Source organism: Leptosomus discolor, chromosome 4 (assembly GCF_034619465.1).
Source record: "Leptosomus discolor isolate bLepDis1 chromosome 4, bLepDis1.hap2, whole genome shotgun sequence".
NCBI classification, from domain to species: Eukaryota; Metazoa; Chordata; class Aves; order Leptosomiformes; family Leptosomidae; genus Leptosomus; species Leptosomus discolor.
Window position 1 is genome coordinate 28,257,585 of NC_141394.1, and position 135,828 is coordinate 28,393,412.

Below are 135,828 nucleotides of genomic sequence, written 5' to 3' on the forward strand. Positions count from 1 at the left end.
TGGGATGGAATAACCCTGTGGGGATTTTTAAGGACATCAGTGACAGATTGGCAGGCACGCAGCCCTCCATAAACTCCTACTGCCTAGTCCCTATTCCCACACACCTCCCCCTGACTGCCTTGCTTTCCCCCCCCCCAAAAAATCCCACTTTCTAAGGCCCAAACCCAGCTGGGTAGCCTCTATGACCAAAACCTACAGTCCCCGCACTGTGCTCAGCCAGGGCAGATAGGAATTGTTGCTTTCATGGGGTTTTGCCCTGGTTTCCCGGTGCCTCTGCTGGTGAGGCCAAGCAGGACACACAAATACCTCTGCTGCAGCCTGGTTTTAGGCAGGTTTGATCCCAAATCAGGGGTTAGCTTTCCTCCTTCTTTTTGCAGAAATGTGTCATCTTTCCCAGACCAGCGTTATTATCATTATAATTTCTCCCCCACAGCCAAAGACAACAGCGTGGCTGGTTACTGGAAGTGGGCAGCCACACTAAACCCACCCAAAAGTTTGGGCAGAAAAATGTTAGAAATGCAGTTGGAGTAAGTTACCCGCCTGTCTTTCATGCCTCCATCCCCAAACCCAAGTAAATCAGATAAATCCGTGCTTTCTATGTGGTTTCTAACATAATGAAAGTCAATTAGAGTGATGAAAATGGAGCTGATAACTGCAGGTTTTCATCACTGACTCCATGCTAAATGTCTGTTCTGTGTGGTTTGCAAGGAAGTAAGGGTGCACGGAGAGGAAAGGATGTTTTTGTTTTTTTTTTAAAGCAGTTAAATTGCCTCTAATTAGCAACACAACTGTAGTCAAAACATAATGTGAGGATAATAAATTGATATTTGCATAATGGAAATGATACCAAAATGTACTTCAAATAAGCTGAATTAGATTATAATTAGAGCTGTTTTTTGGGAAAGAAAATCCTTCTAATTGCCTGCGTACAGGCAGTGCCAAGGAGGAGAGGGTTGGCAGCTGCTGGGGAGGTCCGGCCAGTGACATGTGGGACAAGTGCCCTGCAACTAAGGGCATTCCCTTGGTGGGGGACAGGGTGCCCTCACCTGCTGGGAGCCAGCACAGCCCCAGCAAGGGAGGTCAGTGGAGAAAAAAGGGAAAAAGGTAGGAGGAACGTGGATGTGCGTACCCTCAGCCATTGACTGCAACACAGTGTTTTGTGGGACTGGACTGAAAGAAAATCCAGGGGGAAATTGTATGGACAGCAATTAGGGTAGGATACACTCTTGTCTCAGGGGAGGTGGTGCACAGGCAAAAATGCAAGCAGGGCCCCAGTCTGCATCCACTGCAGGGGCCATAGAAATAATCTCCTTTTTGTGTTGGCAAACACTATCTTGCTTTCCTGCTTGAGGGGGAGGGAAGAGAGAAACTTGCCTGGTGCTCTGCTCTGCTGTGCTGCGGGTTTTGTGGTACCAGATTTAATAAAGGGATGCGTGGGAGGGAATGCAGAAGGGAAAGAAAGGAGAAAAGCAGGCGGGGGGAGCAGGCAGCTGCACTGCAGAGAGCGTTGGTCTGCAGCAGGTGCTGCCAGGGATGAGCTGGGGGAGGCAGAAGGATGGCCAGGCCCCAGGTCTCCTCCGCTCTGTCCTCTCCTCTTGGGAGCAAGATGCAGAGCTGGCCCTGAGGAGCCCAGCCTGGGGACAGCCAGGCGGAGCAGAGGCAAAGCCCAGCCATCCCTTGCTTAACATGTGGCCACCAGCCCCTGCCAGCCCCTGCTGGGTGCCGGCATGTTGTGCCTGTGGGATGCCTCCCAGGTGTTGCTGGCATCGCCCTAGAAAGATACTGAGGCTCACACCCGAGAGAGGGCAGAGAAACGGGAGCCTGGCCTCTGCCACAAGCTTGCTGTCCCTTTTGCTCCCTCAGCAGCAGCCCCATGGCCTCAGGCACCCGTGGGGAGCAGGACCTCATGTAATGCAACAAGTGAGCTGGGTAATCACACTAAGAAAAAATGAAAGATTGCACATCAACAAAGGCAGCCCTGGGAAACAACTTTATTGCTAGCAAAATGCTGCGGATCTTTGCTTAGTGAGTGCACTTCCTGTGAAATGCAATTGCTCCCACTGTGGTTTTAAAGTGAGACCACCCTGAAAATGAAGGCAGTTTCCATTAAATTGAATTACTTTTCTCGAAATTGGCATGTCAATGGTAACATTGATAAGGTACGATAGCTATTAAGTGAGAGCATTATTTATATTTTCTATTAAATCACTGTCATTTCTATTACAAATGACATCATGGATGCATATCATGCTGATTTACAGTAATAATGCCTCAGTCATGATCATTTATTGCAACACATAAGCAGAGCATGAAACACACACAGTACAAATGCGCAAGCAACATCGCATCGATCCCAGATCAACATTTGGATCTAACTTATTAGCAGCAGATCAGCTGGTGCGGTGCTTTTTCAATAACGTTCACACGCCCATCGTCAGTGTAACCCTGAAGACTATTTGTCTTCTCCAATTCACCTTTCCAGTGCTGTTTGGAGGTGGTGAGCCAGGAAGCAAAAGGAGAAGGAGCAGCAAGACATCACTGCCATAGGTCCGACTATGGAAATCCAGTGCAAAGCAAACATAATGTCTGATGAATGATTCAAATGCCTACAGACCAGACACTTGTTAAGGAGAAAGTGGGGTTGCTAAGTGCAGAAGAAAGCAAGGTTGGATGAGCATCGGTGTTGCTGCAGTTGTTCAGGAAAGGTTTCTGCTCTTGAAGATGTTTTCCAAAAGTTGCTGAGCTTCTTGGAGCCCGTGGGCTGCCGCCACACTGAGGAGTTTCTCCACTTCCCTGAAGGACATGAAACCTTCATCAAGAAAACCCAGGAGATTTGATTCATTCAAATTTTATTTACTCAGGCTTCTATAAGAGGACCATAGTTACTGGATCTGAAAGCATCTGTAAAGTTAACCCTCCACTATTCAGAAAATGATCTCATTTTCTTTCTGCTTTTCCTTGTGGTCTGAGCACATATGTTTTGGGTTTGATGACCTTCTCATCTTAGTTGAATTGAAGTAGAGATGGATTTGGAGCTCTTGAAATACATACTCCTTTCACCACTCCATATGTGAGTCTGCCTGACCACGTGACACGCAGTGGAGATTGAAACGAAACGCCCTAGCTTCAACTCACAGGGTTTGCCCAAACATTGTTTTTTTAGTTTCAGTTAGATTAAGACTACTCTCTCCAACCTCAATTCTAATTTTCAGACTCGGAATAAATGTAAAAAAAATTAAAACAATACCAAAAAAATAATAAAAGGATTTGGTTTCACTGTGATGGGAATTCATTGGCTGTTTTATCTTCACTTAGCCCCAGGATGAGTCCTCACAGCGAATGTACAAAGCACAAGGCAAGTTTTCTTTGCCTGTGGGCCTTGCTGGGAACTCTGGTGTGCAATGTGCGCAGGCATGCCAGGGAGAGAAACGTGTCCCAGGCAGTTTCAACCTAACCTCCACGCAGTCAACAGGAAACTTCTCATTGACCTCGCTGGACAGAAAGGAGAGCAAAAAGGGGGCTCAAAAAGACCTACAAAGAAAGACAGGTCTTTGTAGCAGAAAATTCACGTCACTTCAATAGCTCTTTCTATACCAGTATAGGTCTTGTGCCTTGCCTTGACTGGAAAATCACCAATGGAAATATACATGTAACCAGACCACAGGCATTTTAGGTACTGTGTTACCTGATTTTTCTTTGTTTGGCTAACTGGGTTTTTCAGTTTTCTTGCCACAGGTAGGGCTGCATTACTGACAATACAAGGAGAGGGCATTCAAAATGCTGGAGTAGCTTCATGTATGGAGTATCTACAGCACAGGGTTCCCGCCACCTCACCCCAACCCGCAGAGGAGCTGAGAATGCAGCTATAATGGGAAGCAGGAGGCATAGCTCAAGTTACCCTTCTTCAAGTGCCACTGTCATGTTTCTTAGTGCCCCCACCGCCAGGTTGAAGGAGGAGTGGGGATGGCCCTGCCCCGCAGCCTGCCTATGGGGGGGAAAAGAGAAGCAAAGAAAGTGGTAAGAGAATGTACAGAAGAAGAAAACCTGAGTTTGAATGTTTTAAAACAAGGAAAGAGCAAAGAAGGAAAAAGGTATGTATAAATCAGTGTTCCGAAATGTGACCCCTTTAAAATTTTCAGGCCCTGATTTGGGAAACATCCTCATTCAGAAAGGCACCAAGGCTTCAGTGTTTCTCTAGGTATGAACGTCCTTAAAGATGACCTCTTCATTCACAGCCCCTCCTGTCATGGGCACAGTTACTTGAGCCCTTAAAATCCTGCAGCTTGATGCTGTTCTATGCCTTGAGCAAGCACGTGACCCCCTTCTCTCCTCACTTTTTGTGTAGTGCAGTAACTTTCCTCATCCCTCAGGCTACCTATTTCTCAGCAGGAGCAGGAGGGTTTCAGGGGATGCAGTCCAGGCTCTCACCATGGATATAACCACTGCGTGTAGTGCAGCAAATATGCACACCAGACATGGCTGCTTCGCTTATGTGGCAGAAAGCTCTTGCAAGCATGTGCCAAGTGCAGGAAATCAATATGTTGCCATAACTTGATTTTCTGTTGCCTCAGCAGCTCCTGGCTTTCTCCCCTCCTGCACCTGTGCATTTTTCCCTCTGCCCACCTAAGGCTCAAACCTCCCCAAAAGGCTGTACAGCAGCACCAGCATCCCTCTGCACTCTTGCTGTTGAGATACTTATTTGCCTCCCACTGATTTAAAAATTAGCAATAGCAGGTGGGAAAAGTGGAGTGAAGGATCTGACCCACAGGGAGAAGCTGGGAGCTCCTGGTGTCACCACTACCGCCTCATGCACCTTCCCCCTGCCACCACAGGACAGCTCAGCGTTGCTGTCCCTGCAATGTACTGCCAGCTCTTTTCCCTCTTCCCATGCCAAGGCAGCCTTTCCCCAGGAGAGGGCAATTTCCTATGGCAGGAGCTGGGGTTTTTTTTTTGCACCTCACCTGAACCAGTGCATGGCCATGTCCTCATTTTTTTCCACTCCAGCTCCTGGGGGTAAGACAAGGCAGCAAAGTCATAGTTAGGATATAAAATACAGTTTCCAAATTCCAGCAGTGTGGTAGTGTACCACATAGCACAGAGCCGTGTTTGTGCTTCTGGCTTATACCTGTATGTACTCTGGAAGCAAGTTAGCCATGGCTTGGAGAAATGTTACCTTGCAAATACCTCTGTCCCAGGATGTGCTGGGCATTGGGGTACCCCAGGCGAGCATACACATGAGCCACATGGAAATGGAAGTCCTCGTAGCACAGCGGGATGTAGAGCAGGAGGAGGCCAGCGGTGATTACAGCTGCCAACTGTAAAAGAGAGGAGCAGTCATGATGCAAGGAGAAAAGGAAGCTGAGGACCAGCTACAGCAAATATTTAATCTGAGCTCTGAAGCCTCCCAAAGCTATTCTGCACAGAGAAATGTGAGGAAAGACTCACACAACCAGAGAAAATCAAAGTTGCCTTTGATAAAGAGCTGGTTCCAGCACCCACTGAAGCTGGCAGAAAAGGTGCTGCTGACTTCAGCAAGCAGCAGATCAGCTCCTGAGTTAGTATCCCCTTTAAGCCCTGCTACAGCAAAGGAAACTACAATAATTTCATTTTCTAGTGGTCCTCTTGAAGAAAAGAAAAAAAAAAGAAAAATCATAAGGCAGCATCAGGCTTTTATGAGCAATTCATCAAGGAAGCTTGCCAGAAGGAGCCTCATTCCCCAGGCAGCCGGGTCGTTGGCCCACCACTGCCCTCCACCGACCACAGCATCGCCATATGGATGTGAACGCTCCCTTTGTGAATGTCCCCGATTCATTCCTCCCCTGTGTTACAGTGAGGACATGTCACCAACATCCACACCTGAGAGAACAACCTTGGGTCTGAAACTCTTCTTGCATCCATGGTATAAATCAGCAAAAAGCGTGATGTACTGCACCAGCAGGGAAAAAAAAAAAGATGAGAGACCAGAATTAGGCTGTTTGCTTTTTGATGCCAAATTGGATTTTCTTTGTTCAGTGAGCCAGCTATTAGCTTTCAGTGAGAGAAGCTGGCAACTTGAGCAACCACATCTCGGCAGGGTCAGAGATCCCCGGCTGGGGAAAGAAGAGCAGGGTTAGGAAAAGGCTGTAGAGCCCCACACAGAGCCTCCTGCCCCGATGATTTACCAGGAGCCCTTTGCCTCCCCACAGGGAAAAGCAGCACATCTCGTCAATGGTGCCAGCACTGCAGAAAGTAAAACCCTTCCCTACTACACAGGGAGACGGAGGCCAGGCACAGTCCCAGGTGGAAGACATGGGTCTTTGAAAACAACAGTGGAGGCAAGTGCTAATCAGGTTTCTCAGTGCAACCCTGTGCTGAGAGAAACCATGCTGATTGTGCATGATCCAGAGACCTCGTCCTTCAGCTCTACAACCTTGGCGCAAGCCATGCTGGCCTCTTGGGTCTGATGTTCACGGGGACATGCTGAAGCACCTGCAGGCTCCCTGTACACCACTGTCCCTCTCTTGTGGACGCAGGAGCAGAGCAGGTATGAGCAGTCCCATTCTAACAGCCAAGTCAGAAACAAGTCCTGAGGCCTGTCTGGGTGACCGCGGCTGTCAAAGAACAAGTGCACCTTTTCATCCAGGCATAATTTATTGCTGCAGGTACTTATGAATAGTGGCTATAGGAGGTATGTTGGTCTGTTACCATGCCATGCTCAGAATGAGCTAAGGGGACAAGAAGCACCTGGAAAGGATGATGAGACACAACAGCTTTAACAGCCAGGGGGTCCTCTGGCCACTACAGGTGGTTTGATACAACTCCCCAGCGTTTTTGGGGGGATATGGCACACATGGTATACGCAGACCATTGCAAACCAAACGGTGCATTTAGCTCCTGATCTGCTTCTCAGCTGTCCATATAGCTTAAGGGCAGAGGTCATGTGGGTCTGGCATTTCCTTGCTGTTTCATGAGGGCTCCTGCACTTCCACACACCGGCATCAGTTGCAGTGACCACTGGAGGCAGCAGGTTGCTAAGAGCTCGTTATTTCCTAATTGAGACCCAGGACCTGGTTCAGGCCCGTCTCTAATTGGGATTAGTGAATGCTGAGGATTAAATGAGCCTAGTTAGCTAATTGGGTTAAGTAGATAAAATAGGGAAGCAATAATAATATGCAAGTTCCCCAACACTTGATTTCCTGGCTGATGAGCTGAGGGATGAAGGAAATTTTGCTGTTCTGTTTAAGACACCACCACCCCCCCCCATTCAGCTTGTGTGATGCCATTGCTCAAACAGGGATTATTCCCAGATGTTTTGACAAAACCAACTCTCCTGTAATGCAACAAGGACCTGTATAAGGCCTGAAAGTACCGATGGGTATGTAAATCCCTGTAAGCCAATGGCAAGTCCAAGAGGAAATGCAAGTCATAGGTTAATCCAGTTACTGATGGATGCCTTTCTCTTATTTAAGAGGAGGAAATGATACTCCTGAAAAAAATTATGATGGCTAGAAATATGGTAAGAAGTGCTCCTTGCTGGAGACATGGCTGATGTTAAGGGCCCAGCTTGGGCAAAGCTGAGTGCAGATTTCTGGTGAAGGGAAGGGCAGCATTTCTGAAGAAGAACAAAGGCTGCTAAGTAAAAGGCTGGTTTCACACAGTGACTGTGTGCTGCCTAATGCTGTCACTGTGCTATTTTGTCACTGTTGCAGTGGCTGGAACCGGAATATGTCAGGGAATTTTTCAGGTGGTTGCAGGATATAGGGTGCACAATGCTGCAAGAGGCAGCAATGGTGCTTTTATGGGTGCAGATCTGGGTGCTGCAAGATGCTCATGGCGGTGGCGTCTCCCTTATGCTCCATGTGAGGCTGCCTGGAATCTCAGGAAAGAAGTGGGAAATGTTGTGTTTGGGAGGAGCTGTTTCTATTGCAGCTCTGTTACATCCACTATACATAACAGCAAACAAATGACTGACTATTTCTAAATGAAAGGGGAAAGGGCATGATGAGAAAGGTGCTGCAGGTCACAGGGGAGACATACAGCCAGGCTGCAGCCACGCACCACCACCATGGGGGTACATCCCTGCGTGAATGCTCCCTGTGGGGCACCATCTGTCTCTGGCGATGCCTGTGTGGGATGGGAAGGACAAGGCTTGTGGGTGTCGGGTACAGAATAATAAAAGCAAAGGCTGAATGCCATGTGTATCTTGCAAAGAACAAGACTTGTGAGTGTCAGATATAGAACAAGAACTGAGGCTGAGCGCTGTGCTTGTCCTAAGTGATGAGCGCTGGACCTGATCAAAGGCAAGAGTTGAGCAAATTGCTCATCTTGGCACCTGGTGTTGTAGCACTGAATCAACTGAGCGATGCCTGGGGTGAGGGGGAGGCCTCACAGCCCTATGTTACTTTGGTGAAGCTAAACAGACCACTTTTAATTGCCTCTGCATCAAACTTTTTTTTCCTCCCCTGCTCTTCCCCCCGCCCAGATCTTGATCGACAACGCAACAAGCATTGTTAAGAGACACATGATAATTGACTGAGTCCCACCTCGTCAAGCATATAAATCTGGCGGTTTAAATCCTCCATTCTGAGGGTAAGAACTTCAGCTACCAGATGGGTCAATGGGCTTGGACCTCTCTCCTCCCCAAGCAGGGATGCCTTCTTGACAATAATCACAATAATTAATTATAGTGCTAAAGTATTAATCTATGCTTGCTTATTGTAGTGCTTACTTGTTATAGTGTATATAGACATTAATATTTTGGGATGACATTTATATCTGTTGAGACACTGCATTTATCAATGGCAATTCTGAACTTGTTAGATCTGTCACCTTAATAAATTACCTCTATTTGCAACTTTGCGAAACTGTTTCAGCCCACCAACATCTGAACAGGCACTTAAAAGCACACAGTTAGTCCCACAGCAAGCAGAGACATTAGCACAGGTTCTTCATCATTAGTTAGCAAAAATACTCCTTTTCTCTCTGTTGTGGCTACATCTGTATTCAGGAAAATGTTGTGCTATTTTAAACATCTCCAAGACCAAGACAGAGGGGAAATGTAATATTTCTCAAGAAGCAGCTGCTGACAGAGCCGGCGGGGGGGTGGGGGGGTGGGGGAGGGGCGGGCAGCCTGAATTGAGATCTCTCCACAAGAGGGATGGAGGAGGGAGGTGCAAGTCCCCTGAGCTTCCTCCAGGCTGGTTGCCCACAGCACCTCACCCTCACAGCTGCTACCAGGGACTGAAGGCACAGTATACCAGCGGTCCCTGAAACCGAGAGCTCCTCAGAGACCCCAGCCAAGCAACAAGCGTTAGTCTACCTCAAACGCAGGAACAAGGGGAGCTTGTATTGCCCCTCACAGGGGCAGGAAGTGGACCACTGGCCTGAGATCACCTTTGTGGTCCTGGGGGGAGTTCCTGATTGCTCATCCCACCCTTTTCTTCTGTGATGACTCATTTAGAAACTACTTTGCATATTTCAGACCATGCATTGTTGGGGCTGCTCTAAAGCAAGAGGAAGCCCAGAGGTATCTGTGGGGCTATGCCAGCGAACTGGGCAATGAGGGAGCCAAATCAGGCTGGCAATGTGTATTTAAGCAACCCGGTTCCTACGGCAGCTTCGACGTCTCGCCTGCACCATCACCCGTGTGCCAAACCCAGGTCATCAGGATCCAAAAAGTGATCAAGAGGAATGCCTAAAAGTCCCACCCATAATGCGTGCGCTGGAAGACGACATTTTACTGTGCACTTACAAAAGCCACTGCTTCTCAAACTGCTTCGCAACAACTATCGGTGAGTCCTGTGTTGCGCTCTCCATGCTGTTGAGCAGAAAGCCCCAGGGACTCTGCAGAGGCTTTGGTGACATTGCAAGCTAGTCTGGGCAAGGCCATGGCGCTGAGAAAGGCATCACTACACTCACATTTGAAAGACTGTTGCGTGCAAGCAAGTCCCTGTGGCTTTGACCCCCTCTGGCACCAGTGGCTTTCAGGGGCTGGCATCACTTCCCAGTGTATCCAGCTGGCTGCAGGGTCCAGGGCATCATATAACACCCTGATGCCAGTACTCCCACCGCAAGCCCATCCCCATGCTTACCTCCCACCTGCTCCATGCCGAGCCGCAGGGGTGGAGGTTTCCACCCCTCGGAGAAGGATTTGCCTGGCAGGTATCAGCACTGCCCTTTCCCTCCCGTTGCTGCAGTGCTGCAGGTTTCATGTCCTCCATCTCTCCCTCCCACAGGAGGTCTGAGCACCTCATTTTAACCCAGTCTGTTCCCCGTCTCACCAGGCACCACTGCCACCCTGCCATAAGTCTTCCCTATCACTGTCCCTTAGTTTTGCTCCTGATTTATGGTAGCAGTAGCCCAGCTGCTTCACTAAGATAAGAGGGTTGGATACACATCCCGTAGAAGAGTCATAGAAAAAAAGATGCTTCTGCCAAAACCCTTTCAAATCACTGATGTTTAACTCTTGCTGTGCTGATTATTTCTCTTCCTTCAAACTGCTCCCAGGTGTTGCAAGCCCCCACCACTAAATTGCTGTATTTTACAAACTCGATGAAGTTCCTTTCCTTCTGCTTTTCACATGAGAAGGAAAAGTGCTTTACAAGCAATAATAATGCTGCCCATGGCTGCGATGTTCAGCATCTTGTTACTTCAATCACATGGCCTCCATGGGCACGTGGGGTCTGATGTGTTGGATTTTGGACAGATGCAAGAACATGCAGGCCCAGCCCCAGGTGAGAAAATTACAAAACGTGCAATGATGTATAATCAGGAAATTATCAGAACATACAAAACTCCCACAAAATTTGACAGGATGGGACTTTTTTTTTTTTTTTTTAAGCTAGAAAAGAGCTTACTTGTTAAAGGCCGTCATTTTATAGCTGTATAATTATGCCTCTATTCATCTGCAGTAACTCCATCTAGTGACTTTCAAACACCAAAACCCATTTTGCCTTCACATCTAAGAAAATATCTCTTTTTAACACAAGATCCCTAATGCCTGTTACCTTTCCCACTCTGAAGTCCTAGCAGAGGATCTTAACCAGATGGCCATCAGACAAGGTCCATCTCAAGCAAAGTGCTGACCTTGCCTGGTTGCCTGACAGAAAAAAGTAAAATGTTTTTCTTCCCAATTTTACAAGAGAAGCACTGTGCTTGGGTTTTAAAGGCAACCCCACCCCCAAAGAACAAGGATACTTCTTTGGTGGTGATGACTCAGCCTAAACACCTTACTGAAGAGGAAACCCTTCATACTTTCATATTTTATTTCTTATGTTATGCTGCCATCATTGGGCCAATTTCATTTGCTCAGTCACAGCCCCATTACAGTTGAAGAGATCCATCTTTATGCCCCTAGTCAAAGTGTGAACCATTTTCACAGTATATCAAATTTAACGGGACATCAATAGTCATATTGCAGGATCAATTGCTTCCAAGTACAAACCTCCACATTAAGGAAACTAAAATAACTCAGAAATTTCCAAAACAAGTCCAGAGCAGAAGAACCTTCACTGCAGCAAAGAGCAAGGAATAGATGAAAGAAGGTGACAGTCTAATACCTACTGATGCTTTTTTTTTTTTTTTTTAGCTACAATTATTAGAATTTAAAGATAAAGAAAAAAAAAGAAAACACAACCTCTCAGGGAGTCATTCTTTTTGGGAATGAGCCACCCTATAGCTTCAATCCCAAATTTTGGCACAGGTGAGCTCCTGAGTTATTCTTATTGTTGTTTGTAAAGGCATATTGGTAATACTTGTATTCACACTGACACCTTGCCTAGCTCTGTGGAATCGTTACTTTTCTCAGTATAAAACAAACCCTGGGGCTTGCAGTTCTTTGTTGCAGACGACTAAAAATGAGAACATGTTATATTAATTATTCATTATTCAGTGAGGGCTATGCTGCCTGTGTTACAAGCCAGGTGTGGTACAGGGTCTCATTCCAGCTGTGAGCTTGAGTTACTTCTCTAATCAGCTTACACCATGAGGAAGAATTAAATCAGGTTGTCAATCTAGAAACAAATGATGGCTGTAGTAGCTGCCTCCTGCCAACAAGAAGAATTGGATCCCTCCGACCTGCAACGACTTTGGCAAAGAAAGGGCAAGCCTCCCAGTGAATTTTCTCTCTGATCTTCCAAGGGGCAGATGGCATTTCTATTTTCCTTTTCATCTTCACAGAACAAGTTGTGAAGAACCATTTCCAGCTTCTGCAAAGGAGCATTTTGATCGAAAACCTGGAACCAGCCATGTTCAGGAAAACACAATTTTCTTCCCATTCCTTTTTCACATCACTGATTTCTCTAATCACATGGTTTCTCTTTCCCTCCTTGCTGCATTAATGTGGTCAGGGATAGAAGCGCTCGGATACTCCAGTTCAATTAAAAGGTGGATGTCAAGTGCTGGAAGAAGAATGAGTGGCTGTCAGTTAATAGGACAAAGTCACTGTTTGGGAGAGCTGGTGACTAAAGTCCCACAGAGGAAAAAAAAAAAGGGACTCTCTTTTTCAAAGGATCGTGCTGAAAGCCAGATGTGAAACACTGCATTCATCCTTTCTCATTTGGTTTTTAATGTTTGCTACTCTTTGTTCCAAATTAACTTAAACACTTTGGTAAGCAGACCACTTGAAGAGCCCACAATTATTGAAAGAATTATATATTATTGAAAGAATGAAGCAAAATAAGACATGCTTATAGCACACTGCCAGTTCAAATCAAACACAGCGACTTCACCACCTCACATGCAGACTGTTTACAACCTAGGCTTAGTCTAGGATTGACAGTGGATTAAACAACAAGAAACGATTAGCCCAAAAAGGTTTTTCCAGGTTACTTTCTTAGGAAAAGAAATTGGTGTAACAAAATTGCTACCACTGGTACAAGCCTATTTAATTACAATGTCCTCTGGGCATAGGTATCACAGGGCAAACAGATCCACCCCAAGAGTTGCCCAACTTGAACAACACAGTTGTAGTAGGTACTTGCACATGGCTTTACAGCACAACACAAAGTATCGTGTAAATATTACTTCAGTTACTGTACTGAACAGAGCTCAAATATGGGTTACAGGGAGGACCGAGGCACACAGCAACAACAAGAGAGTGGGGGAAGCTAAGTTTCTGTGTAAGATGATGGAAAGGATGAGAGTAAGGACTTCTGGCTAGCACTGCCTCTGGCAGACTCTCATTTCATTTTGCTTAACTAGCTATAGTTTCCTTTCACAGTGGCTAAAAAAGAACAAGATAAAAATCTATGCAGACTAGTCATTATGACACTACTAATAGCTGATACAACAGCATACAATGAACACCAGCGTAGATGTAAGGGCAGTTCAAGTCTCTCTGAAATCAGTATGCAAGTGTTATCCGCAGATCTATTACAGAGACGTGTGAAGCTGTTTCCAGATACCAGATTAATAAATGTATCTGTTAAACTGAACAGTTTCAGCCATTCATCACTACACACAACACAACTGTGCAACCTGAGAGGATGTGATTTTCCTGAACCCAAATACAGCAGCTGGCAGAGACACCCAACCGAGCAGAACCCTGTTATTTGATAGAGGTCCTGCAAAAGGGCAGCAGGGAAGCCCTCTGCATGGGGAGAGGACCCCAGGGGCAAATACAAGCCATGCTTGTTCTCACCACACAAATACAGCCTAAATGAATGTAAGTGGTGGTTACAGACTTGAAAATACCCCCAAGAAACTAAATTACCCAGCTAAGGGGGTGTTAGGTCAAAGTTAGGCATACTAAAACCTCTGACTAAAAACTGTATACGAAAATCTAGGCTGTCTCTGCTTAGCTGTTGCCTAAAAAATGAATTCCTCAAAAATGAATTCCTCAAATTCCTCCAGGAATACCACAGCAGGGCTGAGTACCTAGGCATGTATCTCCCACATAAACTCACTGAGGATCCAGAAACCGCAAAGTTCCCTGAGGGATGTGACACGAAGAGCTTTCTGGGAGAGCTTTATCTGATAGTCTACTAATGAAGATGATCTATACCACTTCTGCAGAAACTAAAACACTGCAAGAAACAAGTTCAAGAAAGAGTCCAAATAATACCATGTTCATAGCCTAGTAGTTAGCAAGGGGTGAGAAGTGGTCCGTGCTTTAGAGAATGTGTCCGTATTTTGGAGGTGAGTGAAAATGAGTGTTAGTCTACAAGGAAATCATGTTAAGTAGTAGACAGAGTAGAAAGGAAAGCAGCACCACATCCCAGTTCTCCCAACATGTTACAAAATGTGGTCTGAGAATGGAGCCAGGCAACTGAATGTCCCTCAGCTACTACTCTCCATCTCCAAAGGGGAGGTAATCTTTACCCGGTAGCTCCCACCACAAGGCTGACTGCCTCTCAGTGAGGACTTGCACAAAGCATGCTAAGGCAAGGCACAGTGCTCGGTCAGGGCTGGCAGGCACACCACTAGCAAAGCCACCCAGCTTCACGGGGTAGGTGGGAAGCGCCTGCGGTCCAGCACACCGTATCCAGCAGCCTGTCTGTTGGGTTGCGTGTAACGTACTATAGTGAAAGCAGGTCAGTCAGGAGACACCTAACGCAGACCATGGTTTAGTACCAATACATCTTGCCATGAGAAACATCAGAAAAACTTAATACTAATAAAGCATTGACTGGTAAAAGACGCAAAGCCCTTCATCACTGTGGCCTTCAGAGACAATAAAAAGATGCCCCAGCACATCTCGCCACTGAGACCACAGAGCATGAATACCATGACACAAGTCTAGCTATCAGCAATTCCCTTTCTAGCCCCACTGCATGACTGCATCTTTCCTCACTGTGTTCCCCATAACCTTTCCTTTTAGCAGGATTTTTCACCTTCTTGAAGGGACCTATTAATGTTAATTGGACCAATAAAAGCCAATTACTCTGCTCTGCCCCCCTTAAAGGATATCTTCCTTCTCCTTCATGAGGTGGTTACATTCTAAAAACTGGGTAAGACACTTGGGGGTTAGGCTTGGGTTACTGGTTTAATTAGGAAGATGGAGGCGGTAAGTGCTCCCTTTGTGTATGTGGGATTGAGGTTGAGTTACCTGTGCTGACAACTGGGTCTGAAGTTGCTTTGGGGTTGTTCCTGGTGTACCTAAGTTAGTTTTAATTTCTCTCTTGAAATATTGGAGGGGCTGGGGAGGGGAGGGGGAGTTCGGGTTGTGCTTGTTAGAGAGGCTTGTAAGCTAGCGTAAGGTGATCTGAGGCTAGTGTCATGTACTCTACCTGACACGTCCCTAACCTGATCTGTTTGGTAAATACACAACCTTGTGTCAGCTTAACCTTCGGTGTGAGGCTGCCTTGCATGTGTAATCCCAGCTGTAAGGAGCCCTGAGCGGCTGAAAGCGTGCAGCCAAAGCGAGCTGTTGGGGAAGCTCACGTGGGAAGCAGGGAACGTCTGTGGCAGGGATTATTTCCATCTGGTAGGAGGCTTTTTTATTCTGCTTCCTAGCACTTCTATGGACAGAAATCAGTGAGAAAAATCAATTATTCTCCTCCTACATCTCAAATGCTGTTCCCAGAGGGTCTTAAGGCCTGCAACTTGGCTTCTCTTCCCTGTAAGGAAAAGGGCAAATTGATCCTTGCTGTAGGCACTTTGGACAGAAATAATTTTTAAAATAGCAAGTTGAATGAAATCTTAACTTCTGAAGGCTTCTGCAAAATCTTGAGGTTTGTTTTTAAACTTTAAAAAAAAAACCCAAACCCTCTTATCTTCTTGCTTGCTGAAGGACAGCATAAACAACTAATGCTTCAAATAGACAGAGGCACCAGACAGTTACATAAAAACAAGCCAGATTACTGCATGTAGGAGTGTCTGCTCTCAGTTCAGTCCTGCCTCTCTGTGTGTGCCTGGAAGTAGGTCTCCCCACCCTGAAGCAATAGCAGCTAGCACAAAATGCCCAATCTGAAATGTTGAAAGCATTGACAACATGGCCTTAGGCTGCCTGGAGGCTCAAGCAAAGGGTCCGTTGTAACCAGGGAACCAAGCATTTGGGGTCAGCTGTAGGAGCGGAAAAGCCACAAAGTTTTAAATCTACTATTTCAGTGAACAGCTGGAAAGACCTTGAAGTTGAGCTCTAGGAACCAGTATGTACCGTCCTATCTTACAGCTCTGATTATTTTGCTTGTTGAAGACCTGAAGTGGAAAAGTTATGGCAAGGAAAGTATCCTCACAAGAACTTTATGCCCTCAGCTCTATCTCTCATTAAAAGGCTGTCCAAGAGCACTCATCATCCTTGGGATCCTTTGATATCAAGGTAGAGGAAATACATGCATGTACACCTACTAAAGTGGTAGGTTTTGTGATCAGATTGGTAAAGCGCATGAGAGATCAAGCTAGTCTTCCCTCTAAACAGCTATTCAGACATTGAAGGGCCAGGTTTTTTCCCCGAGCTCATTGCTTACTCATAGATGAATGTGGTATCTCTCAGATAACAGACATTTATGGTGTTCTGGAGCAGCACAATGAATTGGGTTTTTTTTTGAGCTGAAGGAGGTGGGTTAACTGAGAAAACCCCTAGCTGAGCTCTGAGGTTAAACGGCTAGGCTGCTTTTTTCCTGAAGTGGAAATAATGATGCTGTACTGAAAATGGCACCTGAAAAAGAAAAAATATTGGGCTAAGGCTTTGTTTGGGGGAAATACAGGCAGGGATTTGAATTGCCCAAGCTGAGGACGTCTGCACTGCATTCATTAAATGTTACACTTGGTACCAAATTAATGATGAACAGTTTTTACCCATAGTTTGTGAAATATCCAGTGAGACAAATGGGTCTGAGGCAGGGTTGCCCTTGGTAATTGTGCATCTGTTGCATAAGATGGAGGTAAAAATAAAAACCAGTGCACGTGTGTTGAGTTGTTGGCCATGCTGGCACTCGCCCTGCCCCCAGCATCATGAAGAGTAGATGTGACTTCATCCTCATTCAAATGGCACTGGGGGGCCTCGTGTCTTCGCTAATGCAGTGTAATAGCTCCTCATCCCAAACCCGGGACATAATCTCTTTCCGGCTGCTTCTGAGGTGCTTTGTACACTAAGTCAATTAACTTTATTGGGGAAGGATCCAACCAGCAGCACAGCTGATCTAAAGCAACTTGAGTAAAAGGTGAGGCAGAGCGAGGCTCGGTACAGGAAAGGGACATGGCAATAAATAATCCCTGATATATGAGTTGAGGTGCCCGCTGACTTCAGGCAAGCACCTCTCCCCCCGGTGATTCCACCTAGCCCCTCCGTCCCAGCCGCTGCCCTTCCCTGACGCGACAGCCAGGTCTCTCCCCTCCAGAAGGCCCTGGGCGGGGAGAGGCCGGCACGTCCCGGGTCTCATGCCTCGGGGGAGGGGAGGCGAGCGGGAACCGGGCGGCTGTGGGGCGGATAGGCAGGCAGGGCGGCCGCGGAGGGCGTGCGGCTGGCGGAGGGCCGGCACCGCGGCCTGCGGGCAGGGCCGCCCGCGGCCTGAGGCGACGACCGGGCGGCTGCCGCCCCGGCAGCTGCTTTGGCTCGCTGCCCGCTCCAGGTACGCTCGGTTTTTATTTTATATTTTATTTTATATTTTATTTTATTTCGGTTGGACTTCAGCTCTCGGAGGGCGAGACCCGCTACCGGGGACCCGTGAAGCGACTCCCTCACCCGCCAGCGGCCGGCACTACCGAAATCCCGTTCTGATGGCGGGCGGGCGGCCCGCTTCTCGGCGGGAAGCGCCCGGCGCCACCCCGCGCAGCACCGGCGCCGCAGGAGTGCGTCCCCGGGCCGGGACGTGCGGGGACTGCGCCTTCGTCCCCCTGAAATAATAGCGAAGGGCGACAAGGGGGTCTGGGGTGGCTCCGGGACGGGCAGTTCGACCAGGGGACGCCAGGCGGGGGCCCCCGCGCTGGGGAGGGTGGAGACTCAGCCCCCCGACCCTGCCGTTCTCCCAGACCGTCACAATGCCCCCCCACCTCTAGCGCAGCTGTCCCTTTAAATACGGGCGGGGGGCCTCTCCCGCACTCCGCATCGTGAGGCCGGCGCCGCCCCGCCCCGCCATTGGTTGTTGCTGGGGCAAGCGGCCCGCCCGCGCCCGCAGCCATTGGCTAGGGGCGAGGCTGGGGTTCCCGGATGCAGGCACGTTCGGCGGTTATAAAGCGCCGGGGGAAGGCGGGAGCGGACGCAGTTTGAATCGCGGCGGGTCGGGACAGGTCGGTGTTGTTGCCCGGGTTCCGTGCGTACGGAACGCTTTCTGCCTCTGTCTGCCCCTGCGCGGCGCTGCGGTCCGGTTCGCGATGGTGAGGAGCCGCGGGGCCGCGGGGGCGGGCCGCAGCGCCGCTGGGGGTTGGCAGGGATCGAGGTTGGGGCGGCCGTTGGGGTGAGGTGAGGGCGCGCGCGGGGGAGGGGAGGGGAGTGCGGGCGGCGCGCGCCGGTAGGCGCGTTACCTGCTGGTAGGCGGGGGGGGGGGGGGGGGGGGGGGCAAGCGGCGGTGGCGGGGAGGTTCGCAAGCGCAGTAGTGCCGCCGGGGAGAGGGAGTGGCGGCCGCGCATGCGTCCGGGGAGCGGCCAGGAGCCGCTAGGTGTAGCGGGCAGCGCGCGCGCGCGCCTTGGAGTCTCTCGTACCGCCTTGCTGGAGGGGAGGGCGGGGGAGGAGGGGAGCGCATGCGCGGTCGGAGCGCTGCCGCTGCGCGGGCCCGCGGCCGCCGTCCCTGGCAGGTGCGGTGGCTCTCAGGGGGACGGCGGGCGCATCGGCCCCTACACGCCTCGTCTCTTTGCTAGGCTGGCGGTAAAGCTGGGAAGGACTCTGGAAAGACCAAGACCAAAGCAGTGTCTCGTTCTCAGCGGGCTGGACTGCAGGTGAGCAAGGAGTGGGGCACGGGTGAATGACTTTCAGGTTGGCCTTCCATCTCGTGGTCGGCTGTACCTCGTGAAACCTGCGCTGTCTGCCATCGGTTTGTTGTCCAGAATGGTGTAAGGATCTGTTTGATCCTTGAGCACGTTAATGTATGGCTTCACTATTTTTTAGACCTTTTGCATATCTGTGCAGGAAGGGAGAGAGTTCCCTAGTGGCTGTTGCTACTGCTTGTGGTTAGAATAGTGAAGTTGCTGCTGTGAACTTGGCATACTGTGTCCTTAGGTGGATTCTCAAGTGTCGAAATATAGTCTGTACTTCTGCCATGGGGGTTCTATTGCTGAGCATGTGGTTTAGAGTAGTGGCTTTCTTTTTCTGCCTCTGTCACAGCGTATTCATACTTCTGCTATTTTCCAGTTCCCTGTTGGCCGCATCCACAGGCACCTGAAGTCTAGGACTACCAGCCATGGGCGTGTAGGAGCCACAGCTGCTGTGTATAGCGCTGCAATCCTGGAGTACTTGACAGCTGAGGTAAAGCTCCTGCAAGGGGTGCAAGTTGGTCGATTCTAAAATGGTGTAACGACTGGAGCCTACTGTCTTGTGCCAGTTTGGACTGGGCTGTGAACTCTTTGCTTTGAGCCAATTTGAAGTGTGTGCATCATCAGGAGACCATGAAATATGGATGGGACCTCTTGCTCTGCATTTTGTGCAGATCAAATTGCTGTGACTTACAGGAAAGGTGGTAGTGTGCAGTATTTTATAAATGTGCCATTACAGCCTGTCATGTCTGATGTAAAACACTTACTCTGTTCTTGGCGAAAACTAAATGCAGAGCTCAAAGGAGGAGCTCTTTCAGAAGAAGCAGTTTGCTGTCACCAGTAGCGTATCTGGCGTAGAGAATAAAGCGGCTAAGGCAGTGTGGTTGATCTCGCTCGGTTTGTGTAACTTGGTTTAAAAATGGTCTTGTCCTCAGGTTCTTGAGCTGGCAGGAAACGCATCCAAAGACTTGAAGGTGAAACGTATCACTCCCCGTCACTTACAGCTTGCAATTAGAGGAGACGAAGAATTGGATTCTCTCATTAAGGCAACAATTGCTGGTGGTGGTATGTAAATTGCCTGCTGACTGTTTGTGAGGAGCAAGGGCTCTGACAGACCAGAGGCTGCTTCTTGCTGTCCTTGTATTTGAAGTGCAAAATCATTGAAGAGAAATAATGTGGTCTTAATTGTTGCTCTTTCTTAGGTGTAATACCGCATATCCACAAGTCTCTCATTGGAAAGAAAGGACAACAGAAAACTGTCTAAAGGATACCAGGATTCCTTGTTATCTCAGGACTCTTAAGTACTTAATTGTCCAGTGTTGGTGATTCCAGTGGACTGTATCTGTGAAACACAATTTTGCCTTTTTGTAACTTTGAGAAGCTAAAGCTCCCTCGAGCTTTCTAACAAACCAAATTTCTGCATTGAAGTCTTAACCGTATTTAAGTGTTACCATGGCTTCAAAGAAGCTATTGTATTTGTCACTTGTTTTGATTGAGCTGACTGTTTTTAGATTGGCTTAAGTAAAGGAAACGTTTGGTTTTGTACAGACTTTTCATCCACTAGAGTGGAAATATTCAATAAATGTTATATCAAGACCGATTGTTGCTTGTTCAGTAACTGAAAAATGTCTGGTCTGGACCATGCAGCTCTTGGAATTGTTCTGAGGCTGTGCAGCTTGGACAGTTGGGAGTGTCCAGAAGCACAGCTGCAGAGCGCTGCGCGCAGTGACACAGCACACGGGTGTTATCCCCCGAGGCTTCGTTCCTGCGAAGGGAGCTGCTGGTGCAGCCCGGCAGTTGCCTTCAGCGGGGCCAGCGTAAGGCTGGCACTGGCTGGGGCCAGTTTGACTTGACATCAGCCTTCACAGAGGGAAGGGATCCTTCCTGGAGAAGGAGGAAGGTGAGCTGAATGGATGTTGAAAATCCCCAAATTCAGTGGACTTTCCTTGTGCTAGAGCCTGACTCCTCACTGTTTCTTGTAAAAGCCACCTATAAAAGCAGAGGCTGTGCTGTGGCAGCTCTGTGAGGGATCTAAAACCTGCTGCCACTGTAGGAGCCAGCTGGCTCTGTGCTGGGGCGGTACTTCTACAGGCAGGCTTTCCCCCTGCAGGCCGTGGGGGTCTGCCATGGGGAGCCCCGGCTGGCGGTTGGCCCGAGGGCCAGTAGCACAACTGGAGTTTGAGTGTTGAAGTTAGGGCTGTGACTGGTGCCATCCAGTAGAAGCAGATGAAAGGGGCTTAGTCACCTCTTCAGCTGTGCTGCCCAGTGCTCTGCAAACTCGTTTTTCACAGCGGCAAGGGAAACCTCATCCTTTCCGTGAGGCAAGCTCTGGGCCGTCCGGAACTGCTCCTCCAGCAGCCAAATGCTTCAAATAAAGCTGCTCCTGCATCGAACAGGGTCTTCTGCTCCCACAGCCTCTTCCAGGTGATGGTCTCCGGCGCAGCACTGTAGCTGGGAGGTGCTGACCTAGATCGCCGGCGGCGGTCAGACCCACGTTAGCCGCGCTCGTCCTCTGGGGCTGCCGTGCCGCGCTGGCGCAGCACCGGAGCGCTTTCCTCCCGGCAGCGCTGTCCGCGGCGCTTACGAGCCCGTAACGGGTGTCGCTAATTACAGCCAGCAGTTGTAAGGCGCTGACAGGCACCTTAAAGCGTGGTTAGTGCGCCGTAAGGCACGACAACGCGTAGGCTCCGCTCCCTGCTGTAGGGGCTCCAGGCAGGCCGAGCGCAGCGCTCCCCGGGCCGCAGTGCAGTACAACCGCCCGCCCGGTACTTTTCCATCTCGGGCGGCTGCCAGGCGGCGGGGCCGAGCGGCGGCGCTCCCGGCGGGGTGGCTGCGGCGCGGCCCCTCTGCCGGGGCGGCTGCCGGAGCCCCGGGGCGGGCGGGGGGACCCCGGGCCCGGACGGCGGCGCATGCGTGGCGGCGCCCCGGAAGCAGGCGGCGGGCCGGGCTGGCTGCCGGGGCCGGGCGCCGCGCTGGGGCTGCGGGTACCGCCGGCGCGGCGCGGAGCGGCAGGGTGCGGTGCGGCGGGATGAGCCCTGCGGAGTGAGGGGAGCCTCCGCCCGCCCTCCTGCCCGCTCCTCTCCGCTCTCTGCCCCGCCCGGCTCCGCTCTGGCTTCAGGCCCCTTCTCTCTGCGCTGCGGCGGGCGGAGGCGGCGGAAGGAGAAGCCCATGGAGGGGAACCGGGACGAGGCCGAGAAGTGCATCGGGATCGCGCGGGAGGCGCTGGAGGCCGGCAACCGCGACCGCGCTCTCCGGTTCCTCGGCAAGGCCCAGAAACTCTACCCGACCGAGACGGCCCGAGGTGAAGCCCGGCCCCCTCCCCGCGGCCCTGCCACCGCGGCCGCCTCTCCTCCGCACTCCCGCTTGTCCGCTGCCCTGCTCCGCCGGGACGAGGGGGGACCGCGGGGCCTGCGGGCGGGGGGAGGGGTCTTCTCGCCCCGGGGGGGCCGTTAGCCGCGGGCTGAGGCGAGGGGGACCCAGTGCCGTGCTTGGACGGCGCTGCCCTGACCCAGCCCGGGCCGGGCTCTGGCGGTGTGCGGGACTGGGCTGGGAAAAAAGGCCGCGGCGGGGATGGAAGTGCCCGGGAGGAGAGCTTAGGGCAGGTGATTTCCACCGCCGGTGCGTGCCCCTGGCGTCAGGCCGTGGGGAGGAATGGGGTTACCTTCCCCCTCCCCAAAGGGGTTCGCTCCTCGCCTGGGTTTCCCCCCTCTCTTTAGCCATCGCTATCAGCATAGTCACACAGACTAGGCTTAGACCCGATTAACAGCAGGGCGCCTCAGGCCCCAGGCCGAGACAGGCTGGGCTGGCTTCTCTTCTGTCACTGTGAATTACCCTTTGCTAACAGCTTGCAGTAAGAGCTACTGCTCCAGACTGGGCAGTGTCTTCATCCTCTAATTTACTTGTGTTTTGGGTTTTCTCTGTTTCGCTTCCCTTTTGGTTGTACAGTAGCTGCATAGGAATTGCACATGGGTTTAACTTTATTAGAGAAGACGGTATGGCTGGCTCCCTCTATGACTAAATTGGCTCTTCAGACACTTCTGTGCTAAAACTTGAAAAATAATTAGCATCTTTCTAGCAAAAGGTGTTAAGAAATGATTTTTTAAAAGGAGTAATGGTAAGGTTTCAGTGTATGCAGAGCTGTTACCTGTCTTGGAGTCTTTCTGTCACACAGTGTCAAGTCTGCTCAAAATACCTTTCAATGCAGCAGTGACTTGTTGCGTTCCTCTGGTTCTCACTTAGATTGTCTATGCCGTGGAAGGAATAGGAAAGACTTCAGTGTTCTGTTCTGACTTAAAGGCCTCAGCATTTACTATTTTTGGAACATGACTTTGGGGTGAAATCCTGACTGGAAGCATTCTGTGCTGTATTTTATTCTGTAGTGAAGCCTTTAAGTCAAGTGAGCAGATTCAGTGAACATTTTCTGGCCTCTCCCATCTTCTGACTACTTTTTACATGCAAGCAATAAGCGAAGGTCTCATCAATGGGTGTGTTTTCTTTTCCCCTGTAAGACAGTATTGATGTTGCTAGTAAATCACCTGGAAGGAGGAAACCATTACTTTGGATCAAGAACGTGGCACTGGTTCGTATTCTTGCCACATTACGTACCTCTCTGAAATAAAACCAAGCAGGAGTTTGCCATATTCCCCTAAATTTCTGTGGCTTGAGAAGAAGACATGCATGAAAATACTTTCAGCTTCTTGAAAGCTGTGTTTGTCAGGAGGCAGGAATGCTGGGGGTTTCAATTCAGCTTGTTCCACCAAAGACAGCAAATAGCTTTGTCTGCTTCACATGGCTTATTACCATCTTACACCTCTTACCTTACTGTAAGAAATACAGTAGCTTTTAGGGGAAAAAAAAAAAAAAAGATATAAAGATATCTTCATCTGATTTATGTTTTGAGTGGTTTTTTTTTTTTTTTTTCTTTTAAGTAGGGCTGCTACTACATAACCACCATTGAAAAGTATTCAGTGCAAGAAATAGATGACTAATTAGGCTATTGTCTGTAGGACACTTGTGTTATTCGCTGTGGAAATTAGCAAAGTGTGTCACAAATGGAGTACAGATCTGGTGAAAAGAAGATGGTCTTGTGGTTATGGTAGTGGACTGTAATCTGGGGAATTGTGTACTGAAATGGAATGCTTCACAGAATTTCTCTGTGATGTTAAATAAGTCACTTGACACTGTTTCCATTAGTGACACCTAATTGTTTGTGCTTCATTTTTCAGGTATTCAGCTTGAAACAAGGGCCTGATTTGTGGAACTGATGGGCAGTTAAAGCTCCATCTGAAGCTAATGAGAATTGCAGATGCCCTAATACTACTGAGAAAAAATCAGGCCCTAGGCCTGGTTTGAACTAGGTACTTAGAAATTAGGGGACTCTAAACTTGTAATATCTCTGTGCTGCAGTTTTCTAGCTGTAAAGGTTGGTAATTCTTTTCAACTCATCGCATTCCCTCCCAAAACAACACCAACTCATAGAATATTTTTTTTTAAGTTTTTGAGGCACTTAAATAGCCCTGTTAAAAGTAAGCTGCAAGGACACAGGATGTGCTTTTTTCAGGACAGGAACTAGAAGGTGTGCAACAAATTACAACTGGCATTTTACGCTTACTGAAAACAAACGAAATGACTGTTTCATTATCTCATTGTCATCTTTTAGATAAATTAAGGGGGGGGGGTGTCCACTTGGAAAAAAAAAACCAAACAAACCCAACACCACAGTAATTCATTAGATATTTAAAAGCTTGTCATAGCACATACCAAAGAGAAGGGAACAGTTCAGGTTTTGTGAGCTCGCTTAATTCTAACACAAATTCTTATTTTATAGTCATAATGTGTTTGGTTTATATGGTGATTGGACAATATGGTGCAGCCCCAGTTGTCTCTGTGCTCACTTTTTTCTCTTCAGGGTATGTATTAGAAGGTAGTTTGTACCAATTTCTCACTGAAGTCATGAATACTTCATAGGTTGTATCTTTAGTATCATTTTGAGAACAATTGCCCACCATTTCACATACGATGTTCCATCAGGGATAAAAGCAATGGGAATGGTAGTGCCGAATCTTTTACTGATGGGAGCTTCCTCCTCCTGCTGCTATACCGGATTATAAAAGGATAGAGAGCAGGTTTTAACTATTATCTCTAAAACAATACTATGTGTGGTTTGGTTTTGGCGACATTTGCATTTAAAGTGCATTCAGCACTAGCTCAGTCATCAGTGAAGTTTAGTTTTGCTAAACAAAGCTTCTGCCTGAAATACGCTGACTGCAGCAGTGCTATTTTAAGGCTTTACTAGTGTGAAATGTAGGGTCAGTGCTTATTTAATGATACTTAGCTAATGACTTCATAGTTGCAGTGTTCATGTTGACGTCACTCTTTGCTAGGAAATTGTTTTACAATTCAGCTGTTCAAAATATTTTTTGATGACAATGTTTTGCTAATGATTCATCTTACAACTGAATGGAATCTTTATTGCTTGTCTGGCCAAGATTTGTAAGAGTGGGTTTAAAGATAACAAAGGACAAGATCTCCTTTTCAAACTTAAGGTGCCACTCTATTTGGAGCTGGAGGCAGGCAATGACATTAAGGACAACTTTATTTTTCAGTGCTTTTTAAGATTTTCTTGCATTGTTTCTGAATGCTGCCTTTAAAAACAGACTTTTCAGGAGTACGTGACCTTAGTTTTTTAGGCTGTTGCATTAGTACGAGTTCTGAATTAAACAGTTCTTCCATTAGTGAAAGTGGGGGTCATGTTCAATGCATAATGGAATCAACTGCAGTGCAAGGATCTTTCATTCGGCAGCAGGTAACAGCACACACAAGAGCGCCCTCAGACACATGTGGAGATAAGATTCAGTGTCTTACAAAATAGCTCTTTGGTTCCTTGTATGTCCTAGTTTAAAATGCCTAGATGCACAGTGAAAGTTTTTGTTAATGCAGTGTTAGTACTACAGTTCTAACAGCGGGTTTTACCACCGGCGGTTCATGGAAGAGTCAAAGTTTTTTCTGAATATCTGAACTGTATCTTTTATTTGAAGAAAACAATGGCCCCAGACCCTTTGTATGGTTTTCCTTTTCAACACAGAACAATAGCATGTTTGTATATGCTGTGTCCTGCTATTTTAAGAAATTAACACTTACGGGGTTGATTTTTTTAATTTTTTTTTTTTTTTTTTTTTGCAAGCATCCTGCATGGTCTTTTCAGCAGTGCAGCTCCATTATGGGGGTGGGAGGTCTGAAAAGGTGATTAAGAAATAGTGATGTTGAAAGTATAGTGCAACCAAAAAGTCTTACCAGCTAAGCTTGCCGTGAAGAGACACTGGGCATTAAAAATGCAAGCCGTTGTCTATACCTGCGTTTCTACCATTGCTCCTACTACTGATTTTGCACAAGAGCAATACCAATACAAAGGCAGGATTTGCAAAACTGTTGAATAAGCATTATTTCTAGAGGGTAAGTCAGGGTCACATGTTTGATAGGATCCCACGTGATACTGTTATTAAATATCAAACATCACGGGACAGAAAAATAATAATTTTGTTTTCTGTTATCACTTGTTTGGAGCGCATCTAGACTGAAAATGCTTCATTCTGAGGGCTCTGTCTGTTCAGATCTCTGTTCTTGATTAGTTCTTAGCCTGCAGACACAGTCACCTTATTGGAGTTGTTATTACTTCATTTACCTCCGAACTTTAAATGCCGTAACAGATGATATTAGAATAAACTATTGCAAATATTTGGGTATGTGCTGCAGTTATAATCCGTAACGCAACTGTAACTCTCCTGTTTTTAAGAACCTCATTTCATTTGTAGTGAAAACATCCCCTCAGTATACATCAGCATTTAAATGTTAGTTGTTTCTTTATTTCTGCAGTAAAAAGCCTGATCTGATCAATTGATGAGTCTTGCTGAGGCAGGCAGGAGCGCAGGACCAGCACTGAAGTCAGCTGATTTTCTTGTTCAGGCTGAGTATAGCTATTCATCTGCAGTACTTCAGACTGCTGTGGCCAGTGGGTAATAAGTGAATTAATAAGTAAAAGCAAACACTGGAGAGTTTTAAGAAGCACATCCTAGGGAAGTGGTTCTCCTTTTAAACAAAGTTCTGCTTTCTTTTCTTTCCTGTGCTTCTGAGATGTGATATGTAGGATCCCAGTTTTCTGCTGCTCTGAGAAAGCCCATGCTAGTCAGAGGAGATTTTTTTTTTAGATTCAGGATTCTTCTCACTAGCTTCTAGCAGAAAATGTTTTTTAACAGTAAAGATGTAACATGCTTTCACAGGGAGTGGGACATTTTTCTTTGGGAATTTTAATAAGTGCATTTTTTTATGCAGATAGTAACTCTCGGTTGTTTATCAAACAAATTTGGCCTATGTAGTTTGCCATCTGGCCCTGAAGGGATCTCTTTTCAGGAAAGATAGACTATTTAGTGATCTTTGATCTACATTATGCCTTGTGTGCAGTCCCTTAAGTTAAGAATGGTACTGTTTCTGATTTATTGGTATGACAGATACCCCCAAAATACAGCCTTATATCCAGAAAGAAAAAGAAGGCTTAGTGTCTGATGATGTATTAAAACTGCTAAATTTGAGATCTCTTGGAACATGGAAGGAAAGAGGATTTAAAGATCTAGCAAAAGCGTGCTGGTTTTCAAGATGCAAGTCTCAAGACTTGGGTGTAGTTGGCTGGTCCTAACTGACTTGTGGCATTTTAACAGTAGTTTGAATTTCAGATGGTATTGCCTGGAAGGGGTATAGAACATCAGTTTGTGGCCACTAATGGCTCAGGTTTCAAATAGGTGCGTACTCTAGCAACTGAAATGTGCTGGAGATGGGCTTGGTCTTTGTATGGAATAATTTGCAGGTCTTTAGAGTGTTAGGTTAGTTCCTCTTTTCGATTTACAGTTGCTTATTCAGGTATTCAGATGTTTTCACCCCAAAGCTTGGGTTCACTGCCTCTAAAAACTATCTAGATATGAAGGACATGGACAAATTCTTTCCAGTATTAAATTTCCTTGGCAGAGGTGGAGTCCAGTCACTACTTTTGAAACACTTTTCCATAGTTTTTCCACGAAAAGGAGTTGCTAGACTGGCTTCAGAAACATTTGTGGTACAAAGCGATGATCAATAAGGAAGGAGGATGTAGTGGCTAGTCTTTTATAATGTGGTGCTCCCATTTAAGATACTCGAGAGCCCCGACTTAATTGCTGATGCCTATAATGATACTATGATATACTGTTGTTTTATAGTTTTGTTGGAAGCTATTATGAAGAATGGAAGTACTGCTGGGGAAGGCGCTTACTGCCGAAAACCAGCCAGTAGCAATGATCAAAGTAAGCCCAATAGCACGAAGGAGAGCAATGCATCTGCTGCAGGTGAAAGTGGAAAAGGCTACACCAAAGACCAAATGGAAGGAGTATTCAGGTATGGCCTTGCTTAAATACATCACTTCTTTCATTCTGTGTATTATGTACTTACGCTTTCAGCTCTAGCATCTAAAGAAGCAACAGAAAAATTCAAGGTTAGCTGAGAGGGGTTGCTTATACCAAACTGCGACTAAAAGGAAGAGGAGAATTTTGCTGTGTTTAAACACAGTGTGAGACGCTGTCACTTTGCAACAAAGATGATACTCTCTTTAAACCGTCTAGGTTGCTTTATATAGAGATAATCCTCAAAATAGTTATTAAGTAGACCTCATGGTAAAGAAGTGATGAAAATTCTATAGTGTGCCTTGCAGAACAGTGTTTCTGTTCTTAAATATTTTTATACTTAAGGTGCGTGCTCACTCCTAAAGTTTATTTTCAAGCTAATCTGGCTGTACAGGTTGGTCTTAGACCAGTGTTAGAACTGTTTCGTTCTGGAAGTACAGGTGTCTGAGAAGCGCTGAAGCACATAGTCTGAGTTGCATTATAAACTCTGTCTGGACTTTGTGCAGCATGATAGTATTAAGATGGGGCAACATCAGGAAAGGAGGATGCACGAAAAGAAACAAAGATCAATAAAAATGTCCTTTTGAGGTGAGTAACTCTTAAGTCATGTTATCATTACACACTTGTTGGCTGCAGGAGTGAGACTATTGTTTGATACGTGTCCTGACTTCTGCTAAAGAAATGTGGATACAGCTGCTCTAAAACTGCACACCTCAAAACCCGCCTGCATTTTCAGATAAGCCTAGTCCAAATATTTTCAAGGGAGGCTGAAGAAGAGAAATGAAGAGGTCCTCTTCTCCTACTTTGTGTACGTTGGATGAACTGTTGTGTAAAAGAGAATGTGTGTGATTTTTTTGTTGGTTTTTTTTTTATGTGTGTGTGAAATGTATGTTGCTGTTGATGTTATCTTGGGATCTTTTCCTGGAGTTCAATAGTCTGTTCAGATGTGCTAACGGTGAGGAAAAGTAGCTTTTCTCTGTTAATACAGCAGCTCTGCATTCAGGCAGGTAGACAGCAGCATCTCTGGCATGGTTATCCTCTTGGTGTTGCTATTTAGTAGAGCTTTTAATTTACCGTCATCTCTGATTAATGTTACTGTGTTTCATGATATATCTAAAACCTGAATAAGCATGTACATTTTTGGTGACCCTGAAATATCAGCTGTTAAAATGAATGCAAAATGCATGTGTGTGCACACAGTCATGTGAGATAAAATATCCAGAAAGAAGTAAATGAGGCTTGGATCAAATTAAGACATGTAACACATTCTCAGAAAGCTGCTACAAGGAAGGCTGTATTACTGCCAGTGTTCACTCACCCGTGACATACCATTCTGAGCTGCAGTCTGCTCTGACATCAGGCTCCCTGCAAGTTCTGTTTGTTTGTTTGTGTTACCAGAAAGTGTGTTGCCTGCTTTGTCTTGAGTAAAATGATGTTGCAGAGCCAACTTTTCTCTTTGGCATGCTTTCATGGTATTAGGTATTGTTTCCTTGAAGAGATTCGCTAGATACCAGCTAAAATTAATCCAGTTTGTTGAGATTAGAGCCAGAGTTACAGGTATTCACCAGAGTTGCACGTTGAGGGTAATCTTGATGCAGCATTGCTTCTTGGTACCTATTTCAACAATCTGTGTTGTGAATACTAAATTTGGGGTTTTAAAACCTACCCAGATCAAATAAGCAATTTTAATAGCTTGCAGAATGACCCATATTTGTTTGTATTTCACATACCGCTTAAAAAACAGCTGTTAAAACAGTATCTTTACCTTAGCTTAAGTGATGCTACCATCCTTTAGTATAGCAGGTTATAAACCTTTGGAGAGAGACTGAATTTTGGTTTAGATATGCAATGATCAACAGAGCAAGTCTCTAGTTCTTGCTAGAAGTTTTGAAAAGTTTGTCATGTTGTCAGTTAGTGACATCAGCACAGCACTTAGAAGATTTGTGGTTAAGAATTAAAAAACATGTGCACCTTGCCAAGGAAAGCAAGATTAAATACAAACAGTGGGCTAAGACTTAATGGAAAAATATGACATGTTCAGTGATGATAGCTGAGGGAAAGTTCATGTTTAAACCACAGTGAGAATGAGCTTTCTTGTTGGAAACATGACAGGCTGCATATGTTATTGCTTCAGTCAGGCCCCAGACTTTTCCAATTAAATGAAATGTGCCCCTCTGGGGAGGGTATTCTTCAGAGAGCAGAGCTTGTCATCACCATATGCTTCTGCCACACCACAGTGGAATGGTTTTCAGACCTTTGAATTGGTTAAAGAAATGCTCTGTGAAAAGAGGTGGTTTTAAATAGTGTTTCATGCCTGATTTTTTTTTTTTTTTTCCTGTAAGGGAATAAATTTCTGGATTGCAAGATTGTAAAATCTTCAGTTATTAATAAATTCTGAATCTTACCGTGGATTTGACTCTGACAAACTAAGTTGTTTTTTGTACTTATGATTTGAAAGGTGGTTGTTATCCTCGAGTTTTGGTTCTGTATTAGTAATTGAATATAGACTGAGAGAAAGCATTCCTGATTTAACTACACATGCCATTTCCAATGCTTTTTTTATAAGCTGTATTGAGCAGTTGGACAGGGGAACTGACTGAGCTCTCTGACTTGGATCACTGACTAGTGTTCCTGGAGTTGTCCAGCATCTTGAATTTGCTTGTGACAATAGATTTAAGAAGCGTGGTGGAGACATGCTTGGAGCAGTATAAGTAATTTAACTGCATTAATTTTCACCAGGGTTACTCTAGTAATGTGGGTACGTATGAGAACAAACAAGCCCTTCTAGGCTGTTTTTATTTTTGCCGCATGCACAGGGGACACTGATCACTAGCAAGCTACCATAATGCTTCTGTAGAGCATTGCATGAGCTTGCAAACAAGTTGCTAGACAGGGAGAAGCAATAAGCTGCAGTATCTTTCCACTGATTGCATAAGTGGTGAGTGACGCTCTGTTCTGCGTGGAAGCGGCGCTCGCTATTTCGGTGTGAAAAGTGGGCTTCAGTTTGAAGCTTAACGTATCCAAAAGCACTGTTACTTTTGAATTGAAATGCTTTGAAAATACCATCTGTAGTACATGCACCTTTTTCTTAAAGATGCTTATCTTGTCACTGAGGGTTGGATCAAGTTGCCTTAACACTTTAGGTCACCTGCATATCAGAGGTTTTGACAGGAGACTAGAAGAAATATGTTAGGACCCAGAGTAGACTTATGTCTTTTTAGATCAAGTGCCCTGGAAGTCTCTAGGCAATTGGAAGCTGTCTGAGCAATGTCAACTGGAGATAAATGCATGAGAGTTGTGTGCATGACAAAAAGGGAGAATTTGCTTTTGGATTCTGTGATCTTTTCTTTAAAGCAATTCCTTCCCTGTTTGATGTAGGTTATTGGCAATCTTTGCTGAGATGAAGAAATGAAACATTTATGCAAGAAAAAATGTAAACTTCTTTTTCTTCTTGTTCACTTAAAACAAGTGAAGAAAAAAGTGCTGATAAGAATTACAGTTATCAAAGAGTTCTTAATTACTTTCAAACAAATTCTGTTCATCATACCTGCCTGCTCATACCAAGTGTGCAGACCCTTTGGAAAAGTTTTGTGGAACTAGCATGAAATTTAAAAAAAAAAAAAAATCATTTGCCTGCTGTGTATTAATCTTTCCCTTTTATTGTGCTGTGAAGTGTGTATTAGCTGTTGTCTACTACTGATTTTTTAAAAAATTGTTTTGGAGATATAGATAGGTTGTACACTTTATACAAACTTCCTTTAAATGATCTTAAAATTCGTATGGGGTCTGATGTATTTCTTTCTTAGTAAATAAGCCGTAGCATATATTCCGTATTACCTTTTTGACATCTGAAAGATAACTGCTGTGATTCGTAGTATGCTAAAGTTGTATTGATGTCTTGCAAAAACTTTGGTGGAATACTGCTTTTCCTGCCCTGTCAGTGCCTGCCCCTTGGAAGAGAGCACAAGAATGAAATTTTGTATTTGAATCTTTGATCTAGAACCAAAACAAACCAATAGAGGCATGAGTTCTGTAGGAACCTTGCAAGGCAGGATTAAATGTCATCCAGTAGTGGTCAAGTATAATCAGCAAGTTGATTTGAATTCACAGAGTAAACCAAAAAATTGCATTTACACATTCCATAGATCAAACTAGAAGGAATGTAATTTGTGTGACTGGCTTTTTCCAGGCCTTCTGCTGAGATTTCTGTGAGTTCAGCAAAAAGAGATATACAGTTACTTTTTTAACATGGGGTAGAGAAGATAATTAGCTGCAAGTGGAATAATATGAGCAATCAACATGTGCTAAAATGTAAAAAACCCCCAAACAAACAAACAAACAAAAAAACCCCCAACAAAACCCAACAACAAAAAAACAAAATGGAAAAAAATAAATACCAAAATAATAAAAAAAACCCACAAAAAAAAACCCAAACAACAATAACAAAACCACCAAAAAAATCCAAAGCAAAGAAATCAGGGCAGGCCTTTAATTAGGCTGCTAGAACTACTGTGAATTGTTGAAATATCCGGTAGAACGGTTGAGAAAATCAAGGTAGAAATCACAGTCGTAGAGCCTGTCATGGAAAAGTGGCACAGAAAACATGGTGGACTTTGTTAGAAAAGCTCCTACCTTTAACTACCCTTTTTATAGCTAAAGTAAAAGCTTAAACAAAATTTGGAGAAAAGTGTGCTGGTGTAAACACAGCCTTGAATATTTCATGAACTACACGCAGGAGAAACGAACTGGCCAGGTACATCCAAGAGCAAGGTACAACAACAAGCACCCTAATGTGTTGTTGAATCAATCAGTAAAACAGAGATCGGTAACTTCTGGTGCATTTATTGCAGAAACTAAGGGTGTGCTGGCACCAGCTTGAGTTCCTCAACAACACTGTGACCTTCTCTTCCCAATCTAGAGTACTTTTTGCAGACCACGCTTATGTCATTCAAACTGTGACTGGCACATTCCCAATTCATCTGCAGGATGCCATTTGCATCAGGCCCTCTGGCATCATTGGAAACTTGACCCGTGTAGAAACTGATCTGCATTTTACTGTGGTTTTCTGCTCAACTCTGGGATCAGAAGTCAGCGTAGCTTCCTCCTACTCAGTTCTTTATCGCTGACATTCACATTGCTGCTCGCTGGGCTGCTCAATTCAGATTACCCTTGGGAGAAATAATTGTGGCTTCCATCGCAACCTTTTGGAGATTGCAGTCGAACTGTTTGTCTTTTGGGCCATCCCTGTGCATGTAGCCAGAGGCTTTGGAAGTCCCTTTGAAATACCTAGTCGTATGTAAAACTTCATGATTCTGGATCACTGCAGGTGTTTGATACAGAAATGCAAGCATCTCTAATAGGATTCAGGGTTTTTTAACCTAATAAAGGCTATTGATACCAACCTAATCTGAATTGTAGTTCTGAAAAGTGAAACAAGAAGCACAGCAGTAGGATCACATCATTTTATAGTGGTGGTTGCCCCAGAATTTCTGCAGATGAGAGCAGACATTTCAGGATCTGAAGGACTTCCTCTGCCTTCGGCCATCAGAGCATGGAGAAGAGGCCGGCGTCAGGCAGAATTGGCTATTGCTGCAGTTTGGAGCTGGCTGACCAGTTCTACTGCAGGTGGCTTGTCAACGCAGGCTGAGATAGTGAAGCTTTGTAAGTCATGACGAGAGGCTTCTGTCAACAGATTGTGGATGAATGTAGGCCATCACTTGCCCTTGTGCTGTTTGATAAGTTTAGTCTGGAAAGTCAGATATGATTTCAGGAACATCCAGCAATGTGTTCTCCTAAAACAGCCAGCAAACCTGTTAACCCAAAGGACAGTGCCAGGGTGCTGGCAGGGGACTCACAATTAGCAAGGACAGAGATTAGCTAAACAACAGAAATAATTTGATAGTAATTCAGGTACAGAAGTGATCCGACCAGGAACAAAAAACACAAGAAGAGCATGTCACAAAAAACAAAACCACAAACAAATTAACAGTGAAAGCACCAAACTTCAAATAAGCCAGAAATAAACAACAAAAACCCCAATACAATACAAAAGGGGCAGTCCATAAGCAAGTGATATGTAAACTGCAATTTTAAAGAGAAACATCTTTAGGGAGTTTACACGTGCAAGAAAATTAGCACTAGGGACTACAGTGCCTTAAGTGCCACAAAATCAACCAAACAACAATTTGAAATGCAGCTTTCAGAAAGGTAGTTGTTCATGCTGAGAGTGCTGCAGGACAGGGGTTTCGGGTGCGGTTAAAAGCCACAGGTAACATCAGTGATTGGCCTTTTCCAAAACCTCTGCTGGTTTTACTCTTCATTTGTGTGGTCTGCAACAGGAGACGAGTGGGAAGGGAATGATTCCTTCCATCCATCTGCCCTCCCCTGACAAATCTCCGCAGGACAGTTCAATGCTCCAGGCGAGGGATTCTGGCAGAGTGAGGACTGTCAGGCATCAGTCTACTAGAGACAAGGAGTGAAGAGTATGTCCAAAAAGGCCTACTTCTGCTGAGAGACGAGAATCAGGTTGTCCATGGCTTCTAACAGTTCCCAGCAGCTGGAGAGAAATTTCTCATCAGGACAGTGACAGTGTGGGGGAAGATAATTTAAGTCTTGGAGAGTCTCTATGCAAGCCCCATGATTCCCATCTCTTTAAGGTGGAGGAGGGATGTGGCATGTCGGGCCTGGTGGGGTGGGCTGTGTGCTCCAACAGTGAGAAGCCTGGTGACTGCACAGCACACGTGTGACCTGAGGATCTGGTGGGTTGTCCTGGTGATCCCATACAGTTTGTCCTGCTATAAACTGACTTACTAGGTTGAGTTTGTGCTGCATTAGAGTTTTGGCCCTCAGGAGCACAACACAGGCACTGATAATTTTGTTTAATCGGTAAACACCTTCTAATCATCTTCACTTGTCCCATCATCCCCAGTGCAAAGCTGCTGCAGTAAAAGTTCTGGTGCAAAACTCGCATGGACTTTGCTGAGGCAGGGGAAACCCGAGCCATTGCCCTGTAATGATGGCCCTGAACTGTGCTCGGTAAGGGACCTCCTGGCAGAAGTCCCTAACTCCCTCCCTGTAGGAAGCTTTGCATTAACTAAGTGCTACTTACTTACAGTCCAGATGCTTTTTGCCTTGAAGTAGCAAAGCCATGGCATGAAACTGGTCTAATGGCAGGGTGTAGCAAGGGCTGCATAGCACAAGGCCATTGCTGAGAATGCAGGCTTAGGTATGGGGTTTGGACCCTGTGCATTTGTACAACCATTTAATGTATTTTAGCTTTAAAGCTTGATCTCCTTAATCCACAGTCCTGCTAAACTCTGCAAAATTGCCACATGTAGATGCATATTCCACATGATTCACCGTGAAGTCACATGCAGCAGTGCTTCTTGGGCTATCCGTCCTCTTATGTTTGCTGCTGAGGATTGTAAGAGCCAGCACTGACTTGATTGAGATCTGAAGATGACAACGGGCTAAACAGTGAACACGGGTTATGTATCTCAGCGTTGATCCTGTGCAGTAGAAAGGAGGGCACTGTAAATGATCTGGAGGATCGGTTACAGGTCCGTTGCAGGCGGTGTTGCTGTGAGTGTGCCCATCTTGACAAGAACACAGAAGGGAGAATAAAAGTCAGGGGTGGCTGTCACAAATTCACAAATCTTTGTTTGAGACTGGCCCTTTAGCCTAGGGTAGCAGGTTGGAGTATGAGGGTGATTTGATATAAGATGTTCTTGAAATATTAAAGCGTAGCTTCATACAAAATCAGGGATGTTGGAATAAAGATGCTTGTTATTTGTAGAATTTTTTGTTTAACAAAGCAATCGCTAGCAAAGACTTGCTAAGAGAAAAGAGAAACGTGTTATACCTTGGCTGAACACTTGTTTCTTGATAAATAACAGTAGCTCATCTGTAGACCAGGCTCAGGATGGCTGTTGGAGGGTGATTGCGTTCAGCCCTTTGGAGGGCAAGTGCTGTATGACCCACAAAGCAGGTTTCTCCCTGCACTTTCTCATCAGAAAGTAGCTCTGGTTTGATGCACTGGCTCTGAGCACATCATTGTGTGGGAAGCTGGTGGGTCATATGCTGACCTGAATGTCTTCTGATTCATCATACCCACCGTTTCTGCTTTTCCCATGAGGGTTGCCCACTGTGAGACTTTCGCTGGCTGTGAACGGGAAGAAACTCTGTGGCGAGTTTTTGGGCGTTAGAAGAACAGGCTGGCATTTCTTGGGTTCTTTTATTTTTCCATTTTTCTCCTGTCTGCATCCTAGAGTTGTGAAATAAATGCGTATCAGGTCTGCAAAGTCAACTTCAACAGGTTTGGGTTTTTTTCATGTTTGTTGTTTCCATGAGAAATAACTATGCTGTTGGGGGAAACAGTTATTGAGGATGCTTAAAAACACTTGAACAAATGTTTAACGCTACAGTTTTAATGCTAATAAAATAACAACTTTGCTAAACATTGATGACTTACTACCTAATTTTATATCGACCAAAGTTATGAAGCGTCTGGTCCACAAGCAGATAATTCAGATACTGAATTATTGAAGAGAAGAATTTAGATTGGATGCTGAGGTAGCAATTTTTTGAAATAACACCTTTTTGATACCGTAACACTTTTAAATAAAGCTATCCGTTCATGATACAGTTCATAAACAATCCAGGGTTTGAGCTAAGGATGAAGGGATCTGTACACTACCAAAATTTTTTTCTTGTTGTACAAATTAACAAACAAATTTCCTGTACTCATAGTATAATTTAGTGTATTTTTCCATTCTTTCTTGATGATGGAGTCACTCTATTCTTTTTAGTTAGCTTTATCAGCTTCCTAACTGGAGCTTATTAAATGTTACTTCAATATAATGAGACATATTTATTTCACAGGATGTTGGTGTTGGCAGCTGCCTGCGTACATTCAATTCAGTGCTCTTGTGAGCATTACACCAAGACTTCCATAAAAGCTCATGTTATTTCAACACAGGAAAAGGGATCCCTCAAATGAAACTTGATTTGATCAATCTGTGAGCTATGAAGGACCACACACGACAGTGTGGTTGTACTTCTGAGCTAGCGTTTCTTTAATTACAGGGTACCCATTCTTCTTTCAAGAAAATGCCAAAGGCTTGCTTACCCCCCTTTTTTTCCACTCGGCTGCCCTGTGTATAGTCTTTGCAACGCTAAACCCGTATTTACGTAGAAATCTGTGCGTTTAAGAGAATGTGGACACAGTTACAGCCGTGTGAAGAGACTCACACAAAGCTTTTAAAATATTTATGGATGTAATTTCTATTTCTTGCTCATACCAGCCCTTTTCTTTTGGTACGCACCAAATGTCAGCATGCCTCATTTCTGCAATGCAAGTTTGTGATTCGGCCTTATTTTTCTAAGTTTCTGAATTCTTACCCGGGTAACTTGGTTTGATTTTAAGGTGTATTTATTTGTTTGGTCAGCTCTTCCTGCCCACATAGGATTAATGTTCTCTCTGTCCCCTGTAGCTGCTCTCTCTCTCTTCTGGGTATTGTAAAGCATACCAAATCATTACATCATTGCCAGATTTTGCTTTTCCTGCCTCAGTGAGACGGCCTGCAGGAAGAATATTTCCCAGTTTTCAGAGTTTTAAAAAATGCTACATTGAACATAGGAGATGAGCTGAATCTGTAACTGTTGGAGTTGTTACTGTTTCTTTGGATTTATGTAAACACACACAGAAAGTTTGTTAAGATCCAGGTGCATTCCCAGCAGCAGAGGTATTCTCACATGCCTTATTTCCCTGAAAAGTGAACGCTTGAGTGGTGTTATGGCTTGACTTTTGTTTGGAGAAAGGGAGGTATCGTTTGTTTTGGTTTATATCATGCATACCAAAGTCCATTTGCTGTTGACAGTCAAAACAGGCCTTCCTGCCTGCGAGCTCTGCAAAGTAAAGTTGGGATCTTCGTTTATGCATTATTAACAGCCATATTCGTACAATTGGAGATGAGGAAATGCGACAGTAATTGCAAACTGCAACCTTTTCTTACAACTGTAGTAGTTTAATGGTAGAAGTTGTGAAATAAATACAGTAACTAATTTTGGCTACAATATTGTGCTCAGTGATGAGTTTATTATGAAAAATGGCATTTATGTTTTTAGAGTGGATTTTTTTATATTTTATGTTGAAAGCAAGAGATGTAATGTATTGCATCACTGCAACGCATTACCTCGTTTGCAGCTGTGTTCTAACATACTACTTTTGAATCTTTTTGTTTACAACATTTTACTTTGTTTTCTTTTGCAGTATAAAGAAATGTAAAAATTATTATGAAGTCCTTGGGGTATCAAAGGATGCAGGTGAAGAAGACCTAAAGAAGGCTTACAGAAAACTTGCTTTGAAATTCCACCCAGACAAAAACCATGCACCTGGAGCAACAGAGGCTTTTAAAAGTAAAACACCATTTTTACTTAATTTTTTTTTTGTGATTAAACTTTGTCAGATTAAAAGAAATTTGTCTGCATTGGTCACTTGTCTTTTTACAAAATGTCAATGTGATGTTTTGTAGCTTATATTAAAGTGACGTTTTATCCAAGAAAATATTTGACCTTTATTATCTTAAGATATACCAAGAAGTATAGATAAATAATGTGGACTTCTGTGGTAGGGTTCAGTTTCACAGGATTTACTGTAATTTTCAGGTACAGGGAGCTAGTACTTGATCTGTGACAACCAATTGCACTTTTTTACTGTTGTTGACTTAATGTAGTCAATTGGATCTTACTATTTTGAATCTTTACTATACTTGAGCTTGAAAAAAACAAATACTTGATAGCAAAATGCATTTTTTACTGAATCACGTGCCACACTGTTACCTTTTCCTTAGAATCCCTTGTATGTGTGCAGTTTACTGCTTTTTCCACACAAAAACACTTGGGTACAAACACGGCCTTATTAATAGTTGCCTTTGACCATTTCTTAGGTAAAACTGACAGCCTGACTTGACCTGATCTCAGGCTGCCAAGCTTAGCCCTGCACAAGGGCAATTGTTGAGGAAAAGCTTTTTAAAGAAAACTACACCTTCATCTCAGACACAGTTGAAGAATGTGAGTCTATAAGAAACGATCAGGCATAAACAAAGAATCTGATTGTGGTACATCTTTTTTATTTTTTTCCTCTGGGGTTTATGTGGAGACACTTGAAGAAATCAGTTGGATAAAACAAATTGGGGGAGGGAAAAAAAGAAGTCCTGAGCAAGTCTTTTGATACAGACTTTAAGGGGTAATTATAAAATGTATTAACAATTCCAGGTGAATAGTAGATAGAATACAGCAGAAAAGTTGATTGCTGGTGATTATTTTAATACAGCTATGAGATGGCTTTATCTAAAAAAGATATTATTCTTGTAAAATTGTCTCCAGTCCTATGAATAAAATAATTATTCTGTGTTAATAGCATTTTAAATAATCTTTAAAATGTAAGAAATCAGTTTCTTATTATTTAATCTTTTGTTTAACATTAGCACATTGTACAAGTTTGATCTCTTCAGCTTAATTTCACTTTCTGGTTCTTAACAAGATGAGTAAACGAACAGAAAATTTTGTAGGCGAATCTTGTTGACTAAAAATTATTGAATGAAATAGTGCATTTTTCTTGCATTGAAATTACTGTAATCTTTTTGTATGGCTGATTTAGTTTTCCTTTAAATGTGTCTGATGAGTTCCTGAGAAAAGGAGTTTCATAATAATAGCTGTTATTTCATAATAACGCTTTATTTTAAGGAAAGGTCACATCAGAAGACAGAAGTGAGTTTGGTGTTACTTGGATCTTGAGATGCTTAGTACTATTTTTGTGCTGTATTGAGCAGTCTCCCTGGGGTTGTGTTTTAGATTTTAAAGTTTGTGCAAATATAATCACTTTTAATCCCTTGCAATCTCTTTTGCAATCAAAAATATTTCCTTTGAAACTTTTGAGCAGGTTTTCTTTTTATTTTTTTATGTCCTTTATTTAAAGAAAACTATATTTGAATCAAATCTGTTGTGAATTAGCATCAAACGGTCAAAAGCAAATAACAAATAGTCAAAAAAGATTGCTGACCATACTGTGACAGTGTGGTGTCTTCACTTTATGTGCAGTCACCTGATTTATGTCTCCTGAAATTCTTAATTGTTGGGAAAATCTGAATTTTTTACTACCAATTTATCCTCATGCTGAGTAACAAAGGAACCTTGTAGTGATATTTGATGTCAGTAGTATGTATCACGCTCTCAGTGCAAATTATCAGGCTTCATTTCTTTGGGTTTTCTCCTCCACTTAAAGGAATTACTAATGATTATCTCTAAGGGCATCTTAAAAGGCACACAGCTAAGACTCATTAACTTTTTTTTCAGACTGGATAATGTTGAAAACATTAATTATGCAAAGCCATAGTCTTATTTTCCTGTGTTGAGGTTATAGTGTTGCACCTTTCCTGAGCTTTTGATGACTGATGACTTTTTGACACTGTGCCTTGTGTTGGGTGACTGCAAAAGAAGCCTTTTGTTGGAGAGGCCTGGAGGAGAGAGAAAAAAGGAAAGCAGAAAGGGTTTAATGAAGATATGATTGCGTGAAGATTGTTCATCGAGTGCCAACAGAAAGTTTCCTTCAGTCTGCAGGAGCTGAATGTCTGTGCACAGCAACTAGGGTTAAAGCTTGTAAAGTCAGCAGAGCTTGTGGTTTTTCACACCGATTCTTTCCATGCTTACCTAACTCAATTTTTCCCTTTCTGCTGTCAAAATTGAGGTTGTCCTTCTGCGATAATGTAGCGTGAATGGGGACAATCGTCCAGGCCAGGCACTCTGAACATTGAGGTCGTACTGACATCCTTAGGAACACACGTGTTCATGTCATGCACGCATGTTGTGCACTTCATGTTAAGTCATGCAAAACTTTGTGTTATTAATGTAATCCATAAAATACCTTAAGAAGCATATAGAAAAATATGTTCACACTCTTACAGGCAGTAAAGTTGATCCATTTGAAGAAGTCCACTTTTATCAAATGAAACCAAAGAAAACCTACTGAGTCTGTGATGGTTTGAAGCTGATCTGCTAGAGCAAACTGAACTTTGCAGTTACCCAGCTTCAAAGCTTTCATTGTAATGCTTGATGCTTCTTTTATAATTGCAGTGAGAGAGAACATCTCCACAGGTGTAGGTGTTCCCCTAGAAAAAGAAACAAAGCTCTTCTGCCTAGTTCAGTAGGATAAAAGGCCTTTGAATAGCGTTGGTGGAAAACTTTGTGGAAGTTATGCTAAGAAAAGTAGAGATGTATCTGGATCTTGTTCTACCGTAGTTGATCTGTAACATACAATAAAGGACATCATTCGCTGCCTATTCTTGACTTTGAAATTGCAATTTTCATGCTGAAATAGCTCTTATCTTTCATTTATGGGAGCTGTCTTTTATTCCTTGCTTCAGAAATTGGAAATGCATATGCTGTGCTGAGTAATCCAGAAAAACGAAAGCAGTATGACCTTACAGGCAGTGAAGAGCAAACATGCAATCACCCTAGCAACGGTAGATTCAACTTCCATAGAGGCTGTGAAGCAGATATTACTCCAGAGGATCTATTCAACATGTTTTTTGGAGGGGCCTTTCCAACAGGTATTTATATACGTCTATATAATCATCGGGATACAGTGGTACTGCCCAGAGTGGCATTACAGTTTGTGACATTATAAAAGAGTAAAATTACTCCAACCTGACAACAACGCCAACTCTTTAATCTGCATCACAGTTTATTTTTCACTTGAGAGTTGCTAAATCCCCCAATTGCGTGTTCAGTTCTTCGGGGTTACTGTGGTGATTCTGCAATACGTGAAATAACAAATTAGTTGTCTTAGAGCTTGAAATACTTATTTTAAACAACTTTGAAATTGTAAGATATCTTAAAGATATCAATAAAGTTGATTATTTTATGTGTCATTGTGCAGTAATATTAAATGCTTTATGTTGTTGCTTCTGTATTGACCTCTAAACAGGCTGGGTTTTTTTTACGTGATTTAAATGTTGATATCTTTTTCCTTAGGTAGTGTCCATTCATTTTCTAATGGTCGTGCTGGCTACAGTCATCCTAATCAGCACCGTCAGAGTGGACATGAGAGAGAGGAAGAGAGGGGTGATGTATGTTTAAGCGCCATTGACTTTAAATTATGGATTGTGAAATTTGCTGGTAGTCGCTTTCAGTGATGTCATTGTACAGGAGCTCTGTACTGTAGAGGAGGATTTGTACTTGCCTGTTATGTATTCTAAAACTTTGGCAGGTGGTAGTCTTAGTAACTGGTAAATAGATATGCAAATTTGAGAAGATAATAGCCTGGTTTTGTAAATCTATTGTTATAGGTCACTGTCTTACTAGTGACTGGTAGTATTAGCCTAAATATGCCACTAATTCTGGTCACTAATCCTTGTCTACATTTAAAAATCTGTTTGGGCTGAGGTAAGAATTGAACTTAGGCTCAATATTCATCTATATGAATTACATATAGTCTGACATAGTTACATACCACTGTATAGCTGAGACCAGATCATGGCATATACAGTGTCACTGCTGCTCATTTGGTAATTGCTTGTGGCTACATGCTAACCCATGAACTCTTGCAGCTTGAGCACTCTATGAATATTGTGTGTGCATTGGAAAGTTAAAATAACACCACAGTGTTTGCAGGTTTGTGTTACAGTTTTCCTAGCAGTGTTTGATGCTTAAAGCAGAAAGTCACCCTCAGCATTAAATCTTGTCAGATTTACCTGTTTACTTGATGCTGTTTTATGAAATACCTCAATCTGTTTTGTTCCTTAGGGAGGTTTCTCTATGTTCATTCAGCTGATGCCTATTATTGTGTTGATCCTTGTCTCCTTGTTAAGCCAGTTGATGGTATCTAACCCTCCTTACGCCTTATACCCAAGATCGTAAGTAATGCTCAATTACATTAGCTTAGAACAGAGGGGAGGATATTGTAATCACCCTCTCCCACTTAGAAGCATTTTGGAGAGCCTTCCATTAGTTGGTCCTTGATTTCCCACAGTGAGGAAAGGGAGGGAAGGTAGAGACAAAGCAAAACTAAACTTGAAAGTTAGGTACCAAGAACATGCTGTGAGAATGTAATGAAGAAAAGAGGTCAGCAATACCTGGAGTTCAGGTGGTCTTCTAATACGAGGCAGTGGGTCCACGTGATGTAGCATGTTGCAAAGGTGTTTGCACCCCCAGCGTAGTTAATCGAATCCTGAAACCCGCTAAGACTCACTATTCTTTTAGGGATCATCTGTGTTTGTAGCAAGTGAAGTACTTGAAAGCAACTCTCAATTTAAGTTTTGAGCTAAATGAGGGCTGTCTATTCTTTGCTTCATTCTAGGCGATGGTAAAATGGTTTACCTTCGTTTTCTTGGCAAAGAATTCTCCTAGTGAAACTTACCTGTTTTGTACAGTAGGATATATAAACCTTTTTTCCTTGAGAGAAATAAGTAACTTTAATCAAGCTTACAACTAGCTGGTAGACTTAGACCACTTGCCGCAACTGTTTTCAAGGTCCTTAGTTCCTTGCAGAGCTGTCAGCCCCACAACAGAAAGGTTTCTTTTCTGCTCTCTAATTTTTCAGAGTTCTTTATCTCCAGAGCGTGATGTTTTCCCCCTCTGCAAGTAAGCTGTTGGGATGCTTATAAACACTTCTCTGCCAAAATGTTTGCACACGATCTTTGATTTTTAATCTGCAGAATGCCAGCAGGAAAATGGGTTTGTCAGGGCTGGCAGAAAACACTTTAGAATGGAGATGGCTGTGCTGGGTTGCTATAGAATAGTGACCAGTTTTTCTTTCTGTTGAGTTTGAATGTAATTTTCTATTACCAAAGTTTATATTTGCTTGCTTATAAAGAGGTATGCAACAAGTGTCTGACTAAAGTCAGGGGAGGGGGGTGTGTTGAGATCAAGGGTTTAAGCAGCAGAAGTTTAAAGTTCATGTAAATGTTGTAATTTTATTCTCTGGCAGATTATACAGCCACACATTTCGTTACTTGTCTTGAAATGGCAAATTCAGTAATGTGCTGTTCTTCTGTAATAGCAATATTTTTTTAAGCTTATTTGTGGTGTAAAAAAAGTCAAATAAATATTTAGTCCTTCTCTCACCCCTCCCTCCTTTTTTTGCAGAAGTACAGGGCAAACCATAAAAATGCAGACAGAAAACTTGCATGTCGTTTATTATGTCAACAAGGACTTTAGAAATGAATACAAAGGAGTGTCATTACAGAAAGTGGAAAAGAGCGTGGAAGAGGATTATGTGTCCAACATCCGTAATAACTGTTGGAAGGAGAGGCAACAAAGTAAGTTTGGCAATATATGTAATTTCATGAAAGTGTGAATTACTGTAAAAAAAGATTGCCTCAGGCAAGAATGAAGTGTCTGTATTATTAAAATATCTGGATGAGAAAGCAAGTGTTTCTTGCTTCTGAAAGTGTCCCCAGTGTCACTGCACTTCTGTGATTTACTCTGTGACCTAACAACCATTTGCAAATCATCAGCAATTTTAACCTGCTACTCTTACTACCTGTGACCGTTTCTCAGAAAATTAAAGACTACAGTGAATTGATCATGAGAAAGAAATTGCTCTAAGTTAAGGATGACAGCTAAGAATTCTAATTTCTTCCACATGATTTTATCATGGCCATATCTCATTTCCCGAGGTGCTTTTATATAAATAAAAAAATAAACCAAAAGCTTACATAGGTGTTTCTGGAGAAGGAAGGAAATAAATCTGCCTTGGACCACAGTACATACGAACACTGCTTTTCCACGCGACCAAGGACACGCAGCGTTTCCTGTAAAACGTCATAAGCTGTAAATCAGTGCCTAATCTTTTGCCAGTGCTGAATAATTTTTCCCCCTGGACTTGGTACCGTGGCTATATCAAACCTTACGAACCGGGGTTTTTTTAGTTTACCATTTATTTTTCAAGTCTAATTTAATATTATGCAAGGAGCTATTTTCTTTCAGAAGCCTAGAATTCAGTGTTAAAGCATAAAACTACTCAATGGCATCGGCCATCTTCAAGTCATCATCAATTTTAACCTGTTACTCTGTTGTGTGACCATTTTGTGAGCCTTTCATGCTCACAAAACCTGATGGTTTCAACTTCCCAGCTGGTAAACTTCAGTAGTAGCTTACTGGATAAGTCCTTCATTTGTGAGCTGTCAGTAAACTGACCAGAAGCGAACAGAATGCTCTTCTCTGAGGGATATCGGGTATTCCTGCACAACTTTACTCTCTGCAGTCCAGTGATGCCAAGCCTTTCGGCTGAGATGGCCCCTTAGTCTCTCCCAGTTGTAAAAGACAGCCCAGCATCGCAGCTAGTCAGAGGCCTGGGCAGGACCGCACACATTCCCTACCACTGGCCTCTACGTGTGCCCATACAAACTGCACTGCCCGTGCATAGCGGGCCCGAGGCTTCCTGGGGGCTTTGTGCTCCTTGCTCCTGAGCGCACCCTGTGTGTGTACAAGCACATCTGTACAGCGTTCCAAACTGCCTGCAGGAAAGACCTGTGGGCAGAAAACCGTGCTGATGGGTCACAGGTACACAAGAGAAACACCCCAGTGCTTTGGGGGAAAACTTTCAGATTATTGCCCAGATTACTAGATTTGATCAAAATAATTTTTCCAGGTTTTTCAAACACGGGAAATCGTCAGAGAACTTTTGGGTATAATTCATAAGCAAATATCAAAAATGCTTGTATTTTTCCAACTAGATTGTGCTTTGATCATCTTGAAATGTTTGAATATGTTCCATCTTCATGAAATGAACCATTAATTTTTCATCTACAAGTGGTTGCTAGATGCATGATTGGTAATCTTACAATAAAATAGTTTCCAAAAATGAGGGGCGGTTGTTAACAAAAAATTAAAGATGATATAATCCAGCAAAATAAAAAGAGGACATATTATTTGTACATTTTTTCGGCGGAGTTTAGATCTGGAAGGATAGTTTGCTTTTATTGACCTAGTCATGACACTTAGATTTACCAGCATGTTGTATTTGTGTCGTCTGTAATATATTTACTGTCTAAATATCTTGATATGCAATTTCCACCTGAGGAGGGAAAGAGGAGAAAGAATATCTTTCCCTTTTTTCAGCATTTATTCTTGACGTGCTTACTTTTTTAAGCATGAACAGAGTGCTGGACAATGCAAAGAGGCCCACGCCTCTGTATGTACATATTTACTGGGGAAAATGTGATGACTCCAGGAATATCTGACCCTAGTATAAAGAAGAAAAGTAACCTGAAGGTGGTAACTGTCATGTTGTTTGCTATTTGCAATTTATCAGGTTGTGAAAACTCCCCAAATCGGTTTTGAGTAAGCGGCCCCTAATAGATTTTTTTCTACTTATAGACACAGCTGATTTTGTGGTTTTATGGATTTAAAATAGCTGTTGTGCATTGGATCTCCTGGCCAGTTAAAATCTTTCAGCGTTGATTGAAATTTAAGAGTGCCTTCCTAATCCATTTTGAGTTGAAGGGATGAAAAAGATTGTATAGAATTAAAATGCTTAGCAATGTCAAGCTATTGAACACCAGTATAATACAGAGAGCTCTTTTGTTAATACCTCTGAACACTGGCAGCCTGAAGCAGCATCAGTTGAAGCAATGGGCTTAACATTCAGAAGGGGTTTTTGGGCACAGACAAGATGCTAGAGCTGTCAATAATATGCAAGATCGCTGAGCGTGGCCTGTATTTGTATTGTTTAATGAGGTCTGACAGAACTAGTACGGGATTTTTGGTTGGTTGGTTGGTTGGTGGGGTTTTTTAATCAGGTACCTCCTGTATGAAATACGAGGGTGCTGGAAGGCTGTTAACTCTTTCCCTACCCAAAAAAGATGAACTGCTTGTGAAGATCCAGCAAAGGGAAGCTGTAGCAGTGCTGTTTAGGTGGTGTCTGTGGGTAGTTAGAACAGGCAGAAGGAAAAAAGAGCAAGGAGCAAGGATTATACCTGAGGTGTTTTATACAGCTCTGAGGAGGAACGTATCATGTGCAAAGTATTCCGGTTTTTAACCTGAAATTTTTTTTCTCTTTTTTTCCATCAAGAAACAGACTTACTTTATGCAGCAAAAGTATATCGAGATGACCGTCTCCGAAAGAAAGCAGACTCCATGCCCATGGACAACTGCAAAGAACTAGAACGTCTGACCAGCCTCTATCGAGGAGGATGAACTACAATTACACACGTACATCCTTATGTATGCCGTTATCTCTCTTGCAAATTAAGAAGAGATTTAGTTTCACCATGAATGCTGGAAAAGAGGGGTGGATGTAAAACTCTACTGTGTAGCTGTTTCCAGAAACCTTATGCTGAAATATCATTTAATGGCTTCTTTACCTACTGTGAAATATAGGTAACACTAATTGTCTAGGTTTTACTTCAAAGCTTCTGTGAATTCTTTCAGCAGAGAGAATAGCTCAGAAAGGATGCTATACTTGTAGAGACTTAGTCATAGTGGTTCTCCTCTTAACATATTTGCCATGTAAATATCTGTGGAAAGAACACTTTGTGTATATACGAGTTAAATGACTTTCTATTTAAAATCTCAGAAACTTAGTTCCATACAACATTTTGTCTCACTGATGGAATAAATAGTATGATTACATCACTCCTATTCAGATGTCAAGTGTGTGGAGTTGAAACAAGCGTTTTTAATATTTTATCTCTAAATCTATGTAAAATCTTCTAGGTTTACCAGCTTAGAGGAACTTGGTATTTTTAAATATAATGGCATATATTCGTAAATATCTGTTGGGGTATATTGATCTGGTGTAGAGTAGCAGTTAGCTGTTGTAGTTTTTTAGCATTTCTAAGCAATGCAGAGAAAACCAAGAGCTACACTAATCTCTTTGCATAGTAAATATTTGCAGATGCTGTACAGACCATTACAAGCATTGCTTTTAGTACTTGCAACAGTTTACCGCGGCTCTACCGTTTGGTATTCCAGTAGTAGTATGTCCATACGTATGGTTAACATGCATCCATAGCTTCCATAATTTTCACTGGAAAGGTAGAGGAAAACATGCAATAGTAAAATCTTAAAGCTAAAAAAAAACCAACAAAAAAAACCAACCAAAAAAACCCCGCAACCTAATTTTTTTCCTGGCAGGCTTCCATTTTCTTACTATTTTTTTTCTTTCAAGCTAGGTCCCAACACTAATTCCTCAATGGGCACCGCAAGTGGAACAGGGAAATATTGCTAAGGACAAGCTATGTGCCTTTCAACACTTTTGCCAACTATTTAAATGCTTCGCTAGTTTGCAGTGTGCGCCCGGGGTCAGAGCCATATCACTTGTCCCGGGGCAGCAGAGGTAGGGTATACATTTTTCTGGACCAGAATGTTGCTGGACTGACTTCCTAGAAAGGAGCAGACGTACCGTTCGGCTCCTGCACACCCGATCACGTAACTCAGTGGCCTGTACGTGGAAGCTCTATGTAGCCACACCTGCTGATGCAAAGAGGTGTTTTGAAGCAGCTAAGTACAGTGTACTTAAAGTTTATCGCAAGCGTGTTGAAAATGTTTTTAGATTCAGTAGCCGATGTTTTTACATTTTAACTGTGCTATGCAGGAGAATGTTTCTTGTATTTGAGGATGCCGGGTGGCTCGTAATAAGGGCAGTATTTTTTGTCTGAGAAAACTGCTGTCTTTGAACGACGCCATCAGTTTATGTGGAGCCAAATTCTCCTCCTAATTTGAAAGTTTAAATACTTGACTGACTTCATTGGAGTTCCTTCTGATCTAGAGCAGGATTTGACTTGAGATACGCTAAGTGCTATTGCTCTAAATGACCCAGAAACCATTTTGCATATATACCTTTTCTAACTGTCCCACTGGAAATGTCCTCTATTTGATTAGTGTAATGTGAGAGGGACTAGCTGCAGGCTTTTAACTAAGCAGCTAAACCAGCATTCCAGGTGGACATCAAAGCCTGAGGCACAAAGCAGAACAGAAAGCTGCTGAAACAAGAACCAAAAGGGTTGCTGTACTGGACGTCCTTACTAAGACCATAGGAAAAGCGTGCAGAAGTAATGGAAAGGCACCCAAATGTTTGAAGTTTGCAATGGAAATTTATGGAGAAAACATGATTCCCCAGATTTTGTAACTGTCCAGAATGTATTGTAATTATACTAATGAAAACAAACTATCAAAGTACGTGTTGGTACTCCTGTGTCTTCTTCATAGAAGAAAATCCTTCCAAAGGCTTTAACAAGTACTCGGGCCTCCCATTCACACACGAGTCTGAGCTGGCAGGTGATCTTTCAGTTCAGAGGAAAAAAGGGATGTAACGCATTCGTCAGGTGTCAGAACAGTGAAGTCAGAGTGAAGAGACGGTTGTGGCCAAGATGCTTATAACAACTGGGTGGGTTGTCTCTGCCCAGCTGAGAAGGAGGAAAACGGGTGGATGTTGAGCCATGTTAGATTGGTTAGATCGCTGCCAGTGCCTCGGCACGCGGGAATGGTGCGGTGGCTCTGTCCTGGGGCAACACGGGCGTCCCAGTAGTTTAAAAGTGAGGCCCAGGCTGCTGCGTTTCATTGGATTATCTATTGCAATTGTCATTTTCAAAGAAGGAAACACTTAATATGTTCGTACCGGTGGAAAAACACTACTTGGCTTTTAGCAGATTAAAAGAGTTGCACATTTGGAAATATGCAGTGATATGCAGAAGTGTGCTATTGTTTCCAGTAGCATAAAGATTAACCTGCTCTAAATATGGCCTGCAAACATTCTTTTAATATTCCAGGTGGGTGTTTCTCTCCTCATGATTGTTACTTTTTTCTCAAGTCTGAAGGGTTTCTTTCTTCAGAAGTGTCATTATCTTCCCTGGTTTTGTTGAAGGAATCTGCTGGAAAGTTCAGAACAAATTTTCTTGTGAGCAAGATGCTAATTGAAGAGGGTGGAGTACTTCAATCTTTTCAGGTGACCTTTCTGCAGAAGTTGTTCTGATTAAAATAAGATATTGGAAAGAAAAGTGGTTTCAAACAGCCTGACTAAAAATCCCTCAACTTCTCTAGCCACCTAGAATTAACTGCTTGCTCTTTTTATTTAGTCAGTACCTGTATTTAATCTGGAATTAAAGACAGCACGAGCAGGGGTTCTTGATTTCTCCTTTAAAAGGGCAAGTAGCGAAGTCCTGCAAAAAAATTAAAGGTCTTGGCATGACTCTTAGACGTGGCATAATGAAAAACAGAGATTTGCATCTGCTGAAATACAGCATCGGTACATGTTCTATTTATGGAGCATCCTGAGTCACAAGGGAGTTCAGTGTTCACATCCGACGAACGTTTCCCTGCAAGTTCTCTAACTGTTTAGGTAAAACAAGATTAAATTAGAATTTTTTACTTTCTACAAGTTTCCAAGAAAAGGTAGAACATTATAGTCGCTAAAACGTGACAGATGCATTTAAATGGTCAGCAGAGACAACTTTAAAGTATATAAATTTTTAATCTAATTTTGCTGTAATGAATACTGTAAAAGGATTAAAATGGGAGGGCAAGAATGGTTTTTTGAGGTTGTTTGTTCCATAAATTTAATTCATCCCCTAAACAGTTGTTGTTCTTTCTTGTTGTAGATCTGTCAGAGACCTGAAGGAAAATAGTAAAAGCAAATAGTTTGTTTTAAAAAAATCAGTTAATTCCTGAAGGTATAACTAAAATGTAGTAGCTTCCCGCTTGTCTAAATCGGGTTAAGAAGCACAGTCCGTTTTGCCAGAGGAAGCCTGGCCATGCCGGTTTGTGGTGACTGGCCATCAGTGGCCCTGCTGCTGTGTCCCCCTCCCTCTACTAGCAGTTCATTAGAACCTTGCGCGCGCCACTGACCTCCATGCGCGGCTTCCCCCATGCTTGCTGCTTGGTAAACCGCTGGGGAGAGCCTGGGGAGAAGGTGACGTGCAACAAATGTAAAATTTCGTGTCATATTTGGCATGGAATCGAGGTACTTTGGGGAGCAAACAGTACAAATGTAATAAATACGGGATAGAAATACGCCATTATAAACTGCTTCTCCAGGATAATTGTGAGACTTCTCAGCCTGCCAGGAGCTAGGCCTGAGAGTCAGATTTCTCCAGATTTTTAGGGATAATATTCATAGAATCACAGAATGGTTTGGGTTGGAAGGGACCTTTAAAGTCCATCTAGTCCAACCCCCCACAGTAAGCAGGGACATCCTCAACTAGATCAGGTTGCTCAGAGCCCCCATCCAACCTCTCCTTGAATGTTTCCAGGGATGGGGCTTCTGCCACCTCTCTGGGCAGCCTGTGTCAGTGTTTCACCACCCTCGTAAAAAATGTCTTCCTTATATCCAGTCTGAATCTGCCCTCTTTCAGTTTGAAACCATTGCTCCTTGTCCTGCCAATATTCAAATACATTGTTAGTTACGAAGTTACCCTTCACACGGAACACGCTTTTCCCGTCTGTACTGGTTTGCTCAGTGTATAGAAAGGCTGTCGTGGAACAGGAGGCACCCTCCGTGAGCATTCGCAACACAGGAGCCATCGCATAGGTGCTTTTGCACCACTTTTGGTCATGCTCAGTGTGACAGGGAAACAGGTAAAATCAGCCATTGAGCATCATGCCTACAAACCATAAAAACCCAGTTTTAAACATTCTCAGTGGGTGGTAGGGAGCATTTTAACAAGTGAGTGCACTGAGGCTGTCCCAGGTAGCGTTTTCAAAGCACGACCAGCTCACACGTGAGAATTTTATGGGGATCTCTCTCTCTCTCCAGTATGACCAAGCCCTTACCGAACTGCCACATCTGCACGGCCTGTGTTGAGAAAGGGCATCTGGATTCTCAATATTCAAACAAATTTGCCCTTTTGGATGAGCTTTTCCTCTCTTACTTGCAAAAAAAAGTGGCTTATCTCTGGTTGTTTTGGCCTTTTTTAAAACTTTGCCTGACCTACGGATTCAAAGCATTAGCGATTTTCAGGTGAGTGTTTTTTTCTCGACTTTAAGCTCCAGTATTGGCATCGAAGCAAAATCTTCAGGTATCAACGGTGGCCGGCACGTACCCGCGCTTTTTTAAGAGAAAAAAGCCCTGTTAGAGCCTCAGCCGGGCTGGTCGGGGGTTTTCCATCGACCGCCAAGGTCCAGCGACCGGACTTTGCAAGCAGGCTACACCACGGGCATCCACCGGCTGCGCCCGGTCTGTTTCTTCCCCTCCGCTGCTCCGTCCCAGCCCGCAGGTCCCGGGGCAGGCCCGAAAGCGCGGGAAGCGGGCGCGGCCGGGAGCAGCACACCAGCTGCGGCCCTGCCCGACGGCAGGCGGCGCCCCGCCTTCCCTGCCGGGCTCCTACCGTCAGCCCCGCCCCGGCGGCGCATGCTCGGGGGCCGCCAGCGGGACCCACCTGTGGCTGCCCGGGCGGGGCGGTGGCGGGGAAGCGCTTCCGGGTTCGTGAGGGCGGGGCGCCGTCATGTGATAGAGGCTTAAAGGGGAAGCGGCGGCTGCGGTGGAGCCGGGCGGGTGGGCGCCGGGGGTGGTGGCAGCGCGGGGCGCGCCGGCCGCGCGGACAGGTAGGGCGGGGCGGGGTGGGCAGGGCAGGGCAGCACCCCACCCCACCCCCCGAGCGACAGTGTTCCCGGCCCAACCGCTCTCCCTTCCCGGGGGGAGGGCGGTCTCTACCGTGGCAGCGGGGCGGGGGGAGGCGGCAGGGCCTCGGGGAGAGAGCGAGCCCGCTCGCCGCTCCCCTCCTTCGCGGCGGGGTCCGCTCCCGCCGCGCCGCGGGTGACTGGGCGCCCTCTCGTCTCGCAGGGCCGCGGAGGGAGGCGGCAGCGGCAGCGCCGGCAGGCCCCTAGCCATGGCCGACGTAAGTGCGGCTCCGCGGAGCGGTTGGGCGGCGGTTGGGGCGCGGGCGGCGGCTGGGCAGGAGGCCGCGGCGGGCGGGGGCCGGGGCCTGGTGGGAAGGGGGAGGGCCGCGCCCGGGCCTGCGGGGGGTGCAGGGAGCCGCCTCCGCCCGCTTCCCGCGGACACCAGTAACGTGCCGCCGTCTCTGCCCCCAGGACCTGAAGAGGTTCCTATACAAGAAGCTGCCCAGGTAACTGCGCGGAGCGGGCCGGGGCGGGCCGGGCTGGCGGCCCAGTCGCTCTCAGGGTACGAAGGCGGCTGTCCGAAGCCTGCCCGGCTGCGGGGAGCGTTAACCGCAGCCCCTCTCGCTGTTACCGGGAGTCCGCTCAGCCGGTGCGCGTCTTCTGCTGCTCACACGAGCTGGGAGCACCGTGAGATGGGGAGAGTCGAACCTTTCACTCGCCCCTTTGGAAGGAAGCAACGTGCTCTCGTCGTGTCGTAACGAGGCATGGAAAAAACATTCCTCGTGACCCGGTTGCCTAATCTCTGGTCGTTCCCGTTGCGGTAATTGCCGTTTGCTAGCAGCGTTAAACAGCGACAGGGCGAGATAAGGTGCAAATGCAGTCAAACTGGCACTTGTGGGGCGAGGACAACACACAGAGGCTTTTGCTTGACTAATGGAGCTTAATTAGTACCATCAGTCTTCCTGAAGCTAAAAGTTCTGTGCCATTTTCAGTAGTTTTATTTTGGTGGGATTTTTTACTGTTCCAAGAGACCACCTGTACTAAACAGTATAAATCCCTTTCAGTGGAATATTAAATTAGAGAAGGTGTCGATTTTCCCCCTATTTTCCCCATCCTTGCACATTTGTTGAAGAAAAAAGATCTGTGCTGCTAATTACTCTGGGTTTAAAATGGTGTCATCGCTTTTTTTTTTTTTTTTTTTTTTTTTTTTTTCAGCGTTGAAGGTCTTCACGCTATCGTAGTCTCAGACAGAGATGGTGTGCCTGTTATCAAAGGTAACTTCAGCTTCTCACTGCCCGGCAGCTGAAACCCTGATTGAACAGCAGGGGGTGGAAAAGTACAGCAGAACCTTCTCTGGCTGTGCCTGATACCTGGGTATCCAAAATCGAAGAATTAAATTAAAGTTTTACTTCAATGGTTGGTTATGTACCTCTAAACTTACCCTTTTGTTCGTGTATGAGCAGTGCCCTCAGTGACTGTAGGCCACAGACATTTCCCTCAGTGAATAGGGCTGGAGCGGTGTACGGTGCGTGTGTCTCCAAGTCGCTCACGGGCTGGTACGAAGCACTGGCGCGAGCTGCTTAGATTTTTGTTGACTTGGCTGGTCTGTGCTCAGAAGCAATTGCATCCAGCTTTTACATGCATTGTTGAATTTAGTTTGCTTTTTGGTGCTGTAACTTTTATCATATCTCTGCAGTCTTTGTTGAAGATGTTTTGTATGTTGTGGGTGAACTAGTGGAAGAATATCAAAGAGTAGTGATTCGAGTACTGCAGAGTATTGTTTTTTTAATGTCCTAAGGTATTTAAACACCTAGCAGAATTTGCACTGCATCACCTGTTGTCATTCACATGATGCTGTGTCAGTGGTCAATTCAAAGGCTGGAATCTGTGCAGACAACACGGGGCACAGAACCAAAGTGACTTTGGCACAGGCTGTACATAGTACAGGAAAGGACTGTTTCGTAGGCATGCTAGGGAGGATGCTGGTGAAACGAGCACTGGTATTGTACGGAACATTAAATGATGTGCTGCTCGTGAAGACTGTCCTGCGGTCGTTGCGGAAGCGTGTGAAGTGTGTTCCGTGTGTCCCAGACAGCAGATCTGCCTTTGGCCCAGTACTGAGCTTGATGAGGAGTTGTGATGCAGTCATAGATACCATGTAAAAAATAAGATTCTTCTTGTTTTGCTCCAGTTGCCAATGATAACGCTCCAGAACACGCGCTGCGGCCTGGCTTTCTGTCCACCTTTGCCCTTGCCACGGATCAGGGCAGTAAACTAGGACTTTCTAAAAACAAAAGTATCATCTGCTATTACAATACGTACCAGGTGAGTAACCTCAGTGCGGTTTGTTCTCGGAAACCTGACCTATTCCTACATTACCCTGAGTGAAGGGGAGAGGGTGGTTTAAACTCTGCTAGATTTCCACTTGGCTGATATTGAAGTATCTGTGGTTTATTTCTCACACTGCTTAAATGGCTAAGCTAAACTTGTGCACTATTTGTTAAGTTTGTCTTAAGTTTCTCAAAACTGAGATTTACTGGCTGAAAATGATGAAGTTTTTCTGAACAGGTAGTAATCAGGAATTTGCAGCAGCTGCCACTCATATGGCCTTCAGAATCTGTTACAAAGGGCTGATGTTCTTTTACAAATAGTATTTGTGTATAATTAGTGACACCTAAAGTGAAATAAGCGCTTGCAGCGTACTTCATAGCTAATCATGCTGCTGGTACGACTTTGCAGTGAGAAAGCTTTGAAATGCCACTCACACTTTTTACACACAGGTTATTTGTGTCCTGAAATCCATTGTCTACTAAGTCTGTGCTCCTTCTCAAGTTCTAGTGGTCTTGAGAGCTTTTTGTTACGGCTGCAGTAAACTGGCCGACTGCTTAGCCTACAGTGTCTAGCTTTGTGTGGAAAATAAATGGGTGACTGAGTTAGTTTACACACATTGCTCTGATTCTCCAGATGCTAGTGGCTTACTGTTGCGCTCAAGGTTCCAGTTCTCTGATAATGGAAGAGGAGATACTGCTGGGCACAGAACACTATTTTAGACCAACAAACCTGCTTGCCGCCTTGTTACCTGTGGAGAGCGTAGTTGCCGTAGTGCGCTCTGCAGCTGAGTTAGGTGTGGGGTGGATAATGTGGCAGAACACAGGAGGGAGGGAAGTGCCAGGGTTCCCAGGTGCAGCTCCCTGTACTGTGAAGTGAGTTCTGTTGGTGGTTTTAACTGTGACTCTTCTGAAGCAGATGTGCTGAGACGTCAGCTCTGTGCCTCTTGCTCCTGCTTGGCCTTCAAATGGAGACGGGGGCTTGTTTCAGAGTTTGTGTGGCAGAGCTCCGACATCCAGCATGTGTTAGCTGCTGGCTGACGGCTGTTCTCTCTCCTTGCAGGTGGTGCAGTTCAACCGCCTGCCTTTGGTAGTAAGCTTCATTGCTAGCAGCAGTGCCAATACTGGTATGTCTTCACTTGTGTTTTAAGTATTGCAGGGTTTTAAGGCCCAGGTGTTTAAATAATTGAAAATAAATTACCCAAATTTACTTCAAGGTGTATTAACTTTGCTCCTGCTATGAATTTTGTCAGTGTATTGTGACGGGGAGAAGGGAAAGGTGTCAGTAAAAATCCGTAGATTTTAGGTGACTTGCTGAAGTTGTTCCTCTCGGAAGCATGTTTCTCCTGTGACTAACCTTACCCTTGCTGCATGAGAGTGTTCACCACACCGGCGGTGATTGTACCATACAAACCAGTTGTTGGGTCTCTTCCCCTCGGTTCCGAGCTACGTTCTGCAGTAGCACATGTGGCTTTGCCTTACCAGCTTGGTGGGGTGGGGTGGTCCTTCAGCCAGGCACCTGTCCTGCTCACCAGGGCGCTGGCTGAGGAGCGCCAGCAGAAGGGGTTTGGTTCTTGCACAGCTGCTCGGGCCTCGGGGTCTGGGGGAAGGAGAGAGGCGGCAGCACGGGGGAGTGCTGTGCTGCACGGGGCGTGCCCCTGTTGGTGCAGGGGGCTGTGGGCGCCCCGCCTGGGGGCACTGCCCGCTATTCCCATGGAGAGCGAGCTGCTCGAGCGAAATGTTTTGTGTGCTGCCTGTGACCCAGGAGGGGAGGGAGCTGCGGAGTTGGAGGGAGGCTTCCTAGTTATGTCATCTGGTGGGATGTTCTGTCTCTTCTCTCTTTCCAGGGCTGATTGTAAGTTTAGAGAAGGAGCTCGCGCCCCTGTTCGAAGAACTGAGGCAGGTTGTTGAAGTTTCCTAACCGGATGGTATAGCCGGAGCGCAGCATCCCTCTGCAGCCCAGTGGACAGAAAGATTCAATAATCCTCAGTCAAGTAACACATCTCAGAAGAAATACTGCAGCTCCTCAGTATACTAAGTAAGAGTAAATTGTACATAGTACTGAATCTGAAATGATGTACTAGTGTGTTGTAGGTGGATGTTACTTTAGGCCAAGCTTCTTGTATTGTGCAGTACTGGAGAGACCACCAAAATAGCTCCCATGGAGTTTAGCTCAGCCAGCTAAGCCAGGTCGGCCTGATGCCCTTGGCTCCAATAAGCGACCCACAGATCTCTTGCTTTACAGGGAACTGGGCACATGGTGGGGGGGTGTATCCTCAGGCCAGCTACTGCCATGTGTCAGAAAGCAGATTGGTTGTAAAGTGTTATCAAAGATGTGGTTGAAAGAGTATTGTGAGAGCAAGTTTACTAGCAGCGGTGTCGGTACAATCAATAAATATCCCAGCTTTCTTACGTGGGTGATTCTTTGGCAAGGGAATGCTACTCATCTGGATGCTAGCTGCATCCTGCTTCCACTAAGAAGAAAGCTGTTTCTATGAAAGCTGTTGTTTTAGGGGTTTTCCTGCTGCCCAGATAAAAGCACCCAAACAACGTCTCACTTCTTCACGGGGTTTTCTGTAACATGGTTGTGAAGATCTTGTGTCTCATATAGTCTCTGTGTGGGTTCATCACTGGTGACACTCTCAGCTCATTTACCCTTAGGTTTTCCTAAGTAAATAAATATAAATAAAATACAATATTTTTAAATGACAGAGCCTGATCCACTCTTCTGTTACACCGTAGTACTCTACAGCACATCAGCTTTTCTGCGGCAAGAACAGGTCTCTCAGTTGTTTGTAAACGCACAAAATCCAGTTCACAGGCTGAAAACTAACGAGTGGGTCTCTCAGTGGTGCGACAGGGATACTGTGCCGATGCAGCAGTTAGTGCTGCCTGCTGCTGGGGATCAATGCCGTGCTCTTTGGCCCCCCTTCCTTCCCAATTTCCCATGTGATGATGGCAGCATAGGCTCCCAGCACCGAAGCCAAGCGCCACTGGTCTAAGGCAGAACTTGTGGCAGGTCCCTGCCTCTGGCTGGGAAAGGGGGTATCACTGCCGCCTTGCTCATCCCTCGCCCACCTTCAGTGCCAGGCAGGGTGGGGGGTAATAGTGGTGCTGGACACGAGGGATGGGAATTCTTGGCTCAGAAGTGCTCTTGGAGATGAACAGTTGTTGGTTGACCCCTTCCCCTTTAAACTGAGCTCCTGGTGTTGGTGGCCATTACACAAACAGCTGGAAACGGAGCCCCAAGGCGTCTCCATGTTTGTTTCTGGCAAAAAGCATTTGTGTTCCACCTGCAGCCTGCTCGTGCTGTTCGCTCCTGTCCCGCTCCTCTGCGACGGCTTCCCAGGCCAGCCCTGTGCCCTTCCTTTTACTGGTGTCAGTTCGCGACGCCACCTGCTGATCTTGCCTCTAACGGTTTGTAACGCAGCCCGCTCGCGTGAAAAAGGGAAGGCTGCTTTTGTGGGCACGCTTCAGGTTTCGTTTCCAAGCTGTTTTTACAGAACAGTGATGCTGCTGGGGGAGTATCATCTCTCTCTTCCCCTTACGCTGCCTCTCATGTGAACTCATCAAAGCTTTTTAACTAAATGGGAGATGCCAGTTTGTTAAACCACTTCTTTAAGGGAAAAAGGAGGATAAAGCTTTAACGGCATAGAGTCCAGAATACAGCAGACCTTTGGTAGTTTTATAATTACATTTTATTCAGAAAACAGTCTATAAAAATATTTACGAATATCTTGAATTTCTAAGTTGAAATAAAATGCTATTCCTACGTTCAAATCTAGATTTTTTTCAGTCTTTCAGCACGTTTTCCCCTCCTCTTCTGTCTCCGCACAGTGAAGGCATCTATTGAACACCGACCTGCTGTGAGAGCAATGCCAAGCCCCTCCACCACAGCACTTGTGCAGGGGGAGAGGTTTGCGTACGCTGTTTCAGCAGAAACTTGACTGTTATGCAGGAAGATGGAGGCCTCCCCTCTTTCCCCACCCCTCCAGGATGAGCAGGATGGCTCAGGGGCTCTTGCAGCTGGGTCAGCCCTGAGGTCAGGCCAAGCTGGTCTTGGGACCCTCCAGTGTGTCAAAGCTTGCTTCCAAAATGTAACATCTAGTTTGGCTAGAGCACCAAAGTACTGGGCTTCTCAACTTTGCAGCAAGCCACCACACTGTTACATCTGTATGAGTCTTCCAAAATGCAGATGGACATTTCCATCAGGTTATGTAGGAGACGTATTCTTTTAAATTCACATTTTCAATGTGTGCTTTTTGTTTAATATAAAGCAAGCAATGCTTAATTCTCAACATAGTTCTGGACAAAACCTCATTTTGAGTGCTCTGCGTGAGTTAAAAATACAAAATCCAGGCCAATTTCAAGGGGGACTGTGAGGGGCCCAACTCGTAATGCTACCGACAACGCTGGTGGCTGCCACAGGCAAAGCCTTCTGTGGGGCCCTGTTGCCCATCCTTAGGGGCCCATGGCAGCCCTGCCACATGAGCTGCCTCTCTCTCATAATCCCAGTTTGTAAGCGAGCGTGCTCACTGGATGCTGCTCAGGTACCTACAGATGCTGTCTGAAACAAACGTTCACTTGTACCCGTCGCTGCGATACAAACCTAAACCATACAAAACCATATTTGACCAGAAACAAGTGTTACTTGTCCATCGTCTTAAAAAGGGCCTTGAAATATTCTCTGGGTTGCAATATAGATACTATTTACAAAAATGTAATTACCTCTGTCATTTTTCTTTTGGCTTAGAGCCTAAACAGTTGATACAAAAGAAATATTTTAATGTTTCCAGAAAGGACTGGTTTTAAATAACAGGCTCAGGGTTACAGAATATGCTGCTGATGGTTAGGTGTGATGGAGCTTGCCATAAATTATCAAGAGTGCTCTGAATAACCGCAAAAGTTTTAAACAGTGACTACTTCCGTGAGTAGGTAACAGGTGCTGGAATGAAGTGTGCACTACAGGCATAGACCAGGCGTATCAAACCAACACTGACTTTGCAGCTGTCCCCGCATGTGACTCAGCAGCCCACGAGCACCCCGCTGTACGAATCCCGTGTGTGTAGAGCTGGGTGCAAGCGTCCATGTGCGGGTACACACGCGTGTCCGCTGTGAGTAATGGAGACATGTGAAACCCTCCTCTTGTCAGCGGTGCCTCCCCCTTGGCAAAGAGGCAGCAGCCCCTGCCCAGGGAGCAGAAGCACTGGAGGTGCAGCTAGGCACTGAGGGTGGTGTTATGCTGCTCCAGTTGCTTCCGTATCTGTGACTGGAACAGAAAGACAACCCGTTACTGTTTGCCTGCATGCATGTGGATGCTGGGGAGTGCAACCAACCCAAATACTGGTACAGCTAAGGAAGTAACGCTTTCAAGCCTTTACATTGTCTTCCCGTTGCTTCCGTCATGACCCGACACACGCAGTCTGCACTGCTGCTCCATACTGTTTACCATCTACAGAATGACATCCTTAAAAATGGAAGTAATTTCTTCTTCCTAATGAGTGAGTATGTGTGTTAAAAGTGCACCCCGACAATGCTAAAGTGGGTTTGCAGGCATATACGTTATGTATCCTGGTCTAGTTGGCCTGGAAGCCAGAACAAGCGCTCCCTGCTCACAGACACTGACAACTGCAGCACTGGGGTGAGGGTTTATGATGGCAGCACCAAGGGTGCTGCTGCCGGAGGCATACAGCCGCCTAACACTGCACGTCACCTTACCAGTTTCCATCGCAGTATTTTAATCCACTCGTCAGCTTCAATTCCAGTTTTGGCGCACAGGTAGTATGTCCTTAGGGGGAACACTAAACTGTAAGTAAACAATTAAAAATATTTCTTAAATTGCTAGAACAACTGGTGGTTTTTCCTAAAACTGAAGGCAGCCGGCCTGCACCAAGAGCTGTTTAGACAGAGCAGGGCAAGGAGGCCGTGCTCCGGTTCAGTCACCAGGAAGGAGGTTGGCCAAGAACAGTTTACAGCTTGGTGAAACGCTGCCACAGGCCCATAAGGACAGAAGACCCACACTTGGGCACAGAAGCAGTTACTGTGTGACCCGTAGCAACGTCTGAACTGGGAACCGGATAGTACCTAAGCTCCATGGGTCTAGGTGATTATTATGCATGCTTACAGAATGAGGAAAAGAAATGACCACTACACATAGGCCTACAACCTTCCTCCTCACCAAGCAAAAACCCTTTTGCCTGCAGCAATTTGGCAAAGCCATGCAGGACGGACAGAGGCTGGCTGACAGAAACAGACTCATGAGTTAGAGGAAGAGCAGGGTGGCAACCAGTAAGGAAGCTTTCAGAAGCACCCAGTGGTTACATTTCAAACTTCCCTGGCTATCCTCACCTTCCCAGCAAGTCAGGGAAAGCACAGCAACTTACCAGAAACAATTGACTCTTTCCTGGGAATAGTCAAACTGCACGGCTGAGCATTCAGTTAAGTCAAGTGCCCGAATCGGTTCTGTGGCCTTGAAAATAAAATGGTTTTAAAATGGAAACACATGGAAGTGGGAGATAAGGCTACCTCAGTTCACCTTCAGTGCATCTAGACCTTTATGGGCACACTAGGTTTTTTCAGGCACAGGTACAATAGCTGTAACACCATAAACCCAAACTACCACATGTAACGTCAGTGCTAACATAGTGTATCACTTGAGCTGAACATAAAAAACCAGGACGGCCAGTTCAGATCTAGACAAGCAACAGAGGAGATCTCTAGGAAAGTCTGGGATAGATTCCGGAGGGTTTGGTTGACACATTATGATGTAACTGACACAGTAGCAAATCTGGCATCACTTCCAGCTAAGGTTTAGAGAGACAAGGGGATGATTATAGGTCTCACCAGGCCTAGCCAGCTGTTGGAGATTTAATTAATTCCTAAGTGCTTTAAAAGGATGAAGCTGGGTAGGGAAAGATGCAGAAGCTGAGTTAAAGCAGTGCTTGCACAGAAGGGATGGGTCTGGCTGTGTGGGCAGTGTGTGTACACCTGAGTTTCTTGGGACAGGCCCACGAGTGCTCAGGTGTAGACTGTGTAACTGTGACCCATCTCCCTTAAAGAGTTTCATCCTCCCTAGGTGTGAGAGCTCTTTGATTTGTTTCAGCCTCATACTGTGAGCACTTCAGAAGAGGCAGCTGAAGTAGAAGAGCAGCTTGCCCTCTACCCAAACATCCTTAGCTGTTCCTGAGGTCCTCTCACCAGGTGTATGGAGGTGTCTGTTGCTTTCTCACCTTTCCTTACATGTTCCTCTGGCTCAGTGGCAACTAGTCACACCGCGCACTAGAAGAAAGCCACTTGTGCTGAGGCAGACTAGCAAGTGCTAGCCCAGGGCCAGCAGCAAGTTGCTCATCTGTAGGTAACTGCAGCCCCATAGCAACAATAGCAGTGCCAGGAGACACCGGAGGAAGCCATATTCCTGACAAAAACACCATCTCTCCTGGTAAGTCACAAATGCTACTTGAACGTTTGGAGTGCTGCCCTTTGAAATGTGATCCTGGAATAATTGAATCCTTAATGCAAGCTGGCTTAAACTGAAATGAAAACTGATGGAAGGCCCCGTAAATACATAACTGTTCCTAAATGGTAATGCTTGGTGAGAGAGGGCAATTGTGTCTGCTGTTTTGTTAAAATCTGTTAGATGCTGTTTTGTTAAAATCTGTTAGATGCTTGGAACAGGACTTGGCAGAGGTAAACAGTTTGGCTATGTTTATGAAGGAACCTGAAGTGGAGGCATTGTAAGGGTGGAGAAACTCTACAGGTATTTTTTACTTTTACTCAATGTAAGATAGAAATGGAACAGCAACTGTGATGACACCCTGTTTTTCCCAGACGCGGGAGGTTAATCTCCATCAGAGTGCTAGGAAGTAAGGCATTTTTAAATGGATGGTTTTCTATGTGTACTGTGCAATCACTTGAAATAAAAGGATGAAATCAAGGATGTGAAATATACTGATAGTATTTGCAGAAATATTTTAACAGTACCACTGACTGCAAGGTTGTGTGTCAAAGGTGCCAATAAAAGCTGTGTTGTGCTGGTAGCTTAAAACCCATTGAATGAAGCAACCAAAAAATGCACTGTAAACAACAACTCTGTCTAGTGGGTAAGACTGACAGAGCACAGTAAATGTTTTCCATCTGTAAAACTCACTTTCTCTTATTGAAGCCATCAGCAAAACTCTGACTCTGAGAGATCTGACCCCTCTGACAGTATGGGAACCTTCAGTTTGGGAAGCTGTGATACAGGTGTGAGAAGACAGAGATACAAGGAGGCTGCAGCTGCCTCTGTAGAGGTTTGAAGAGTAGACATGGCGTTTGCTACTTACTGTCTGGTCTTTGAAATACTTAAGTTCATTCCTATGCAGTGTAAACCACCTTGTCTTCCAATTCTGAAAGATTAAGAATTGACAGCAATTGTCTTGTGAGATTTTAGTGTATGCTTCTTAGGAAAGAAAAGCCTTTAAAGCTGTTGACTTGCTCTGGTTAACAGTTGTGCTTTGCTGTTGCTCAAAACACAAATTGTTCCTCTCTGCAGAGGAATGCAGGTGGAACTATTTAGGCTCTGCATTGTCTCTAGCTTCTGTGGGTGACTGTAGAGTAAAAGCAAGGAATAAGAGTTTTCCTTACCTTGACTATTTTGCCTTGTTTTATCAAATACCCTTCTTTTGTGCCAAGCTGTGAAGTAACAAGGAGAGGGAACAGGGTTAGAGACTGAGCTCTGCTTCAATTTCCCGCCTCCCCGTCTTTGCCTACATCTGGAAGAGCAGCCTGTTCTTGGGGGAACTTTCCATGGCCACTTGCCCTGCCCTCACTCCCACGCTCTCCTCACGCAGCTGGATCTGCTACTAGGGTAGACACGGACCTGTGCTGGCTCTAAAGACAATCTTAGACCATGCCTCCCTCAGCAAGCTTCTGGCCTGCATCTTCTCAACCAAACACAGCGAAATAGTCACAGTTACAGTTTATTTAGTAACATTAGATTGTTGCCTCAGTACATGTTGTAACCAGAAGCACTTGGGGTGTAGCTGACAGTGGAATTACCCACAGAAATCACTCCTGAAATGCAAGCAGAGGGGAAAGTGCCGTTGTACTGGGCATTCTTTTCTCTTAAACGGCCACATGCTTGAGAGGAAAAACCTCTTACATGTAATGTGCTTATTGAAAAATTGTTTTCCAACCTGTTTCTCTGCCACCACGAGTCATGCTAGGACCTTACGCCTTCTCAGATACTGAAACTCTGTGTAGGGACCTAGTTGTGAGACTGTAGTCCTCCGAAAACCAAATTCATGCCATGTTAATTATTCCTTGCTCTTGAAAAAATCCTGCCTTTTTATTGGTTGTATGTGGAAGCAAAGTTTCTTTGGAGGTTAAAGTGAAACTCAGCCATGAAGGGTTGGTTGTGAGACACATCAGAAGTGGTTCTTTTATCAGCTTCATTACTGCATATTAATGTAACTCTTCCTATTTTTCTCAAAAGATATAGTATGTAATTAAAATACTTTCTGTTCTGAGCAATACTGTTCTGGAGAAACCACCTGTCTTGCATAGATATGAGTTACTAGGGATTTAAAGTCTCTAATTACTGTCCAAGTGAGCCACAGATGTCAGAGCAGGTGGCCCAAATGGTTATGAAGATGTTCTCTTGTTTCTCACACCAGTAAGGCATAGCTTTTAACATGACACAGCTTTTTACTGTGCTCAGAATTACTAGGACTGAAAGGGTGGAGGCTCTTCTCCCATATTGCTCTATTTTGGGTCTGTGTTGGAATACAGAAAACTGTCTTCCTGCTTTAAGACAAGGTGATTTTAAAATAACAAAATCCAAGTGTGACAATGGAAAAAAAAACAACAACCTTTTGAGTAATGTATCTATCAGTGTACAGATACTCTTATTAACTTGGTTGTATTGCGCTTCAGTTCAGGGTTTCCTTTTCCAAATGTGTCCCTGCCTGTTTTGTGCATCTTTGAGTATTTTATTCAAAAGGTCACTTTTTAACTGACTCCAGCAGAGCTTAACCAGCTTGCTCCAGCAGTCATACAAAAAAGGAGAATACTGCAAAAATAATTAAGTAGTAATGAGTTTGTGTGTCAGGATGATTATCTATTTCCTGTCACCTAATTCTTATATTCACTACGTGTGACAAAATGTGGTAAATCCTGTAGCTGTTACTTGGTTTTGCTATTTAGTGTATCTCTTCCCTCACTGGGGCGGGAGGGGGGTTAGAGAGAAAAAGAGACGCTTCCTGCTGGCTGTAAAGGATGTTTGGCAAAACAAGGGCTTGCTGTGCAACCTGATGTACGTATTGTTGCACGCAGCCTGATGAGGGTTGTCAGACAGATGTGAGAAATGTTGTGTTTGTTTCGTGTGGTGTGGTTTTTTGGTTGTTTTTTTTTTTAATTCCTGACAATGTTACTGCTAATATGGCATTCTAAAAGGAAGATAACATGAGAATGAGAACCTTTCATATGTTCTTTGTTTGGACGGTCAGACTCACCTAGGTCAGCTGCAGACAATGTTTTCCCAGTGACAGCACTGAAGGTCTCGGTGTGAACAATTGTAAAAGGCTTTATTTGTAATGGGACTGTACTTGGCAAGTCTATGTTTGTTTTGCCTTGTGTGGTAAAGACTTCCTGTGTTTATGAACCCATAAAGGGACGAATTACTGGTGTTATTCCACAGCTCACTCCAGCAATCATACTAAGCTCAGGCCAGGAGAAGCACCCCTCCCACCAGAACACAACTTACTGAGGGAGCATTTGGAACAAGATCGCTTTCTGTCCTTCCCGTCTGCATTGCCGTGTGAACTCGGACAGACTCATAAATGGAAGGTTCTTCCACTTCCCGTGGGTAGGGGTGCTTCAGTACAATTAAGGTTCCTGGGGAGAAAAAGAGGAGTAAGTCATCTGGCAAGACAGTCTTGTAAAATAACTGGCAGTAGCTGCCTGTTTGTGGAATGATTAACTTTACCTTGTCCTAAAATTAAAAAGGCCTAAGAGCTAATAACCTCCCCAAGATCTCTGCAACACTCCCTGTAAGGTGTTTTCCTTGGAAGGGGGTAGGACTCGGGCCACACCCTTGTGAGAAAACAATCAGATGCTATAAATGACTCTCCCATACCGATGAAACTAGACAAGTATTTCAAACATGTATCATCTGAATAGCTGAGTCTTTGTGAAGGGTGTTTTCTACAAAAATCATCCCATGCAAACTACAGGAGTGCTTGCCCAGTGTCACTTCCTTGGCTCTGTTGTGTTGCTCAGAATCCTCAATACCTGGAGCGCCTGGACCTTGCCTAAATCCATTCCCTCATCTCTGTACAGTGGGAGTCAATTTGTTCCTACATCTCTGAAAACAAGTGAAAACCCTCTTTGCTTCTAAGCAGTAGGTAAATAAATCCCTTCTGCAATGCATGGTAAGTGGCAAAAAATCAAGACAACAACAGAACAGGATCATTATACAGCCCTCAAAGGCAGGTGTCTCCCATCCTGCCTGAACCTTCTTCCCAGTCAGGGAGTAACTAGGTAATACAAAACAAATCGTAACAGAGATTTTGTAGTTACAGCTGAAACACTGACCTACACATGACCTATGCTTTCACTGCATTCATGAAGATGTGACTACAGACATCATCACACCTGTTTACATGCAACTGTGAAAACTATAAATATATGGTACCTTTTAAAAACCTTCAAACTTACTAGTGCTTCCAGGGAATCACTTGACATGTCAAATTCTCTTACTGCACAGGAGGCTGGCTGGGTGGGTAGGCAGGATGCTAGATTAGACATGAGACCGTAATGGTCATCCTGGTTTTCCCAACAACCCACTGCTTGCTGCATAAAACACCTAATCTGTCAGAGCTTCGGATACAGGCTTCCTAACGGAAAGCCCACATGACGATTGCCTTTAACTGTTTCACCATAGCTCTTTCCAGTTAGTAACATTTTGATTAGAGCCATTCTCTGTTCTCCAAATAAGGTCATTTTTATTGCATGTTCTCGGCAAAAAGCTGCCTTCTCAATAGTGAATCTATTACACTATTCACAACAGTGAAGCACCTCCTTAAAATAGTAACTGCTACACCATCTCATCTCGTTCTTTAAAAATAATGTCACAGCGTACCGAATGCTGCCCTGTTTGCATTTTATGCTGATATTGTCAGCTCTTAAAGGGATGTCAGAATTAGTAAGAACTTAGACTTAAAACCTACAGGTGATTGAGTCATTTAAAAGTGAAATAAAGTTTAAAGTATATTTTGTAATGGGAAGGGCTACAAAGGGAAGTGGAAAAATCATATTTGAAGTAACCAACTGAAATCTGTTTGCAGGCACAGGGGGTGTATGCAAATGTGATCCGTTCCACTTGCAGTAGGTGAAAAGTCAGAATCAGTTTAATGCTCTCTGGCCTTGCAGAAAAATAATGCTGTGTCATTTAAAATGACATTAAAATGAAACTGGGAACATCCTCATCACCAGTCTACAGAAACTGCTCTTAGAGGCATAGAATCAAGAGTACCACCATCTGTACATCACGGATAAAATGCCCTGTTGCAGAACTGAGAGGACTAGTTTAACATTTTATACAATATTTGTTTTCTAGTAAGTTCTCCATGTTTTTTTCTCCACAAAAGATACTTGCACAGAACCATTTAGTAACTGTACAAAAGAACTAGTAAAAGCTGCACTGTAGCAAGATTCTTCCTGCATTTTTGTGCATGACACCTATTTCTAAGGAACAATGAAAACTGGTCTCATTGGAAATGTTAGCTTCAAGGGACTTTGGCCTTTTTGTCTGGGTAATGACTTAAGTTTTTACATGTTTTCAAAATAATTTCAGTAAAAACTGATAAACAAAGCAAACAGGTAAGAATAACATCTTGACCTTGTCGCTTTGAATAAAGACCAAAATATAGAAATACGATAGCATATTGCTTTAACCTTGGTAGTGAATAGATTCATCTTGCCTGTTCAATAAACCATCTCAGGGAACACAGTAGCCCAAATTTCCTTTGAATTACCTGTTGTTGTTCAGAAGGAAGTGTACACATTACACTGCAGAAAAATAGATGTGAGCCCGTGTAGCAATTAGGAATGGCAAATGAAGCTGCAGTAAGACAAGGTTTGTCAGGCTCCAAGCACAAACCTGCGGCTGTCCCAGTATGAAAGAACCACCGTGCTCCATGGACCAGTTTGCAGGGGTGCAGGCCTGTGTGTTCAAGTACTGATCAGAGAGTCTGGTGTGCCTCTTCAGACACGGAACTAGCTCCAGTGAGACAAAACTTAAATGGAAGTTAGTGGAAACTACTGCATATTCTATCATGTGGGTCTCTGTCTTATAAAATCCTGTCCATAAACAAGGAGGAGATGGAAAATGCTATCATGCTACCTTGCTTTACTCTCTCATTCCTAATCTCACAGTTTCTACAGAAAATTATTTGTAAGCATAACAAGGAATAAGAAAAGCCAGTCCAACTACTTTCTACTAATGCCTGAGCCAAAGGTCACTTGCTGCGTTTCACTGAAAAGAAGCGTAGCCTAAGAAATCCGACCCTGTTGCTGGCCCTTCTCCCAACCTGCTGTGTGACCCTGTGTTGGGCTGGTCATTCTGCCATGCTGACACTTGGCTTACAGTGGGCTCTGATGAGCCCCTACCCCCTTCTTGGTACAAGTCAGTTGCCACCCAGGAGACCTTTGACACCTGTATCTGAAGGAACACTGCCCGAGCGCAAGCTGTTTCTTCCTCTCTACTGCTATCCATGGTAAGGTAAGGTGGAAGATTTTTTGACGTGATGGCCAAATGGCTTTTCTTATCCTGTAGGACATCCAACTCAAAGAGGTTTCACAGAGCTAGCAGAATCTGATTAGGGAGCTTTAAGGTGACAAGTGAGCCCATCATTCAGCAGTGCTGATCCTGTCCACAGAGATCACATAACGCCAATGCCTTGATTACCAATGTCTGTAACACATGCAATGAAGGAACAGGGAAATAAAAGTTTTATCTATCAACTGAAATCTTTACAGCATTAGGCCTGTGGGTGCATATCTGATTTCAGAGGAAAAACAGCTTACTGGCACAAAAGATACATGAAGGAACTCCATCTGAAACACTCTTAAAAGCAACTTGAAGAGAGTGCTTTGAAAGAGACAAGTGCCATACTGAGTGCAGCACTGCTATTTTCTTGGGGAAAAAAAAATTGCAAAGCAACCCTTGAATTTAGTGCTTGTGTTACAAGAGTACTGGTGTGTACTCAGCGTGTGACATATTACAGTTATTGCATGTGCCAACTATTATTTAACTGGTCAATTGCATATATAATTAGAACTACTCTGAGATATTTGCACACACTTTCTACACAGGACACTGAAGTTTTTGGCACTAACTTGTACTGACGCATCTTCAACTCTTACATTTGAAGCTAAATCTAAAACTGGCATTATCATGACAATATGCATCTGTTTCTCCAGGGATTCTGGTCTGGTGGTGTTCAACTCGCTTGTAGGAATCAAGTTTAATCTTTTGCCTCTTAATTCAGGTAGCATATTGGCTGTTAAAGAAGCCTGTGCTTTTCTCTTTCTTAAAAACAAGACAAATCACTGTCATGGCAGATGGCATTAGCAGGCTGATCCACTGTAGATAGAACGGGAGAGGTAATGCAGGGCACGTTCCCTACAGGAAAGAGGAATGTATCACTGTAGACTTATTCCTTGGATGGCAAATTGTGGAGCTAGACAATTTCAAGTCCCTCTTCCATTTATTCTTATTGGGGGATTTCAACTTCACAGATGGACATTGATTTCCACATTCAACACCCTGCTTTGGTTTTGCCCTTTTTGAGAAAGTTCTGTTCCTCCCAGTAGGTGCGTATCTTGAAATGCTTCCTTCTCTCTTGGACAATCAAAAGGAGCTCATGCCCCTGTTTAGCAAACACCTGGTTAGCAAACCCAGTAAGCTTACATGTAGTTTGTCTTCAGAGTACTTGAAAGAGTTTTTGAAGAGGAACATCTTACATACCTGAGGTTAATACAAATGTGAATTCCTGAAGAGGAACACTTCAGCAGTAGATCTATTTGATAACACATCAGAAGCACCTTTTACTTAGGTCTGCGTGAAGCAAGACTACAAACGTGTTCATACAAACATGTGGCTCTCCTTACCTGTTTCACTTCCAATTAAAGGCTGATTTGCAAAATGCATGACTAATTCTTTCAAGCTAGAAAATTCATTAAATCCGAATTTGAATGAAGTTCCTGTGTGTTCAATGTGGAAGTGTTTCACAGAATCTTTTCCCCTAAAATAAAAAAGGAAAATTGGTCAAGGCATAAATGCCAAAGGCATTTGGCATGTACAACCCTTAAACAGCAGCTTCCACTGCAGGAAATCTGGCCTAGATCACAGCCTGACAATCACTGTCCTAGCAGTAATACTACTGCCATTACTGTCCCTTACTAATACTCAACACACCCGAGACTCAGATTTATTAAGAAAAATCTAGTTGCTGCTTTACAGATAGATACAAGCCTAGAAAGGCTGAGTAAGTTAAATTAACTCTTGCACCCATCAGTAAAAAAACCTCACAAACAGGTTTCCAGCCTTCTGTCTAAGCACAATGATATCCCTTCACTTACGAGGCTTTAGTTTTGATACTGAACCTATATTACTTGGTACATGTCTTACTTTTCAGGTAACATCCCAGCCTCATTGAAAATATGTTCTGTTTCTCTTTCAAAAACAGGCTGCCTCCTTTTTGCACCCAAACAGGGATTTAATGACCTAACTTTAGGTTATTAAAAATTTATACTAAAAATAGGCTTTAGAAGTCTGCTTTGTCTCTGTACTCAGATGAATGGTTCCTCTACAGTGGGCACTGCCAAATACGAACCAGGGTCCTTCATCTGTCAGGGAAGTAACAGCATTTGTTTGTGAAAGCTGATGATATTTAGAGAAGTGTGCAAGGCCTCACTTCCTGGATGGGCAACAGAAAGCAGCGAAGCACTTATGTAAGCAACTCTCCTGTGAAAAAGTTACTTCTGTTAATGTTACTAGCATCCAAAATAGTCCAGAGAAAACTTTATCTCAGGAAAAATGTATGTAGCAAATATACTGACAATACTAGCGAAGCTGACAGAGTAGATCATCCTGAGTTCCATCATGCAGCACATGCAGGACAACCAGGTGATCAGGCCCAGTCAGCATGGGTTTATGAAGGGCAGGTCCTGTTTAACAAATCTCATCTCCTTCTATGACAGGGTGACCTGCTTGTTGGATGAAGGAAAGGCTGTGGATGTCATCTACCTCGACTTTAGCAAGGCATTTGACACTGTTTCCCACAGCTTTCTCCTAGAGAAACTGACTGCTCTTGGCTTGGATGGGCATATGCTTTGCTGGGTGAAAAACTGGTTGGATGGCCGAGTCCAGAGAGTTGTGGTCAATGGAGTTAAATCCATCTGGTGACCAGTCATGAGTGGTGTCCCCCAGGGCTCAGTACTGGGGCCACTCCTGTTTAACGCCTTTATCAATGATTTGGATGAGGGGATGGAGTGCATCCTTAGTAAGTTTGCAGATGACACTGAGCTGGGTGGAAGTGTTGATCTGCTTGAGGGTAGGGAAGCTCTACAGAGGGATCTAGATAGGCTGGATCACTGGGCCAAGGCCAATTCCATGAGTTTCAATGAGGCCAAGTGCGGGGTCCTGCACTTGGCTCACAACAACCCCCAGCAGCTCTACAGGCTTGGGGAAGAGAGGCTGGAGAGCTGCCCGGCAGAGAGGGACCTGGGAGTGTTGACTGACAGCCGGCTGAACACAAGCCAGCAGTGTGCCCAGGTGGCCAAGAAGGCCAATGGCATCCTGGCCTGTATCAGGAATAGGGTTGTCAGCAGGAGTAGGGAGGTGATCATTTCCCTGTACTTGTCTTTGGTGAGGCTGCACCTCGAACACTGTGTCCAGTTTTGGGCCCCTCTCTACAAGAAGGACATTGAGGTGCCAGAGAGGGTGCAGAGGTGGGCTACCAAGCTAGTGAAGGATTTGGAGCATATCTTGTATGAGGAACGGCTGAGGGATCTGGGGCTGTTTAGCCTGGAGAAGAGAAGGCTGAGGGGAGACCTTATGGCTCTCTACAACTACCTGAAAGGAGATTGTAGCGAGGCATGGGTCGGTCTGTTCTCCCTAGTAACAAGCGATAGAACAAGAGGAAAAGGCCTTAAGCTGCACCAGGGGAGGTTCAGGCTGGATATTAGGAAAAATTTCTTTACTAAAAGGGTTGTCAGGCATTGGAGCAGCCTGCCCAGGGAGGTGGTGGAGTCACCGTCCCTGGAGGTGTTAAGAGATGGGTAGATGTTGTACTTAGGGACATGGTTTAGTGGTGTTGATAGAGCCAGGGCAAAGGTTGGACTCGATGATCTTGAAGGTCTCTCCCAACCAAAACTGTTTATGATTCTATCATTCTAATATGGTGAAGAAAGCTATTTACAGCATCTTTTCCATTTATTGCTACTTCCACAGGAGATTATAATTTCAAACAGGTATTTAAACAAACATTCAACTTTGAACTGTACTTGTGATACTGTAGAACATGCTTCTGTTGCCCCCCTGCATGTTTTGCGCTACAGCCAGCTGAGACCCAGTGTGTGCAAACCAAGTGCAGATGCCCTGCAACAGCAAATAGCCGCTGACTCTGCTGCAATGACAGGGTTTTCATCTTTTCCTTTCATTTCCGAAGAAATACAATGTTGCAAGGAGAGCAACTTGTACTCTATTTCCTAGTTCCTTTTTAAAGTTGGCTAATTTAGCTAAGGGAGGGGATTTCAGGCAAGATGTGATCTCTCTTCTTCGAGATATCAGTAAAAACCTTGAGGGATGTCTAAGCATTGTTTCCTTTTAAAACAAACTATAATAATGACTGAAGCTCCTTGTGAGGCTGAGGCAGAAAGTAAAGTAAAATCTACAGAAGACATTTTAGGAGAGAAAGAAAGTAGAGGCTTAATATATCATACGAGTTGCCAAAGGCTAAGAACATATTTAGGGTTGGTTACCTTCACCCAGCCGACATGCAGGGACTACCTTGTGTGTCTAATGCACATGTCTTTCATATTACCCCTAAAACACTGTGGCTTCTCAGGCAATTCTTTAAATGTGATTCAGTAGTAGGAGTACCCAGGCTGGGCTACCTGTGCTCTGTATTGGCTGTGTCCTGAGCTGATGTAAATTGCTGTAATTCTGATGACTTCAAGGGCCTGACATCTGTCACTTGCAAAGTATTGCTCAAATCGGTCATGCATTACTGTCTAAGACTTTAGTCCAGAAGAGAAGAGTAAAACCACCCAGTCAAACATTGGATCATCCCTCAGAGATGACAGTTCCTATACCGTGATCCAGAAATTGGTGAAGTTAGCAACTCTTAACTGGTATATTTACTACTGTCCTCATCACAAAACTGTTCTACTCCAATCAGCTGTTTCTTGAACTCTTGCAACTGCCATACAGACTTTTATCATCCAGACTGAAAATCTACAGCAAATCCATGGAATGATGTTTTTCGCCAATAAGATTAATTAGTAGTTTGGAAAAAGGAGAGCAATTTTCAAATCCAGTCTAAATATATTTTTTTCTTCTAACAAAATGTCATTCATCAGGATTACACCATTAGGAGTATATATTTAAAATAGTTTGAGCCCTAGGAAAAAGTCTGCAATAATCTCAATGCATGAGACATGCAAACAAACACGGGAGTAAGTGAATATTTTAAAATGCTAGCGGTGCAGTATTAGATAAATTCACTTCTGTCCATACTGTACCTTACAGAGAGGGAGTACAAATCTTCCCTTTCATTACTCTTCCTCAAGAGATAGCTTCCATCCTGCCCGTTGGAAAGCAGCAGTGCTTCTGCTGCATGTCGTGTGAGATTATCATGGTACCACCTGGGAAAACACAAGGGGTTAAGCATCATTCACTTAGCTCTTAACTGACAGTTTCTGATGCATTATGGAGCGAGGAAGGAGGAAGGACTGCAACTAATGCTGCTACAATTTTGAGTTACCATCCTTCTCAGGCACACATAGGTTACACAGAACTGTGCCTCTTTCAGCAGCCTCCTTTTAACATGCTCGAAAACTATTTATTTTTTATTAACTAAAAAGTTGTGTACAAACTGCTGACAGATTGCTCAATCTAAAAAAGCCTGCAAATTCTACTTGTTGCATGAGCAACAAATTACCCAGGTCTACTCTGATAAGGTGAAAGCAATTTTGGGGGCTATGCAGGATCCTTTGTCTATTTTCAGAATCAGTACTTCCTGACATATCTACACGCTTTGGTACACTTCCTCTTTTGGGGCAAACAGGCAACACTTAAACTCCTCCCAAACTCTGTTTCCCACAACTCTGTTCATCTCCAGTGCTAAGATCTGCAATTAAACACACTTGACTAAGCTTAACATTTTTATTTGAAGCATAACCTTTTTGAAAGAAGGGATCAAAATTAACTGACAGAACTCGAAGTGAAAATCTAGGAAATCTCACAATTGTCGCTCAGCCATATGGGGTCTGAGCAATGAGGAAAAACATCTATATGCCTGCTTCGTTTCACTTCAGTTAAAACTAATTTCATTCATTTTCGAGTATGAAAAATTCCACAAGGAATCCACAGAAAAAAAATCCTGCAAAGATCATCATAAAGTGTATATGGCTTTGCTGTCATCCAGAATGACTCACAATAGAAAAGGATCTCATTAGAAATGATCCTGAGACCAAACACAAAACAAAACCTGCAGCTATGGCAGATACTAACGATAGTTATATACACACACCAGAACCTCTGGTGCAGGAGGAGGCAAGGATACTGTACGCAGGGCACAGCTCTGCAGGGAGCAAGCTTCTCCCCTTGTCTGTGTGTTGAGTGGTGCCAAGTCTCCCTCCCCTTCCTTGAAACTGTGTGTGCCTGTAATAAGGGGGTCAAAGTCTATTACTGTTTCAGCCAGAGAAATACAGTTTGACTGAAAGCAGAAATGTGATCACAGCACTTTCCGGCACTTGTATCATGGCAGACTTCAAACTGAAACAAGGTGTAATTGTATACTCTTTCTCCTTATCTGTTCAGCACAAGTTCCCACTAAACTTGGCATCTCACGCACAGTTTTAACTCTGAATTTAGACGGCTGCCTATTTGAAAGGCCAGCTGGCTGATAAATTGCTTTAGAAGAGACTCCAGCCTGTTAACCCTGTGGAAGACAAGATCAGTGTGAAACTCAATACAGGCAGGGTATTGCTGCTTTGGCTCTAGAACGTGCTCTGCAGACCATCCACACAGTACAATAAAATAATGAATATTTAAAGATCAAAGTGTCATCCTCTGAAACACCTGTTAGCCAAAATCCTCTTTGGGATTAACTGCCCAAGTAAGTAATGGTCAAAGGTCAGATCTGTCCTGATGCAATGAGGAGGGTATCAGCATGCATGCCTGGCTGGGCCTACAGCAGAGAAGACAACACTGTGTTTTGGGTGGAATTTCATAACACTGTTTCTCTCATTTCTGTGCAAAAGAAACATAAATTGAGAGAATCTCTAAGCGATTATTTTCATAAAGGAGGTATATCTCTCTATACACATAAAAGGCCAGTAACTAATGAACTTTTACCACTATGCCAAAAAAAAAACCAACAAACCCACAAACCCAAACCAACACCAATGAAAAACCAACAACAAAACCCCACCCACTAATTGGGAAAGTTAATCTAAAGTGCAGCTTTAAATCTTTGCTGACAAGGTTGCACCACTCTTCTGGCCTCAATATGCTGTCTCAGACAAAAATCCCTCAAATGTTACTGTGTTCCTCCTGCTCAGCTTAAAAAGTAGAAGTGGGACAATAATACAGATCTTAGTGCCAAAGTGGCTGTGTTATATCTAGCCATTTATTTTTTTCTCCTCCTGACTGTCACAGATGATTCAATCAGTAACAACTCTCAGGTTACTTGGATATTCCACTGTGAAAATGGTCACTCAAAATGTTCCAACTGCATGAACACAGGTAAAATTTAAAAATGCTCTGGAAAATGTGTGTATGTTGCATATTGGGCTGTTTCTGAAGGTCCTCCCAAAAAGTCCTCTTTACTTGACCCAACTTAGAGTCTTGTACACACTACAAAAAAAATCTAGAAATACACCCTGTACTTTGACATTTGTCAGATTGAAAATCACCTGTAGTGTAGAAATTGCCTGGGGTTCTGGATTCAGATTTCTCTGAAGAAATACAAGAAGTAAGATAGAGGAAAGTCCTTCCCTGCTTCAGAGCCACCTCTGCTGGGTGCCCTTGGCCTTGCACACCCTCTTGTCTCAAATGCACGCATACTTCTGGAAGATTTTTCTTTTCTAATGATTTCATTTCTTCTATAAAAAAATCCTGCATGCTCCCCTTTTGCGGGTTCCTTATCGCCAATTTGACTAGCGATCTCGGTTTCAGAGTTTATAATTACTGGTATTTAGCCATTCCTGTCCCTTTAACTTTGTCCTAAATTACATTAAATATCTTTATCCTACATGTGTAAGTATATTTGTGCTGTCAGTGCATGTTGTTGAATGACCATGCTACTTCCTGCTCTTTGGAGTGGAAGAGTCTGCTGGGCCCATGAAAGTATGTCTTAAGATGGGCATGCAGCTCTAGTGAGATTACCTTTGTTTCTCTTTGGAAAAGAAAGCATTGTCAGAAGTCAGCCTACTCTTTAGATCAGACTGCGTTGGCAACAGTGTAGGAAGGGCTTTACTGACATTGCCGTTAAGAGAAGGAGGAGAAAGAAATGAGTCACACAGTGCCCCAGAGAACCAGAACTTATCAGAGCACACAGCCTTGCCCTAAGGATCTGCCCACTCAGTCACCTGTGGGGTTCCCCTGAGGGTTAAGATGGTGACTGCCACGGTACAAGTCATATCTATGCTGGCCGGCCGTAACACAGCAGCCATGCTAATTATCACAACTCCAGAATAGGACACACTCGTACTAAAATTGCTCCTTTCGTTAAGATCTCAGTGTGGCTAATGCAGTGACTAGACCTCCCTACACAGCGGTGATGATCAGGAGTACATTACAGCAATGTTTGGGGTGGGAAACTCCATCTTTAGGTAAGAACTTCATGCTTGAAATGTTAATTAGTTCTTTTCCTTAACAACCTAAGATGTTTCAAAGAAAAATATTCATGAAACTTCATTTCTATGTCCCCTACAGATCAGACAGCCCTCATGTGTGGTATCTGACATTTCTGATAACGCTGTTGACAAAGAAACCATACGGATATTTTGCAAATCATTTCTGCCTGTGTAAATAGGGGCTGGTGAATAAACCTGTAGCTGGTATCAGGTGGATTAACTTTCTACCAATACTAGAATACACAAGGAACATAAATACTCACCCACTGTTAACCCAAGTTAAGTGACTTGGATAATTCTCTTCTCAGCCATTTCTATGTACAAACTGCATATCACCCAGTAGAAACACTTGCTTTTCTTCCTCATAAAACTGAAAGATAGCTAGCGTCAGAAGAGAGCACAGCTAAAAGTTCTGACTGCCATTTGTTTTTGCTGTCTGGAGTGATAACTCTGAGGTATGCCTAGCTATCAGATAAACGCAGTAGCAGAGGTCGGGCTTATTTTTTGTGTCCTTATCAGATTATGTTCTCAGATAGTTGTAGCCTGGATAGAGTTAGGAACTGCGTGCATGTTTGGCTTGCTTTGGTATAGAGTCAGGCAACTCAAAGTTCCTTCTCTGAAGCAGGAAGGAGATTCTTGGTATTCAGCTGGGCGATCTCTCTGCTCCCTTCCCACAAGCTCCCTCCCCTAATGCAGAAGGTGCGATACTGCTTGTGCTCCTCAGTGGGTGGCTGTCCCTGTGGAAAGCACCTCAGCTGCCTGAGCTGCAGGAGCCCAGGAGAAATGCAGCAAATCTAATTCTTCTCTCATCCACCTCTGAAAGGGAACGGAGATCCACATTAGGGAGAGGTGGTCCAGATTTGCTCTCAGTAGGACTTAGGTTATGCAGAGCAATTATTTACCCTGAAGGGCTGTTGATTTTTTTGTGGTGGTAGATGTTGGCAGGTTTTGAACCTTTTTTTGTACTTAAAAAATATCTTCTACCATGATGAGTTGAAGTTTCTTACAGTTTGAAACTATAAACTAGCCTCAAAGACATATTCCCATTCTTAGTTTAAAGGAGTAGTACACCGTACTGCTTGATGGAGTGGGCGGAAAAGCACTGACTTGTGTCCTTTGGATGGATGTAATGCTCTTCATGTGCCTGTACTCCAAAAACGACTCTACAAAATAGACTCACTAGGTCTCTCTTCTCTGCATGCTGCATTTTAGATCTGATCTGTCAAGGTTTGGTTGTTGGTTTGCTTTTTTTATTTTAACTTTTTTCCTAATATCAAAGCCTAGAAGCATTACCTATCATCTGAAAGTCATGAAGGGCCCTCTGTACCTCATGTCAGTAAAAGTGAAGTTTTGGCAATATTTTTAATGGCAAAGAAGTAAACAGAGCTCTAGAGAACCTACAAAAGGGTGAGAATGCTAAGACAGAAACTACAGGTGGCACACAACCAAAATGGATATTTATTAGATATCCTTTCAACGTGTCACACTGAAACACTTGATCACACACCTATGTACTTTTTTGGAATACAAGGGTGCCATTTCACAAGAAAAATAATTTAAATATATAAATATGAGGAAGTAACATCAGTGTATCCAGCCTTAAAGTTCATGTCTTCTAACCGTAGGCTTTCACTCGTTCAGCTTCTGCTTTTCACTTCCATTTTTCACCCACTTCTCTCAACTGCCTTTGTTCTGATTTTCACCCATTTCTTTTGCCCACTTTTCTAGCTGTTGCAATTTTGCCCTTGTTTACATTAGAAATATAGATGAAGGAAAAAAATTCTTACAACCATTTGCCCTGTCCCAGTCAGCCAAGTCTCTCAATTCTCCAATTTTATCATCATCTGATCTAGGTCTGTAGTCTCATTTCTCTTCTCTTACTAAAACTATGCATGAAGTGTATCACTCAGTCTTGCTCTGCCACTATTGTCAAACCTGGAGCCGGAGGAACATAAAAGCTGTGCTGCAAGGGATGACAAAGAGCTGCAAAAGGAAAGAGGTTACAAAAACTTGTTTCCTCTTGCCCCGTTCCTTTCACGTCCGAAAGAGAAACCGTGTCACCAAAGCTATGCTATGTTGGGAAGGAAGCTGTGTTACCAGATCAGCCTGTAATTACTCGGATGACAAGATATTCCACATTCTCATCTCTTGCGCAAAAAGGTGAACTACAATGTGGAATTCCCCAAACTTACATTATATGTGATCAGCTACAGGAGTTTCACACTGCAGTGCGATTGCACTTTTAGCAATAACAGCAATAAACACGATTAGAAAAAGGGTCGACTCCAGAAATGGCCAAAGAGACCTTTGAATAAGAATCATGATGACAGTTTCCTTTTCCCTCAAGCCAAGATGCTTAGGTCTCTTTTGACAAACCTCAGTGCTCCCTTCTAAGTATTTTGGTAGATTTAAGGAAGAAGTTATCGAATGAGGTAACATGTTTTTAACAACATGTTCTGACTTTGATCTACCTTTTCATTAGATCCCACCTAAAAACACATTAACAATGAAGCTGACAGTAATCTGAATTCTCACTTTGAATTCTAGATTGTTTGACCACCCAAACTCTCCAAATAAATATAAACCACCTCAGAATGAATGAAATAGTTAAAACAGAAAAGGCCAAACCCATCACTCTTGCTTTCTTTTGTTGTGATGTAAAAGGTCAAAAAGTTCATCTTTACAAATACTAAGGCTATGGAGAAAACAATCTGATAAACAGCTATAGATATGTCTAGATTTTTCAGTGACTGTGATTGTCCTTGATGATAATTTGGATTCTTAAATCTCATTTCTTGATCTTTTTTTTTTTTGGTAACAGATGGGACACCTCTAGAGCAGGGGTAAAACAAAGGTGGTGTTTGTATACATGGATTTTTTTTTTTTTTTCCCCTCTTCTCCCTCCCTCCTTGCTCTCACCGGCTCTGATATTCTCAGTAATTACAGGAGCATTAATCTAGAACAGCCCAGTAAATAACAGGTCCTCCAAACCTAGCAGAGAGATAAACAGGTTTTACGCTGTACATCCGCCTACATTGCTGTCACCTTTGCATTTTGATGACCAGCTGACCTGATAAACTATGAGGATATCCTGGCACCCAGTCTCCTTTCTCTTAAAAGTAAAGAAAAAGTACTTCCCATTCCACACTTCTTCAAGCCTTCAACTTCTTTGATTTTTGCACAGCAAAGCAGAAGCTCTAAAATAACCTGCTTCAAATTCCAACCCCCAAAGGTATGTGAATGTCAAAGCTGCTCCTCATCTGAATGACCCCTGCCTCTGTTGGTCTTTACTATGGCAATGACATACATTCCTCACCAGAATCAGGTCTCACTTGTGCAAGATACTATGTTGGATGTAAGGGGAACTCAGCACTGTGACAGCACCAGGGAATAAGTTAAGGGTAAAAAACCATTGTGGTACCTCAGAATTTAATGTTATGGTCTAGAGAGTGACATGTTACTTTCACATCTAAAAATATTTAAATTAAGAGATCTTTTAGACTATGCTACCAGAATGTTTGATGTGTGAGGACTTCTTTTTTGTTTTCAGAAAAAAAAAGAAAAAAGAAAGAAGAAAAAAAAAGTGGCTTTAGTACTAGCTGAAAAAGGGGCTTTGTTTAATGATTTGAAGGGAATCTTTGCTTGGCATTACTTATTCACCCTTAGAGCATTTAACTCAACACACTGCCCTGAAGGAGATGCTTTAGTATTTTGTGGTAGTGAGAAAAGTTTATGTTTTCCATTGAAGTGGAAATAAAACAAAGAAACTACAGCTTTAAAAACGCATATTTATATAGTCTTCTCATCCGTAGTCTTTCCTTCTCACTGGTACCACATCAGGTACCACATCAAGCTGCAGTCCTAGAAGACCAGCTATGAGGATGAACTCCTTGCCAACCAGGGAGGTTGTTTATGAGCACAGTTTACTCACATAAATCAATTCAAGCCATACAGTCTAAATGAGTAAGTGTCTGGCTATTGGGATTCATGCTTCCCACAGCAGCTGCAACTCTTTTTTTTTTTTTTTTTTTTCTCTTTTTTCTTTTTTTTTTTTTTTCCTCATGTAGATACTTTTTTTAGGATTACCGTAACCTTACAGATGTAAAAGTATATAATGGCCACTCTGGGTACCATTGCAAAGTGACTTCATTTCATATTTGTTAGATGCTTCAGTAACAGGCACGTAACTAGCAGGTGCTTCTAAATATGGGAAAATAGCAGGGTGGAGATACTAACTCCAAATCTCTTTGTTACACTCCAATTTCTTCACTAAGTGAATTAAAGACACAAAAAAACCCCATGATTTTGTCCTTATCCATAAGCACCCAGGAAGCAAAAAACCTTTACTTTTTTTCATCTATTCTTTTTGAACGCAAAGGTGACATCAGGGCCTTTTTCCTTTTTCAGTATCTTCACTGGCCTTTCTTCTGCTTTGTCTTCCCTTCGTTTTGCTGCCACCAATCCTCCCTACACTGGCCTTCGTATGCCCACCTGTGCGGCTCCTCCAGCCCACATTTCTTCTCACCCATAGCAATGCTGCCTGTGAAAAAGCAACCCAAGCCTTCTTCCTGTAAAAAGCAAAACTAACTGGCAGACAAAATGGGTGAGTTACAACGGACAGGCAGCCACGTCTGTTGCAACCATTGTCCTTCCCTTTTGCCCCTGGGGTTTTGCTTTTGGTGAGCGTGACATCCTCATAATGGCTGTGAACCGTCCACTGCTCTCACTCCTGAAGCCTGAGGTGCCTGGGGAAGCCTGCTGCCTGCCAGGGCCCAGCAAGGAGCCGCCGGCGTGGCGGCTGGGATGGCAGCCCTCTGGGCCAGGGCCCCGGCCAAGCTATGAGGACATGGCCAAAGGGATGGCGCAGCTCTGTAGCCAGGGAGGACAGGCAGCTCTGAGGATGAGATCTGGGTCTGGTGCTCCCTTAAGACACAGGTAAACGCCACAGCACAACCCGGGCTCTTCCCAACGGAGCAGCTTTCAATGTTGTGGAGCTTCTCCGAGTGAAGCTGTAGTCCCCTGCCTCTAACTCTCCACTGTATGTGAAACGCCTAACTGCGCTCTAGTTTTTCTAACCGCTGTTTATTTCTCCCACTCACCTGTAGCACGCCAGCATCCTCCGTACGCGGCAGGCTGCTAGCCTCTCAAACCCGCCACAGGGACAAGGCGCTGGGCTTCTCTGAGGGGCTGCACGCCATGCGCGGAGCCCTTCAGCGGGCTTGTTAAAACAAACCCCCGCTTATCTTATTCCTCGCTTCATTACCTAATTCAGCAGCAAGAACCAGCGGCTCTCACCCTGTCAGCTCCCGTCGGGCGGTCCGGCACCACCCGAGGGCCGCCATTTCGCTCGGGGACCCCGCGGCGCCGTCCCGACCACCGCTTACCCGAGCGCCTCCAGCTCCTCGTCCAGCGGCGCGGCGGGACGCGGCTCCCGGCGCTGGGTCATCGCCGCGCCGCAGCTCTCCGCCTCCGCCCCGCTGGGGGACGACTGCTGCCCGCCTCCGCAATCCCCTGAGGAAGTGCGCGGACGGGGCGGCGGCGGCGGACCGGCACCACCCCAGGCGGGTGCCATCCCATCTCGCCGCCGCGGAGTGCCCCGGCGCGGGGAGGCCCGCCCCGACGGCGGGCAAGGGACCGCTCCCCGGGGCTTTTCGGGGCCCCTCCGGCCCTGTCAGCGGGGCCTGGCCCCTCAGCAGGGGCGGCTGCAGCCTAACAGGTGCCCAGTGTGTGCTATGTCTCTCCCATACCGGAAATACTCTATTACCAGGATAATTCGTATTAATAAGTACTTTAATCTGTACATCCCAGAAGTTCATGTTCTGAAGTGTTTCACGTGTGTTCGTTTTTCTCTTGCAATGGATGCCACTCACCTCTTCTGTGTCCGCCAAAGTACTCGGTGAGGAAACCGGTGGAGATTTCTGGATTAAGGTGAAGTCTGTCTTCTGTAAGTGTCAGGTGTTAAATACCGTACCCGCCCAACCCCGAGAGTCCCGTGGGGGTTGTAGCTTGCCCCTCCGAGCACAGCTCTCCAGGGTCTGGTACCACCGCTGGGGAGGGCTTGCCTGGACAGCAGGATGCTGCCTGCCCAGGGCCTGCCCTGCCATGGCACCCATCAGCCCGACTGACAGACTTTGTGATCGTCATCCCTCTCCGTGCAGGCTTTAAAGAAATCATGCCGTCTCTCAGAAACGGTAGTAGGAACATAATGTGAAACACTACTGAAAAGATACAACCAAACAGGGAATGACGTTGTCCCAGAGGACTTGTTATCATTGGTATTAATAAATGTAAAATGTGATTAAAGCAACTAGGAAGCTGCTAAAAGTCCATTTGTATAGTCCCAATCCTACTTTGGTAAAACAGCAACTAGACATGATTTAAGGATAGATTTAGGAACTAGCTACTAGACAATGTGGCTCTGTTGGAAAGGGTGATGGGTTGTGGTTTGGTCATCAAACCATGAAGAACTGCTTGGGACTGCCAAGATTAGAGAAGGTAATTCCAGCAAGGGGAGACCACGATCACCGACTCCTTGACCACCTACCCAATGGTACCACCTACTCAAAAAGGACAATAAAAGAAGACAGAGACTGTGCACTAATTTGCATTAGAAGCAAGGAAGAAGAACCAATCACTGAAGGGAATAATGATGAATATGTATTAGTTAAGTGTAGAATTACGGAAAACTCTGAGGCCAGATGTGCTGTCTTGGGACAGACACCCATTAATAAGCATCAGTGAAATAAAATACCTCGACTCTGCGTGTGTATTGGAATTTTGCACACCAGGTACCAGACCCTGCTTGTGGGACAACAGACTGAGATTTACGGATGGGAAATTTCTGAGCGTTATCTGGTGCATGTCCTTCCAAATGCTCAAATGCTTTGCTGCATGATAGAGGTTACTTGTATTCCCCAGTACGTCATGGGCAGTAATTATTATAGGTCTGGCAAATTTTTTACAAAATTTCTTTGACAAAAAGACAAAGCTCGAATGTAAAAAAAGCAATAAATGGCAGAATGCTATTTCCCAGTCACACTGAAGTTTTCGCTAGGTATCCAGTACTGAAAATATGTTGTTTCCAGAAAAAGTGATATTTAAGGAGGCTGAAACAGCTACTTATTTTCTCGCAAACAGTCATATGAACAGCACATCAGTGCGGAGCTAAGAGTCATTTGGAACAGGCTCGTTAAAAGCCTGTTGCTGCAGCTGGTCTTGGGGAATCAGTTTTGGAAGTGCTTTTCTAGCCTCCCAAATGGGAAAAGCTTCACAGAATTTCTGTATGTCAGATGAGACTGTCCTGCTGTTTGAGCTTGTAATTGTGCTTTCCCTGGCTGCAAGGTGCTCTGCTCCTGTACTTGATTGTTCATCTCGGCAGCCAAACATTCAGTTGTGGATACAGATTTCACAAATAAGCTGGGGTTTTTTCCTTATTAGGAAAAAATATTTTTATTTTTAATTGCGAGATGGGGGCAGGAGGGGGGGGAATTCCTCTTTCTGAGTTTGGCCCTTCCTCTATTGTTTATTGAAATCTTGTGATCTGATAGTCTTTGGTAACCTGATCCTGAAATCCACAACCTTTGATTAAATAGGTTCTTTTGACATCTCCACGGTTTTCTTGTATTTGCTGGATAGATTTATTTATTATTGTTCTCCTGAAAGCTGCTTTTTTTGTTTTCAGCAGTGCTGAACTCATTCCAGATTATTTTGTTTGTCTGTGTTATTGAAAGAGGCAGAAAAGCAGTTATCAAAATTTCTGGGTCACAGAGAAAAAAATAATTAAGTTCCAAACAATGAAGAGCTACAACTACATTTTAGTGAATTCTAATTACATCACAAATTGTGTTAAAAATTCAGTATTGCAGGCTCAAAGATGGTTTTCGGCCCTTCTGTCCCCCATCATGTTTTGTGCACCAGTGTGTTGCGGTGGGAGAAGTTCCCATCTGGGAGCAGATGCTTCCTCTTACTCTGCACCTGAGAGTGCAACATTTTCTCTTTGTTTGCATTAAAAAAATAAAAGCAGAAATTGTATTTTCATGCAGCATGGTTCAGCCTTCCCTTTAATGAAGGCCCTTTGATTTGGGGTTTTTAACATACATTAGCCACAGGACAGAAAGGCTACAGATTGCTGGTTTGCATTTCCCAAAACCCGGCATGCTTTAGTGTCAGGGTTTTGGTCCCTTTCCCAAGCACGAGCATCCCCGTCGCAGGACTTGGTTTCGTGTCTGGTTTAAGCACTGCGCAGAGCAGACCTGTAGAGAGCAGCAGTGCTCTAGCGCTTGCTGCTCAGCCCGGAGCGCTGCTGAGCACAAAGCACTCCTGCAAGAAACGGCAGAATAAGAAGCCTTTTTGAAGATCAGTGGATAGTTTGGTTTTCTTCTTATCTTCTCACATCTGTCAGTCATCATAAACCGAAGTGTGATTTAATTAAAATAAAAATAATCTTGAAGTCTTGCTTGAATAACTGCCCCACCTCATGAAAAAGAAAAACCAAGCCAAATACCAAAACCCATTGTTTAACTTCAGGTCATGAATAAACAGAAGGAAAACTATGGCCATGGAAGTGGGGAGGGTAAGGCCAATAATGATTGATAAAAATGTAATTATTCCTTGTCTTCTGTGTCAGGCTAGTTTATTACGGAATGCCGTAATTACCAGCAGACTTTAAACTCCAATAAATGCTTTACGTTGCAGCCGCCAGGTCTCTCAGACTAGCAGGTGTGTTCTTTCTTTTAGGACAGTGCATTTGGAGACAATGTGCCTGTGTTTGGGCAGAAATTGTGTGATCACTAGGCAAGGTTATATCACGTATGTCCTGCAAGTGGTCAGGTCCCAGGATCATGATGGTTATTCCAGGTTTTCAGGTTTTTACAGAGCAATTGCTTAAAACGATTAGAAAGTTTTATTTTTTTCAGATAGGTGTAATGTATCTTGAGTTTCAAGATACGTTAGTGTAATAAAGGAGAATTTGGCTTAGATAGCCGTGCAACTAATAAAGCTGCTAAAGAGACACGATTACTGCAAAAATGTAATTAAATAACCATTACTTGGCAGAACTTGGCAGGAAAGAACTAAAACTTTAATGTCTTTCCTTTTACCCTTTCACCTCACCTTCTAATAGTATGAATAGATTATAGATGGCTGTGAACCACCCAAACAAACCCTAAAGGGAGCAATTTTATTGTTGGAAAACACTTGACATACTGGTTATCAGCACAGCGATATGTTTTCTATGTGGATTTGAGGCACCCTGAGGCATGTTTATTTAATGTGTGGCGAATTTCCACGGTCAACACATTTTCAAAGCATGCCAGCTAACCCTATGTTGCCTGCAGTCTATTCAGGTAGGAAACACAGAACAGAGGTGAGAAAAGGGATGTGAAATTACTTGGGTTCTTAGGGAAATGGGGCTTGGAGACAAGTTGGGTAAAAGGAAGGGTTGATCCTCTGCCATTTTCTCCTGTAGATTGGGCTGTGCAGAGTCTCTGTACCTGAAGATCACAGTAGTCGTGTTGCTGTGAAGGCTCATTTCGCCAGACTTGGATTAGGCCCGCAACTCCACCCAGGTACGGCAAGAGATGCAACAGACATGTCCTCCCAAGCCTTTGTAGAGTTTCTTGTCAAGTAAGATGGGCACAGCCACATCACATGCGAAAATGATGACGTATGGGATCCCAGAGACATTTATTTAATAATTCATATTTTTAAGTCTCTTAACATGTGCTCTTAGTAAGAGAACTAGCATTCCTCATACTCTTAAAGATGTGACTTTTGGGACTAAATATCGTTAGTGTTTCTAACCACACAACACTTTCTCCTCTTATTTGTTCAGCTCTAGGAAATTCAGCTACTTCTTTAGGGGTAAGTAAAGGAGGATTTTTTTCTAACTTGTGAACTTCAACAGGAACATGGAAATCAGTACAGGAAATTTCCCTCGATGCTTGTTAGTTTTTTTCTAGTCCTTGCTTGCTGTGTACAAAACCAAAAGCTGGAGCACGTATATTTTGAGATGATAGGGGGAGATTAAATGCCTCTAGTTAGAACAGCTGTGTTATTGCACGTGGTTTGGTTTTCACAGATTTAATAATGTGGATGACGATGTGAAGATTACATGTTCCCAGTTTAAGTTCTACAAGAAATACTTTCTAGGAACTTTGTCAATCCACTGTGTAATACACATGTGTGCTCAAAGCCTTCAACAGGATTTTCAGGTCTCCTCAGATGCAGCCAAAGTGTCTTTAAAACTTCCCACCTTAGAGAAATGTTGTTCTCTCTAAATAGATGGGGTGTGTTGCAAATGCTTTTTCTGTCCAGCCAAACCCCAAGATAATCTCCAGAAATAAACCCAAACTTCTAGGAATGATCTTTAAATGAGAGAATATCAATTTCAGTGGCTGTTAGTGGCAGCACACATAGGGAGCTGGAGGAGAGCAGTTCTTGCTGCCAAAGGCCAGAGTAAGAGGCATGGATGGAGCCAGGCAGCTCTTCTTATAGGCCGTGTGGTGCCTTGAGCCAAGTGACCTGTTGGTCGCCAGGTCCTCATGAGGCCTCTCTGTCCAAGAGGCATCATGCTTGGCTGGCAAGTCTGTGTACTGTGACTACCCAGTAATTAAAGATGTAGAGAAGAGGTGGCGGCTCTCCGGACTCCCTTGAATCTGGGTCTGTGCTGTGGTGGTGATCTGGGGTAGGGAGCAGCGTCAGGGTTGGAGACCTGAACATCCTCACACCCAGAGTCCCACCAAGTATTCCTACTCCTCTCCCGCTTGCTTATGAAGCCCACCCAGAGCTCTGTCCTGCAGCAGAGCCCAGGGTTCCATCTCCACATGTGTACTGAGTTATGGCTCCCACCTGACCACAGACTTGGGTTCAGATCACACTTGGTATTACAGTACCCATCTGACATGCTTAGAGACTGCTAGTGCATCCAGAGCATAACTGAACACAAACACCGGTGTCCAACGATACGTGACAAAACTGGTGGAGATACAGCATATGCTTTTAGGCTTAGGTAAAAGTGTCTTAAAATACAGAATTAAACTGTTTAAACGGAAAGGAGGTTAGGAAAAAAAGCTGAAAATACTTTTACCTGCTGTTTTGTGAAACTTGGTTTCTTGTGTGACCTTACTGAAGCTTATTTACATAAGTTTTTTCTTTTATTCCCCCCATTTTGAAATCTGCCACTTCGGCTTTTTGCTGCTTCAAATCTGGGTTCAAATAACATATGAAATGTATCTGTGCACTGTCAAACTTGATAGCCCTTGTCACTTTATGCAACTATTTATGGATACAGGGACAAACTTTATGAATAACACTCAGAGTTGAGTAAAAAGGAGCTATGGAGAAAACTTATTTTACCCAAATAAAATTATGTTACATCAGTAACTCCAAAAACATTTGAACATTGCATCATTTTGCATTTTATGGCACTGCTGCTGCAGAAGCAGGGTATTGAGAATCTGAGTCAAAAAGGGGATGTAAATTACTTTCTAAGGACAATGATTGCAATTGTTGAGCCTTTTCCTTGCTGGAAAAATGTGAGTTAATATGCTGCTCACATCTGTGTAATAGAAACTCAGAAGGCATCTTGCTGGAATTATGGATGCCAGGCATTTTCCAGAGCCTTGTCAAAACCTTGATTCATAGCCAGTTGCTAATTTAAAGATACATATGCACTGTGGCAGGACATTTTTTTTCTAAAATGTGTAAGAACCTAACATTAGAAAGGGTGCAAGGGCTTTATAATTAATATTTCATGGACCCTAGTTGGTTCAATTGGTGTTCAATGTGCTGCAAATGTCCAGTATTGATGGCTTCTTCTCTTACCAGCACATGGCATGAATGACCATTTGCAAGCCAGCAGTGGTTTCATCTTCTATTCCGTCTTGAGGCATTTGAGCAACTCTAAAAACCAATACTTTGTCACATTAACACCCAAGACCAGACACCTATTGGTGTCCAGGTTATAAATAGAGATCCTTTCCAGAAGCCTAGTCTTACCTGAGACATCCATCTGTGAGAGCTGCCAGGCGTGATACTTGCATGCCCATTACTGGGCGGTCGCAGTGGATAGCTCCTGCAATGGGAGGAGAGGTTGCACACACTACTGTGCACAGCATGCTCTTGCAGCTCAGAGAGGCAAGAGCACATGCTCTGTTGGTTTTGCTGAGTAGAAATTTGTGCTTGGGTCATCTTTGGGGGACTGTGTGAAAAGAGGACGGGGCCAGGGAGGCAGACAACCATGCCATGTTCTTCTGCACAGCCTTTGAAATGCAGCAGCCTTGTTCTGCCAGGACTGTCGCTTTTACATGTTTGAACTACAGATACTGCCTGGTTTTTTGCAAGGCGAGTGCATTCAGCCAAGTAGCACAGTAGGTGGTATTAAAAAATCCCGCATGACTGCACCGCTTCCCCATAGCTATTTATTGTACCACGGACTACAACAGCTGCACTGGGCTTCCACGTGACACGCGTGTCTGGTCTGTGCCAACATATCGGTCAGCCCGTCAAGTCTTCTTATTTATATTGCGACTTTCATAGCAGCAATCTCACCCCGTTTCACATGTTATAATTAGACCTTGAAAACCAGTTCAGATAAACATAACTCAAATGTTAAAAATCTCCAAACTGATTGGCATAAACAAGTAAGGTAGCGAGGGGCTGGGGAGTTTGGTTTTGATGTGTCCTTGCCAGCATGACTTTGGCATAGTGGACTAGCTCTGTTTTGAATGAAATACAACTTTCATGTAGTTGTCTCACTTGGCAGGAAAAAAATGTCTTCCCACTTGGCTAAACTAAAGACAAATAGCTGTGCAAGGAAGGAATATTGTGTGGTGTATTTGCAGAGTAGTGGTCATCATCTTTGGTTGCGTTACAGCAGAGCAGGGTTTGCTCATGTTGATCTGTTGCAAAGTTGGTATAGCTCAGACCTTGTCAACGCTGAGGAAGTGCTCCAAGTAAGGCCACTGATCTAACTTCATTGCAGACAGGCAAAATTAAGACAGTTGTATCATGCAATATAGATGACTGAAATATAATCTGTAATTGAACACAGGCAGAATTTGTGTATGACCCAAGAATGAACCAGTGAGGATTTTTCTGGTTGAAGAGGAAGAATTAAGGAAATTGAGATTTGGGACACAGACCTGATACTGTAAAGAAAATGGAGGACACTCTTAGAAACTTGGGGTTATACTGTTATGATGATCTGATTTGGTTTCAGGAAGTTAAGAATCTCCTCTTTGAACTCAGAAACTCAATTTGCACATGTATTCAGTCAATGAGTCTTCTTTGTTTCCCAGTCCTGACAGAATCTAAGACGTAAAACCTGGAATCTGAATTTGGGACCTCTTGTTGGCCACCTTTATTTCTTGGCATTTCTCGATTTTTACATTTATTGCACGACACATGCATTTTACTAACTGGTGTAAAAATTACGTATTGCACACATATAAGTTACTACAAAAAGCATAAGAGCTTCATATACTAAGCAGAAGACTTCACTGCCATATTTCTGTAGGGACCACAGGATCTTGCTCATGGGAATCATCCTCGCAGTCCTGAGAGACAGATACAGGTCACACTGTAATACAAGCAACAAACATACGCAGAAGTGAAGAGGGTCACTCCAGAGCTGCAGGGGCCCCTAGCACTTCACCACACAAACGGTACTGTTTCACTTGATAGACCCAGAAGTGTGCCATCCGAGGGTTTCACAGGGTGTGCCAGTGTCAGACAGAGATCTGTGAGCTTTCATGCTTGTGGCATGGTTCAGAACTGCATGCAAAATTGCACCAAACATTGGAGATACTTAGTCAGAAGTCTGGATGAGCTGCGTAGTTTGGTAAAGCCAAGCAACTGGTACCACAGCTGGGAGCAGAACCCAGGTGCTTTTACAAGATTTCTGGATTACTAATGAAAGTTTGCAAATCACTGGCTTCTGGGAAGGAAATGGTATGGCACAAAAGTATTAATGAGATTGAAACTATTTTTAAACTGCTGAAATCAAGCTCTGTTGTTTAGGAAATTCATAGTTGTTTTAGTGCAGGTTTAATAGCAGTCCCGAGGCTGACAAATAAAGTGAAGGCCTGTAAACGAAAAGTGAACAAATGTAAATGAAAAGGAAATAAAACTACTCAGAATAAAAAATGCAATGTAGAGATCTCAGAATGCAGCAAAATGTTTAGCTGCTTCAGGTAGTGAAAATTATTTTGACTTCTGTATTCATTGCAAGTTGTGTCAGAGTGTTTCTGGCAAAGCAGCAAAGAATTTACAGCAATTCAATCTGGATGTAACAAAAAGTGTAGCCCAAAGAAGGTGGACAGCATTTAATCTGTGGCATATTTTGCAAGTGATAAAAATCCATTTTAATAACAGATGCATGTTCAGAATCACGTTCATCAAAGGAGAGCTGTGCATCCAGCATACCTTGGAGATGTCTCACCAGAGCACAAATAGGGATCACACAGCATCTCCAGAAAAAAACCTGTGGAGTCAGATGCAGGGGTGGAGGTGGGGGCAGTTCGGTTGATGCCAAGAAGGAAAATGTCACTTTGATTCTTTGTCTGCTATCATGGTTACAAGGAATAACCTAGGGAGCAGCAGCCCATTAGCACTTTGAAAAACAAGCTTTTGCTTGTTTAGGATTCAAGGTGAAAACTGCTTTTTGGGGTTGTAAGTGATAGGTTCTGCTCACATTTTTGTGCTGCTTCGCAATGTGGGGAGCAGGCTTGACTTGCTACTCTGTACTACCAGCATGTAGTTAAGTACTGAAAGCTTCCTTTAGGATCTAAAGTACAGGGAGTGTAAACTATCCTACTTGCAAATTAAGTTGCCTGACACCAGAAAGCACCTTATTTTTCTGTCCTGCTCTTAAATTCCACTGTTCTTTAACATTAGAAATGTATAAAAATACAATACATTGAAGCAGAGCTGTCTCGGGAGTGTCCAAGCACAAACCATACGCTGCTGGTGAGTAACAGCAGCAGGGGAGGAAAGATCTAGGAGGAGCTGGCACATTCCTGCAACAGTGGGTACTGTCAGGTCCTTCAAACCTATACAGAGCAGATCCTTATCTACAGGAGTGCACACAAGGAAAACTGCAGGGAAAATAAAGGCTGCATCAAGTCTTTCATAATCAAAACCCATGGCTTCAGGCTGATAAATAGGTTTTCGGTATTACAGTTTTTTTCCTTGCAAAGAAGTAGCACCCACAGCAAAGTCACTGTGAAAATTGCCTTTTAAGCCTCTGCAAAAATGGAGAGATGACGACTAGGACTGAGATATTTTGGAAGGATATCCTGTACTTGCAGAATATTATTGAGCATGCATTGTGATCAAATCAAGGCAAAGCAAGCTGGTGCTGTGGTACCTTACTTAGAGAAGTGGGCTAAGAAGGTATCTGTCAGAAAGCTCTTCCCAAAAGCTCTCCCACTGTTTGTACACTGAGAAGCAAGGGCCTCACATAAAGCTGGACTTGATTTTGCCTGCCTTGGTGATCTTCTACTAAAGAGCCTGGAGTGCCAAATTAGCAGGGCGAGAGGGTCCTTAACCAGGCTGTTAAGTGAATCAAGCCAGGACATACAGCTTGAAAAATGTCGTTAACAAGAAGTAGTGTCCATGTGCCCTTCTGAATGAGTGGCTATGGAAAGAGATGAGTAGTAATAAAAGTAGTAATCCAGCTTTCCAGGAATACCAAAGTTGAAGCTGTCTTTTGCAAGGGCAGAAATAGCCCAAATTAGTCAAATGGTAATAATTCCACGGAGTTGTTTTGCACTGTAAGTGCAGTCCCATGCACTCCTCCATTTCCACTGCTGCAGGCGAAAAGGGGCTTCCAAATCTGATCTTTCCCTCCAGAACAGTTCCCTCTAGCCTTTCCGGCCGTGTAAGGGGCTCTGAAGGCACGACAGAAAGTTGCTGTGTATTTAATCTGTGTGCTGGGGTGCTGCTGAGAAGTCCAGCTCCCTGCAGTGGTGGAGTCAGAAAAGAAACTGTCCTTGTGGAAATCAAAGCAAGTAGGCAAGCTGCTGTATCCGTCACATTTCTTCAGAAAAAATACAGTATCCGGAATGGAAAAAAAATAGAATAAAGTGACAAAGTCCCCTTCCTTCTTTAGCAAGGAGGAGTACTCAACTATTGCTAGACCAGATGAGAAGATGATCCCCTAAGCCAGCTACGTGTTTGCAAATCCCCTGTTTGTATGAGGGTTTCTTCCATGCTTATATATAGATTTGTATAGAGAATTCAATAGAGAATTGTAATTTATTTATAGAGAAGAAAGATGTTGACATGGAAAGCTTATATTTCAAATTCTCACTGATTTCACTGCTGAAAGGCCCTGTTCAATCAGCTGAAAATATTTGCCTTTAGTGTGTGTTGGGAAGAAACTAAACATGTCACTGAGATGCACATCCAGGGGTTTTTCTTAAACAACCATTTCCCTCACATTTAAACGGGAGTATATTTCAAGCTTCCATTTTATAAGCCCTGTGACTGAATTTTTGGGTGAGAACACGAACCTTTCCTCTACTTCTGGCACAGCCACAGGCCTGCTGGGGCAAGGCAGTTTCCCTTTGCGTGGATTTCCCTATCTGTAAGACAGGGATGACAGCTCCAACCTCATCTGCCGAGTGCTGTAGGCTGGCAGGCACGAGCCAAATCATCACTTTAGAAGAAATAGTTACACGTTTATTATACCATGTAATAACGCAAAGTGCTGTGGCTGGATACTCAAATGAAGAACCTTGTGGGCTCAAGCAAAGCGTGAGAAACAGCCTGTTAAATATGGGGGGAAAAAAAAAGGTAAATCAGTTATTTCAACCTTCCCAACCTCCACTCGGTGGCAACCCACTGCTGAGGACAGCTGAAGGAGACAGACTGAATCAGCACGTCTCCCAGCTGCTTTGGCCAATTGCCCTCCTCGCCCACTCTTTGGGCTTCCCTGGCTATTGCTCGGTCTGTATTTATACCACGCTCCCCAGATACTGCAGTGGTTGCTGTGGTATAAATACTGCTAGACAGCTATATATCACTCTTGTCACCGAGAGGTCCGAGTATGGTACAAATACAGTTTAGCGATGGGTTTCTGTGGTGGAAAGGAGGGGTTTGGGCTGCTTTCTGACACCATGACTTCTTCCATCACTGAACTCCTGCCTCAGGACTTTGTGCCTGCATGTACATTGAGGGAAGTTGGAATAAACTTGCGGCAGACCTCTTTTCTTAACAACAGTGTCTTTTGAGCCGTGCCACAGTGGACACAAACTGTCAGGCTTGCTGCTCCTATAGCATCTTTGCATTGTGCGGGGCTTCATGGGCCTGCTAACATAGCTGTTTAGTTTTTGGGCCAAAACCACCTGTCCTCCAGGTGGTGCAGAGTGCAGGCTTGAGGTAGTCCTGCTTCATCCACCTCTGCTTTTGCAAGCGCAGGCCTGCGGTTGAGCAGGGAAATGGGTCGCAGTCAGCCCAGGAGGAAAGTTACAGGTTGCTGGAGGGGTGATGGTGACGGACAGGGAAGGGGGGTCAAGGAGAGGGTACCCTGGTTTTGGCTTCATGGCCACTGGTTTTCACACTAGCGGGTTCAGGGTATGGAGAGATTAGTAGCACAGGAAAGTTTAAACAAGTAAAGTGCACATTGCAGATGTGCTGAACTTCTCATCTTACTTTGTTTCATTTTCCAGAAAAAAAAACCTGGCATCTTTTTCCATTATGATATATGTGAGGGACTTGGAATAGCTTTTTGAAAATGCTTGGGCTACTTTAGGAGTCTCTACATAGGAAAACATGTGTAAAACTTAGAATAAAGTTTAGAGGAGAAAAAATAACACAGGGTTCTGCTTTACATCACCAGACGTGTCCCCAAAGGAGGTGAATATAAAACACTGTTTTTATTTGGGCGAAAAGTTTCAACATCAGAGCTGTCAAACATGAGAATTCAGGAGGTTGATTCTTCTTTTATCAACTAAAAGTCTGACACTCTCTCCTTCAACATCGCTAAATTTGGTTGGTTGGTTCCGTTAATTTACTTGAGTTACACAGTTCAAGAAATGAACAGAGGATATTTTTAGTGAAGATAATTACTTGTTGAAAAAGCTAAAATTTCTCCTTGTCCTTCAATTATGAAGCCAAATGCAAAATTGCAGGAGTAAATCATCCATTTGGTTTTGCACTGAGGCGTCTGTGGGAGCAAGTTGGAGAATGGTATTTTAATTCCTGCTGTCTGAGCTCCTTTTAGGAGGGCGTTAATCAGAAAGGCAAATACTGTATGCACAAATGAAGGCATTTACTATTTTGTGAGTAATCCTGAATATAATTTTAATATAGTTACATGGAATAAAATAAGTCTAAAGGGAGCAGACAGAGAATAGACGTAGCAATGACAGTTTGTAATTTCTGTGAAGGGATGAAAAAGTCCTGAAACTCTTCCAAGTGATACTTAAAGGCTCATTTACTAAGTGATTGCTCTGAACCCCCTCCCATCCACTTAGGATACCCTTGCAGCTGTCCAGATGATCCGTAAAGGTAGCCTGCCACCTAAATTTAAAGACCAGATTTCAATTTCTGCAGCTGGGGTTAGCACATGATATCTGAAGCCAGAGGAGTGGAAAAATGGAATTGTCCTTCTTGGCAGGGCTTTTTCCGACAGCGATAGAGTTGCCTAGTTTTTCTCAGCACCTAGTCTGGTTTTTTTGGTTTATGTTTTAACGAGGAGAGAAATACAGACAGGATTTCAGCTGGCAGTTGTGCTCTTTGTGCAGTTGTCTTATTGCAGCATCCTTACCTTATCCCGGCGTCTTGTGAGCAGGAAGAGAAAATAAAGGATGCATAATGCAGACTGAACATACGTAAAGTCACTGATGCTGTTCTTGACGTTGCATCCAGACCTCCGAGCTGCCTTGTTTTGGGCTGTGAGAGGCGAGCAGAAAGAATGAGAAGTTCAGAGGGTCACATCCATGTCTTGGGGATTAGCCAGGGACTTCTGGTTTGCCATTTTAATTCAGGGTGAGCAGCCCTGTTTGCACCAGGCTGCACCCCTGCCTTCTCCCTGAAGGTAGGATAAAGTCAAGACACTGTAAGTCACTCTTCAAAAACAGCACAAGTACCAGCTTTGCTGAGGAGGGGGAAATGCACTACTCTCTTCCTATTGCACATAAATTTTCTTAGAAGACACTACCTGACAGGCGATTCAAGAGGGTGTCCAGGAAAGAGCAGCAAGCGGGTGCCAGCATGGGATTCTTCACATTGCTTCCTGCCGGTCAGTGGGGCTTGCAGGAGCCTCTCTCTTCCCTTAGCTCCCTGGTAAAGGCTCTATGGGTTGGCATCTACAGAGACATCCCAGGAGTTTTTCCTCCCACAGCCCTGCAGTGTCGAGTTCGCTGAAGGGGTGCATGTTTGGAGAGAAAGAGCAGGAGGAACTGGAATTGAAAAGACTTTTCAGCACAGTCACAGTTTTACAGTAGAAAACATCTTTTGATTTTTAAAAAGGTGGTTAACACTTTTACTTCTTCTAGCTTCAAATTTTATCTTTAAAAATCAGTCTTTTCCCCTAGCTGAAAAACATGGAGACATCTTTTTTTGCATTGAAATATTTTCTTCCAAATGTCTTCCCACTGGTTCTGTTGCTTGCCCTGCAGGCTCACACTTCACCAAGACCCTGCAAACAATGTGCAGCCTCACTGGCTTGCAGGTGATTCCACTATCTTAAAAACCAACCATGTTTCGAACTGTTAGCAGAGTCCAGGCCCTTTGAAACCAACAGTAAGGTGTTGTCCTTGACTTCTGTGAATACACAGCATAAAACAACAAAACCAAAGCCTTTGGGCATTTCTGTGGCACTAAGAAAACTACAGTAGCATGAAAGGAAGTGAAGGAGGTGAGGGCAGAAAATACTCTTCCAAACACACTCCCTTTTCTTATTTTTTTAACTTCTTAACCGACTTTTTCACTGCATTTTAAATTATTTTACCACTTCCACTTGAGAGAGTAGCAAAGGAGAAAAATTGTCATCAAAAGAAAAGTGTGGGCAATGGCATACTTTTTAAACTAAGCATCAGAAAAATATTTTGTTCCTTGTTACTTTAGAGTAGATGAAATATATCTAATTCTGAAACTGTTGGGCAGAAAAATTATGTGTGATTGATTTGTGCTTTGAGATATCACTGGGGGAAAAAGCCTTTGAGATACCACATGTGGAAAGAGCCTTTAGGTCACTGAAGTTTTCTGTGGTGAGGGGTGGAAATCATGCTCTGGAGATGCATTTCCATAATGCCAGCAGAGCAAAGGTGGACGAGAGCAGCCCCAGGTACTGAAGTAACGCACCAGCTTGCTCAGGTGCTGGAAGCAGGTTGTGAGCTGCAAGGGCACATGAGGGCAAAGGAAGGCTCCGGTGTTTTCTTCCAGCACAGGACCTGCACATCAAACTTGCAAGCAAATGGGCAGGAGCCAGACAAGCTAGCGAAAGGGTTATTACAGGGTAGACAGGAACTAAAAGTACTGAATAAGGAATGATGGAAGAACGAAAAAACCTGGAGTAGAGAGGTGAAAGGCAGACAGCAAAAAAGGAAGCCCAGAGCCCACTTGTAGTCCTAGCAAGTACTTTGTCCAGACTATATTTAAATAGCTTTCAGTATCTGTGGGTCATGGTATAAACAGCTGCTCCTCCTCAAGGCTAATGTCATTCAGGAGAAAAACAAAATGGGAATTTGTAAACATATGTCAATCTGGGGGTTCCTTATGCAACCTATGTGTTTAAAATATTAGATGGATTTGCTTCTGGTTTTGAGTAGAGATTAGTATTATCATTTCTAGAATGGTGGTAGGGAATATTTCATTAGAATGAGAATAAAAATCTTAATCTTAGGCTTAATTAGAGTGATATAACTCCTTAATTGTAACACTAAGCATCTCTGGAGCAGTATACAATTTGTGGTAGAGAAACTGGGCCTCCACTGCAAATTCGTAGCTTACAAAATGATGTTGTATAAGAAAGAAGTCCCCGTGTAGGTGTGTACATGAACATGTATCCAAGAGGAGAAAAACACCAGTAGGCAGTGGCTGTGGGAAGCTGCTTGAAGGAGGTACAGGCATACCAACTTGCCTGCAAGGTGCTGCCTGGGTGCTGGGTAGGTAGTAAGCTGGTGGATATTTGGAACATGAGAATTTGCTCTTTTTAGAGTTTACATGTCCAAAATGGACTATGCCTTGGAAAACACAGGGACTACATAAACCTTTATTGCTTGCACAGCTGGGAAGCAGGACAGGGATGGCATTAGTTTAACATGATACAAAAACGGTGACCATCATTCTCCGTGTCACGCTGCAGAAGGGATAATCTGGGAGGAATGGTCACTCTTAAGAGATGGAAGTGACCCTCTTGCTTTTCTCAACACTTGAAGCGTGAATGGCTTTTCTCTGTTATTTTATGGGCCAGAGTGAAAGGGTGACGGATTTCATAAATGTGAGGGGGCCAGAGGTATCCAGGCTCTCTTGGAAGTGTGGTCTGGAGGCCACTGACAGCCATGGTGTGGTGGAGACAGAGGGTGAACACAAAAGGTGCATGATGGCAGGGGACAAAGCAAGCAGGCAAGACCCTGCTTGGCGCTCGCTATCCTGAGCATCCACCCATACTGGAGAATTTCATCGCAGGTGGGTGTGAAAATGCACAGCAGCACCTCAGCTGAGGTCCTTATTCTGCAAGGAGAAAGCGAGGCTCAGCGTTTGGAGAAACGGGCTCTCTCTGTGGGTCATTTCAATCCAATAGCTGCCAGGTCTGTGCGTCCATCCTCCCAGATGCCACCACTTCTGAGCTCCCTAAGGATGGGGCTCATGTGATATTTAGAGAGCAGCATATCGCCTTTCCTCAGAGCTCAGTCTGGCAAGGCACAGGAGGTGATCTAGCAAAGGAATTTCAGCCTCTAAGGCCTGTCTGCCCTGTGGGGGTATTTCTGTTTGGATGAACTGGTGTACAGAAGGGTAATATTAAGTGTTGGCATATAAGCGTACATGTTAAAATGTTGTAGGAAAATTAAAGTTGGAGGGATCATCTAGTCTAGCCTCTGTACATAAGGCTGTTGCTCACCTTGTGCAGCTATCAAGGGCTCTTGTATGAGTTTTTCAAAATAGATTTTATCAGTGCAGTAATTGTGTTGTAATTATCTCATTACATAGCCATAAAAAGCAAGAATGACAATAAAAATTGGAGAAGATAAAAAAAAGAAAAGATGACATCAGAGCTCTTAACTTTTAATCCCCAGCAACATTCGAGTTAAACCAGAACTTTGAATGCCTAATACTACCCACTGATACGTGTGGGTTTGCATCTAATCTTTTGGTTAAGTATACAAAATATATTATGTTTTCAAAATTAGTTATGTAGTCAGAAAGCGTACTGCCTTAATGAGATAAATCGTGCTCATTCACACTGGATTTGCAGACCTTATTTTCCAAATAGTGACGAGGATGTGGAAAAATGCTATTTTTTAATGAAAATAGTGAAAGCATAGTTGCAGAACCTTGCACTGTGAATAATATGATTATCTTTTGGAAGGAAGTGGGGGTCAAACAGCCTTTTAAGACAGGAAATGATAGAGAATGAATAACCAGTCCTGCCCATAGCATATGACACAAGAACAAGAAAATATTAAGGAAATCTTGGAGAAACTTCTTTCTTTTGACATAGCCCTCCTCTGTTTGTAGTCATGTATATTCACACATCCTTTTCTAAGACTCATGTGTTTGCTGTGTAGTACAAGCTTTATTGCTGGTATAGGAAATGTTTGGGGGGAGTTTATGATTTGTACTCCATTGTCTGTCATGAATCCTATTAATCTGATCAGGATGCTGATACCTGAAGGAGCATGTTGCCTTTACGTGTAGAGCAGCAGGGCTGTGTAGAATCCAGGAGTGAATAATGTCAATAATGTCACAGGGTTTAATGCAGATGTTAGTGCAGTGAGAAGCTGGAGGCCAGCAGCTGGAGTGGAAGAGGGCTCGGCATGGTGCGGCGCTGAGAGCAAATTGGAAAAAAAAAAAAAAAAAGCCTCAGGAAAAATAACCTGAGCAACAACAAGATGTAATTCAGATGAGCCCAATGCAATCGTTTGTGCCTCTCCAGTGGCTAATCCGCTGCAGAGGTTAATGAGAGCTGCCTGCTTGCTGGCGGCATGACTACCCAGAACCGCCACAGCAGGATTGAGCATCCATCCACCTAAATCCCTAAGATGACCCCTGCATTACATGCTTTGATAGCCCTAAGGCCAGCACATCAACTCCCTTCCTTTATGCACAGCACTATTCACACAACAGGAGAAATGTTAAAAAAAAAACAATCACACTCTAGCAGGGAGCGCAAATTACTCCCCCAGGAGCTGAAAGTGTGGGATAGAAATGTGCCGAAGACAAGAGGGCTGCAATCCTGCTCCTCCATTCTCTCTTCCCAGCCCAGCACCTCTGTTCCAGTGAATATTTTGCTCTCACAGAAAGCAGGTAGTTTGAGAAGTAGATTAAAGTTTGGATACCTAGTAGAGCATCATAGCTTGCCACGTGGCAAGGAAAAATGTAGCCTTGTGTTTGGGTAGCTAGCCATTTAAAAGAGCACTGTAGTAAGCTCTGTGGTGGTATCAGCAGGTAGTTCTGATTTATGTGTGACATAACTGGTTGTGGTTTCTTCCCGGAGGGATGTCTGCATCTAAAAATATACGTGGCACAGTTTGTGTTTTTCTCAAGATGGCACAAATACTTTTCAAATTACTCTGTTCACTAGAAAACAATTGCGCTTCGTCCTCTGACAAGTGCCAGCACCTGCTGCCTTCTGAAGTTTATTTGCAGGGTGAATCATCAGTGAGGCCTTGAAGCGCCATCGATCCATGTTAGGCTCTGGAGACCTGGAACACACGAAGACCTGGCCTTTTATGGACTCCACCTGGAAGCTCATCTGCTGTAGCATCTCAATCTTTTTGTTCCTCGCCCTACATCCCTCCCATGGGAAGGGAATACAACTTGCATATCCAAACGATGGAGTGCATGCTGCTGTGGTTGTGGTTTCTGTTTGCTGAAGGGCAGTGGGCACTTCGTATGGCTCTACTCCTCTAAGTGCTGAGGACCTAGCTTTCCAGCTTGTCACCTTGCTGTGCAGGAGCCAAGCACCAAGCAATCTTTGCCACCCTGTGGCCTGTAAAAGAAATGAATGAAATGTGATCACATCCATGATCTAAAAAAGCAGTGAAAGGACATATCTGTACAAAGACATGTAAGCTTTCCTCATCAAAAATGTGGCAAAAGCGGGTCTTTGCTGTTACTTTCAGGGGACTTGTATGTGCTATGTTGTCCCCCAAACTGCCAATGGCTTTGCAGCCATAATCTGGTATTTAATTCTTTCTGCATGCATTTCACCATATTAAAAAAAATTATTTACAACTTAGAGCTATAAGGTTCATAAATCTCTCTACCTCAGAGCTGCTGAAACTCAATACTTCTAAATGCCCTTGGATGTGAACATCGCTGTACAGTAGGCACTAAATGATATTATAGTAGCATTTACTCAGCTAGGCTGGTCTATTGAACGACAAGGGGCATATTAAGAAATATATTAGTACTACGAGTTCCTTAGGAAAGGAAGTGGAAGGCAAGTCTGATGTGGCATAGTTTCCCAGGCTGTAGGGAGAAAAGCTGCATAAACTCCATGTGTTTGTGTGCCCATCTGTGGCTGTTTGCATTGGCAGTATATTCAAGGTTTCCAATGAGCGAAGAGCACACATGCAAGGGAGCAGGGTGTTGAGACACTAAAGTTAACACCAGATAATCTAGTTCTGGACAATATAGCCACTGCAGCAAAGCACTGTGCTGGAGGTAACAGCCTTGGCTGAGATGCATGTGGTTACAGTCTGAGATGGTTCTTGACTCTCAGGTCTGTGCTGCTGTACAACAAGGTCGTGAGGTGTAGGTATCTGTAAGGATCAGGGGGTCTCATCCTGCACTGCCTTGAACAGAGTGGGCATGTTCTGTGCGTCCTTGCACACCTCTCATGCACACTGTTCCTGTGTCCCAAGCTGGAGCCTCTCAAATAGCTCCCTGAGAGCTATACATGCACCCTGTGCTCCTGTACTAAGACAAGACAGCTGCAACTTGTCTCTCTTCCCCTTTGCCACCTACGACAGCAAGGCCCTGGCAAGGGTTTAGCTCTCCTTAAAATTCCTAAATGTCTTCTGCCTTGAGTGAACGTGACCCATCTAGACCTCAATTAGACATCTACCACCCCCGACCCTCTTGTGCAGGGTGTTTCAACATGATTGACTTAAACCCTGAGGGCTTCGAACCTGTGCGGGAGATAAAAGAGGACACTGACACGATCAATGTGATCTAACAAGTGAACCTGGATTTCCTTGTGTTCAGCGTGATTTATAGCCCCTCGACTACACCCGGCAAGCTCTGATTGGCCACACCGTCTACCCTCTAACATGACTGGTTACATTGCAAGTTATGTCCATATAAGTCCATATTTATTTCTTAAGAAATTAAAACTGCGTCATTAATGGCGGCTGTATCTTGTCCTGCACCGGAAGTTGTTTATGCTCTCTGGAATTCCAGCACATCCCAGCTCAGGTTCTCTGGAAAGGCTGGATTGTTCACATGTCCCTTGGTTCGTAAATATCCTTCCACAAACCTGCTCTTCCTGACATGGATTAGTGCTGCTAAAATATGGGCCGAGCAGATGTCTCTTCTGTCCCACAGGTGCCAATCTGCCCCCTAGATGCCCCTAAGTGCATCTCCCTTGTTGCCATTTAGCAAGGGATTCTGCGAGGTCCCTGCAGTAACGGGGCCCATCTCGGAGAACTGCTAAAACTCTCCTATTAAGCGTCAGATTGTTTAAAATGTGGTTATAGCGTGCAGTATTGCAAGAACTTGCCTGTAAAAGACAAACCACTAAACTGAACATAAGCCGTAAGTTACAACTGGGAGACAAGAAAGCGTTGGAGAAATCGGCAACAACCTGAATTTCTCTGGCAGTTCCCATGGGGCTATCAGACTAGTTTGACAAAGTTCAAACAAAACAAGTTGCCATCCTTACTCAGCAAATGCAAAAGGAGCCCAGCTTTGCCTCACTGTAGGCAAAAGTAGACAAGGGTTTTGGGCAGAGGTCACTTCTAATCGCTCAGTGGGAAATTATGGCTTCTGTCTCTTTGTACCATATAGAAAGTTTTAAAGCAACTGAGCAAAGGACTCTGATTTAGGACCAGCACAGCAGAAGGATAGTGACTGGTTGATGAAGGCTACTGAAGCCTCACTGGGACCTTCTAGCTAGAAATGTCCTCCTCTGTGCCACTGCACAAGCAGAGCACACGAAGGACCATAGCTCAGCCTGGCCACATTCAGGTGAGAGAACAAGACCAGCCACCCTCACAGTCTTCATCGAAATCCGTAACCGCGGGTAATTGTGCTAATTGCTCCACTGCCAGGGGTGCACAGGGGTGCACAACTCCCCTGCTCCTGTGCCTGCTGGCCTTTGTACTGGAAGAGGTCCAGCTACTGTTTACAGATGCAGATGTTTTTTTCTGGATGAAATTCTTGATCATGGAAATGTGGAGAAAGCTTCAGAATCTGAGAAAATTGTATTTTGCCTGAACACAAATAACATATACTATTGAGGTCTGCTGCTCAAACCAGCAGCAAAGCTTTATTTTCTCCAAGTGGTTTAAATAAAACTTTGTTTCTTTTTTCTTATAAGCTTAATTGAAAATTACAAGGGGAGGAACTGGGTCAGATAGGTTAAAGTGAAATTTGAAATGAAATGTCCTCAGAGCTGCCTGTTTCAGCCCCTCAAAGCTTTTGCTGTAGCTCTCCTGTGAGGTTTGGAGACTGATTTGGCAGCACTCAGCCCAGCTGAGACCCTGTCCTGAACAGAGCCTTTGGCAGGAACCACACTATGGGCAAGGACAACTACAGCAGGGCACTTTTTCTGCTTAACTGATAAGCCTAATTTCAGAGGTCTGCTAACTTGCCAATTGCTCCTCTGATGTGCAGACATACTACATGAGTTTCATGCGCTGCCATTCAGGTGAATAACCTGTAATAGGTATGGACAAAAAGGAAGAGAAAATCCTATGTGGCGTTTTGCAAAATGCCAAGCCTGCATTTTGGGCATCACAAAACTCAGAGCTATTTGGAGCCAGAGTTTTAGTTGGGTGCCTTTAGTTTGGCAGTAAAACTCTTCACAAATTCCACTCCTAGGAGGTGTTTCAAATTAAATCTTGAAATTCTGAAATCGGGTATCTTGTTCTAGGCTGCCTTCAAGCCCAGGAGGTGATTTTTATCAGGATGCTGCCAAAGTTAGCTGCTTCTAGCTCAGGACTCTGTGAATGTCTAATGAAGGTCAGAATATTCCCCCTGATGGTTATCTGTGCTGCTCATCGGATGTAATGAGAGATTAGTGAAAGAACAGGCTCTGTTCTGCTCCACATGCTAAACTGCGAGCAGGTAAGGAATCGTACCAGGTATTGAGAGCGCACTCTCTACGGAGAGCTCACTTTCCATATAGAAAGGTCTCATGAACGTCACACTTACTAGATTTTATTAGTCAATTTTTGACATCCTTCATAATGGCTCTACCGCATAGCTCGCTTGTGCTCTTCATCCTTCATTAGCAGTGATAATGATGTTCATTTTCACTCTGCTCTGTGAAAAAGCCTCGAGCCTGCAGATGCCTGATGACTTCTCAGTCTGCACTACCTAACACTTTTGTGAAAACACAGTGTGTATACTTACCCCACAGACGAAAACACTCTGAAATAACTTACTGCTTAGACAGTTCACCCTGAAAATTAGGCAAGTACCTTTAGCACCTGTAGGTACTAAACAGTACTGGGTAAAAGAAACCCAACTTCAAAGATAAAACCAATAAGTATGCTTTTATACTGACTTAGCTGAAACTTGCCTTGGGAGTATTTTGCAGTCAGAGTCTCACAAAATTTTTTGCCTTATTTTGAAAGGGATCCTTTGCACTTACTCTGCATTTTAGCAAAACCTCGCAGCTCCATTGTAACTTCGCCATGACAGCGGTAGAATCAGTGTTGTGTTGTGGTATGTGGGTTATTTTCCAGTGTTACCTTTTACTAAAAAATTACCTGTGATTTAATAGTAGAATTTGAGAGTGACGAATGGAGGCTCCAAGCCAGTACATCTATCTACAGTGTTTTAACAAATCTGATGAATTTTGAATTTTAATTTTTTGGAATTGGCAATATGATTAACTTTTAATCTAGAGCCAAGAATTTAATACGTACCTTGTCTGAGATGTTGCTGTGAATTATTGACAGCATCATGACCTTTGGCTTGCTTTTCCCACACTTCCATATTTTAAATCGATATTGATCAAAGACAGAAGCAGCCCACAGCAGTCAGACTAGATCAGCAATTAGCCTGACTGCTGGATCCTCTAGAAAACTTCAACAATTCAGGGCTTTTATTTTTTAGTTTCTGCATTAATGTTTTTTTAATTCTCCGACTTCTCTAATGGAAATTTTTGTAAGTAACCATTGAAGTACATGGCTGTTCTGAAAACATCTGTTGATCTTTGTACAGTGCCTTTATAAATAGTCAGTGCAGCTATTGCATCCTGGTCTTAATGCTTTTGTCAGCATTAATGTGACAAAAAAAAATTAAAGTGTCTGTGGAAGATAATGGGTTCTTATGGCAAAAAATTTCGGATGCCTCACTTCACCTTACTATCTTCTACTGAGACTTGTTTTATTCCTGGCTAGCTGACAAGGGATGATGGGGATTATTGCTATGGTACACTGCACTTAAAATTAGGATGAGGAAAGCTGTTAAAATTCTGCCTGATCAAGACAAATCCAGCCTGGTATGTTGCCATGCTCTTTTGTTTAGAAGCTTGAAATCCTCTTCTGCTTTAGGCAAGTCAGATAATGTCCAGCTGGGAAGAAATCTCCATCTTAAGCTTGGTGAAAATGCTGTAGCAGCACTGCAGGTTGTTCAGCAGGTGGAGTGAGCCCTTGATTCTGCTTTCATGCTGGTGTAAATCTGGAGATACGATGTGAAGCCAATGGGCCAGCCACTCCCCTGGTCAAAACAGGAGAGGGTTTGCCTTGTACTGATGGCAGGGGCACCCGATCAATCAGAAGTGCCCAGATATGAGCCCAGGACCTAGTTTAATTTCTCTAGTTTTGCAAATAAAAAATCAGACAAACTTTTTGTTAGAAGAATGTTGCCTGCTCTCTCTGCGTTTTACTTTTATGCAAACCATTTTTATGTTATTTTAAATGTTAATTTTTATTAACAATCCTGCTCTTTTGTTCTGCCTTGCTGACCAGCCGTTACAGCCATAAAGTACTGACAACCACTTAGCACTGAAGAAGATCAGATAATCCGTATCCTGGTAGGTCAGCTGATCGGTCAGGAAACCATAGCATTACTCTGTCAGAGGTTTTGATGTTCATAACCAGGGAAACACTCCGCACAGGAACAGCAGTCAGGTTATACAATTGCAGAAAACTGTGTAAAGCATTATCAGGAATACTAATAGCTCTGCTGACTTTTCTTATTCCTAATGGTGGTGGGGGGGTTGCCCCTAAAACTAAGCCATAGTATTTGACTTAAGTCATATACTGTGTCATCCTCTGATAAGCACAAAAGAAAAAGCTATTCCTTGAATTTTCAGTGTTTCCTTTTTGAGATGCTCTTTTAACATAGATACGTTTTTAACATGTTCTTACTAAGTATTTGTTTCTCTACTTCTTACTTAAATTTATAAACATGACATCTGAAATAAAACCCGTGCAGAATATACTAGAGGACAAACATGTCTTCATCTCTTGCAGCAGCGTGCTGTGACAGTATTGAATTTTCAGCTACCCAATCATTTCCTGAGTAACAAAGCTTGGGAACCAAGCTAATTTGTTAAAAAGGAGAATGTAATGAACTTCCTCCACACTTGTACCCAGAGACCTCTCTGCAAAAGCCCGGTGTGACTTGTCTTCAGAGGGCATTAATGCATGCGGGGGCGAGAAAGCTTTTGTACGTGTATCTATGTCTTGACTGTTTGGCTTTTGTGCCAACTTCAAAGCCATCTGCTCTGGGGTAGAAAAGCCTGCCTAACAGACGAAGGCAGCTGCCATGAAAGTTTTTGCATGCTGATCCCTCAGCTACTTCTCCCATAACCTTGGATGACCATCTTTTCTGGGTAAAGAGAGAGAACATGAACCTCTGGGTTAGGACCTGATAAATTGTGCCTTTCCCCTAAACATGTGTGAATGGTTATGTTGATCCTGGTAAGCAACGAACTAAATCGTGTAACTTGAGAGCCTGGCCGCGTGCATTAGATATGGGCATTGGTCTTCTGAGCTCAATCTATGGGCTATACTCTCTCTGTCACTGCACAGCTCTTCTAGGGTTGCCATCATATCCCTGTAACTGCTTTTTGCTATATCTGATCACTAAAAACAACTGTGCAGCCCAAACAGGGTATGTGTTAACTAGGGCTTTATTGTCAAGTGGTGCTTGACTTTAGCCCGGATCTCTCTAAGTGCCCACCCTCTCCGACATATTCACAGGAGGAGGCATGGAGGTTTCAGCTGAGAGCAGTGATTTGTTGAAAAAGATCAGCATGCACTTCCTTTTATCAGCCAGTGATAGAAAATTGTTACTCTGTGTACTCTGACTGCTTTATATTCCCTTCATATGACCTACTGCATGGAAAGTCAACTGGCTTGGACTTCTGGTGTACCAGAATAACAGTCTTTGTGGACTCATCTTTTTCCAGCATGGAGATGAACATGCACTAGTTGAATGCATTTGAACCAGGGCTCAGGAGTTTGTTCAAGCTAAATATATCATTGCAGTGCTGTTCGAGCTGTCAGGCACTAAGCTTATGTATGACTAATTTTTTTCCATGCAAACCTGCTTGAATGGTTTGACAGCATTCACAAAACCAGCCCAAAGCACAAAATGGTTTTCATTTGCTTTCCCTTTACATAGGCTCAGCGAGACCACTGATTCCAGTTCAGATGGAGCTACCCATCCAGCAGATCTTTTTGCTGAAACCAAACAGTGGGTTTCTAGTACACCATGTACCTCTCCAAGTCCCTAAAAAAGACTCAGGGCAGCAGTCCCTCTGGAAACCCCATTTGCTTTTCCTTGTAAATGGGAAGCAAGCCTGTTGTTATGTTATGTCATGTTATGGACAGATAGGGAAGTTTGTGCTACATGCCATTATGCACCGAAGTGACTTGTTTGAAGTAAGAAGCTAATTACTGTAGGCTGATGACAGAGTAACTGCAACTTTGGGTGGGTTTAATTCCTCCTTTGCTGGCTATACAAGCAGCCTGCGCTCCCAGCCTGAGCAGCTCGACAAAGTTTCTGGCTTGAAGTGGGATGAATTACAGATCAGTAAACCTCAACATTTGGTCAGAGAGGCATTAAATTGAAGGAGTCTCCCTGAAGTCTTTTCAGTCTTAAAAATTAGGCTGGGAGAATTCTAAGGGCATGTTGCCTGTTTGTTTTGTATCAGACGATTTTGAATTTAGGGGGTTGGAGAGGTTGCTCTTGGTTTTTGTTTTCTGTTCTTTAAGGTTCGGGGAAGAGTCTTAATCTAGAAGCATTTTCTTTCATCTGTGCCTAGTCCTGGTGGGGTCAGGAAACAGGAATGAAAATACGTAAAGTAATTGTAAAGGAATAAAACTTGGATAAAGTTTCAGTTTTCCAGTCTTCTAAAGCATAGAGTAGCAGGTGAGAAACAGCTTTTGTGAAAAATATCTAGGCTCTCTCTTTGTTGTTTGGCTTTTAAAAAAATTTTAATCTTTCTCACATTGCAAATGCTAAAAGAAGTAAAATCTCTCTGACGAGGAGCACATTCTCAGGTTTGGCCCTCGAGGGTCTTCACTGTTGCAGAGGGGGCTGAGATATAGTGATGAGACAAAAAATGCTCACACAAGGATACCTGAAGGCGAGATACCCCAGCCCAACATCACCTCTCTGCTTTTGCAGATGAACAAATGGCAAGCATCCCAGCTAGACAATTTACAGCTAGCTCAGGTATCTCTGTGCTACGTGCTACTCTGCAGACACAAGCTAATATAGTTGTTACTTGTGCCACTGCGTAGCAATCTTTTCTGTCATCTAGGCTTGTACTAGTAATACAGGAAAGAAAACAATTACTAGAGTGTGGCCAAATAAAATCTGCAGCCAGTCACTTACCTACTGAACACTTCAGACCTATTTGTTAATTTGGGTTAAATTCAGCAAATAGTTGGAAAAAGAGGAGGAGAAAGGGTTGTTAGTGTTTACATTTTCTGAAACAGAGGGGTTTTTTTGTTTTGTTTTCTGTCTTAATTCACAGGGAGGCTTGGAAACCATTCACAGACAGGAGGGGGAAGTCTTTCCCTCTGATTTCTCTCAACCTAGGGACTTACACAAAGCTGAGAATGATCCATGCTCAGTTGCATGATTCCCTGGCCATGGTGTGCTGATGCGGAGGGATAGGAAGCTGCCTGGCAACTGCAAGAGCCTCTGAGCAGAAAAGGCTTGTTTGGAAGAATAGCGTTTCCCTGTGGGGTCGGTTTGGTCCAGGGCTCTGGGGCTGAGGGATGGGAAACACCCTGTGGCATCCAGCTGGGCTGCGCAGGGAGCCCATCACCCCAGTGGGTTTGCACACCAGCCCTCTTTGCTGAGGAGCTATGTGCAAATGTGCTCCGGTCTGAAAGTGGACAAATACATCAGCATTTTCCAACGTGGCCTCCACAGCAGCCAGTCTTTGTCCCAAATTCACCCTGCCTCATTACTGGAATGAGCAATTTGTCAGCTGAGAACCTCCATGAAGGTAACGTTGGAGGATGAGGTTGGCATGTGCTGTGGAGGGGAGGATTCACAAGAGGGTATTGGGGGAGATGTGGTCAGTGTCTGCCTAGCTCAGGGATCTGAATCGCAGGGATTTCAGAGAGCTCATTGCTTCCTGGGGAGCACTCAACACCTCGCAGGATCAGGCCCACAGTCCTGGGTGCTGAAACCCCATCTCCATTTTCAAAATACTGCCGTAAAGGGAAATAGTAGACCCAGTCAGAGAACCTTGGATTGCTTGGAGAAAAGAGAATAGGCAATTTTTGTGTTTAAAATATTCCTATTTTTCCTAAATCACTGTTGATTAAAGGAGCTGTGGGAAACGTGGAACTATAGAAGCAAAAAACTAGCACAGCTATAGATAGTTATACGCTTTACATAAATATAGATACCATGCTATACCATATCTATAGCTATGTTTCACATAGCTGTAGATAGATACTGTGTTTCGAGGCCAAAGCTTGAAATTACAGTTTAATGAAATTGCATTATGCTTAGCATGACAAGAACTGCCAGTTGATGAAGGGTGTGTCCAGGGGCTTGCAGTCTTCTAGAGGGTGAATTAACTCATTTGTACAAGGATTATGACAAAGCAACAAACAAACAAATAAACAAAACCAAAACAAAACAAAAACCAGAAAAAAAAACAGACTGCTTTTTGAAGAAACAATATTCAGATGAGAGATTTTTATGTTCCAAATGAAAAAGTACTTTTGCTCTGGTTAGATACACAAATGCCTATTCTTAGGGTGCACAGCTAAGGTTGTGCAGGCTATGCTTGTATGCATCTCTGTTGAAATTCTACATTTGACTATAATCTCTTCTGGACAGGTTGTCCTCTTGTCCTACAACCGAAAGATGCAGTTTCTCTAAGTTAAAACTGTGTTAAAGTTTGCGTAACACCTCTTACTATTTCTGTTTCTGAGGCTAGCTATTAAGAATTGATGGTTTATATATTTTTTGCAAAGTATAGACATTAAAATTTGTGTAACTTTCAACTATATATTCCGCAGAAAAATATGTAAAACTTTTGGAAGAGAAGATTACAGAATAATGCCTCGCTTACATAAATAACCTTTTCTTACCCCAGTTGTTCAGCTGAATGTGGGGGGATACTTACACAAGCAAGGATTTCTCATCTCAATGAGGTTTGTCAGGATCAAGGACAAAATACAAAATTTAAAAAAAAAAAAAAAGTAGTCCAATTTAAGTAAATCCCTTGCTCTAGTATTACTTGGCTTCAGCCAAGCTATCATTTTCCAGCCTCATAAAATTGTCATGTCATTAGCGTTTTGGGATAGTCTTCTTATAAACCTGACCTTTACAATGGATTTTACACCTGGGTTTAAAAATCTCATTCTTACTTTCCCCTGCAGTTACCTCATGTACTGACTAAAGGGGTTTGTCAGATGGGAGCTGCTTGGATTTATAATTCCTCATTAGGCAGCCAGCTTCTCACCTGTAATTCTTTAATTTGTAAGCTAAGCAAGCCGGCGGAGAAACATACACAAAAGTGTGTATGTGACCTTAATTCTGGGCAGGCAGATCGCATGCAGTTCATAATGGTGTTTACTGAGCTCCCCTATATATAGAAACTCCAGCCCAAGAGAGGCTTCACTCTGAGGGCTCCTTGATCCTCCTTTTCATTGCCAGGCGGTGGGAGGCACTTTAGCTGGCTTTTACTGTAAGCCCGGTGAGAAATACCCCCAAGACATTTGCTGCACGAACTTCAGCTCGGTGACCAAACATAGGCCCCGTGGCAGGGAGGTGTGCATAACGAACGGGGATCGCTTTTCACGTGTCCCTCTGAGCGTTATTTATTGAACGCTGTGAGCAAATTAATCCCAATCCAATGCTGGCTGCTCTCCAAAGCATGGCAATTTCATGTTATAGTCTCACGATACCAGATTTGCAATTTACTGATTGGGTGTTCATTCATCTGTAGGAGCTCTTCTACGTCAACAAATTGTTGCCAGAATTCAAAACGCCTCTGCGAAGCAGTTGATTGCATAAAGGAATGGTATTATCCAATATAAAATCCAGTCCGGCTGTTAGCGTTTATAATCCTAAAGTAAGTGAAAAAAGGCTGGTACTGCTTTATGTTTTCATGTCATGGCCTCTGGCCAGTTAAAAATAGATTTAAAAAAAAGAGAAGATTAAAATAATAAAAATAGATTTAATAAAATCTGTTAATAAAATAATAAACTAAGTGAAAATTAATACAATATATTAAATATAAATAATAAAACCTATTTTAAATATAATACAAAACATAATAAAAATATACTAAAATACAATCCAGTTACATTCTCATCCTTCAAGAGATCATTCCTTGTTTTCCCACGTCCAAGCACCCTGAACTATGGAGGAGACAGGTTTTGAGCCCGAACCTTTCAGCTCAAGTCTAGCCTATAAATAATCAGTTTAGTGTAATTTTAATGCACGGTCATAAATCAGCTCTCTTGTCCCCCCACCAGCTTGGCTGATAACACCTCAAGGAAAGGTCACAGTTTCGGGTTTTGTGGCAATCATCTTCACAGTTCCAATAATCAGATACATCTGCAGTTCTCAGGTTACCTGATAGTACTGTACAAAGAATAGGGTCACTGTAGAAAGTTCATTTCCAAAGGCAGGCCCATGATGGGAGACGTGAGCGGACCCAGTGACCTGGGAGAGGTGGTCCTGTGGAAAAGGGACCTTGAGAGACCTGGAGGAAGGAGCAGCAAAGTTGAGATCAGTCAGTGTAACTTCAGTTCCTGGAGAAACACCGGCATAAATGTGAAATCTGTAGGCCTTTAAAAGGTAACAAACAGATAATAAGAGCCAACGTGAGTTTGGTAGGGTTTGTTCTTGATAAGTCCCTCTAACTTCTTTCTAAAATAGGGCAATGGGCTTTGCAGAGAGCAGAAATGGCATTTGGCTTTGCTGTGGCATGATACTCTTCTTTTAGCCAGCTAGGGAAGCACTGTGCAGGTGAAATTATAAGCTGAGAAATGACTGCTTGGATTGTGCCCAAAGGTCAGTTACAAATACTGCATCGTTTATGGGGGTCAGCACTGTTGCGTTCATTCAGCGTCTTCATTAGTAACTGGAGGATGAATGGAAAACATGTTCACAGTAGGGCCTGAGCTGGAGGACACAGTCACACCAGTGTGAAAACGCCAGATGTTACTCAGGGATGTATGAGCAGGACACAAAGTCACCCCTCCCCTCTTCTCACCAGGGGCAAGGCTCCCCCTTGCATCTTGTGGCTACTTCTTTGCACTGCACATATAGATGTGCTAAAGAAAGTCTGAAGAGCAGTGATGGGAGATCTAGCAGGTATGTCCCACGGGTAAAGGTTAAGTGAATTAAGGCTGTTAGGCCCAGTGAAAAGATGGAGAGTGAACGAAACACACTGGTCAGCCTTAGATATGCAAAAAGCTACAGCATAGAGAGTGGGATTCATCTGTGGCAGAAATAATGGCTTTACAGCAAGGAGGACCTGAGGACCATCTTTCTGATGGTATATGAACGATCAGGTGTGAGGGGAGATGGCCTGGGGAAGCTGTGAAGCAGAAATTTGTCAGGACAGGCTGGACAGGCACCTGTCAGGATGTTCATGAAGGCAATAAAATGTTTATAAGTCTTATTCCACATGTTCCTGTGGTTTGCATGTACTATTGCTGTCTACGTGTAACAGCCACCAGAATATTCTCTTGTATCAATTACATTGTAGACACTGTTTAACGTGACATATGAAAAATTCAGCAAGTATTTAATTTATTTTGTCTGAGTAGCAGACATATAAATACATGAACTCATATTTAGACTGTATTTGCAGCATGACTGAAAAGTACCAAAGAAATCTAAGCTTGTTCTGGGATTACGTTCCTGACTGTTTGTTTTGGCATGAGATTTTGGGGTCTGGAAGAGAAGGATGAGTAGCAAGGGGGAGGATCTGTTTTAAAAATATATGCATCTTCTGCAGACCTTGTAAGGCATCCAGCAGGAGCTGCTTATAGCGAGGGCCAGAGAGCCACGGGGTCGGGGGGGTGGGGTAGGTGCTGTCGTTTAACAAGCACTTCAGCCACCAATTCTCGCAGGAGCTCAGTTACATGGCAGCGCACTGCGGAGCGTAAGGCAATGGCCAGAATATGATCCTGTCTCATCCTAGAAGGAAAAGTGGTCGCCCCTTCAGAGGGCCACGCCAAGGCCTTTGAATCCTGCAAGCTCAAGCACTCAGGTTAGGGTTTTGAAATCCACTCAGCTTCAGAGTTTCTTTCCTTTGAAAGGTCTGACTTTTACTAAAAAGGAGAGGTCTGCCAGGAAGGAGCCCACATATGGTTTACATTTACAGTTTGAGTGTTTAGAAGAGGCCCTCAATCTCTCTAACAGGCTCAGGATGGAAAAGGAAAGATCCCCTCAGCTGGCATAGTCTTCTCTGTGTGAGAAGGGATTGACCCACCCAGGTGTTGATTTTCACTCAGGACTCAGTACTTTGTCAGCCAGGCTCTTGCTAAATCCCAGAAGAGACACTGTTTTAGTGCAAGCTACAAAAACCCACTTGGATTTGTTGGGAAGTTCCCACACCAATGTGTATGTGTGAGTATTGTATTTCCTTTCAAAATATGTGGTCACACATGGAGATTTATAATGTGTGCTGGGCTTCACCATTCATTGCTAAACCAAAAGTCCCCTTCTCCTTTCCCAAAGTGGCTTTTGCTCCCTCCTTCTTGGGTCCTGAGGGCAAACCAGGGTGCTGTTTTCAATTTTCCTTTCTCCTTAACACAAATATCTAAACTCTAACAAGTATTTATTTGCTTTGATTTCAAAGATGACATCTACCACAAAGCTTACTTTGACAATGTACGATGTTATCAAAAATCTACTGAGAGAAAAATCGAATACAGCAGTATTCAAATACTATTCAAAAGAGACTAATCAGACAAAATTAAAGCTTCTTCCTATGACTGTATCATTCTTCATCTCTCTCTGAACCTATAGCAAAACAAAATCTTTTGCTGTGTGCACAGAATGCAGCAGAATCCTTTTGCTGTTCCCTTATTTTCTGTGAAAGCCATCACTTCTTGCCACGCAAGGAACATAATATTTTTATTTTCATTCTGTATCAGCCTGATTTTATTAACTTCTTTGTGGTCTTTATTCCTACTTCAGTTTTTAAAAACTGTGACTCAACGCTAAAAGAACTAAAATGCGTAACATGGTATTAACAATCCTTCCCCTCCTGCTATTCCTCCACTAGTTATTAACTTTCTGTCCTTGTCTCAGTTAAAGGAAAAAACCTCCATGCCACCTTCTGCATAGTCTCCTATGCAGGGTATAGTTACAGTCTCCCTAACCTCATCCTTAATGTCTTTATTCTGCTTTTAAGTGCCTCTTCTCAAATTCGTTTTAAATCCCACTTCCCTGCTACTTCCATGAGTGATGTATTTTAAGGTGCACAGATAATTCAGCCTATATGAATGTTTCCCATCACCTTTACCTGTCTGATGTAATCTTATATTAGCAAAGGGCAGGATGTGGCTAAACAGTGTGGTGTTATTTTTAACAGTAAGAGCTTAAAAGTAGAGTACCTATTAGGTTATGAAAGGCATTAAACATACAGATTTTATGTGGTTGTCAGGACAGCTTCAGCAACATTCCACAGCAGATTTGGATGCAGAAATCTTAGACATCAGTAGCTCTGGTGAGTGAGAGAGATTTAAAGGTGGAAAACACAAAAGAGTAATTGGTGTTAATGAACGACTTAACTGAGTATTGCTAGGATCATAAGGATGACATGCTTTAGTTACCAATATCCAACATTATGAAGTAAAATCACATTGATCTGATTATTAATCAGTGGAGATGTCTTGCTCAGCGTAGAGCAAGAAATTGCTATTTGCAAGAAGATGTGATGGACCCACAGTTTTCCTGTGTACTTTTGACTGGGAACAAACAGGTCTGTCACTTTGCTTTTGCTTGCTGTAGGGTTTATCTGACAACAGTAACAGATATAGAAAATCTTGGGAAAAACCCCATCCACACCTTTGCAGAGCTGTTGAAGAGCTCTGATCCTTTGTAAGGCAGTCCTACAGGGCAGCAGTCCTGGGGAGTCAGTGCCTGGGTTCAAGCTGTGCACCCAAGCTTTGGATATGATGCACGGGGGTTATTAGACACCTCCAAAACAGACTCTACAAAAGCTGATACTAAGGTAGCTAAGAGGAAAGGCTGAGGAGAAGGAATTAAGCCTAAACCCCCATGGAATTTTACACTTTGCTCAGGGCCAGACTTGCAGCAAAGCATCTCTGAGAGGCTGGCACCGTGTCAGTGCAGAAATTTCTGATACAAAAAAAGAGGAGGAAATCCTTCCTACCCCCCCCCCCCCCCAACCCACATACAGTGATTAGCACACTTAAGCTGGATGTTACAGATCCACTTTTTTCAAAGGGCGTTAGGATTTGGGTGGCTCTGTATGCCGTAGCAACCTCTTAGCGCCATGGGAAATACACCGATCTGACTGCCGAAGGCAGGCAGGCCTCCAGGGCTAGCCACAACTGAAAGTGGAGAAGAACAGGTGTGGATTTTATGTATGTATTTTTGTCATCAGGGGCATAAATTCCCTCTGGTGGAGACATAGATATGTTACAAACATACATGTATGAGTGCTCCGTTATGGTTTCAGCCTCAGTTATGACAGCCATCACCTGGTTTTGTAAGACTGAGTAGATTCAGTTCAAGATATCACCAAAGGAAAATAGCAGAAAAAAAAAAAAAAAAAAGTCTCTGGACCATAGCTGGAAACTAGACCGTGGAAAAAGATAACTAAAGAGCCAATTTTCGATGCTTACTTTGGTGGGGATCTTAGCAGGAGTATACGAACAATTGTTACAACTTAAACAAAACTTTTAATTGTTCAGGTTTGGGGAGTAAATATATGATTTATTTTGTATTCTCAATGCAGGAAAACTAAGTACTAGAGAGGAGAATACACTGTGAGAGACTGACACCTGGGACCCCGGGTTGGGGTATCAGAGGGTGGGGACAGTGAGAATGTGGGGTGGAGACCTTGTTTGAGAGGAAGCATCTGGTAGAAGAGAGGCAGAGCAGGAGGCAGAGATGCTACTGCAGCTGGCACTCACCCAAGTACAATGAATCATCAGGGTTTAAAACCTAGTATCCCTCTGCATTCCAATCATTTGGAAAGGACTGTATTTGAGGATCTACTCTTGCCCCACTACCAATTAAAACCAAGATGTCTTTTTAATAAGGTGCTAAAATACTGTCTTTCTCTAGATATGTCATGTTTTTGTTATTGCTGCTTGGGACAGGGAGGCAAGTCTAAAAGATGGGTGGAGGGGACACAAAACCTGGTGAAGTTGGGAATGCTGATGCCATTTAGCACAGCCCCATGTAAGACTGCACAGTTGTTACGTGTACAAGGGGAGTTGAAGCTACATGAACCTGGGCTAAGGAAAGATTAAGGCTGGGTCAGGCTAGTACTCCTGAGAGCTGGTGCCCAGTGTCTCATGAAAAGCACAATGGAGGCAGGATAGCCTCAGCAGGGATGGGAACCAGCTATCCCTGCTGCATGGGGAGAGCCTCACCACACGTGACCCGACTTGCTCTGAATCTTCCGAGTTTGGAGGATGTGTCTTTCTGTTAAAATATTACCTAGTGCTTCAGCAATAGTTTTCATGCTGTCAGTCTGCAGCCTAAGAAACTACCATGTGCCTATGTATGGTGCTAAGAGCCGGAGCCATCTCACTTGTTTTCCTCCAGGCAGCAAAGGGACCCTGATCTGAAATGGGATATGAAACCTGCCATTGGTGAAAAGGCCCTCACAAACTGCCTCTTGGGTTCAATAAAGGAGGGAGGCCACTTTTCCTGGAGCCAGTAGGAACACTGCAGTCCCATAGGGAGGATGGCAGCAGAGCAGCCTGGCTACAGGGTGGGGTGAGGAGCTGGGAGCACTGGGAAACCCTAGCTTTAACATGGATAGTGCTGGGGAGAGGTCTGGGATGGCGTCTGCTTCGCCTCTTGGTCCTTGCACCCCTGCGGCATCCCTGGCAGAGCCACACACCATGCCCCTCATGCCAGTCCATGCAGCTGTAGGGGCACAGATCCTGGTACATGCTTTGGGGGTTTCCACAACCCTCCCCTACCACATATCTGACGTTACCAGCCCAACACTGGCTTGCTCACCCAAGCATGCGGGTGCTTATTTGGTTTTTAAGCTGTAAATTTAGGCTGTTATCTGCATTCTATACCTGAGGGTTGCTTTTCAATGTTGCTTGCTTTCCTTCATTTCTCCTCCTCTGTGTTTAACAGCTTGCCTTTCTCTTCCATGACTCTGGAGTAATTTTTGGTGTGTCATCTTGCGGACCGCTCAGTAAAGCCCTCAGCCACCAAAGGTTAGGCATGCCATAGAAACGCCTATTAGTAGGTCTTAGGTGCTTATTATGTCCAAACTGGTGTTTTCTGGAAAAAGGCAGCTTGCGTCCCCTGGCCAGTTGCTCTCTGTACCACTGCAAAGGCGCAGGGCCAGGGCAGCATCTACGGGGTGCCCCGCTGCCACACACCTCCTGCGAGTGGGGACACGGGGTGCAGGGGGATAGTTTAAGGAAGAAAAAAGCTGTTTAGCCACTGCTGCGTGTGGGACGAGAGTGCACTTTGTGTAGGCAAGCCGGTGCCCTGGGAGCTGCCTCTCCCTGTCGGTGCCGCCGGCTCCCCAGGGGGCCGGGCAGCAGCATCTTCGCGGGGGGGACGGCTCTCCCCTTCCAAGGGGTGTCCAGGCGCCTTTTTCCCGACAAATACGACCGTTTAAAATAGGATTTTGTTCAACCGGCGTAAGTGACGCCGACTCTATGTATAGTCCGCGCCTGGGACCGGCCAAGTGACGCCCATCTCGGAAAAACCCGGAGCGACCCGGGCCCGTCCCGGGATCCCCGGCCGGGCGACCAGCCATCTCCCCCCGGTGACCGAGCAGGCCTCCGCCGTCCCGCGGCTGGCTGCGGTGCGGCGGGAGCCCGGCCCGGCCCGGCCCGACCCCTCCGCCCCCCGGCGGCGATGCCCGCCCGGGCCGGGAGCCGGCGCGGCGGGCGGAGGAGGGGAGGGAAGGGGAGGGCAGGGGGTGGGCGGCCCGCTGCCCCCCCGTTCCCGCAGCGCTGCCCGTCCCTGCCGGCACGTGCCTGCCCGCCCCCTCGGGCCACTGCCGCGCCCCGACGGCCCCGGCATGGACGCGCCCGGCCAGCCGCCCGCCGGTCCCCGAGCCGGCCCCGAGGGCGCGGCGGCGGGACGGGGCCCGAGCCCGGAGGCGGCCATCGAGGAGGAGGAGGCGGCGGCAGCGGCGTACGTGGAGATCCGCGGCTCGCCGCGGGGGCCGGAGGAGAGCCGCCAGCCCGCCGAGCTGGCCCCGGCCGGCGGCGCGGAGCGAGAGGCCGGTCCCGCACCGGAAAGCGGAACCGGCGGGACCGGGGATGTCGGCGGCTCGGCGAGCGGCGGGCCGCCGGGCGGGGCCGCGGGGCCAGCATCCTCGGAGCGCGGGCGGGATCGCCCGCCTTCCCCAGGCGCGGCGGCTGCGGCGGGATGCGGCGGTGACTCCGTCTCCGGGGGGGCGGCAGGGAGCGGCGGGCCGCCGGAGGCGGGGGGCTGCCCGGAGTCGTCCTCCTCCTCTTGTCCTTCACCGGTAGCCAAGGCGGGCGGCTTCCCCGCAACGGGCGACCCGCTGTCGACGGAGGGCAAAACCTCCTCGTCCTCCTTCGGCTACGAAAGCGAGGAGGACGAGGACGCGGGGCGCAAGGCGGCCCCCCCCGGCGCCCCCCTGGGTATCCCCCCCGGCGGCGGCCGCGACGAGGCGCACTATATCAGCACGCAGGAGATCCAGCTGAGCGAGGTGGACCACGACATGGACTTCGACGCGGGGCTGGCCGCCCGCTGGGACTTCGAGGACAACAACGTGATCTACTCCTTCGTGGACTACGCCTCCTTCGGGAGCGACGAGACCCCGGGGGACACGCCGACGGAGGAGGAGGAGAATAGCTGCTACCTCAGCACGACCACCAGCGACCCCAACAACCAGACGGACAGCATCGACAACACCAGCAGCACCGAGATCGTCAGCCTTACCTCCGAACACGATACCCCCAGCGGGGACAAGCGCGCCAGCTCGGGGGAAAGCCGGTCCAAGCAGCCCGGCCGCCCCGGCGGGAGCCCGGCCGCCCAGCTTCTCCTATCAATCAAAGCCGCTTCCCGGGCTATAAATGAGTCTAGCAACGTGCGTGGAAAGCAAAACACTATTTACGCTGCCAAGCATGAAGGCGACATGAGCCTCCGTGTCCCCGCGGCTCCCGAACGCGACGCGAGTTTAAAACCGGACGCGGTCCGCGACCACGCGAAAAAATTCATCGCGGTCCCCGCGCGGCTGCAGACCCGGTGCGGGGCGGCCAGGGCGGGGGAGCACTCGAGCGGCGCTTCCAGCGCCGTCAGCGAGCTGGACGATGCCGACAAAGAAGTGCGAAACCTGACTGCCAGGGCTTTCCGCAGCCTGGCGTACCCCTACTTCGACACCCTGCGCCCCGGCTCCCGCGCCTCCTCCGCCTCCCTGCCCGACAATGCCCTGGGCATCAACCGCTGGTCCACCTACCTGGACCTCAAGTGCGGCAGCCTGGGGCCGAGAGCCGAGCCCAGCCTGATGCGCTCCGGCCGCTCGCAGACCAAAGCCCTCGAGTTCGTGGTCAGCAAGCTCGACGGGGAGATCGCCCACGTCGAGGCGCCGCGGCGGCTGCGGGCGGGCTCCCGGGTGGTGACCCTGCTGGACCTCGGCGATGCTCCCGAGGGCGGGCCGCCCCCCGAGGCGGGCGTCGGGGAGCCGCCGGCGGCGGAGGGCGGCGGGGGGGGGTCCAGCCAGAAGTCCAAGTTCGCCTCCAGCCTCCTCAAAAATGTCATCTCCAAGAAGATGCAGCTGGAGCACGAGTTCAAGATGGAGCGGGGCGAGATCACCGACACCTCCTACACCGGGCTGGGCGCCGGCCGGGAGCCGGAGCGGCAGCGGGAGGGCGGCGAGCAGCGGCAGAGCTCCCGGCACTCGGAGGGCGGCTCGGACTGCACCGCGGCGGCGGCGGCGGGGGAGGAAGCGGGCGAGGGTGGCGGTGGCCGGTCGCCGGCCTCTAAGGCGTCGACGCCCCGCGAGGGGAACCGCAGCCTGGACCGAGCGTTATCGGAGGAGCTGTGCGAGGTGAAGCGCAGCGCCTCGGAAGCCATCAAGGCCACCTTCCTCCGCAGCCAGAACAGTGCCTTCAGGTCCTGGAAGGAGCGGGAGGCGGAAAGAAAGGAGGAGAGGGCGCCCGTCGGTAAGCTGAAGCTCTCCCCCAGGCACGACTGGCGGGCCGACCTAGGCGAGATCTCCGCCGGCAAGTCCACCAAGATGTCCCGCCTGTTCGTCCCCGCCATCCAGCACACCCCCCGGGAGAAGGAGCCCGGCAAGCAGGCGACCAAGTGCTCCGCCGCCGCCGCCTCCTCGCCCCCCGCCGCCTCCTCGCCCCCCGCCGCCAAGCTCAAAGCCCCCGAGATCAAAATCAGCCTGGGCAGCCTCCAGCAGCCCCGGGACGCCGCCTTCAGCATCGCCCAGCTGCTGACGCCGCAGATCGCGGGCCGGCCGCCGGAGGAGGGCAGGGGCCAGCAGCCCAAGACGCACAAGGCCGGCGACGGCCCCGACAAGGTGCCGCAGTTCTTGGTGCGTGACGTGAGGGACGGCAAGCACAGAGCCCAGGGATCCCTCCACCAGGTGCGCGACGTGCGGAAGCTCATCAAAAGCTCCTACAGCTGCGAGTCGGGGGATAACAGCAGCGACAAGGGCAGTGTCGCCTCCGACCAGGGTGGCCCGGAGCAGAAGCCCCGGCAGCAGCTGGTCATCGCCGGCGTCCCCAGGTCCCTCTCCCCCGTAGTCATCACCTGCCAGGCGGTCGGCCACGCCAGCACCAAGCCCACCGAGGCGGGAGCCAAGGCGGCGGGCAGGGCGCCGGCCTGCCCCCCGGAGGGTACCGTTCTGGTGCACCGCACCTCGGGGAGGCTGCCGGTGGCCACTATCGCCCCCAACAAGAGCGACCCCCGCCAGCCGGCCGTGCTGAAGATCGTCTCCAAGTCCGCCCTGGCGCCCTGGCGGCACCAGCCCCCGCCGCCGCCCGCCGAGAGGGGCCGGGGGTCGGAGGAGGACTCGCGGGAGGAGGGCAAGGCGGCGCCGGTGCAAAACGCGCTGGAGAAGCTGACGGCGGCGGTGCGGAGCATGGAGGAGCTGTATAGCTTCAACAAGCGCGAGTGGAAGCGCAAGAGCGACCCGCTGCCCATCACCGACAGCCACGTCCTCTCCCTCATCGCCAGCCAGGAGCGGGGCGCCGGGCCCCGGCCGACCGCCCCCCCCGCCGCTGCCGCCGCCGCCGCCGCTCCCCCTCAGCCGCCGCCGGCGGACAAGGTAGAGGAGCCGTCGGGCAAGGGGCCGGGCAGCGAGCGGCTGCCTCGCCGCCCCTCCAACCACGCCGCCGACAAGGTCTCGGCCAAGGCGGCCGCCTTCGAGAGCCTGGCCCGGCAACGGCAGCGCGGCCCGCCGCCCCCCCGCGCCCTCCTCACCCTCCGCGGAGCCGGAGGAACGGGAGCCGGACCCCCCGCGCCGGGCAAGCCCCCTTCCGAGGGCGGCCTGCGGGGCCAGGCGGCGCCGCGCTCCCCGCGGCTACCTGCGGCCGGCGGCGATGCGGAGCGCAGCCCCGACTGCGGGAACTACCTGGCCCTGCCGCTGAAGGCGGCCGCCGAGCCCGGCTCCCCCCCCTCCCCGGTGCCGATGTCGGGGGCGGGCGGCGGCGTCCGCCCCAGCGCGGTGTCGGCGGCGGCGGCGCTGTGCGGCCTGCAGCCCTTCGGCACCGCCAAGCGCCCCGCCAGCCCTGGACCCCCGCCCGCACCCCCGCCCGCCGAGGAGCCTCCCGCCGCCGCCCCGCCGCCCGCCGAGGGTCCGCCCGCCTCTCTGTACCGCCCGCCGCTGCCCTTCGCCGCCCTGCCCGGTGCCGCGCCGCCGCCGCCGCTCCTCTGCTTCTCGCCCTCTGTGCCCGCGGCAGCGACGGCGGCCGAGCCGTTCCCGCAGACGCAGCGCAAGGTGCTGCTGGACGTGAGCACCGGGCAGTACTACCTGGTGGACACGCCGGTGCAGCAGCCCCTCAAGCGGCGCCTCTTCGACCCCGAGACCGGGCAGTACGTGGAGGTGCCGGTGCCCCAGCAGCCGGCCGTCACCCCCGTCCCGCTGCCCCTCTCACCCCTGGCCCTCAACGCCGGGGCCTATGGTGCCACGTACATGCTCTACCCCGGCCTCCTGCCCGCTGCTGCCATGCTGCCCACCGGCGCCCTGCCGCGCCCGCTGTCCCACCCAGGCAGCGATGCCAGTGCCCCTGCCGAGCCCGGGAGCCCGGCAGCGGCAGAAGCCGCTTTCACTGACAGCCCCTACTACGTGGCTACCGGCAAGGGCCCACCGCCACCACGGCGTGGGGCGGCTGAGGCAAAGCCGGTCATCAGCATCACTGCACCAGCCACTGGCCCACGGATCGTCGCGCCGCCCTCCTTCGATGGCACCACCATGCGCTTCGTGGTGGAGCACCGGTGAAGAGCGCAGGTGAGTTGACACAGGCCATTAGGTGTGGCAGTCACCATTGATGGTTAAGGGCCAACCCGCCAAATGAGAGCTGTGCCACAGCTTCTCTTCGAGGTGGGTAGGTATCGGGCTCAGGGTCCACAGGCAGGACCTCACCAGAACTTAAAATGTAGGCGTAAGACAGAGGTTATGTATGTCCATCGGTGCAGTTCAGTATCCTTCGGAGCAGGGAACACATTTTTTTTTATTACATACACCCTTTTTTTTTTTTTCCTGGAGGCAGTTTCTGTAGAAGCACACTATAGTTGCTCATCCCACAGCCTGTGTTTGTGGCTGGGGAGCCCCGTCTCAGTGGGGTCCCCTTACTCCCGGGGAGGGGAGTGAAGATGAACATCTCCTCTGGACTCACCTTGCAGGCCATGAAACAGCCTCTCCACCTTGTCAGCGCATCCCCCCCTTTCTCACCACTCGCCTTTTCTGACCAAGGGGAGGCGAGCACCTGTCTCTCTGCCCTGAGTCCCTGTTTCTCCCCATCCTTGGGAAGAGCGGGAGAGGGTCTGATGGAGGCAAACCCTTATTTCGTGTGCTTCTTGTTAGAGGGATGAGGGAGCAGGATACGTGGGGTAGACCCTGGTGTGCTTCTCCAGTGCCGTGGGGCTGCTGGCAGGGGCAGCCACAGCTGCCTGTGGAGCCCATGGGCACCGCTGCAAATCATGATGTTGCACGGCTACTCCGAGCTCGGCCTGCAGCAGTCCCACCGGTGTCCGGTTCCCTAGGGCTGTAACCCAGGGCCAGCCTCCAAACTCAGGGATGCACGTGAGGGGGCGTTGAGTGCCTGCTCTGGAGCAAGGAGGAAAGCACGGGACTTGGGGGTACGGCATGCATCAAAACCAGGGGGCAGGATGTCTTGTGCAAAATAACCCTGAACCATGGCACTTAATTTTAAAATACCTGAAGTATTAAGAAAGTGCCTTCAGGATGGGTGTCACCGTTCCTTTTGCCTTTTGCATTAAAACATGGCTCATCTTTATCAAGTGCAGTGTCGGGCAGAGCTACTAAAGTCTTTCGTGGCTTTTCAAAGACACAGAGTTTGTTCTTGATGTGTATCAAGAGTCAAAGAGAAGCAGCGGTGACAGTTGGAGGTTTGCGTTTGTCACCCGTTTTTGCTGAGTTTTGTTCAGTGGCATGCTTGAGGGTATGTTTTTTTTCTTTCAGCATTTGGGTTGTCTTTTTTATTTCTGTAGTTCTTTTAGTTTGCGTCATCTACTACTGCATAGTAGATTATTTGTTGAATGAAACCTTACTGAAATTATTTAGATGCTTACTACTTCTCTGCTTTTAAATATTTTATCTTGAAAGTGCCACTCTTTTATCTTGGATATAAATGAGGTTGTTTTCACTGGCCCTTACAGGGTCACTCAGGACAGGCAAAGTACCAATTTAAGTCGAGCTCTGCTGTGCTACTCATCAGTAAAGCCTTGATAGAGTAACTGGGTAAAATGGCAAAAGATACTTGTTTTTTTTCCATTTGGTCTATAGGCTGAATTCAGAGGGCTACCACAAGGAATTAGTTAGATTTGTTTAGAGACTTGCTGGTTTTGAAAGGGTGTGGTATATAGTAAACACATTTCTATCTCACAGCAGCTATTTAAACAAAAAGCTCTAGCTTTACTTATAGCACTCTTTGGAAGTGAAACCCATCACATTTCCTGGTGTGATTTGCCCATCATTTCCCAGGGGTTATCCTGCCATGCCATGCAGCTAGCTTGACTACAGTGCCTGCTCTGTCACTGAGGCGGGTGATGCTCTCGGCAAATTGCTCTTTCTCATTGCTGAAGTTAGGAACTGCCTCAATGCTCAGCTTTCTTGAGTGATGTTGGAGCTCTACCACTGCCAGACAGGTGTGAAAGCTGCCCCAAATGACTGGTGCAAAAACTTGGGGACTCATTACTGAAGGTCGTTCAGCAGTTTGAAGGCTTTCATCTTTTACCATTAATGATGCCAGGACACATGTTGTCTGATACAGACAGGGATGCCCCCTCCCTGCTGTCTCAGACCTGCTGAGGTCGGTGTCCTGCTGGTGTATAATAGATGCGGTGTGGGTTTGTTTTTTTTTCTCAATCTGTTCTGAAAGTCAGTAAACCCAATCATTTTAATTGCATACTGCAAGGTGTGTTCAGCTTGTCATCAGACTTGGGTTATTCATATAGCTCTCAGTGGAAAACAGGGTATATGCCAGAGGGGAATCGCATCTATAGCCTTCTTCCTGTTACTCTGTTCTGTCCTTGGACCTACTCAGCGTTTTCATTCACCTACATGTCCCTGTGGATAATTTTGTCTCTTCTCTCTTTTATTATCTGCTTTTTTGTTGTTGTTGTTTCCCCTTCTTATCCTGTATCTCTTTTGTCTTTCTCTTCGTAATTAAATGTTTTTGTTTGCTTGGGGTAGTGTTTTTGCCCTAATGAGAACAGCAGTGTAATGTCTTATGAATTGCAGGGTGAACTGTTCATATTTTTTTTTCATTCAATTGCTTTCACATCAGATCAGGGTTTTGATTGCAGCAATGCTGTGCAGATCCTAAAATGGTTTCACCACATCAGCGTAAATATGAGGCTAAAATGTGTCAAGAGGCTCGTACTTATGCTCATGTGGTGAATCCATGCCTACTGACATGTTTCATCTACTGACAAGATCAACTTGAGTAGCACATGAAAATAAAATACTGTCTTCTCAGGTCCCTTTTTTCTTACTAGCCGAAATAAGCTGAATGAATGTTCTTTCTTTCCACTACCGTGTTTCCTTCTGCACTGCACATAGTGTCTGCCTCCCTTCTTCACTCTATTTTTTTCAGATGTTCATTCACAAACTGTGTCACCATGTCATCTTGGTCTCTGTCTCCTCTTGAAGATCAGCGTGATAGAGCTAACTCGAGGCTTTGGTGCCAGTGTGGTGCCCTCAGTGCTGTTGGCACCAAATCCTCTGCACATCCGCTGCTCTTCCAGCACTTCTTTCTGTGGCTGGTGCTCTTTTCAGCGTAATCAATGGGATAAAGTGGATCCTATCAATTTGGGTTCTGGCAAAATCCAAGACGCCATTTCTGAACAATCTTAAATATTTGATATGTAGCAAATAGTAGAGAATATGTACATGTTTCTGAGAGATATCGTGAGGTCGCTTTTCTCCCTCCTCTTCTTCGCTCACAGTAGTTGGTGAGCTTTTAGCAACGTAGCTCTTGCCTGCTGCACTTCTTCCTTCGTATGGAAAAAAAATGATGCTAATTTTCGGTTCTAGTAAATGTGCCATTCTGCCTGCATCCGAACCTAGACAGCAGCGACCTGTAGTGAGTGAACTGCCTGAAGGGAGCTCAGTCCCAGCCTGGATGACTGAAAATGTCTTTTTAACTTTTGCATCTATTCCCATGTTATACTCTGGGGAGTTTCTGTTTGTGTCAAGTAAATAAATGAGAAAATAACATGCAGCAAGGTAGAAAGTAACTGTAGTAAATTGTACTGCCAAAAATTAGAACGGTATTTTTCCTTGCTCTATTCAAGCATGTGCCTAAACTGAAGCCACCTTATAGTTACAGCAAGACACGGGGCATTTATTTTTGCGGTGAAAGTAGACTAAGTCAAATGTGAGCAGTTCTGTCACAAAAGCGTGCAAATATGCTTCTTAGATGTGTTGCTTGCTGCCTGCCATCAGACATTCTATGCCTGCCTTTAAAAAATAATTTTTAATTATTTAAAGCATATAGGTATGGACAGCATACAGGAAGGATTTTTTAAAAGCTCATAAATAGATGTTTTAAAACTCTGTTTCAGTTATGCCCTATTTGGCAGAATGTATCGTTTACATTATTAAGTCAAAAAAGTCAACTTACAGTGAAATATGCAGTAGGTAGGATTTATTTATGCTGATACCTTTGCTGAGAATTGAGTAAAGCATCCATCCAATTTTAATGGGAAGCACAGGAATATTCCAAGAACTAAAAAGGCTTCAGCATTTGATGTAGTAAGTCAGTCTACGAATGGAAATAAGCATGAGCTTTTGTCCATAGCTACTTAGGAGACATTTAAATAGCGCTCAGCCTTGATACCAATAAAAGTTAACGGTGAGCTTAATGACTCTTCTTGCTCGGGATGCTTTCGTGAGCCAGTATTTAAGCCTTAACTCCACAAATCTTGGAGCACGTGATTATGGGTTGTTTCACTTTTGCTTACATACGACATGCTGGATGCTGTGTTGGTAAGTAAAGCGCTCAGCTCTTTAACTTAAGCAGATGGATTGCTTATATCCCGGATGAATCGCTTTGCCCTTTCTACCTTTGTGCGTGGGGTTCCCCAGGGCCAGCCTGCAGGGAACTGTGGGGCCATAAGGCACCGCACGTTTCACACCTTGAGCAGCAAGGATCGGTTCTGCTCAAAAAATAAGGCTGCCTGCCCACTGACTCGGTTTAAAAAGGGTGCTGTAGTCTGGTTCTTGGCAGTAGCTTAGGAAATCAGTGGCAAGAATAGTGTGACAGCGAAGGAGATACTATGCACTTCCTCTGGAGCAGTAAGGATTGCTCAAATGGGTGTGGCAGCTTTCTAACAATCTACTTTTGATTAATGATGCTTTTCTCTTTTGTTTTTTGTTTTGTTTTGTTTTGTTTTTGCAGGGATAAGGAAGAAGAATCCCACTCGTTTAATCCGAAATACACTTGGTAACTCTAAACATTCATCCTAAAAACTGCTTCTACGGTTTTCTCATTTTTTTTTTGCTTCATCATACAAAACAAGTGTGTAAGATTCTTTTTTTCTCCTAAATAACCCCCAGTTTTGGAGCACACGTATGTTTAGTTGTGCGAGCAATACTAAGTTACTGCATTATTTTCTGCAAAGTTGTTTTTCTATTGAAGCCAACGCGCAGGCTTTAAGCATTGCCTCTGGGCTGGTGGCTAGTGGTAGCAGTGCCACTACAGGTATTTGTAAAACGCAAGGTGTAAATGCAGCAGCGTTTCAGTGTGGATCAACGCACAGCTTCGTCCAGGTCCCTGGAACGTGTTGTGATGATCCAGTGCAGCCCTGCAACTCTTTAAAAAACCAAAGCCCTCAGCTCTCTCCCATTGCTGTACCTGAGGGTCTTGCCCATAAGCTCCGGTGGCAGTTTGTGATCAGATGTCCGTTTTGTACTCTGTACTTCTGCACTTGGAATTGCAAACTGAGAGATCTGTAGTGTGAGGATTATCTTTAGTGATTATTTTTCTCATGGTTCAAACCAGATTGTGTAAATGTCAGAAAACACATTTGATTGCTTCTGGTTTTTGTTTGCTCCTCTGTTCTGTGTTGAACATCACAAATTGCCTTAATTATGACAGTGTTTAAATACTGGAAAGCCAGAAATTGAATGTAATGTTTTTAGATCTCTAAAGGAGAGGAGAGCATTTATTTTTCTTCAAGACTGCAGTCTAGTCTTCCTTAAATTGCAACATTGCTGAAAACATAATCTTAATGATTCCCCTGTGAGAGGAGTTTTTTAATGTTACACCCCCAATAATGTGTAGTCATTTCTTTAGCTGTTGTTTGACAGGTTTATCTAAGGGCTGCACCCGTGCTATCTGTATTTACTAAGAAACTATTTATCTTTCAAACAAGAAAATATAAAGTAAGATTACTCAAAATGCAGTGATATGTATGTCCATATGTCAAACTCTACTTAAACTGATTCTTTTGTTGCCAGCAAGCAGTTTGTCTCAGCAAAAGAGAATTGTTATCATGACAGTAAAACTAAACTACAATAGTGTGTTCCCTGCTCAAAATTTCAGTTCAGTGAAGCACTTTGGGAAGCCAGTAAGCTTCCCAAGATCAAGCCTAAATTATTTAGCATAAAGCTTTCTTGGGGTAACAGGTTGAAAATATAAAATCTAAATGCAAAACCCGAAAGCCTGTACTTAAGCATTTGCCCACAGGCAGGATTTTCCTGTGCGTGTTCTCAAGGTTTCCTGCTGCTAAGGAAGTTTCAGGGTTTTCCATTCTTAAAGAAAGCCCCAGGTTTTCATTTTCCTGGGTAACTCACAAGATACAGAAAACTCAGCTACAACTGTCTTTAACCATACGTGTGAAATTGTATTTCAATGCAATTTATTTGTTTACAGGCACAAACTGAAATTGCCCTCAGGATGAAATGCACTGCAAGTATACAGATAGTGAGTGATTTAACACATATCTTCTCATTTATCTTCATCATTGTGGAAATCCAATTTAAAAAAAAAAAAATTCTAGCCCTTTTTAAAGAGCTTGGCATACCCAGCTAGAGCATTTAGTGTGTAAACTTAATCCCCGTGCTCTTCGGTTGTACAGTCTACGGTTACAAGCTTTCACTTCCTACTGGGGTTTGGGCTGAACGCCTGTTAAAGAAAATGAATTCTTCTTCACCGTTTTCATGGCTGATAGTCTGTAGACGTTACAACTGGAGCATCGGTGTTAAATGAAGCAGTACTTTGGACTGCAGGACAGTGCAGGTACCAGAGTAGATTGTCCACTGTGACACACACATCTGCGGTACGTACATTATAATACTAGCATCCATGTTGCTGTCCTATCTTTTCCTATATCGGTGCTCGGAGTGAAGTTTCACATTGCAGTTTACAAGATACAGGTTTGCACACACAAACTCAGGGTTTACAGTTTCACCCGGTGTACTTGAAAGTAAAAAAAAAATGCATAGAAAACATGTGCCCAGGATTTCAACATGTATTTGTTGGAGGAAAATTTTGCAGGTTTTTTTTTAACTGCCTGTGGAGATAAAAGCAACGAAATGAGGCAATACCAACAGCTATTTATTTTCTCAGGGGGGATTTCTTCAGTGGAATGTGTCAATCCTAATGTCAAACAGTGTTTGCTTAATTTTCTCTGTTACCAAAGAGACTCCATGTTTGCATCAAGGGGTCAGTTCTGCAAGGAGCTTCACTTCGCAGACCTAGTCCCAGACCCAGTCCAGCAAAGCCTTCACATCCATCTCTAACTTCAAGTATCTAAGCAGATTCCTGGGAACTGCAGTGGAATGACAATAATTTCTTTTTCACCCATCAGTGCAATGCTTTGCTGAACTTGGCCTAGAGCACTGAGTGCCTTGTAGACCCAAGTCCTGGGTTCTTCACTTTGTACATATAAAACCGGAGCTCTGGGCTTGAGTATAGCCAGACCCAGCAGATGATGCCTTGAAAGGTCATCAGAAAAAAAATCCAGTAATATGGTGCTCCTCCATGTATACCCAGTGGTGAACTTCTCCAGCTGATGGGGTGATGTGTAACCACATATCTTGGATCAGAGTCAAGCCCTCTGCGTCAGGGTTCACGAGCTGCTAGTATGATATGTTTCACGGTGCAGTCATAGTATGTTACAGCTGAAATTCACCCCATGTGCAAAGCAGGGCAAAGTCCTGTGCACCACTCGAGTCCCCTCCCAGCCCTGCCATCAGGGTTCGGGGCTGCAACAGCCGCCCAGCCACTTCCCTGCCTTTTAGGTTAGAAGCCAATTAAAAGTTGGAGCAGGCCTGAAGTGATGCACGAATGTTGTTCTGGTCTTCTGCAGCAGGGTTGGTTTCACTCAGTTAAATTTAATCCTTGGTGAATCACTTGGTGAATGATTTAAAATGTATTTATGGGTTGTGTGATTGTTTGTTGTTTTTTTTTCCCCTTGTCTGCATTCAAAGCTACCTTTACTCTCTAGTGTTGATGGCCAAAGTGTCATTCCTTATGCTTATGAATTACCGTTAACTTGTGGCTACCTGAGAACACATACTTTAAAAATGCTTGTGGTTTTTTCCACTTTTTTTTTTCTTCTTTTTTTTCCTCTTTTCTTTTTCCTCCCTTTTTTAAGGGGAGGTGTTTATCAGTGTAAAGATATTTAAAAGTGCAAATGTGAAGTAAGGATAATGATTGTTAAGAGAATGTGGGTGGTATGTCTGATGAGAGAGCAGTGGGCTATAAGGCAAAGGGGAAAATGCTGTGAACACATTGTGTTGATGATTGTTGCCTGTGGGGGGGAAAAAATAAAAAAGAAGATATAAAACTGGAGAAAAATGGACTCTTGGAGCTGCTCCCAATGTAGACGACACTGTGGCAAGTGCGTAGCCGAAGCCCAAAGTGATCCCGCTGCAGGGTGCCGTGAGCCTAGGAACGAAGGACAGGGGAGTCGCTCTGAGAATTGCACTAGCAGCGCGTTGCACGTTGGGAACGCTTTGGTGTGTCACGACCACATGAGAGAGGACTGTCTGAAACCGCTGAGTACCAAAGTTTGTAACTGAATGAGTTAGCATTTGTATTATGTTGGGGCTTTTTTTTGAATGTTATGATAAATAAAATGTATTTTTCAGTAAAAGACACACTGCAAGTAAGCCTGCAGTTCCCTGCTTGGTTGTGTGTTTGTGAAGTTACCTTCGCTGTTGTGCAGAACAAGTGATAACAGCAGGGGCGTTACTTGGTTCAATGTGTAAGCAGTAACAGAAGAAAAGATTTCACCAGAGAGCAGATCCAAAACCCCGTGCTGAGCCTCCCTGAGTTTGCCCCAGTGTTGTAAGTCTCTTTCTGCCCTGATCTCACTGCTTATTCTGCCCTCATAAGACAAAGGGAAGTTGGGGGCATTGCTTCATTTGACTCTCTTTGATTATTTTTTTTCCCAAGGTAGAACTTAAATGAAAAAAGAACTCCTCAGTTTCAGTGGACTAACTTTAACTGGTATATGGGTTGGGTATCCCAAGAACTGCATCTTTGTCTGCTTGTAATGTGTTCAGAGAGAGCAGTTGGTGGGGTCTACAACTTTTTTCTGCGCATTATCTACGTTATTTTCATTGTCTAATATTGTGATGTGATCAAAAATAGGACCACTTTATTAGGAGGTAGCACTATTGCTTGAATTATTGCTAGGAAAAACCTTTTGCTGCTTTTGTGTGTCCCCTCTACCCTAATGGAGATTGAGTAGCTTTCTGATGTTAAGTCAAGTCCAAATGTTTAAAAAAGCATAAATCAAACACTGAAAAATCACAAACTGTACTTGAAAACTAAAAGATCAGTTTTGCAATTTAAAAGAATACCTTCACTTCTCAGTTTTCAGTATTTAAGTGGCACTTTATAACGACCTTGCTTTTAATCACTTGCCCTAGATGCTTAAAGGAAAAGAGGTTCCCAACTCAGTATCTATCTGCAAGTACTGCAATATGAAGACATCTACTATGAATTTGCTGTATCATTCCAAGACATGGCCACACGGTCTTCCTACCTTGCTGGAAGCACAAGTTACCTGTAAAACTGGTTTGGTGTTTGTGACATTCGCGCTCTCTCAGGATTCTTTGAAACTTGTACCTTAGCATTGCGTTTAGGATAAACATCATCAGTGACTTCACTGCCAATGTATAGCTAGTGATTCCTGTACAGAGATACAAATGAATTCATAGGCAGACCTCAGAGACTTAAAAGTCGAATGAGAATAGATGTTGAAAGGAAGAATTGCGGAAAAGGGCAGAATGAACTGGGGAGAGCACAGCCACACAGGCTTAGCTCAACAGGAGCAGGCTGGGTGACCGCAGGATGACCAAAACATAACGAAATTAACAGTGGGTGTGTAGAGCAGAGAGGAAGGCCTTAAATCACTTTGTTCAAACTAGAGGAGTCTGAAATTGCAAAGGGACCTGGGCTTGTCAACAGGAAAATCTGGGAACTCTGCTACTTTTCTCCAAGAAAAGCTCCTGGAGCCTGATTTCAGTGGACCTCTGTAATGAGCTTTTACAGCACAGCTGGTTTCTCATGATAGATGGACATTTTAAGCTGAAACCTCTAAAAAAGAGAGGTTGAAAGTAAATACGCTGAGACACATGAACTCTAACCTTTCCCTAAGGGGCCCAGTCTTGCAGCCAGTGTTAGTCCAACAGCAATGCACCTCATGCTACAAGAATCCGTTGAAATTAAAGTGGGACGGTTTCTTATGGTACCTTAAATTATACTGAAAAGTCGGATGAAATATGTCTGAGATTTTCAAGGATTGGTAGAGAAAATCTTGTGAGTTTCTAAATTGTCTCGAAAACATCACTGGTAGGAATGACAAGACCAAAAGGTAGAAATACAGCACTTTTTGTCAAAAGGAGTGGGAACAAAGCAAAATGAGAAGCAGATAATTCCCTAATGTCAGATCTAAGCAAGCTATCCAGGATCCAAAAAAGCACTTAAAAAAAAAAAAAAAAAAAAAGACACTTATTTTAGAATTACTGTGATCTTGGATTGTCACTATTGAGAAAAAGTAGTCTGCTTGCCAAACCCAAACTGTGTCGCTAGTCTATCCAGCTGTTTTAGTTTTGAGGTACCTTTCATCTGGCTACAAAATTTGACCGTGATGCTGCAGAATAGTGCCTGCCAGCCCAGCTCTGCCACTGCCCTGCTTTCCATTGACCTCTGCTGGACAAGGCACACAGTTCAAGTTGAAAATGGGGTTAAAAACCCTGCTCAACCAGGACTTCTGTTTGTTTTGCTACTTTAAACAAACCCTCCTGTGTTCTAAGGTACAATTGCAGCATGCGTTGTATGGGCTTGTAACTCCTCAAATGTACCTGTGCTGAAGGACTGCAGCAGCCAGGCAAATTCTCTACCAGATGCTCTCAGTGAGTCAGAGCTGACTTTATAAGTAAGGTGTGTTCATTGGAAATCTGGGCTAGGTATTTTACAAGTTGTTGCCTGTGTCTTAACCCTAGCGCCTTTCACCAAGTATCAATTTTATTAAAAGTAAAATAATGAAAATTATGATCTCGTTCCTGCTAATGAAGGGAAAGGAAGATGCTGTCAGTGTGACTGCAGGCTGTTTTGAGGTCATGCTGATTTACACCCCTGCAGTTATGGTTGGTATCCATTATTGGTAGGAAATAATGTGTTTTACCAGCAGTTACTCACGGTCAAGTGTTACAAAAATAATGATGTTTAGTCCCTATATCTGCTAACCTCTACTGCACTGATGGCTTAATTTATAACCTCAGGAGGAGGTCTGCTTTCCAAACCATTGATCTTTGTATTTCCCTGTGCTTTCTGCACCAGAATGTGTTTAGGAGTGGAGTGAGAAACCAAATGCTGGAATTTGAATATTTTTTTAAGAGTATATGAAAAATACTCTTTAAAAATTAGCACTCCTTGAAAGTTTAAGGCAAAAGTTTCAAAAATCTTTTTTGCAAGTGGGTTGCTGTTTAGACTTAGCTGGATTATCGTTGCACTGTTCTTTCTGTGGCTTCCAATTAGAAAGGACTGAGCATTTGTTTCCTTCTCTAAACTTCATGTATAAATTATTGTTTAATTTCTACCATTGCTGATTATTTAAAAGTAGGTGTAATAGCCATTACTAAAGACGTATGTAGCGTATTTGTGATTAACCCCCACTGATTTGACAAACACTCATGGTGTTTGCTTTGGTTGTAACCCGAAGTGCATTTTCACTTCAAATGCAGCTTAAGCAATGTATTAATTTCACCTTATTTTTAGAATATTGTCAGTTTTGTTGTTTCCGTAGCTATGGAGCCCATGTAAGGAAGCCGTGGCCTTCCACTACCCAGCTGTTGAACTAAACCCCTTCTGGAATCCCCATTATGTCCAGCTGTTAGGGTCAGATATCTTCAGAAGCAAGTGTATTGCCGTGATACCAGGGGGTATCCGCGAGGACACATATTACTTCTGAAGGGGCAACATGGGCCTCAGAGGTTCTGTTTGATTTTAGTTTTAGGGGATGTTGTCAAAGCTGTGGAAGTCCCAAAAATTGCCCTTACACACTGGTTGTCCCATTCTGAAGCACGAGTTTTCAACAGTGCAGATGGGCACACAACTCTCCTGAACAAGATGTGCCAGGGCTTGGAGAGTAAGTAAAAAAGCAAAAGACACAGATCAGTATCTCTGGGACACTTGATGTATTTATGTTAAACAGACCCGTGCAGTTCACTTGAAAGAGAAGCACACCTGATGGTATTAGCCAGGTACTTGGCAATAGCCTGATTATCTTTTGTAATTGGAATTCTATGAGGTTCAACAAGGCCAACTGCCGGGTCCTGCACTTGGGTCACAACAACCCCATGCAGCGCTACAGGCTTGGGGATGACTGGCTGGAAAGCTGCCCCATGGAAA

At 44.9% G+C, this 135,828-nt stretch overlaps 5 protein-coding genes across 8 annotated transcripts; 4 read left to right on the plus strand and 1 right to left on the minus strand.

Annotated features, from left to right (window-relative positions):
• Positions 1-18,086: 18,086 nt before the first annotated feature.
• On the plus strand, positions 18,087-20,423 carry H2AZ1 (H2A.Z variant histone 1). Its single transcript, XM_086464587.1, has 5 exons — positions 18,087-18,234; positions 18,715-18,792; positions 19,205-19,318; positions 19,761-19,890; positions 20,028-20,423. Exons 1-5 carry the CDS (start codon positions 18,232-18,234, stop codon positions 20,087-20,089), a joined length of 387 nt encoding a protein of 128 aa, XP_086320713.1. The 5' UTR covers positions 18,087-18,231; the 3' UTR covers positions 20,090-20,423.
• A 1,570-nt stretch (positions 20,424-21,993) lies between these two features.
• DNAJB14 (DnaJ heat shock protein family (Hsp40) member B14) lies at positions 21,994-48,084 on the plus strand. 2 transcript variants are annotated; one of them, XM_086463652.1, is made up of 8 exons: positions 21,994-22,126; positions 28,068-28,242; positions 38,518-38,663; positions 41,669-41,854; positions 42,279-42,373; positions 43,050-43,159; positions 44,391-44,563; positions 47,320-48,084. In XM_086463652.1, the coding sequence occupies exons 1-8, from the start codon at positions 21,994-21,996 to the stop codon at positions 47,442-47,444; spliced, it is 1,143 nt and encodes a 380-aa protein (XP_086319778.1). In that variant the 3' UTR covers positions 47,445-48,084. The 2 variants fall into 2 exon arrangements, with proteins under 2 accessions (XP_086319778.1, XP_086319779.1); XM_086463653.1 differs by having other exon boundaries at positions 44,394-44,563.
• Positions 48,085-53,035: 4,951 nt separating this feature from the next.
• Positions 53,036-57,838, plus strand: LAMTOR3 (late endosomal/lysosomal adaptor, MAPK and MTOR activator 3). Of its 3 annotated transcripts, none has more exons than XM_086464316.1 (6): positions 53,036-53,080; positions 53,274-53,308; positions 54,018-54,076; positions 54,994-55,127; positions 56,193-56,256; positions 56,977-57,838. In XM_086464316.1, exons 1-6 carry the CDS (start codon positions 53,072-53,074, stop codon positions 57,048-57,050), a joined length of 375 nt encoding a protein of 124 aa, XP_086320442.1. In that variant the 5' UTR covers positions 53,036-53,071; the 3' UTR covers positions 57,051-57,838. The 3 variants fall into 3 exon arrangements, with proteins under 3 accessions (XP_086320442.1, XP_086320443.1, XP_086320441.1); XM_086464317.1 differs by having other exon boundaries at positions 55,015-55,127; XM_086464315.1 differs by lacking the exons at positions 53,036-53,080; positions 53,274-53,308 and adding an exon at positions 53,387-53,622.
• A 2,501-nt stretch (positions 57,839-60,339) lies between these two features.
• On the minus strand, positions 60,340-82,700 carry DAPP1 (dual adaptor of phosphotyrosine and 3-phosphoinositides 1). The gene is made up of 9 exons (XM_086464290.1): positions 82,639-82,700; positions 73,916-74,038; positions 70,280-70,413; positions 65,871-66,001; positions 63,752-63,799; positions 63,451-63,513; positions 61,513-61,598; positions 60,848-60,935; positions 60,340-60,398 (listed from the first exon to the last, which is right to left on the minus strand). The coding sequence occupies exons 1-9, from the start codon at positions 82,698-82,700 to the stop codon at positions 60,348-60,350; spliced, it is 786 nt and encodes a 261-aa protein (XP_086320416.1). The 3' UTR covers positions 60,340-60,347.
• A 36,606-nt stretch (positions 82,701-119,306) lies between these two features.
• On the plus strand, positions 119,307-123,713 carry C4H4orf54 (chromosome 4 C4orf54 homolog). The gene has a single exon (XM_086464726.1). The coding sequence runs from the start codon at positions 119,307-119,309 to the stop codon at positions 123,711-123,713; it is 4,407 nt and encodes a 1,468-aa protein (XP_086320852.1).
• Positions 123,714-135,828: the final 12,115 nt, after the last annotated feature.

Bases quoted from the DNA above. Each gene is read 5' to 3' on its own strand.
- DNAJB14 (XM_086463652.1), top strand. From the start codon at position 21,994: ATGGAGGGGAACCGGGACGAGGCCGAGAAGTGCATCGGGATCGCGCGG. The intron at 28,243-38,517 runs GTATGGCCTTGC...TTTCTTTTGCAG, and splicing joins CAAATGGAAGGAGTATTCAG to TATAAAGAAATGTAAAAATT. The intron at 44,564-47,319 runs GTAAGTTTGGCA...TTTTCCATCAAG, and splicing joins TTGGAAGGAGAGGCAACAAA to AAACAGACTTACTTTATGCA.
- LAMTOR3 (XM_086464315.1), top strand. From the start codon at position 53,567: ATGGAAAAAACATTCCTCGTGACCCGGTTGCCTAATCTCTGGTCGTTC. The intron at 54,077-54,993 runs GTAACTTCAGCT...GTTTTGCTCCAG, and splicing joins TGGTGTGCCTGTTATCAAAG to TTGCCAATGATAACGCTCCA. The intron at 55,128-56,192 runs GTGAGTAACCTC...CTCTCCTTGCAG, and splicing joins GCTATTACAATACGTACCAG to GTGGTGCAGTTCAACCGCCT.
- DAPP1 (XM_086464290.1), bottom strand. From the start codon at position 82,700: ATGACCCAGCGCCGGGAGCCGCGTCCCGCCGCGCCGCTGGACGAGGAG. The intron at 63,800-65,870 runs GTAAGTTGTGTT...GTTACTTCACAG, and splicing joins TTGTTCCAAATGCTCCCTCA to CTTGGCACAAAAGAAGGGTA. The intron at 60,399-60,847 runs GTAAGGTGACGT...TTTCTGTTCCAG, and splicing joins AAATACTGCGATGGAAACTG to TCACAGATACGGAAGCAACT.
- C4H4orf54 (XM_086464726.1), top strand. From the start codon at position 119,307: ATGGACGCGCCCGGCCAGCCGCCCGCCGGTCCCCGAGCCGGCCCCGAG.
- H2AZ1 (XM_086464587.1), top strand. The intron at 18,793-19,204 runs GTGAGCAAGGAG...GCTATTTTCCAG, and splicing joins CTCAGCGGGCTGGACTGCAG to TTCCCTGTTGGCCGCATCCA. The intron at 19,891-20,027 runs GTATGTAAATTG...GCTCTTTCTTAG, and splicing joins GGCAACAATTGCTGGTGGTG to GTGTAATACCGCATATCCAC.